At 34.6% G+C, this 144,179-nt stretch overlaps 6 protein-coding genes across 9 annotated transcripts; 2 read left to right on the forward strand and 4 right to left on the reverse strand.

The window, feature by feature from the left end:
• Positions 1–6,140: 6,140 nt before the first annotated feature.
• Positions 6,141–12,136, forward strand: LOC127101176 (uncharacterized). 3 transcript variants are annotated; one of them, XM_051038515.1, is made up of 14 exons: positions 6,141–6,818; positions 6,905–6,990; positions 7,965–8,181; positions 8,319–8,513; positions 8,913–8,967; positions 9,123–9,329; positions 9,427–9,563; positions 9,778–9,970; positions 10,097–10,156; positions 10,244–10,489; positions 10,579–10,837; positions 10,938–11,143; positions 11,227–11,277; positions 11,380–12,136. In XM_051038515.1, the coding sequence occupies exons 1-14, from the start codon at positions 6,640–6,642 to the stop codon at positions 11,665–11,667; spliced, it is 2,379 nt and encodes a 792-aa protein (XP_050894472.1). In that variant the 5' UTR covers positions 6,141–6,639; the 3' UTR covers positions 11,668–12,136. The 3 variants fall into 3 exon arrangements, with proteins under 3 accessions (XP_050894472.1, XP_050894474.1, XP_050894473.1); XM_051038517.1 differs by having other exon boundaries at positions 6,682–6,818; positions 7,996–8,181; XM_051038516.1 differs by lacking the exon at positions 6,141–6,818 and adding an exon at positions 7,816–7,876 and having other exon boundaries at positions 6,907–6,990.
• A 1,075-nt stretch (positions 12,137–13,211) lies between these two features.
• Positions 13,212–15,323, reverse strand: LOC127101512 (protein ROH1). Of its 2 annotated transcripts, none has more exons than XM_051038943.1 (2): positions 15,140–15,323; positions 13,212–14,729 (listed from the first exon to the last, which is right to left on the reverse strand). In XM_051038943.1, the coding sequence occupies exon 2, from the start codon at positions 14,591–14,593 to the stop codon at positions 13,412–13,414; it is 1,182 nt and encodes a 393-aa protein (XP_050894900.1). In that variant the 5' UTR covers positions 14,594–14,729; positions 15,140–15,323; the 3' UTR covers positions 13,212–13,411. The 2 variants fall into 2 exon arrangements, with proteins under 2 accessions (XP_050894900.1, XP_050894899.1); XM_051038942.1 differs by having other exon boundaries at positions 13,212–14,736; positions 15,140–15,322.
• Positions 15,324–30,887: 15,564 nt separating this feature from the next.
• Positions 30,888–32,532, forward strand: LOC127105849 (flavonoid 3',5'-methyltransferase). Its single transcript, XM_051043058.1, has 5 exons — positions 30,888–31,005; positions 31,307–31,392; positions 31,482–31,626; positions 31,710–31,838; positions 31,961–32,532. Exons 1-5 carry the CDS (start codon positions 30,967–30,969, stop codon positions 32,249–32,251), a joined length of 690 nt encoding a protein of 229 aa, XP_050899015.1. The 5' UTR covers positions 30,888–30,966; the 3' UTR covers positions 32,252–32,532.
• Positions 32,083–34,538, reverse strand: LOC127105848 (WAT1-related protein At1g68170). Its single transcript, XM_051043057.1, has 7 exons — positions 34,117–34,538; positions 33,967–34,029; positions 33,757–33,873; positions 33,248–33,494; positions 32,997–33,155; positions 32,714–32,865; positions 32,083–32,615 (listed from the first exon to the last, which is right to left on the reverse strand). The coding sequence occupies exons 1-7, from the start codon at positions 34,314–34,316 to the stop codon at positions 32,354–32,356; spliced, it is 1,200 nt and encodes a 399-aa protein (XP_050899014.1). The 5' UTR covers positions 34,317–34,538; the 3' UTR covers positions 32,083–32,353.
• Positions 34,539–45,300: 10,762 nt separating this feature from the next.
• Positions 45,301–65,187, reverse strand: LOC127103644 (WAT1-related protein At1g25270). Its single transcript, XM_051040890.1, has 6 exons — positions 64,855–65,187; positions 60,483–60,545; positions 60,098–60,214; positions 45,915–46,335; positions 45,602–45,753; positions 45,301–45,507 (listed from the first exon to the last, which is right to left on the reverse strand). Exons 1-6 carry the CDS (start codon positions 65,046–65,048, stop codon positions 45,387–45,389), a joined length of 1,068 nt encoding a protein of 355 aa, XP_050896847.1. The 5' UTR covers positions 65,049–65,187; the 3' UTR covers positions 45,301–45,386.
• Positions 65,188–132,571: 67,384 nt separating this feature from the next.
• Positions 132,572–143,273, reverse strand: LOC127106296 (WAT1-related protein At1g25270). Its single transcript, XM_051043600.1, has 7 exons — positions 143,074–143,273; positions 141,746–141,808; positions 141,482–141,598; positions 141,100–141,361; positions 140,821–140,979; positions 132,830–132,981; positions 132,572–132,722 (listed from the first exon to the last, which is right to left on the reverse strand). Exons 1-7 carry the CDS (start codon positions 143,271–143,273, stop codon positions 132,572–132,574), a joined length of 1,104 nt encoding a protein of 367 aa, XP_050899557.1.
• Positions 143,274–144,179: the final 906 nt, after the last annotated feature.

Raw genomic sequence — 144,179 nt, forward strand, 5'->3', positions numbered from 1 at the left:
GTCTGAAATGTGAGGCCATGACGGGCGTCACTCTGGTGACAGTCCGCCATCGGGACATTTGAGCTTACGCGTATTAGTTCCATGACTTGTTGGTCGTCGGTCTGGCCTTTGGGGTGGAATGATGACAGTCGTGACTGGGTTAAGCCCGTCATGACAACACAAGACTTGGGATTTTTCGCCGTTTTCTCTATTTTCATCATTTTTAGCGCATCAACCTATAATTGACAAGTACCTGAAACACACACATAAAACCACAAAAATGCATGAATTTACTCTAAAACAAGTGAAAATCAAGCTAATTAGATGATGCATTTTGCATGTTACAAATATACTTCAAGACTTGTCAATTGCTTTAATTCTTGTAGACACTAGCTTGAGTTTGAGATGAGGCGTTGCACTCCATTTGGTTGCCATCATCAGGAGAGTCAAGTCCATCAAACCCTAATAATCTGATTTGCATCTTTAACCGCTTTATCCACTTTATGCTTGACGTTAATTGTTGTCGTCATTAAACACTTAGTTGTAATTTATTAAATGCATGTTCATCTTTAATAGTTGTCGTCATCAAAAGCATGTTCTATGACCTGAAAAACAAGGTTTTACAATTTTTTCTACTGACATCAAGTAAACATACATATTTCCCTTCCAATAAGCATAATTTTTTCTTTTGAAAATTAGAGCTCTATTGTACGCTCCCTTCGGATCATCGTTACCCATATTCTCAATGGCTTGTTGGGAGAGAATATGAGAATTTAATTGTTTAGAAGGGGGGGGGGGGGGGGGGGGGGTAATTGAATAAACCTCCTTAAAAATTGACCGATTTAAAAAAAGAAATTTTATTTCAAAAATTAGAGATTGAAAAATTATTTTTGCTATGAAAAATTTAATACAAAAGTTAGTATACTTTTTGGATGTAATTGATCAAACACTTAATTAGATATAAAAAAATAGAATGTACATGAAAAGAATGCCTGAAAAAATCCATATGACAATTGAATTAAAATCGTGTTACACGGGCTCCGTAAAACGAATATTATTAATTCGAAAAGAAGTATAATATTACAATCTTGAGATATAATCAACAGTAAGAAATGATTAAGAAGTAAGAATCTAACAAAATCTAAAGCTTATCAACGAAATCGCTATCAATACGATAAACTCTAACAACACGTGATTCTAAGAAAACATTAAACCTAAACATGGAGAGAGAGAGAGAGAGAGAGAGAGAGAGAGAGAGAGAGAGAGAGAGAGAGAGAGAGAGAGAGAGAGAGAGAGAGAGAGAGAGAGAGAGAATTGTATGCTGAATGTATAGTGGTTTGATAATTCGTCATCGTTATGCTTATTCCACCCTCCAATGGTTACCCATTGAAATTTTGTTGTTCTTCCATTATGATTTTGACAAATTTACACAAATTTGTTTAGTACAATCACATTTCAAATAATGCTGAAAATAAAGATCTTCAATCTGAATCCTCTTTAAATATACACAATTTGTATAGCATAATCCTTGTGAAATTTTTACTCGATTTCGACTTAAATTTACACATATTTGTTTAGTACAATCACAATTTAAATAATGCTAAAAGTAAAGATCTTTAATATGAATCGTCTTTAAAATGTACACAACCTCTATAACTGAATATTTGTAATAATTTTACTCGACTTCAATTTAAATTACAAGCAATAAAACATAAATGAGTAAACCCGATGGGACAAAGGTAACTTCTCTAACTACTTCTCTAACTTCTTCTGGTGTGACAGTGGTTCATCACTTGCCAAGTTAAAATAATACATACTATTTTAACTTTTTATATTAAGACTTTGTTTCCAATATCTTTCAAGAGTTCATTTAATTTTTTTTGTTACGGTTAAAAGACTTTATTGATAAAAAATTAAATTAATTATTTATTTATTTATGTAATTTTTTATTTTATTTTTTCAAATGACTAATGATTAGGTTCAATTTTCTGCTCTATGTATAACTGAAGTATTTATGGGTAAGTTCTTTATAGAGGTGCAAAGTTGTCTCGCAATGCATGCTACAATATAGATATCATCCCACCGCTTGAAACCTTTGTCAGAGATTGAAAGTTGGGAAGGGACATGCGCAACTCTTATTCTCATCGTCCCCATTTCTTTGGTGTTGTCCTCTTGGTCATAATCATGCTTTGTTCGAATTAAGGCATTCCTTGAGGGATTCTCTATTGAACCACTGTTATTCCTTCTATTTTGCGAGTCCCTAATTGAGAAATCATCATAATTCTCCATCAAGGTGAGAGACAAAGTGGAAAACCAGAAGATCGATTTCCATATACAATACTAAAATGATATGGATAAGACCAATGAGGTTTATAAAGGAGGTGGTGAACCTGGATGTAATGAAAAAATATGGTAGTGATTTTGCGTCTTGGTGCTTCGGTCATGCGAGCTACTTGCAGACACTCTGATGCCTAAGTTAGCGATGACCAATAGTGAGAGGTATTTAGTGTTAAAATAGTGTGTACATAAATATGGTGTATTCGTTAGGCTTTATAATAGGGTTTATGCTTTGTGTCCCTAGAATCTTCTCTTGGTGACACATGTTTTAGAGGATATTACTCCAAGATGTTTTCTTGCCTTAGTACGAAGGTCCAATTGCTTCATGGAACATTTGAGACTTTATGGAAGTGAGCTTCAACCTATATCAAAATAATATGGAATAAAAACTACTTATTGTATGAGAGTTTCTCGAGTCGTGCAAAGGTCTCGTCATTGCAATGATCAACTAACTTTGAGTTAGAGCACCAACTCGATCCTGGTTCCCTTGGATCATGAAAATGATTAAGCTGTCTTCAAAATTTGTTCTTCTGATATCTTAATCTATGGTTTATTGAACCTTATTGTGAACCATAGATTTGACGATGTTAACTAGTTATTGCGAGACTTAATACATGATGTCATGCATCCCCTTATCCTTTGTTAACTAATGAAAGAATTAATCATAACTATTGCGATTTCACGTGGACCAATCATTATGTCTCTAAAAGCATTGGAAGAACTCAATACGTAGGTATTCCCAATGTTGATGCAAAATTGTTAGGTCTACAAAATCTATCCTTGCTCCACTAAGTATGTGGATAATGCATGATTTTTCCCTTTATTTGATGTATGGGGCACCCCACATCCGAATTAATCTTTCCTCTTTCACAACATCTGTTGTTTCTCTAATTCATGCACACGTTATTTCCTCGTGTTCAATGTTAATAGATATTTTGAATAGTAGTGCTAAAAATAGATAACACAATAAAATGTCAAATTGTTCAAATTGATTGAACTTTGACCGAATCTAAGAACTCTTTTAACATAATAAATTAAAAAAATGATTAACTATCATTTGATTTTTTTTTACATTCACTTAATTTTTTAAAAGAAAAATTCGACTAATCCTAACTTTAATTTTTGTTTATATTATCAAGCAAATCTTTTAATTTTAGATATAAATAATTTTTTAGTGGGTGTTTTTCCTTGATATACCGCTGCACCCTCTAATTATTATTATAAATAAATTTATTTTTTATTATATTTGATAATTGATAAATTTAATTCATATATAATTTAGATACATTAATTATCAAATATTTATAAAAAATATCAAATTTATTTATATTAATAGTTTTCGGATGGTGTATAAACTACTCCATTTCTCATAATTAAAATGCTTCCGAGGTCAATCTCTATCTATACAGGCTTTAAATTCGACTATAGCTTTATTGTTAGTGCTTAATACCAGCTCAACTACCTCTAGTCCAGTGGCACCCACTTGAGTGTCACATATCTTAATTACCATTACTCCACACCACACAGTATATTTCAGAACTATTTGCCTTTATCATCATTAACAATAGCAATAATGAATCTATTCCTTTGTGTCTCGCATTTTCCCAAAATCAACATCACAAAACTAATGCAAGAGGAATGTTAGGAAACCCACATTTTTGTGATTTTCTCTACATTTTTATTTTGTCAAATATATGTGTAAATTTTACTACTTTAAATATATCCTACATAAAATAATAGAGACCACATCTCTTCATATTTTTTTCTTCTAAAATTTATATATAATAAAATGAATTTTATTTATTCATTTTTTCATCCATATAGTACTCTCGTTGTTATTACTATAAATAAATAAATAAAATAATTTTATATTGATTTAAAAATAGTTAAATATTATTAATTTTCTAAAATTTTATATAAAATATAAGTTAAGTATATTTTAAAAAATGGTTTTTTTATTTAAATGCAGTGAATTAAAGTTTGAAATAGTTTATTACTAGTATATTCGTTTATAACTCAAAGTATTTTAAAATTTTAGCATACTTAATACTAAACGAATATAATTATATAATTGAATATAATTATATAATTTGAAATATCAAATAAAACCATATGAAGAAGAAAAATGATCGGTTGTTCTCTTAGCGCAGGAGTTGTATATTGATATTTGATCGAAAAAATAGAAGTTTGAATTCAAGATATTTTATTTATTTATTGTTAAAAAATAAATTTGACTAATAATTTATTAAATAAAAAGTAATAATATTCCTTTAGTTCTTATAGAAAAAAACATTCATTTTTTAAAACACTTATTTAGAAATTTTATTTAAATAATTTATTTTTTTAAATAAATATCTAAACTAATTTATTTTCTAAAATAATTCATTTTCAAATAAAAAAAATATTTTAACATAAAAGAATCATCAATCAAATTGACATTTATGTACTATAGATAAAAGAAAGCATCAATTTAATTGAGGATAATGTATAAACATATATGAGAGATAAAATATTGTCGTTTCTTTTTATGTGTTTGTATATTGGGGTTAATAAGATTCTCTTTCGTGTGTATTGTGGTAAATTGGATTGATGTTTCATCTTATGTGTTTTATATTTATGTGTTTTATATAGATCTCAATAGAATTGTTGTTTCTTTTTATGTGTTATACACAATTGATGTCTATTTTATATTAAAATATTTTTTTATTTAAAAGTGAGCTATTTTAAAAAATAAATAAAAAAGTAAATTATTTTTTATCTTCATCTAAAAAAAAAGTTATTTAATAAAAAATTCACTTATTTAATCTACTTAAACTATAAACACATTAGTTATTTATATTTAAAAAAGAATTTATTTTAAAATAAGAATATAAATAAATACTAATACTCCTCTGGTTGTATATTATAAATAAATTTTATCTTTTTAAATTTATGAAATAATTAATATATCTTATTTATATATAAGTTAGATATATTAATTATTTAATAAATAAAATTAAGTTATAAAGGGAGTACTAGTACTAGTTAAACAAATATTATAAATATAACATTTATTGTGTACGGTAAAGTCAAACCATCAGTGACTTATAATAATAAGCATTTATAAACAAAACAATTAGTATAAAAATTACATACCATAATATATTATAGCTATGTTTACTTTTCTATTTTTTTATTATATTTTGTTTTTAAAAAAAAATATTTTATGATACTAAAAAAATATTAATGTTATTTTTTAATATATCATCCATTACTTATTATTCTCATCTCTTTTAATTTTTTAAATCTAAAGTTTTCATTATTAATAAATAATAATATTTTTTTTTAAAATACTTAATATTTTTCTTGGCCTATCTCAATCTTGAGGTTAATTTTTCTCTTAATTCAAAAAAAAATTAATTAACTTTTTAACTCTTCAAAATGTTTTATTTAGTTATTTTCTATCATCGTTAAAAAAATTTAAAAATTAATTACTAAATTTATCATTAATTATAAAAAAAAGTTAAAATATTAATAGAAAGTTTTTTGAAGTTGAAAAACCAAAATAAATGTCGAAATACTGAAAAGATATTAAACGTTTTTAAAAATAATAACTACATGTAAAAAAAGAACGAGGTACTATACCTTAATAATTTGTCATTGTTACTTGGTGCCAAGAGATAAAATAAGAGATGTTATAATGTGGCAACGACACCGATCCCATTTTCAGGTCCCATAATTATCGTCCCTAATATTCACCGACACGACATCCCATGTTACCATTTTCAATTTCTTTTTCTTTTTTTATTATTAATCTTTTTATTTCACAATAAAAAAACAAAAATTGAAATATTAATTTTTAATTAACATCATCACAACCTGCAAAAAAGGGTTGACGAAAATGATGTTCTTTCAACCATCATGAATTTTTTTAATTCATCATAAACAAAGTCCCCTTTTTGTTTCTCTTGTTTCCTCGCTTTCGATTCCTTCTATGAAAAATTTCACCTTTTTCTTCATCTTGTTTATTTCCCACCTTTTTCATTCACTCTAATCAATCAATCGATCGCTTCAGCATGCATACATCCACATTTCACAGGGTTTAAAGTTTGTTTTTTTCATTGAAAAACTCTAATGGGTTTTGTTTTGTTTGCAATTTGGATTAATCAGAAGTTGAATCTCTGAGTGAGTCAAAGTTGGTTCCTTTTTTAGGTTTTAGGTGTTGGGTTTTGGTACCTACCCCACTTCCATTGAAAAAAGGGATAAGGGATGAATGATCATTGGATTTGGGGTATTTGGGGTATTGAATATTACTGTATCAGTTTCTTCTAGTATTTACTACATATGATTCGGAGACTGAGATGGTTTGCTGGTTTGAATCAAAAGAATTGGTCAAACAAAAGGTTGGTCAATGCTGATCTACCTGGCCTTGAAAGGCCAAATCACTTACCCATGCTTGATGCTGTTCATGAAGTTGCAATTTACATTCATAGGTTTCATAATCTTGATCTTTTTGAACAAGGGTAAGCTTCAATTTTGAACAAGGGTAAAAACAAACAAGTTTTTTAGTTTTACTTCTGGTTGTTTTATTCTTGTTGTTGATATGCAGATGGTACAAAATTAAGGTTTCCATGAGATTGGAGGTTGGTGAAGATTCTTATCCCGGGATTCCGGCGAGGGTTGCTCAGTATGAAGGTGACTTGTATTCCTAAGCTCTTAAAGTAGTAATTGTTTGTTATTCTCTTTAGTTTGTAGTAAGTTATGTACTGGTACTTTGTAATGCTAGATTAATTACTCTAATGATGACACTTAGTTCAGGTTCATTTGGATTTGTGACTGTCATGGTGGAAGTTGAATAAATTGTCATTTTCTGGCAATGTGCTATTTAGCGTAAAATGCTACTAAATAGCGGCTATAGTGGGACGCTATAGCCCATATCGAAATTTGAACAAACTGATATTTTCTGAGACTCGCAATTGACAACACTGGTCATCTACGGTTTTGTGTATGATGACTATGTTTTTGTTTTTCAACATCCAGAAATTTCAAATTGCCAGATATGTTTTTAGAGTCATCGCGGTTCTGTAAATGGTAGTTAAATAATCTTTTATTCTCTATTCTTGTTATATAGTATGAATAATTTGTCTTTATTTTGGGATATTGGTTTTATGAGTTTTTACGGAAAAAGGGTTGTGTAAGGTTTGTTCAATTACTGGCATCTACCTAATTATTTGCTGAATATTTTTAACCTTATGATTTTGAAGTTTAATTGATATCGAATGAACATCAGATTGTTGTATGTTGCATGCACTGTACTTATCACCAAGTTTTTCTTTGTTGTGTTTATATATTTATATATAACTTCGGCATTTTTGAACTATCCAACCAAATAGAGCTTGAACTTTATCCTAATTTATTTTAACCATCATCAGAAATACTCTACTGTTATTTTCCCTTTTTCTGGAATGTGTTTTCCATTGTTGTAATTCTGTCGTAAGCTCACTAAGCTTGCTATTTCAGATTGCTGTACTCTTTTCAATATACATGACACAGCTTGACACTTACAAGATTGATATGCTCAGTAATTACTTTGCTCTTTTTTTATTGATATAAACATGTATTTCAGCTAGAGTAAAATCTTAGAATCAATCTTTTTCTTTGAGCTGCAGCTCCTGAAGTAGGTTCTGACAATTTATGTAGAGTTTGGATGATTGATGATACGGACAACAGTTTTTCAACACCACCATTCCAGATTAGATACGCAAGACAGGACGTTTTTCTTTCTATCATGATCTCGTTCTACCTAGCTTTTGGTGAATATGACAGAGAATCCTCTGCTGTTATCTTGAAGTTTGAACTCATGCATGCTCCTATGACTGCAACTGGGTTAGTTCATGTTTCTCTTTCCCCCTTTCTTTGTGTGAATGTAACTATGTATTCAACAAATGAGAGTTAAAGACAAAGAAGTTGATTGAGTCGAGTAAAATGATTTTGAAATGGATTGCATCGTGTTCATTGTGCAGGTCTGATTTACAAAGTTCGCTGGATGGATGTTCTGCTTCAGTTCATGAATACAAAATCCCGCCTAAAGCTCTTCTAGGATTGCATTCCTACTGTCCTGTTTACTTTGATGCTTTCCATTCTGTCGTTGTCGATACAAGTGTTCACATCAGTCTACTAAAAGCTAGTTACCGCACAACTCGACAGAAGGTACCAAGGTTTGTCAGAGTTCCAGTTTTGAGTTTAAAATATATATGCCATGGATATCTTCATAAAATCTTTGAAGTGTTTGGTAAAATTAGCGTTTGAACTAACTGATAAATATAAAATGACATAAAAAGATATCTTTTATTAATTCTTTTTCCGATTATGATAATGAAGATGAAAATGAAAAACAAAATGATACGCTATAAGCTCAAATGCTACTTGAAGTAGCATCTGGGAAAATGCTAGAAGTTCCGAGAGAAGTACCGTTACCAGTTTAGTCTTTTTTTTTGTAACCAGACGAAGTGACAATAACCACATTAAACAGTCATAACTTAACTACGTTTGTTTTGTTTGTCTTCCTCACTGTATTGTTTTAACTTTGAATGATATGGTTTGTTGAATTGTACCAGGGATTGTAGAGATTCAGAAGGCACTTATGATGAAGATTATGTTGGGTCAAACAAGGTATGATATGATATGTTGATGTAATATTTGTGAAGGCGTTTTAAGTTAACATCACAATTTTGTGATATATATTAGGGGCTAAGATTAATTTTGTTGAGAAATATCTTTGCTTACTTTGTTACTTATTCTTCTACTGATGGTCAAACTCAAATCAGGTGATGCTCATCAAAGCATTGATGGCTGCACATGATATACTGCTTGAAGATCTAAGAAGATTAAGCACTGGCATTAACCAAGCGATTGATTTGACTGAAATTGTGTTTGAATCAGATGATACAAAATGGGTTGATTCGCCTCTGTCAGCACGTGTCGTCAAAAGTATTGATGGTGAACAATCACTTAAGCTGCTTGATGGAGAAGAAGTCAGTGTCAAAGTCCCTAATTTTGTCAACGTTTGTTGCTTCTCTGTGTTTTATACTACTATATGCCTATTGAATACTTGAATAATTTCCTAAACAGGATGGTTCTCATTATATCAATTATCGAGCCGGGAAATCAGTTCAACCTTTTTCTTGGGATGATCATCTGTTAAACTATTTCCAGACTCTAGCGAATCAGCTCTTACATCTCTGGAATATATTTCTGAAATTCCACAGGTTTGTTCAGACATGTCTAAATAATTATTTAAGTTCGGCATTTAAATCCTTATAGCACTTTTTTGATAAACCCATGTTTCTTCTACAGTTGATAGCATATTGAAAACTATATTTCTAAGTTTTTATTGGTTTTAGATTTATATTATGCATACTATAATTGCAAATGCATGTTTTCTATTGTAAAATCTCTTTTCAATCCTATTGCTTTACTCAGGGAAAACAAAACAAAAATACTAGAATTTCTCCGCAAATCATGGGCTATAGATCGGAGAACTGAATGGTCAATATGGATGGTGTACTCAAAGGTTGCAATGCCTCATCAATATTTGCACAACAGAGTTGAGGGGATATCGTTGCACCATGGCTTACATAGAAGTTCATTAAATATGAGGAGGCTGATGGATGATGTAATTATCTATTTTTTGCTGTACAAGATTCATAAAGTTTATTATTATCTGCTTCGCCGTGTTTGGAATTGATTATTACTGAATGATTTTCTTGAAATATGTTATATTTCTTGTTATTCTGTTCAGCCTATTCAAACTGCGATAATGCGTGCTGAACTTCATAGGCGAGGTATAGCGCAAATGAGGGTAAGCGAATGTGTTTGTCTTGAATGCTTTATGATCTTCCTGTTTCGGCTGAGTAGAGTTTATGACATGTCTATGATTTTGATGCAGATCAACAATCGGTCTCTTCAAGACATGTATTTATTTGGAGATCCTTTGCTTGTTCCTATTATTATTGTAGAACGCATGGCGAATGTGTACCGTTCTGCAAGTCTGGATTCAAGCTACATTTCTATGGAGAATGATGCAAGACATGTTCTTCTAGGAAATGGTTCCAGATCCGCAAAAAAGTGGTCTGGGAGTAGCCAGCAAAATGGCCATGTTTTGAGAGTCGTCGTTTTTGTTCACGGGTTTCAGGCATGTTTCACATTCTTGCAGTTGCTTTTATCTTACTGATCTGTCTTCGGTTTTTATACTAATTATACCCCTCATCACTCAATTAACAGGGAAATCATTTGGATTTACGGCTCGTTCGTAACCAATGGCTTTTAATAGACCCCGATACACAGTTTCTAATGTCAGAGGCAAATGAAGAAAAAACATCTGGGGACTTCAGAGAAATGGGTTTTCGGCTCGCTAAGGAAGTGATCTCTTTCCTAAAAAAGAAAATGGATAAAGCTTCAAGAAGAGGAAACTTGAAAGATATCAAGCTTAGCTTTGTTGGTCATTCTATTGGTAATCTCATTGTCAGAACGGCCTTAGCAGGTACTATTTACGCGCAAAGTTTTGAACGACACTACTATCCATAAAAAAAAATTTAGGTCTAGGAAACTTAATGTGCTTTTCTCTTTTTAAATAATTCCAGAGAGCATGATGGAGCCATATCTAAGATACTTATACACCTATGTGTCGATATCGGGTCCACACTTGGGTTATATGTACAGTTCGAACTCGCTATTCAATTCGGGGCTGTGGCTGTTGAAGAAGTTTAAGGGCACCCAATGCATCCATCAACTGACCTTTACAGATGATCCTGATCTTGAGAATACTTTCATCTACAATCTTTCCAAGGTATAATATCGTTATCATTGTCTTCTTGATCGATCATCGGGAATATGTGATTTTATTAGTCTCATTGTTATTAACATCTGCAGGAGAAGACACTGGAAAATTTTCGGAATGTGTTTCTTTTGTCCTCGCCTCAGGTAACTTGCTTGAGTTTTTAAAATATTCTGCATTCAAATACTGGATCGTTTCCTTGAGGCGATGATAAGTTATGTCATAATGCTTCGTTCATTACGTTTCAGGATGGTTATGTTCCGTACCATTCTGCTAGAATAGAACTGTGTCCTGCAGCTTCTTCGGATTTCTCTAAACGAGGGAAAATCTTCCTAGAGATGCTAAATAATTGCTTAGACCAAATCCGATCTTTCTCTGACCATCGCGTGATCATGCGCTGCGACGTCAACTTCAACGCATCTTCCTACGGAAGGAACCTAAACACACTTATCGGACGGGCAGCTCATATTGAATTCTTAGAGTCCGACATTTTTGCAAAGTTCATAATGTGGTCTTTCCCAGAGATGTTTAGATAACAAACAAGGGAACTTACATGGAATTCGGATAATATCACACTTGAACAGTTGAATCAAAAATATTCAGAGATGCCAAATTGAAGGGGGGTTAAACCTACATGAGTTGGTATTCTTCTTCAATTCTCTCTTTCATTTTGGCAGGGAGATTGGGGAATGTGAAGAGCAGAAGACAAATCATGGGACCTTGGAATTTGTAAATTACTGTTCAATAGTAGTTATGTTTTGTTCTTTCATAAAAAAAATCATCTTAGTTATGGATAGATAGGAGTATAGGCTTTTTTTGTGAGTAGTATATCTGGCACATGAATCTAGCATGTACAAAAGAACAGAAGCATGAGTGTGTACCATATCTGTTCCATGTTTATTCATAGAATAGAAGCTATTAGCTCTTTAGGCTTAGGAAGTTAGAGGTAATGGTGTTCAGTGACAGTTGATATATTCAAAGGATTCTCTAGAGTACTTCCATCTTTTTACCAATGTTTTTGTGTCGTTTTAGATCCATTCATCCATGTGTCAACTGGTTTGGTGCTAACTGCTTATTGTTTCTTCATGCGATTAAAGCAAAATACTTCCTCCATTCTGTTTTATAATCAAAGTTTGACTTCTTAAGTTCATATTGAAAATTTTCTTATAAGAATGGGACATTAATTTCAGACTATGGTGGCAAAATAGGTCCAGCACTACAAGATACAAGATTTCATACCCGCATCTTAAGTCCATTCTGTCCTGTCCCATTTTTTGGGACAAGATTTTATACCCTAAGTCCATTCTGTCCTGTCCCATTTTTTGGGACAAGATTTTATACCCGTATTCTTAAGTCCATTCATTCCTGTCCCATTTTTTTTGTCCATTCTCCATTCTGTTCTGTCCCATTTTTTAAGTCCATTCTGCCCTGTCCCATTTTTTTTTCGAGACGGACATTACCCGTTGCCACACCTATTGCAAACATTGACTATATATTTGTGAAAAATTACTTTACACTGACTATAGTATTTGTTAAAAATTACTTATAAAATTTATATCCTTTTCTTTTAAAATCATTCTGAGATGGCCACGATCTAAAGTATTTGACTTTTTTTCTAAAAAAATAAAATAATTATCGATTATGTAATTCGGGCAAAGAGTTAAATCTAACAAGCTAAACCAATTGAAAATGAGTCAAATTGAAGTAAAAAATGTTCTAATAAATTCGAATAGGCTTTTGAGCTGAGCCAAATCTTATTACTAAGAAACAGGTGATATTATCTTTATGCTTTTAAAAAATATTTTTGGAATTTTTTATTGCGTTTAGAAAATTTTTCAAGAAAATCAAATCAATGAATTCTATTAAATTTTTAAGAATACCGGATTTTTAAAAAAAAAAAAAATCTAAAATTTTGATTTTTTATTTATATTTTTAGTAAACTACAGCACTTTTTAAAATTTTCAATAAACTAAAGTACTTTTTGAAATTGCTAGTAACTACATTAAAATTTTGTATCAGAAATTTGGTCTGCAAATAAACAAACCATACAAGAGAAAGAAAACACTTGCTCTACATATAATTAAGCAAATAAACCATAAGATATTTCATAAGTAACCTCACCAATTTTTTCTACACAAAGTATTGAGACTAATACCAACCAAACATTACATGTGATGAGCTAAATGATTTATCTTTGAAGCTCCCCTATCATTCTTCCTTCTCTCAAAGAAGCTAGTGATAATATTTAAAATGTACATGTTCAGCAATAACCCACCATTTTCATTGCCCTGTATAGTTTGATGCACAAAGGGAATCAAGCCCTTCGGTTCGGCAAATCACTATCTTTTGGAACACCTCCCTCACAAGGCACTCCAACGGATCCAATCCATCTTTAAAAGCTTCCAAAACAAGCTTCAGCTCCTTCAAATCCTGTTCGACTTCCATTTTATGTTTCTCGGTCAACGGAAACTGAGCAGAATCTACCAGGTCTGTCAAGTGGCGGGTGGTTATCTCAATTTGATATATCTCCTTCAGCAAACCACTTGAGTTGCGGCGCTCTCGCTTCTTTGACTCCTCCATGATCCGCTCGTGAAGCAAAGTAACTGGAGTGCTCCAGGTAAATTGCCTCGGGACTGAAAAATGAAGGTTTAAGCCTCTATCCTGACAAGGAATAGCTGCAACAAGGATCCACAAAACAAACAAGAGAATACAGTTCATTGTGTAAACAGAAACCGAAAGCCTGCTGTTTGCAGCAATCTCGTTCGCGCGAGGTGGAACGAGGTTATTTGCAATGGATTGTAGTTGCTTGGCTGCAGACCAGGACCGAGAGACACTCCATGAATGTGATCTTGAATGCCCTGCCGAATGATGGTCCTTGCTCGAGTTATGCCGCCCAAAAGATCTATGACGTTGAGAAAAAACGGATCCTGATTCTTTCTCGTCAAGCATTGCCAATGCTAAATCCATCAGCGCCTTCCTAGCTCTCTTAAACTGCCCTTCTGCCAACGGTCGCTTATTTGAGCCCAAAGCACAGCTCGCAATTTCCAGATGCTTTTGCCACATCCGGATATTCTCAATCCCATCTCGACTCGCATTACAAATATCAAGAGCCTTAACCGACCTCTCAATGAACTCAGACGTCATCCGATCCAGAGGAGGTTTCGATACCTGCTCTTTATTATTCAACATAATCGCTCTGAATTCCTCATGGCAGCATATAAATGCATTGAGAAGCTTCTGCATCCAATCAATTGATAGCAATTCATCATCACTAACAACAGACAGGTCGTGAAAACGATCCGTAACACGCTTTTGAAACGATCCAAGCTCTAAATTACATGAATCCGACTCATGACTTGCCTCCACAGAATGAACCTGTTCCTGCCTGATACCAAATAACGATCTGCCAAAGGACGAAAATGACGAAGAAGCAGAAGAGCTCTGATTCTCCGTAGACGGCATTGTCACAGAGACTCACAGCCTTCAGCAAAAGCACCCTCAACACAGGATCCTCCTCACAACACTTGACCAAAAAACCACAAAAGATCACATGAAACCCATCAAAAACTGTTCTGCATTAATGTCCCCTCTTTCAGTTCTGTTTCCTACAAGTAACCGAATCCAATTAATTCATAACATTATCAACAGTACAACATAATCAAACATTCAATATTATCCTATATCAAATTCAAAACCTTATACAATTCTCAAAACATAGACTATAACGAACAGATCAAACAAATTTCAAACATTAAAATTAAAACCCAAACAAACAAAAAAAATCCTAAATTTCAATCATATAAGACTCCCATAGTAAAAAACCAAACTAAAAAAACAAAAGCTACCAAAACCCCTCAAAAAAATCAAACCTTTATCTCCAATTTTCCAACACCCAGATACCAATAGGTTCAGAAAATCATGAATAAGCAGTTAAGAAGCATGTTGAAGAAAAGATCAGCAAAAATAAAAATAAAAATAGTGAATTTAAGAAAGGTATAAAAAAAGTACCTTTGAAGTGGAAAGTGTAGGATGAAGAAAAGAAAGGAAGCGTAAAAGATGAAAATGGCGAATCCCCAAACCCTAGCGAAAGACCAAAGCAAAGGGCTTTGGTTTACGCTAGTTGAAGGGGAAGCGTAATCAGAATGTCACAACAGAGAATACTGACAAGACTGCATTTTTTTAAAACAATAATAAAATATTACAGAATAAAGAATATTTGCTTATATGTATTTTTTTGGGGAGTTAGAATTGTCTATTTGTTTGAAAGGTTTTATAAATAATTAATTAATACATGCATAAAATGGGGAAGATGAAACATTTTTCTACTTTAGATTTATTGATAGGAATGGAAATTCTTAAATAATAATTAAATATTTAAAGTTGTAATATTTTATTAGACATAATATAATATTTCAATTATAATTATTTATTAAAAGGATATAGAGCCTTTTTTCTCTCTCTTATTTTCTTTTTTTATTCTTTATAAGTCTCTTAATTTCATTTTCGTTTTTGATTATATAAATGCATGTGATTAAAGAAAAATAAAGAGAAAAAAGATGTAAAGAAAAATAAAGAGAAAAAAGATGTAAAGAAAAATAATTAAAATGATCAAAATCTTATTCAAAAGTAAAGGTTGAATGTATATATTTTATTAATCTATATTTGATAATATTAACTGAACAAAGTTTATATGAACAATAATTTTTAATAATTACTTATTATCTATATATAATTTAGTTACGTTATATTCTCTGTTTCATAATAAGTATTCTATTTAAAATATATATTAATTTTAATAATATAATATATATCATTATAAAATACTCTAATTATAGTAATTGAATAGTTAAATATAATGAAAGTTTAGAAATTAATTTTTGAATAACCATTCGTCAAAATTTTCAAAAATATACTCTCAATCAATAATATATTTTTGAAAGTTTGAAATTATGCTCTCATTAAATGAGTCAACTATTTTTCTTCTTCTTTGTATCATATCAATCAACTCTTTATTAATTGAACTTCTTTATTAATATGTTAATAACTTAAATTTAATACCCCTTAATATTTTTTTACACAAATAATTAATCTTAGTTTAAAAATCTATAGAGGTGAGTTTTAAATTTTATATATATATATATATATATATATATATATATATATATATATATATATATATATATATATATATATATATATATATATATATATATATATATATATATATATATATATATATATATATATATATATATATATATATATATATATATATATATATATATATATATATATATATATATATATTCCAAATAAATATTTTTAGAATAATTTTTAAATTTACTTTTATAAATTTTTAAACTAAAATTAATTATCATTAATTTTTTTAAGCAATAATTAATTTTAAAAAAAAAATAGATGATTGATACTCCTTTGATTTCATATATAAGAGAATTTATAACCTTTAAAAAAATCTGAGAATTTAATTCTTACATTCCTCTTAAATATAAAAATATATATATTTAAAATAGTGACATTGAAGATACATAATAAATATAGATAACTTTTATTTATTTTTAATATTATTAATTTTTTTCTTATATTTAAAGAAAAAAGTAGGATTATATTAATAAAATATAAGAAATACTAACAGATATTCTAAGACATTCTTTAAGATCTTAAAATAATATTTTTTTATTAAAAACATACCTATTTAATACTTTGAAAATTAAATAATTAATTATTTTTAAGTATTTTTTTTTTTAAATCTTCCTTGCAACACTCCTTAGCAATACCCATAGAATATTTGAAGTTAAAATTTTCTTTTTGGATCAAATTATTTGAATATAAGAATATTTTAGATTGGTGACATGAATGGATAAGGATTGATGGGAAGGTTAGAGGTGTTAACATGGACCGACAAAGTCATGAGAAACTTAATACAGTTGTTGATTTAAATTCAACTCTATTTTCGGTTGCCTCGTCATAACTTACAATATTTGGTCTCAACATCATTTCATTCAGTCATTGCTTCAAACAATTTTATATACTTTTGGACATTTAGATTAAAAAAATACATTTATGTTGTAGTTTTAATTATAAGTTTTTGATTTTACCAAAGGAATCAAAATCGAAGAGTTTTAAAATAAATATATCAATTTTGTGGAATTAGATCCTCTTCAATTTTCTCTCTCATACCTTATCTCATGTTCAATTCTAAACCATTTAATTAATTCAACGATTAAAATGAGAGAAAGAGAAAACAAATAGTCCTTTCGTTCCTTTATAAGTGTCACTTTCTTGAAAAAAAAATTGTTTCTTTTTAATTGTCACTTGCAAAGTTCAATGTAGTATTAATTGTATTTTTGTCAAAATTATCCCTAGATAATTATTACAAAGAGAAAAAGTAAAATAAATATAATAAATAATTAAGGGTATTATAGGTAAAAGAAGAATTATTGTTTAAAAAGATAAATTACAGAGAGAGAGAAAGAAATATTTAAAGAATATTTAAAAAGGTAGATAACAATAATGACTAGTTTTATTGATGCGTGTAAAAAGTCAAAAAATGACATTTAAAAAGGAACGGAGAGAGTATTATTTAAAGCAGAGAAAGAAATATATGAATTTTAATTTTAATTTTCTCATCTACTAAATAATTTAATTTAAGAGAATAAAAAATCCTTTAAAAAATCACATTGCTTAAAGCACGTTGTTCTTTTTACTTTAATATTTTTTATTAAATAAATATTTTATAGATACTAATTAAATTATTTAATATTTTATAGATACTTTAATATTTTTTATTTAATCTCATCTACTAAATATTTTATATATTTTTATTTGATGATAATTAAATGATTTAAACTACCTGTATCAAATAAATATTTATATTTATTTTATGATAATTAAATTATTTAAATATTTTTTACCAAATAAATATTTTATATATCTTTATTTGATAAATTATTTTTTAGAAATTGAATCTTTTGCAATTTTTTCTCTTATTTCATGTGCAATTATGAATTATTGGATTAATTCAGCCGTTGACAACAAAGAAAAAACATCATTTAAAGAAGAGATAGAAATATTTTTTTTTATTTTTTTTATTAATCTAATACTTATGAGAAAAAAATAACAAATAAGAATACTTCACATGTTGTTTATTATTTTCTGTAATTTTTGTGATACACATTGTTTGGATTATTACTAGATCATATATAATGATAAGCTAACTAAATAATTACGACATATGAGAAATAAAAAAAAGTTCAAAGTAAAATTTATATATTTCAACAATTTATATAATGACTCATTTTCAAATAAAACAGTTCTAAAAATTTAAAGTTTGAAAAATAATAGTTGATATATTATATATTTTATTTATTTTTATGTTGACAATATAAAAAATATACATTAATTTTATTCTTTAATCATAAATATGCATTTCAAATATGATTTTTATAATATATTAAAATAAAAAATAGTTAAAATTGACTAATTAAATTAATTACAGATAGTTTAAATAATTTAATTATTATCCAATAAAAATATATAAAATATTTATTTAGTAAAAAATATTAAAATAAAAAGAACAACTTGCTTTTTAGCAACAAATTATATAGGGGATATGGTACTTTTTTTAGTCTTTTGTTTTTTTAAGTTAAGTTATTTAGTAGATGGAAAAATAAAAAAAATAAAAAATTGATATATTTTTCTCTCTTCTTTAAATAATATTGTTTTCTCTTTTTTGTATTTTAACAGTTAGATTAATCAAATAGTTTAGAATTGTACATGAGAGAGGACATGAGAGAAAAAATTGGAGAGAATCCAATTCCCAATTTGGTGGACATTTTATGATCAAAACTGTAATTTAAAAAAAATATATGACTCATGTTAAAAAATGATTTAAAATTGGGTCTCACTAAATTCTTTTTTATTTGTTTCTTTCATAAATAAAATATACACTTCCCTTGAAGAAAACATAGAGAATTTTATCTCCAATATTAATGGAAAACAGTCAAATTAATTGTAACTAATAACTTGTTAGTCCATCTTAGCCATATTATTCATTAAACAAATTTGAGCACCATCGTTTTTCATGAGCTTGTAATTTACTTTTATTAATTTATAATATATTTTTTAATTTAATTCAAATAGTTTGTGCTTTTCATTTTATTTTCTTTTTAATTTTTATTATTTTAATTGAAACAATAAATATTAATGTGTTTGATTTGCTACAAAATGAGGGACTATACATGGCAATTTATTTATATTATACTTGATGCAGAAACTTATTATGGGACATGACAAAATATATAATAAGTAATATGACAAAAACATGAATCCTTATTTTTCATTAAATTATAAGATAATTTTTTATCCCAAACATAAATTATAAAAAAATATCAAAACACAATTTTTAATATCTCTTACTATTTAATATTTTGATTTATAAATATAATATTAATATTTTATTTATTAATAAAAAAATTATTAAAAAACTATGTTATTTTATCCGATACATAGAATATCAAATAAAGTAGAATAATTATCATTTGACGTATGTTGATTCATGAATATCCATGTTCTATATATCAATAAAAATATTATAATAAAAAATATATTGTTTAATGCATTGATATATCAAACAAAATATAGATAAAAATTGTTTCTTTTTAATTGTCACTTACAAAGTTCAAGATAGTATTAATTGCAATTTTGTCAAAATTACCCCTATATAATGATTGCAGAGAGAGAAAAAGTAAAGTGAATGTAATAAATAATTAAGGGTATTATATGTAAAAGAAGAATTATTGTTTGAAAAGTAACAATAATGATTAACTTCCTTTGTATGTGTAAAAAGTCAAAGAATGACACTTAAAAAGGAACGGAGGAAGTAATATTTTAGATATTATAAATTCAATCAACAAATTTATTCATTACTCAGTTATCAATTAACTTAAAGTCTATTTATTAAAAAGATTTAAATGCACTTTTGGTCCCTTAGTTTGAGCGTTTTAAAACATTGGTCCCCTATTATAAAACTTGCGATTTTGGTCCCTGAAATTTGATTGCGTTTGGATTTGCATGATCTCCATCCAATTTTGATTATGTGGCAATTCATTAATGACGTGACATATATTATTTGGATAAATGTTACTCCCTCCGTTCCTTTTTAAGTGTCACTTTTTGACTTTTTACACATACCAAGGAAGCTAATCATTAGTGTTACTTTTCAAACAATAATTCTTCTTTTACCTATAATACCCTTAATTATTTATTACATTCACTTTACTTTTTCTCTCTCTGCAATCATTATCTAGGGGTAATTTTGACAAAATTGTAATTAATACTACCTTAAACTTTGTAAGTGACAATTAAAAAGAAACAAATTTTTTTTAAAAAAGTGACACTTATAAAGGAACGGAGGGAGTAGCATTTTCAAATATTTTAATTTTCATCTGAATATTTTAATTTAGAAAATATTAAAAAACATTTTGAATATTGAAAAAACAAATTATAAAATAGTGAAATAGGAATCAAATTCATCTTTCATCATGCCCAGTTTTCTGCAACCTTTTCTTCGTCATTTTTCAACCTCAGATTTGAACCATCTCCTTCATCGTTTGCCTGCAAAAATGATTTCCTTCATCTCCTCAAGCGTTTCTGTTGATGATGTCGCAACATTCCGGTTTCAGCCATGGAAGTAGATCTTCAAGTCGTTCTAGGTATGTATGCAAGTGTGATTTGGATGCTTCATTGATGACAACATGGACAAATATTAACCCAGATCGTTGTTTCTATGGATGTGGGATGTATAAGGATCTCCATTGATGTTCACAGATTCAATGTCAATTGTCTGCTATGTTTATGTTTACAACTTCATCTCCAATGTTGCTTACAGGTTCAAGGTTTCAAGAAATGCAGACACTTTGTTTGGTTGGATAAGGAGATGAATCCTAGGGCAAAAGAGTTAATATCTGCTCTATTAAAGAACATAAATGAAGAGAAGGCGACGGTTAAATCTTACAAAGCAAAAGAGGAAGAATTGAAGATGAAAGTGAAGATGTTGAAGAAAAGGTTGAAGATTAATTGAATGTCATTGTTTGTTATTTTGTTTGCATTTGTTGGGACAACATTGATGAAATATGTTATAGGTTAATTAGGTTTTAGGTTATGCTCTTATGTTGTCTGATATAATATTTTAATAGAATTTGAATGAAAGTACTAATTAAGTTCTTATGTTGTTTGATACAATAGTTGTCTAATATAATATTGTTTGTTATGTTATAAAGTACTGATACTGTCAAAATGAACATTAATATAACCAATACTGTCAATACTGTCAAAATGAACATTAATATAACCAATACTGTCAAAATGAAAATGAACATTAATATAACCATAACTGGTATACTTAACATTGACCTTGTTTGAACATTAATATATGAACATCCAAAATAAAACCCAAGATAATACTTGAGTCAAAATGAAACTGTTTAAGTCATAAACTAGTTAAGTCTTAAACTAATTAAGTCATACAATACAACCAAAATAAGTCATAAACTACTTAAGCCTTAATGAAGGTATAAAAACCATTGTCATGAATCCTTTGTTTTAGCTTCAACTACAACATATGCAATTGGAAAATTTTGGTTATTGTCATCCATCCATAATGCTACCATTAATTGTCCACCATAATTTCCTTTCAAGAAACATGCGTCCAATCCAATAAGAGGCTTGCATGTCTTTGCAAACCCTACCTTACAAGCCTCTAAACTGACATAAATTCTTTCAAACACATGGTTGCCATTACTATCAGCACATTGTATTACAACAATACTAGTAGGATTTGATTTCAATAACTCTTGTCCATAACTTCTCAAATGAGTGAATTGCTCAATACCAACTCCTTGAACTAACTCCATTGGTTTCCTCTTTGCCATGTATGCCTGGTCATGTGATAGTTTCACTCCCCATCTCTCAACAGCTTTAGCTCTGAGGCCTGATGGTTTCATAGAAGGACTATATCTAAGTATGCCCGCAAACTTGTTTGCAAGCCAATTTGTCTCTGCACTACTGCTGTCAGCAGTCCTATGGCATGTATGGTCTTCAATTAAAGTCACAACTTGCCAAAACCGGTTTCCAATCCTCTTGCTAAATCTCATGTAGAACTTACAACCATTAGTGCATTTAACCACAATCCTTTTGGAATCATTCTTCTAATGAATACATTCTTCTAATTCTCCATGGCATAGTCCTTGACAGCATCCCTTATCATTTCTTTGTTAGTAAACACCATCCCTAGCTGAAACTTCATTCCCTGACCAATCTTGTAGGTAAGGTACTTCATGCCTTCATCCTCATCATCACTCCCTGGTGGTGTATATAAATGGTCTGAATCCTCACTGTCACCATGAACCATCTCAGCCTGGTCTTTCTTGTTTTGGCAACTAGAAGCCTCACCTAAAGTCTTTTGGGGATGTACTTTAGTCCAGTCCATCTCACTCTCCTCAGATTCTTCACTAAATTGATATTCATTATCCTCAAAACTACCCTCACTTGCAACATAATCCTCATCAATATCAGTGGTTCCTTCTTCAGCAACAACATTAGGATCAATAGTAACATCATCTTCAACAACACCATTAGGATCAGTAGTTCCTTCTTCATCAACACCATTAGGATCAATAATGATATCATCTTTAGCAACAACATTAAGATCAATATTTTCTTCTTCAGCAACACCACCATTAGGAACAATAGTGACACCATCTTCAGCAACACCATTAGGATCACTATTTCCTTCTTCAACAACACCATTATGATCAATATTGACTTTTTCAGCAATATTGACTTCCTCAGTAACATCTGCAGTTTTAAACCCATCGCATTGTACTTCATCTTCAACATCTAGTTCAGCAGCTAGTTCACTATCATCAATAATCTGTGGAATCCCCACACTATACTCAACATGCACATCTATTACATCATATCCTACAACATCTTTTGAAAATTGCAGTACATCCTGATCATTGTTCAAGGGTCTAAGACCACGAGAAAAGCTATATGCAGGGTGCCAATACCATAAGCACTTTATATTTACATAACCCTCACTCTTAATCATATCCTCTAAATCCATGTAAGACATATAATCAACATCCCAACTCCAGTTCATCTCAGTAACTTCCCCATTTACATACCACTTTATAGGTGTCTCAACTAATTTACCCCTATGATGTATTCTCAACCTAATCTTATTACTCATAGCAGGCCTAAAAAAATGACAAAAATTGAATCAAACAAACATAAACTAACACAAGGGACCACAAAGACCACAACAATACTAAACTAAGGGGACCACAAGGACAACAATACATACCTTACATAATATTTGACCCTCTCCTTTTGACTTCCAGACTTCTTCATCTTCGTAACAAATTGCACGAATGCTTCACGAATTACAATGTGTAATAAGATTAGGTTTCAATTTCTGAACAAATTGCACGAATACAAAACGAGATATTAGGGGTTGCCAAAAGGGGATTAGGGTTTCAATTTTTGAAGAACAAGTAAAGGCAATGAACGAGGATAAATTTAAAATATCCTATTTCACTAATTTATAATTTGTTTTTTCAGTATCCAAAATGTTTTTAAATATTTTCTAAATTAAAATATCCAGCTGAGAATTAAAATGTTTAAAAATGTTGACATGTATCCAAATATAAACCTGCCATATCATTAATTAATTGCCACATAATCAAAATTGGATAGGGATCATGCAAATCCAAATGCAATCAAATTTTAGGGACCAAAATCGCAGGTTTTGTAGAAAACTTTACCTCGTACCCCTACAATTGTACCCACACCCCTACAAATGATTTTTTATGGGACCAAAATACCCTCATATAAATAGGGTATATTTTTCAGAAATGGAAGTATTTTTCATTTGCGCTTGAAGACTTCCGGAACAGACATTTTTGGGATTTTTTGGCGTTGTAAACCGGAACACTAAGAGTAAGTCTTCCGGTTCACATATTGTATACCGGAATACTTATCCAAAGTCTTTCGGTTCGCTGCATTTTTTGGGCATTAAACCAGAAGTCTTTTAGAAAGTCTTCCGGTTTGGTTGGCTGTGTACCAGAACTCTTTCTTAAAGATTTCCGGTTTGGATGAACTAAACCGGAACTCTTTTAAGAAGTGTTCTGGTAGTCAACCTTGTTTTTCTCCACACTGGAATTTCTTCTTTGAAGTGTTCCGGTGCGTTTTTTATAATTTTTTTTTTTTTTAATTTTTAATTTTTTTAGTTTTTAATTTTTTTGTTATAATATTTTTTTGTAGTGGTTCGAAGATGAGGTGCAGATTGTAGGATTCTAGACCGCAGTTTAGGCCAGGGCACATCTTCATCTGCAGCAGAGCCGACTGGATATCCAGGAGAGCCGTACGATACATCTCTTTTGGTGAAGTACGAGCATCATGTTGCTCGCCATTTATGGTTTGGTGAGGTAAATAAACAGGATATATTTGAAAATGAATAATAGTTGAATATTTTATATTGTGTTTTCTAATATGTGTTTTAATTGTTTTTAGGAAAGAGGTCCAAAGAAAGAGTTAAAGGTTGCTGGACGTGGACTGAAGCTGACATCTAGGGTTCCACTGGCTCTTCCACAACAGGTGGAGAGTTGAGTATCTAGATCTGGTTTATCTTCACTTCAGAGAACTAGTTTGAACAAGATAGACACAAATCTTGTCTCTGCATTTATGGAAAGATGACATCTAGAGACATCTTCATTTCACATGCCGTTTGGTGAAATGAGCATTACTTTGGATGACGTCTCATGTCTGCTTCACTTGCCCATCAGGGGTGTCTTTTGGAGTCCTCAGAATGTCACGGAAGAGGTAGCTGTTGAACTTGCTGTTGACTACTTAGAAGTGTCATAGGGGTGAGACACAATCACATATTCGTAGCTGTAGGGACTCGTATTATAAGTTGGAGTGGTTATACGATTTATTCGTACAACATAGAGCTACTTCCAGCTGGGCATATGCGACCAGAGCATATCTGTTGATGTTGGTGGGTTCCACCATTTTTGCCGACAAGACCTTTACACTTGTCGAGGCACTATACCTCCCACTGTTTACGGACTTAGATAGATGTTCAGGATATAGTTGGGGAACAGCTGCACTAGTTACCCTATACAGATATCTTGGAGATGCGTCCATGTTCAGTTGCAAATAGCTCGGTGGATATCCTACTCTCCTACAGGTATATAATTTAATTTTGTTTATTAAGTGTTGGATTTATTTTATAAAGTATGTTAACTTAATTTTATTTATTTATTATGTTTTTATTTTGTAACAGTGCTGGATTCATGAGTACTTTCCAACTGTTGGAAAAAGAAGGGAGAATTGGAAACCAGCTGATAATTATGGTCTTCCTCGAGCGATGAGATGGTCCTATAGGCAAGGAGTCTTGAAAGTTGATGATTTACGACCTATTTTAGACGAGCTGACACCTGCCGACGTCATATGGCGTCCATTTGAGGATCATAGAGCATGGCGTCAAATTGATGAGTTATGTCTCTACATGGGGTGTTTGAAGTGGGGTGACACAGTTGTTCCATACTTGCCTGACAGATGTTTACGTCATTTCGGGTACAAGCAGTATGTTCTATCCCCATCTCTTGATTTTATGATGGCGACTGATATTGATGTTGATTGGATTGGTTACCATCAGAGCGTTATCGCTATGATCCGTCCAACTACCCTAGCCACCACTCCATCTGATATAGAAGATGGTTATCTGGAGTGGTATTATTGTGTTTCGCATCCACGGTTGGTCCCTCCCCATCGTGACGATCCAAGAGAGGTATCAGTTCCTGTTTATGACGCCGGACCATCTGATCTTGATTGGGCTCGTGTATCTACATTGATTCATCGTTATCTGAGACAGGTTAATGCCGAAGAGGAAGATCCACAGTTTGCTGATTTATTTGAAGCTTTGCATATTTCTCGTTCACATTGATTTATGTATTAAGCTTTAGAACTGAATATAATAGACATAATATAAAATTAATGTTTTGATTACATATTCATGTTTTGAGTACATATTCATGCTAATATAGGCGTAAGTAATTTCCAATGTTGTAGACGTCCTGCAAATCCTAACATCCAAGATGTTGCTATATGAGAACGAAACTTCTTCCAATCTAATGTGACCGGTGGCAATGGAAACCCCTCTTTCATGTTAACCTGATAAAGTGAAATAATTAAAATATTAAGTCATATAAAATATTAAGTGAAATAATTAAAATATTAAGTCATATAAAATAACTTGTCATACAAAATACGTACATGAACCCAATGATTTTGGTTAACAAAACCAATGCAATAAATAGAGACATTTGGTGAATGTGAACTTGTCATAGGAAAGAAAGTCATGCACGGATTGCCTAAACAGAAAAGTACAACATTATAGCGATTCGCTATTAAGTAACTCATATCTGGTAGAGTCAACCATTTTTCAGGTGGCTGTGAACCAAAGGATTCTATCATAAAAGATTTTCTCACTTCTGACAACCGATTAGAAAATAACTTGTCATACAAAGTTGACCTATCCTTGTCTATTATTTCCAACCCCAACTCCCTGCGAACCATTGACCAACCATCCTCACCATATCCATGCAATGATGCAATGACTCTAAATCCACAATTACCATCTGATTCAACATTAACTACATCTTCAATGTATGACCTAATATGATTAGGAAATTGAAGAGTGAATTATGGTTGCTTCTTTGATAATTTTAACTTCTTCGAAGTCTGTGATGGTTGAGATTACCTTTGTGAAGATTGAGATGCCTTATTAACATACTCATGATACGAAAGGTCCCTATAAACATCATATTCTGCTGGTTTTTTCCCTTTCTTCTTCACTCCTCCTTTGATTTTTAATTTCTCGGGTGGTGGATACAATGAAGTCATTGTTGGGTATGCTAGTTCACATACCCTACTCTTTAATTCCCTTTTCCCAATAACATCTAATGACCTAAATCGTTTCCATAATTCATCTATTGCACAAGTCATATTCACCTCTGATCCATCATCTGCAACTACCTCTAACTCAACTTCCATAGTTAGTTTCCTCAAATGAACATGAACAACATCTATGGGTATCGGTATACCACCTAGTGCGTATCTTCTTAACTCACAAGCACAAGGTAACCCATAAGATATTCTAAGAGTACAACCACATATTTGCCTGTTAGTTCCAACATAATCAACTCTCAATAACTCTTCAGCAATACGTCTCAAAGCAGCTCGAGATACAGAACCACACAAATAACCATAAAAGGGACTTATGTGCGCATGCTCAACTTCGTAAAAACTCTTTTGAAAATAAGCTCTAATGTTTCCCAGTTGTAACCTCAAGTTGTTATTCATAGCTTCCCAACATTTGACCATGTCACCTATACTGTTTCCTAACATCTGCTTTAACTTCCAATGAGCAGATTCAACCCTAAAGATATTGAAAATAACACATAAAAAATACATAGAAAATATATCACATATAAAAATAAAACATAAAAAATTATAACACGTACCGATTAGTCACTGTGTTACCCAAATGTAGCACTCGATTAATCCATGCTCCAACAAATCTATTTCTATGTGGAGTCAACCATGTGTCTTCACATAATTAATAAATCCACTATAATCAACACATGCTTGCTCAAGTTGATACAACCGTTGACCATACTCAACCTCATCACTAGCCCAAACAACTTCCATCCATAATGTGTCTATCGTCTTTTGCAGGTCATTCACCACATGTTGTTTGCATTTGGCACCAACGTTTTTATTAATGTGAAATCTACAAAGCAAATTAATCGACCTGGGAAACACAATTTCAATTGCTTTAATCAAAGCAAGATCTCTATCTGTCAAAATCACTTGTGGACACAAGTCTTTCTTCACAAACAACTCTTTTAGTTTCTCCAATATCCAGCAAAAATTCTCTGTCTGCTCAGACTCCATATACGCAAATGCAATAGCAAAAGTCAACTCGGTTGATGTCATGCCAACAATTTCAAACAAAGGTTGTCTATATTTGTTTGTCTTGTAGGTGTTATCTATAACTAACACAATCGGAAAAATATTCAACAACTTAACTGAATTAGGATGGGCCCAAAATATCTCTCTCACAACTTCTGAGTCATCCTTTTTTCTACTCCAATACACATAGCCTGCATCCTCAATAAGCTTAAACAAATGTTGTATCTCACTTCTAGGATCTCTTATCTCTTTTTGTATCACACTCTTATGCTTGTATACTTGCATAATCCGAGTGACATTCTCAGGATCTCGGTCTTGCAAGGAAAGCAATATGTGTCTAGGTTGTACATGTCTCTTTACCAAATCAGCGACATATTGCTTCTCATCTGTGGTCAACCTACCAATAAAGGAATGACCTTCTAATCTATCAGGTAAACCATGATTATGTAACCCAGATTTTACATCAATCTTCCAACCAGACCCATCTTTCGCCGGAGTCGACCTGATTTTAAATGGGCATCCATATTTCTTGGACGCACTTTGGGTTCCACTATCAGTACTCTTGTGTTTCCCACCTTTATCACAACCAAATATTAATTTGTTACTTCTCCCTCTCTTCCCTGTTTTAGTATCTGAACGACTGATAATAATAGTTACTATATTATCGATTCCAACCTCTTTAATCCATCTGATCACCTCTTCTCGTGTACCAAATCTTGCAGTCGTTATAAGCGCATCAGAAGTATCTACACATATTTGGGAAAGATTTTCCATTCTTGCACAATAATTTTTTTAAAAAAAAATTAAAAAAAAAATTAAAAAAAAAGCAAATCGGAAGTCTTCAAAAAAGAGTTCCGGAATACATAAAACACAAACCGGAAGACTTCTTCAAAGAGTTCCGGTATGTGTCACTTTGTTTACCGGAACTCTTTCAATAAGTGTTCTGGAACGTGTCTTTTTTATTAAAGAACCGGAACTCTTTCTTGAAGTCTTCCGGTTCACTACTTGATGTGTTCCGAATGTCTTTTGTGAAGTCTTCCAATTTGGAAAAAATACATACCGGAAGTTTTTTTTTCTAGGAGTTCCGATGCGAGGGTGGAATGTGTAATTTTTGGAAGTTTCAACTGATTGGTAAAAATGAAATGGTAAATTGGTTAAAACCAGTTAAGGGTAAAATTGATATTTTTAAAAAATTGTAGGGGTATGAGGCTAAACGTAGGGGTACAAAGTAAAATTTTCGGTTTTGTAATAGGGGGACCAATTGTTTAAAACGCCAAAACTAGGGGGACCAAAAGCGCATTTAAGCCTATTAGAATTAATCTATCAATTATTAGACATGGCAAAAAATTCGAACTCGATCGGATCCGCCAATTTAATTGGAGGCATGGCGAGTACAATAACCTTTAGATTACTTGCATGATCAAATTGAAGACACCTTATTGAAGGTTACTTGCAGGATCAACTAGAGAATCCTAGGAAATAGTGCTAAAATCTTTTGATTATAGTTTTGCGTAAAAATGTGAAAGATTTTGACTTAGTCGAAATAATTGATAAAAGTAGTGATTTTCGATAATGTAGAAAAAGTAAAAATTTGTAAAGAAAATGTAAAGTAACAATGCAGTTAAAATAGAAATGAAGGTGAATTGGCAAAGATCTTAAACTGAAATAAAATACTCTGCATTTGAATGAAAATGGTGTTTCAAGATTCATACATTTTTCAATAAACTCGTTTCTCTCTAACGCTGATACTTTGAGTATTTGTGAGATTCTGTAGTGAAATAAAATGAATACCCCAAATTCTAACACCAGAATCCTTATTTTGTAAAGTAGTTATTTCCTAACGTTCATTTCTCCAACCTTTCCCACGTAGATCCTTGCATGCGTCTTGCTTATGAATGTTCTCCACGTGTTCCTTAGGATTAGACCGAGAAGTAGTTATTTATTTTGAATAAAATGCTTCTTCACGCCCAAACCTCCATGTCGTCGAAATGTTTAGAGAAAATATTCTTTTTTCTTGAAAAATCCAAAGTCCTATTTACATCTCTCCTCCTAAAACTTCGACCTTTGCACCATAACAATTTGACAAACTTTTAGTCGAACTTAACTTGCTCCAAGTCTCTAACCATACTGAGATTTTTTGCCAATGTCAAAAATCTCAACTAACAAACCGTGACATGTATGATCAAGCGGGTCGTCGTCGTTAGTGTAAAAAATATTCTCGTTAATCCAATTTAAATTAAATTTTTTTAATTTTAATTTAATTGTTTTCATTAATTATTTTTATTAATAAATTAAAATAAAAAATTTTGCAACGCATACGAGTCGATTGAATTGACATTGTTCCTATGGATTGTACACTCTCGCCAATTCAATTGACTAGACATAGTCAAATCGTCAATTTAATTGACTACTGCTTTTACTTTTTTAATGTTGTCGTCAATTGACTTGACTATATAATTTTTTTTTTGAATATGAGTCTTTTAAAAATTAATTGGGAAAAATAATTATCTAAGATTTTTTATTGAAAGATATGGTTATTCTAAAAAAAAATATAGAATTTGAATGTAATTTTTGAAAAGATTGGTGAAAAAAAGAATTTCACTTTTGATGTACCTTCTGACATTGACAAGGCCTGTGGGCCAATTTCTCAAGCCCAAATTTGGACAAAAAAATACTTCTCCCCTCATTAATTTTATATAACAATTTAATCATCATAGATAAAGACACGAGTCTCAGTTTATCAACCGATCGATTGCAGCTTCCTCTGACCTTCAACCATGGCCAAGAACATCCTCAAAACTCCAGCACTTCTGCAGGTAATTTACTGATTCCGTCTCAAACTTTTAAGAGGCTCTGTGTCATAGGCCAAAGTTAACTTGAGTCGCAAGCTTTGTTTATGGGTCTATTCAACCGTAACCATAAAATATGTGTATGAAATTCCTCTTTATTATAGATTAATCATGAAAAAGTGAGGCCTGTCACCTCTGCGGTAGACCTTTTTGTACACCATCAAACACGGCCCTGACACCATTGGACCCAAATTAATTCATCTCTTCTTATAACTTTCAATTGGTATATTAATTCATTCATTTTTCTGCATCATGTTGTTTTAATCAGTACATCCTTGAAACAAGTTCATATCCAAAAGAGCACGAACAATTGAAGCAACTTAGAGAGACAACAATTATGAAATACGGCAAAATGTAAGTTACATATTCTACAATAATATCTACTGGTATTATATATTCAACCCTATTTATTTATTTTCTGCATTTTGTCAACACTGTCACAGGAGTGTGATGAATGTGCCTTTGGATGAAGCACAATTCATATCTATGCTTCTGAAAATCATGAATGCTAACAAAACATTGGAAATTGGAGTCTTCACTGGTTATTCTCTTCTTACTACAGCGCTTGCTCTTCCTCCTCACGGCAAGGTATCGTATTGTAAATCTTGTAAGATGAAGATGATATGAATAAATTTTAATGAAATTTAGCTTATAAGTTTTTCTACTTTCAGGTTATTGGAATTGATATGGATCGGGAATCGTATGAGACGGGATTGCCCTTCATTCAGAAGGCAGAAGTTGAGCACAAAATTGATTTTATCCAAAGTGATGCATTATCAGGCCTCAACGCCCTTATTGACGTAAGTTTATAGTTTATGGTTCAGGGTTTAAGATTTATGGTTTAGTCTTTTTTGCATGATTTTTTTGTGTGAGCATGGATCTGATGGAGAGAAAAATGAAAATCTGATTACTTGTATTGTAGGGCAAACACGAAGAGTCGTTTGATTATGCGTTTGTGGATGCCGACAAGGAAAACTTCACAAAGTATCATGAGGTGTTGTTGAAATTGGTGAGGAAGGGTGGAATAATTGCGTATGACAATACATTATGGTCCGGTTCCGTGGCGATGTCTGAGGATGATGAAATGGAAGATATCACAAAGCGAAAAAGAAAAATTGCAATTGAATTCAACAACTATATTGCAAATGATACTCGCGTTGAGTCAACGATTCTTTCTATCGGGGACGGTGTAACTCTCTGCCGAGTTCTGTAATATCCATCGAAGGAAGAAAGAAATAAAAGCAGCGATGTTGATGATTCGCGAAAGATGTATCTTATTAAAACTATGTGATCATGATCATATACATAGTTATTTTCAAATGTTCGATTTTTGGATTTCGCCTAAAGAATTGTTATTGACATTTGCTGATACATCAGGAGCAATATTTGCGATCTTCTTGTCATGCTCCTTCTGTATGCAAGATAAAGCCGAGTTGTTGACAATGTGAAATGAATCACATTTTACAGTGTCTATTGCAGAAGCTATTTCGTTCATATTATCCATTTTTCTTGCTTCTTTGCTTTTACCCCATAATAACATGTACAATCCGCAAACAATCAACGCGGCTCCTGTTAGACTGCACAGTATGATTTATAACAAACGGTCGAATCAGTAACCGACTGTCACATGTTTACTGCAATGAATATGTTTCTGAAACCCGATTGCTTAATTTACCTTCCGACCGTAATGTACTCGTTCAATACGAACGAAGAAATGAAGGCCACAAGAACAAGCATTAGAGGGTTAAAAGCAGACACATACAAGGGTCCTTTCATGCCCACACACCAAGCCAACAGAACAAAACACACTCCAGAGGCCAATATACCCTACAAAACAAAGACCAAAATCAATTAATATCACATAACTTTCACAGTGAATTTATCAAAACACTGATTCTGTTAAATCTACTGTCATACCAAACATGTACTAATGTATGATATGGTATGAATTTTCGTACCGCGGAAGCTGCTGTCAAAAGTCTCAAATTCCAATCCAGCTTCCACTGGCTCCAATCTCTCTCAGTACAAATAGCATATATAAAAGATTGAATTGCACCCATTATAGAGGTTAACGCCGCAATTGAATAATGCCACGGAAAATTCTGACTCATCTTCGACTGCGTTTATCCATATTCATGATGTTATAAACAAGAAAACAATCTTTTCAACATTTTTGTATAGTAAAATTTAAGTTAGAAATTGTAACTACCTGTGTTATAAACCATAATGAGAAACTGAGAGCAGTGCCTAAAGCTAGCATGAGTCCCCAAACATGAGAACCAGCAGGGGAATGATGTGTTGTTGATGTAACATTTTGCAGCAAGTCAATGTGCAATGATAAGTTAAATAATCTTTTGCCTTCATATAAAGTTAGGATCATTGCACCACCAATTCCACTTAATGTTCCCATCAACTTCGCTTTCCCAGCCGGTGTTCCAAGATTTGGCTTCTCCATTCTTCAAAAATCAATCAAAACACATTTTCACAGCTTAATCCAAAATCGCTTAAAAAAACATGAGAAATTCTCAGGACCGTCTTTAAGGGCGTGCAAGACAGACTTCCATATATAGCCCAAAATTTATCTCAGTTAAACTAACGTCAAGTAAGACCTCATAAAATATTTTGTTACAGGTTTTGCCATATTTAAACTGCGAATAACGTATGATATGGCCTCCAAAAATTTGAGACTAACGGCCAAAGATTAATAGTGTTACGTACCTTAGAGAAACAGCCAGGACATAGGTAATGGCAGGAATGAGGTTTAACATGGTTATGGTATATGTTGCAGAAACCAAAGCCAAAGATTTAATATACAAGTTTTGTTGTAATGATCCCCTGAAAATTTTCAAATTTTCATCACACTTAACCCTTGCTTAAATTACACTATTAAAAGCATAATGATATACTTAATCTAATAGAAAATTTTACCCAAATAATCCACAAAGAAAAGCTTGGAATAGCACCTTTCCAGTCAAATTTTGCACACTTTTCCTGAGAAAACATGCCAAAAATAATTAAACATTATTTTTTTTATAGAGACCAAAACATATTTTATTTATATAAGAGAAATATATATACCTTTCAAAGAAGAAAACAAATGGCACAGTGAAAGCAGTAGAAAATACAAATCTATAAACAATGAGAACACTTAAGCTTGATCCATCATTTGCTACCATTTTTAACATTATATTAACAACTGCATATATTGATTGAACCACTATCATCAACACAATAGGCTTTGCACTCTCTATGGCTTCAACATTGAACAAATTTACCATATTTCCCAATAAAAAAACTTAAATTAATTATAGTTTTCTCCAATGTTTTAACAGACTAAATAATTAATATAGAATCAACACTATAAAATGACCATGCTGTTTTGGTCATATTTATTTATTAGTACTATTATATAATTTGGTTTGTGTTATTGGAATCAAGTAAGATTCATCAACTTTTTGTGTATTTGGAATTAAGATTTTATTGAGGAAATTGATAGTTTTGGATTGGCCTTTTGTTATATCAATGAGACATGAAGTTTAACATTAACAAAGAGACAATTTTGTTTCAAGTTTATGCTAGAATTAAGGTTATTTAAAGTGTTATTTATTTTATTTTATTATATTTAGTTTTTAATAACTTGACCTCTAAGTAACAAGGTTGGCTGAGGGAAATTCTTGACTTTGCTGACATATCGATTCAAATTTCTCAATAATTTAATAAAAAAGTGATTTTGTTATTCAATAATCTTTTTCTTTTTAAAAAAAATAGTTATTTTATATTTGTTTATCATGATTGAAAATCTCAAAATTTTAATTAAAAAATATTTTTTTTGGAGCAGCTAATTAAAACAATTTGTCATTTTAAATAATTTTTTAGACGTTAAAGTTGTAATTGAATATGAAAAAAATATAAATAGAACTTTATGATAGAAATGAGAAAGTTAGACCATAGTATTCAACAAGACTCATTTAAACCTTAGATTAATAATGACATGCATGATTTTTAAACCTTACAAATCACGATTGTTACCTCTTGAAGTGACGTGGTGACAAATAATGATTATGTTTAAGATCCTTCATTTTGTGCGTATTTAACATGTTATTGTCACTAGTTATAATATGCATCTCAATGTTGCTAATGATTTAAAGGTATTATAAAATTTGAAGGTACATAATGCTAGAGAAACTAAAATATGATATATAGTGATGAGAAAGAGACATTGCAAGTGAAAAGCCTTTATATAAGTGATATCTAAGACAGGAAAAAAAAAGTCTAAGAGGATTTAAATTACATAATACCTGCTAAAATGTTAAAAATATACACGATTTGATAAACTCTTCATTTTAATTTGATTTTACTTAATTTTTTTTTCTAGATTAGGTTTATTTCCCTATTTTTCTGTTTTATCTATTGTGCCATAAGTTTTTAGCTTATAAACTATAATATATTAAAATTAAAATTACAAAATAAATTGATGTTAGAAATAATAAAAAAATATTAAATTAAAGTAATAACTGTTATTAAAAAATTAAAAAAAATGTTATTAATTTTTTTTTAAAAACAGACAAATAATAGACTAATGAATATAACATAGGAAAAAACAAATTAAAATTTATGTGCGGGGTTTGATCTGATTTGAAAAAGAAATCTAAAATTGACTCTGATTTAAATTATTTTCTCAACATAACATTCATATTAGGGTAAAATTGTTTTCTCAATATTGCTGGCAAGCGGTTAGAAAAACAAGCGAATACCAATAGTGTTTCACACACATGCCGTGTACTAAGAAACAAATAAAATCATAAAAATCTGGCCGGACGGACCGACCTGCTCTGATACAGCTATGTAACACCCTAATTCTCGTCTTAACATTTAATGAAATAGTTTTGAATAAAAATCAAATATTATAATCTCCCCAAACATAAAAACTCCAAATACCATATAGTCATATATGAAACTAATATAACTTAAATTGCATAATTTTATGAAACTAATATAACTTATATAAAAGGATTGCACTGCCTAAGTCCATAGAGACTAAATGAATTAAAGTCCAAGTACGATTCAAGTAAGTGGGAAGAGGAAACAGAAGAGGTTAGTGCATAAAGTTCTTTTGTCGGAGGTTCTCTAAGAATTCAAAGTGATAGAAAGACATGAAGAATGAGGAAAATAGGGAAAACATTATAGTCATTTTCAGAAAGCGAGGAAGTTAATCATAACATATAAATACGAAAGAAGTCATCTATCATGGGATAAAATCAATCAAAGGGAGACCAATGATAAGCAGCAACATAAAGGTACAAAGATCAAGAGATAATTGCAATAGAAAAAGGAACAAACGTTGGATCAAGATTGATGAAAAACTAACATGGTGTGTAGGGAAGAAAGAAAATGAACCTGAAGAAAATTTTATCCCATACCTCATCACTTATCTCTATACAGTTACATTTTAGGAAAAATGTCAACTTTCCCTTGGTATGTTTAACTAATTTATCATTTTATTATTCATTCTAGATTTTCAAAAATTACACCCCTACGTATGTGTACTAGATAACTTCTAGAATGACATTTGGTACGTATTTGTTGTATACCGAATAACTTGAAATAAGTTATCTAGTGTGTATTTTTTCTTTCATCTGGAGAGCATGGAAAATGTGTTGTGGTTTTCTTTTTAATTTTTAATGTACCAGAACACTTGACAAATGATTTCCAGTTTGAAGACATTGACGACGATAACTCTTTTTGTCAAGATATCCGATGTTCTATTTTTTTTGTACCAGAAGACTTAATGGAAAGTTATCTGGTAGTCAATTTTTAAATATTTTTTTAATTTTTTTTATGTTGCATGTATGGAAATTCCTCTATAAATATGCGATACAAACTAAATATGTGTAGATACCTCTGATGCATTCTCAACTACACAGATTCGATACACGAGATGAGATGATAATGCGGATTTAAGAGGTAGGAATTATAAATAAAATAACTGTTATCATCACTCATTCAGATACCAAACACAAGCAAGAGACGTAGAAGCAATAAAGTAATATTTAGTTGTGGTAGGGTGGGAAATAAAAGGATACAGATAATGGAGCACAAAGTGTGACTAAAAAATGTGGATGTCCATTCAAAATAAGGTCGACTCTAGAGAAAAATGGATATTGATGTAAAATATGGACTTCATAACCATGAGTTACCTAATAAATTAGAAGGTCATTCATTTGCTGGTAGGCTGAACACATATGAGAAGCAATATGTTGTTGATTTGACAAAGAGACATGTTCCATTTAAACACATATTGCTTTTCTTGTAAGAGCGAGACCTGGAGAATGTCAATCGAATCACGTAAATATATAGGCATACGAGTACGTTACAAAAAGATATAAGAGGTCCTAGAAGTGAGATATAACATTTATTTAAGCTTATATAGGACGAAAGCTATGTTTACTGGAGTAGAAAAAGAGACGACTCGGAAGTTGTAAGAGATATTTTTGGGCCCATCCATATTCAGTTAAGTTGTTGAATATTTTTCCTATTGTTTTAGTTATGGACAACACTTACAAGACAAACAAATATAGACAACATCTGTTTGAAATTATTGGCATGAAATCAATCGAGTTGACATTTGGTGTTACATTTGCTTATATGGAATATGAGCAATCTGAGAACTTTTGTTGGGTGTTGGATAAGCTGAAACAATTGTTTGTGAAGAAAGACTTATGTCCACAAGTGATTTTGACTGATAGAGATATTGCTTTGATGGAAACAATTGAAGTTGTATTTCCAAGGATGATTAATATGCTATGCTTATTTCACATCAACAAAAATATTGGTTCAAAATGCAAGCAATATGTGGTGAATGACATGCAAAAGGAGATCGACACATTATGGATGGAAGTTGTATGAGCTAGTGATGAAGTTGAGTATGACCAACAGTTGCAACAACTTGAGCAGGCATGTGTACATTATATTGAATTTATTAATTATGTGAAAGACACATGGTTGACTCCTCATAGACAAAGGTTTGTTGGAGCATGGATTAGTCGAGTTCTACATTTGGGTAATACCACTAATAATAGGTATGTTTATTAGTATATTTACTTTGTATTTTTTTATGTGTTAGTTTGATTTTTATTTTAGGGTTGAGTGTGCTCATTGGAAGTTAAAGCAGATGTTGAGAAACAATATAGGCGACATGGTCAAATTTTGGGAGCCTATGAATAACAACTTGAAGTTACTATTGGGAAACATTAAAGCTTATTTTCAAAAAAAAAATTATGAAATTGAGAACGCATCCAGAAGTCCATTTTATGGTAATATATGTGGATCGGTATCTCAAGCGGCTTTGAGACGTATTGGTGAAGAGTTATTAAGGGTTGATTATGTGGGAACCAACATGAAAATATGTTGTTGTACTCTTATGTGCTTGTGAGTTTGGAAGATACATACTTGGTGGTATATCGATACCAATAGACAATGTTCATGTTTAACTAAGCATGAAAGTTGAGTTGGATGTACATGTTGATGATGTATCAGAGGTGGATATGAGTAGTGAAATAAATGAATTATGGAAAAAATTTAGGTCACTAGATGTTGTTGGGAAAACAACATTAAAAAGTAGGGTTTGTGAACTTGCTTACGCCATAATGACTTAAATGTGTCCACTACCTGAGAAATTAAAAACCAAAGGAGGAGTGAAGAAGAAAGGAAAGAAATCAGTGATATATGATGTTTATAGGGACCCTTCATATCATGAGTATGTTGATCAAGCATATCAATATTCAAAGAGGCATTCTCAACCATCTTAGACTTCCAAGAAGCAGTCCCTATCAAAGAAGCAACCAACTTCAAAGAATCAGATGGTAATTATGGATTTAGAGTCATTGCATCATTGCATGGATATAGTGAAGATGGTGGGCAAATGGTTCATTGATACTTGGACAATGAAATAAGAAACAAATAAAGATCAAGTTTATATGATAAGTTATTTGGAAATCGTTTATCTGAAGTGAGAGAATCTTTGATGATAGAGTCCTTAGGTCCTCAGCCACCAGAGAAATGGTTGACTCTACCAGATATGGGTTATTTGATAGTGATCACTATGATATTTTTCTTGTCTATTTAGGCAATTCGTGCATGACTTTCTCCTATGACAAGTTCACATTTACCAAATGTCTCCTTTACTGCATTAGTTTTTTAAACCAACATCATTGGATTCAGGTACTTATTTCATTTTTTTTAAAATATATGACTTACTTTATTAATAATTATTAAATTTTGAATTATTTTTCTATGAGGTAAACATGAACGAAGGGTTTCCCTTGCCTCCAGTCACATTGAATTGGAAGAAGTATCGTTCCCCAACAACAACATCTTGGATCTTAGGTTTTGTAGGACGTCTACAACATTGGCAACTAACTACACTTATAGTACCATGTTTTGTTAGCTTAGGAAAAACCCCCTTCAACTGGAGTGGACGAGCAATAATCCCGATTCCTCTCTATAGGAAAAAGGGATGGTGAAGGCTCAGGAATAGAGAGGTCGGAAGCCACAATAGTCAGTTGTTCCCCCTTGGGAATTACACCCAAAATAGTAGTATCATCTATCAACGGGGAAAAATGATAGCCATTGTCTGAATCACTGGAGCAAGTGTAACGAAAGCAACATAAGTATCCACTACTTGACCAGAGGAGTCAGTGGTAAGACCCTAGTCCTTAGGAAACACGAGAAGCTTTTGCAATCAATCCATGTTATATTCAAAATACAAGTCACACTTGTTACAAAAAAAGGTATTGCCCTGGGTCCCTAACGTCACCAAAGAGTTTTTTCCTCTCGGCATGACTTGACACACTAAGGATCACTTACATTTGAATCCATTTCTTCTTTCGCTGAGAAGGAGGCACTTCTCCAGTACCAAATGCTTCTTCATAGAAGACACCTTGATACCAAGCACATAGAAGCTCTTTCATTTTTACCTCCTCGGAGGATAGAGGACTTAGCCAGGTGTAATAAGAACAAAGAGGCTGGTGGAAGTGAACTCTAGACCAGTCATTCAAAAAAATCGCTCATACAAGAGCGAGCATATCCAATCGGGGCCAAAGATGAACAAAACCATTCATTAGTAAAAGAGTCGAACCAAGGAACCTGAGAGCGAAATAAGATCAATTTCTGATCCCATGTGTTATCTCGAGAGGTGTGGGCAATGTAAAAGAGATCAAAAAATATTTATAGAGTAGGTTTCTACGATTTAAGCTCGGCATAGAGTTGGAACACCTTCATGTAAGCCCAAGCTCCAAGATGAAGTTGCAGGGGGAAACTCCCAGGTTTTCCATCACAGCCTCCTCAAAATCAGATAAGGGCAAACACCCCCCAACTAGGGAAGAGGAATTCATAAAGAGGAACTGAGAAGCCCTTAAAAGAAATACATATCCTCTCCACCATATCTATAGGAAGAATTAACCAGTCTGATGGACTGTCGACCATAATATCAACATTGACTATAGCCATATCAGTGTTCAAAGTGGAAGGATTCCCTAACACTTTGGCGTCACCCAATAGTATTTATTGGCGTTACTTGGCTCTACTAGCCGAAGCCCCTTTCGGGTCATTTCATCAGCTTTAAAATGATTACATGGTTTGACCCAAGACAAAACTTTGGATTTTCCCCGGTTTTCCAAATGATTCAAAATTTCAGCATTGCTAGGCTCGCGACCGATCATCTCATAATAGAGCCAGACAAAGTCATTAGAGCGTCCCCTCTTTTCCAGATAACTTCTATTTCTCCCTCGGTCAAGACATGGGAGGAATTAGTTTCTTGATAGGATCCTCACCCCCATCGGCTTTCCATAAAAGCGGAACCTCTAAAGAATAACTGAGAGAAGCTCTTTCAGAAAAGGAGTCCCTAGAAACTCCTCCTATTTTAGAGTCATCATTAAGAGATATGATCCCCAATTCAAAACCCCCATCAAAATAAGAAAGAAAGTGTAATTCATATTCCATTCCCTTTTTCAAAGAAGAAGAAATGACACCTTTCGAATCACTCTCTATGATAATGGGGTTATGCTCATTTTAACAAAGAGACAATACATGCTTGAAGAAAAAAAATGAGTTGGAATAAGGTACCTTGAAGTGTGAGGTCAAAATAGTGAAATGAAGGAGAAGGTTGAAGCTTTGAAGATGTGGTGATGTTTACTCCGAGAAAAACACTCTCAAAGAAGAGGAAAAAACTCAAAGGAAATAAGGGAAAGTCAATCTAAAAGGTTGCAAAATTTCCCCCAAATTTCCTCTACCCTTATGTAGGCAAAGGCAATTGAACATATTGGATTGAAAGTAAGAAGAAAGTATAAATCAATTCTCATATTCCACCTTGGAAACACAACCGATCTCAAGTACACTCAAGTGTATAGTAAGAAGCATCACACCACTCTCTACCTTTTCAAGTCACACGTCAAGAGAAAAACGGAGAAACGTTTCAATGATGGGACAATATTTAATGCTCATGTTCCCCACCACTCTTTGGCTATACCGAAGAAACTCATGTCAGCCGACGCATCGACAACCATTATTGAAGGCCAAACACGACTGCTTAATGACTCCCTCGAGGTTCCTAATGCCCTTCGTGGAGTTAGATCATCCATTTCTGGTTCCTTAATAGAACACCATCCAATCCAAATCAAATACAAGTATTATCTGCACTTTTACCATCAATATTAGACATGAATCTTTCATCTAGACACTAGGGCAACTGATCATGTATGTTTCTCCAGAATTTTTTTTTCTTGCCTAAAAAGAATTAAACCTATAATTGTAAAACTTCCAAATGGTTCATTGGTTACTACCAATTTTGCAAGGACCGTTTTGTTTGATACTAATTTCATTTTAACCAATGTTTAATATATGCCTAAGTTCTCTTTTAACCTTATATTTGTCCCTAAGTTGACTCAAAGCGTTATACACAAACTAATTTTTGATAATTCAAATTTCTTGATACATAATTCCTACTTCAATAAGATGATTGGTGCAACTGAATTGAGAGATAGATTGTACATTCTCACTCATCCTCTAGTTATATTCCTAAATACACCACCATCTTTCATTGATCCTTCCACAAAATCCTTCCCTTTAGGACCAAAAAATTGTATCAATTCTACGAATAAGCTTGATTCTATACATTAAAATGATCATAACATTTGGTATTTGAGACTTGTCATCCTTCATATGACAAATCGATTGAAATAGTTGCTTTTGTCAAGCTTATGCTTTCTGATATTCCTTGTGATGTTTCTTTTTATGCCAAAAAAAAGATATTACCTTTTCCTAATAACACTCATAAATATGATGACATGTTTTATTTAGTTCATATGGATATATGGGGTCTATTACCCATTCCTTCAATGAATGACCACAAATATTTTCTTACAGTAGTTGATGACAAAATTAAATTTACATGAATTTTCCTCATGAAATGTAAATTTGAAACATCAACTCTAATGAAAGCCTTTGTTTCCATAGTCCACACTCAATTTAAGACCAAATTCAAATGCATAAGATCAAATAATGGCAGTGAGTTTCTTCTTAGAGACTTCTTTAGTGAAACAGGCATATCCCATCAAACATCTTATGTTGGTACTCCTCAACAAAATGGTATAGTTGAAAGTAAGAACCAACACATACTTGGAATTATTAGATCCCTTATATTTCAAGCCCATTTACCAAAACATTTCTAGTTTTATGCAGTTAGCCATGCTATACACATCATCAATAGACTGTCAGACCCTTTCTTGCACAATAAGTCACCTTTTCAAGTTTTCACCAATCTTTACATGATGTTGATGTCCTTAAAGTTTTTGGATCTTTATGTTTTCTTTAACCTTACAAGAAAACTTAAAGAAAATGGTTTCTATATCAAAAAAATGTTTGTATCTAGGTTTTCAGGTTGGTGTCAAAGGACACTTATCTTTTGATTTAAATTCCAAAGATTTTTTTTGTCTAGAGATGTTATCTTTTTGGAATCAATGTTTCCTTACAAGTCATCCACTAATATATCATCCCTCAATAGATCTCAACCTTATAATCCATCTGTTCTAGATGAGCTGTTTGATTTTCATTACATACCTGACTCACATCATGATATTCCTAACACATCAAATATGGTTAGACACCATATGTTATTTTAGCTACACCCGATATAGCTATACCTGGTATTTATTCTTCTCAACATACTCATTCCACTTCCATTAAACAAAATAACCAGTCAAATCACTCACATTCTTCACTAATCACACAACTTACTTAATTTTGACCTTCAACTTAGGATATCTACTTGAGTTACTAAACCTCCATAATTCTTACAAGACTATCATTGTAACTTAATTGAAAGTACAATTCATCCTTCCAATTCAAATGACATTCAAGCATATTCTCAAAGTAAGTACCCTTTATCTTACTTTATGTACTCTATCTTTGAACCACACATTAAGACTCTTTTAAATGACAAATTTAGCATCAAAGATTTATGAGTTATCTAATATTTTATAGGGTTTGAAGTGGCTAAATCAAAAGAAGGTCTTGTCAAATAAAATACATACTAGATCTCTTACAAGATACATGTTTAATTGGAATAAGCCATGCACTACTCTTATGCAACCTCATTTACAATTACACAAGGGTTCTAATAAATTGATTTCTAATCCCACTGCATACAAATGATTAATTGGCAGATTCTTATATCTAACACATTCCATATTTGAGATTTCTTATGCTGTAAGCAAACTAAGTCAATTTCTAGATGCACCAACTGATGAACACATGAGATAAGACCTTCATATTTTGAAATATCTCAAAGGTAGCCATGGTAGCGATCTGTATTTTAGATCATCATTTGCACTGAACCTCAAAGGATTTTATGACTCTGATTGGGGAGCATGTCCAGACACTAGAAGAACCCCAACAGGTTTTTGTTTCTTTCTTGAAATATCATTGATAAGTTGGAAAAGTAAGAATCAAGAAGTCGTGTCTAAATCTTCATCTAAGGATGAATATAGGGCATTGACTCAAGTTACATTTGAAGGACAATGAATCCTTTACTTGCTGCAATATTTTCATATTGATCATCCCTCTTCAATTATCATTTACTATTTACTATGACAACAACTCAACACCTCACATAACAACCAATCCAATATTTAATGAGAGAACGAAGTATAGAAATTGATTGCATGTTCTTAGAGACAAAGTGCATGCAAGAATTCTACATTTGCTTCTAATTGTATCCAAGGATCAAGTGGCAGATATTCTGACCAAATCTTTGCAAGCAGGACCATTCAACAACCTACAAAATAAGCTAGGAATCATTCATCTCTATTGTTCTTCATTCTAGCTTGAGGGGATGCTAAGCATCAAAGTTAGAAGTTTGGGAAAGTTACTTGTATAGTAATTTAATTAATCATATTATAACTCTTAGTTAGTTAATCATAACTAACTTTCACAAGTTGGTAATAACTCATATATATATATATATATATATATATATATATATATATATATATATATATATATATATATATATATATATATATATGAGATTAAAGGTAGTGCACTGTCAGTGTAAACTTTCTTTACACTATCATCCAATAGAATTATAACGTTCTGCCATGTCATACCAGTATTTTAAAATTAAATGTGTGATTTGGCGGGATGCACGTCTCTGATTGGTTGACAGTGTAAAAATGTTTTACACTGTCAGTGCATAATCTCTCTCTCTCTCTCTCTCTCTCTCTCTCTCTCTCTCTCTCTCTCTCTCTCTCTCTCTCTCTCTCTCTCTCTCTCTCTCTCTCTCTCTCTCTCTCTCTCTCTCTCTCTCTCTCTCTCTCTCTCTCTCTCTCTCTCTCTCTCTCTCTCTCTCTCTCTCTCTCTCTCTCTCTCTCTCTCTCTCTCTCTCTCTCTCTATATATATATATATATATATATATATATATATATATATATATATATATATATATATATATATATATATATATATATATATATATATATATATATATATATATATATATATATATATATATATATATATATATATATATATATATATATATATATATATATATATATTATTGATAAGATAAAATGACAATATTTTGGACAATTTTTTTTAAAAATTTATTTTGGACAAAGGGAGTATTATTTTTTTTAAATAAAATAAACTACAGTAAAATTTGTTTTATTTTAATATATATAATCAATATATTTTAAATATTTTTTTTATCATAACGATGGTTTTAATTTATTTCTATAAAATCCAATTTTTGTTTCTTTTTTACATATAAGACCTAATCTTAATAATCACATTAGGCCTCAGAATGTTCTGGAGTAACCCTACTCATCAATTGAGCCTTTTCTTTCATTTCTTTGTTCTTACTCCAAAGCACCATATACAAACCGCACACGATCAACACTGCTCCAAGAATACTGCATAAAATTTATAACCAAACTACATCAAAATCAACTCATGCATCATGGATAAATATGAAAGATAAAAAAAAAGAAACCATAATCTTTATACCTTCCTAAATATAACTTCTCATCCAACAATAAATAAGCAGAGACAGCAACGATTATGAGTTGGAGAGGATAGAAAACCGACGCAAAAATAGGACCTCTCATCTTTATGCACCAAGCAACAACAGTAGTAGCTATTCCAGAGGTTACTATTCCCTACATACACACTCTTTTAGATTAAACAAACTTTCATTTGAAGTTGTATAGCATCAACCTTTAAAAAAAAATGTCTGTGTCAGTGTCTAATGTCTCTGTCGGTGTCTCGTTAGGTGTCACTGCTTCAAACTCGAAAAATTATATCTGATTTATCGTCATACCGAAGAAGTTGCGGTGAGAAGCCTGATATTGTAACCAAGCTTCCATTGGCTCCAATCCCTGTCAACACAAAGAGCGAAAATAGTGGCTTGTATTGCTCCCATTGTGGACATCAAAGCTGTGCTTGAATGATGACTTGGATATTCTTTATTCATTTTAGCCTGAATGATGAACCATAGAGAAAAAGAGCAGCTGCTTCCTATGGCACATAGAACACCTAATAGTTTGTTACTAAAGTCTGCATGTTGTGGTTTTGCGTCTCCATTTTGGTTGTGATGTGTATGCAAAAGGTTTATATTAGATGATCCAATGTTAATTTCTGCTCCTTTGTAAAATGTCAATAGCATTGCTCCAATGATTCCTATTAATGTTCCTATCACTTTAGCCTTTCCTTCTGCTGCACTCCAATATAGTTTTTCCAATCTGTGGAAGAAGAAAAAACATAATAGTAATAATAAAGCAACTAATTAGTGTAATACTTTTTTGATAAATCAAATTGGCTGGTGTTGCCTTTCAGTCAACCCAAATAGACCCAAGGAGTTGCACTTGATCCCTTCATTTACATCTTCCTCTTTTGCTTATATTTCTATTACCTAGCTATCTTCATTAATGGTCTTGTTGTTGCCAAGTATCATCAATTGCTCGAGGCACTAATGAAAGGATGATATTGTTCTCCATACCGAAAGCATAAACCATGTGTTTTTCATTCCATGAGTTATGAGTAAGATAAATGTGGTTTTAAATTGCGATTGCAGTTACGGATGTTGCAATTGCTGTCGATGTGCCGGTGCTGCAATGCGGATTACAGTCATTGAGGGGTGAGTTTTGATTGGAAGGTATGAATCGTATTGAGAAAAATTCAAATGCATTATTTGTTAGAGACCTTGTAAAAACTTCCAACACACAAGGATTTTGGGAAATATTGTTTTGACAGGCCCATTTTCTTGGACAAGTAATCATGGATGATTCTTTATGATTTTCTGCAGGAAGATTCATCGTTCTAAAAGAGATGTCTCATTTAGGAGCTAAGTTAGCATAAACAAAATATACTTGGTTTTCTGGTGCATTTATTCGGGTCCTGACAGGTTGCACAATTTTAATTCTCATTCATTGTTTGAAAAACCGAATTTGTGGAATTCCCTTTATGATGGTTTCCTATGGCGTCACCTTCAAATATTAAGGTTTTCGTTTGCCTTTCACCTTGTTGAAGCATCATCTATTGTCAAGTTTGATGTTGTCCCCTTCTATGATTTCCACTCCTTCTTGGAATTTTATTCTATCTTTCTAACATTTGTGTGCTCGCCTTAAAATAAGACCTCAAGATCGCGATAATTTTGCTATATTTCAACTCATCTAGGATGGTTTGGTTATTTTTACGTCATCTTTCCCTCCCTTCAAACCTTTGGAAATTCATGAGCTTGCCGTTGTCAAAATGGACTAGTTCATATGGGCCGACATGTCAGACTCAAACAATTATAAGATTTAGACTATATTTTTCAAGACTTTTTTAGGTTGATCCTAAAAACCCCGTTGTATTAGGGTTAGCCCGTATGGCCGTGGGTAGTCTGTTAGAACTGCAAAATAATAATATTTTTTTTAAAAATATATTAATACTTATATTGTCTTCCTCCAAAATAACACATTAATTTTTCTCACCTCACTAAATTTCATCTCTATTCTATTCGATCTTTCTCTTTTAAATTTTATACATTAATCTAATCAACACTCTTTCTCCATGTTCTATTAGTTTATCTTATGTTAAATATTCGAGTATTATTTTATACAATTTAGACATGTGTTGTATTTAAAAACACATTATAGTATTTGTAAAAGATAATATAGTACATAAAAATGTATTATGTTTAAAATAATATAATTTTTAATTTTATTTAAAATAAATATTATGGGGTTTTTTATTTTTATTTTTTATTTAAAAAAAAAGTCCATTTAGAGTCGAGTAGTCCGAAGCCTGTCTAGGGTTGGATTCGGGTAGTAATTTTGTAGTCCATATTACAACATTTTTTTTTGCCTAACCTTAAAAAGCCCGAGGTCCGCTAGAGTCGGCCTGTTTAGGGTCGGGTAGCTCATTTTTACAGCTCTACTTGCATTTATAGTCAATAAGTGATCCAAGATGTTACAATTCATGGATAGAAAAACTCAAGGAGCAAATGTTTAACTTTCATGATAACATGGTTTTAATGACGACAACACCTGAAGTAGTAACAACACTCGAAGTGGTGTTGATGATAACAACACATGAAGTCAAACAATTACTAAAACTAGCTCAAGCGATCAAACATGCACAAATTAGTTTATCAAGATCAAACTATCCTTCATAAACAAACTAAAGTTAGCGCAAATGAAGAATTAGGGTTTCTGATCATCGATGATTTATCTCTGATAATGGTGATTAACTTGTTAATATCTCAAGGCTCATCTAGTAGAAGATTCAAGGTTCCAAGTCAGTGCTTATATGATTGGTATATCCGACAAAGGAACTTGAAAACTTTAGAGTGTGAATAAGAGGAAGTGTGAAGGATCGCCTGATTGTGTCTGTCTGAGTGACTAGTGTATTATAAAGATACCATAGCGTTTCTAGAAGTATTATGGCTAAATCTCACACACACACACAAAAGTATTTTTGAAGCCTATCCTTTTTAATAAAATCATAATTTTTTTTAAGTCTAGTGAGTTGATTAGGAAATTGTATAATTAATTATAAGACTTTTTGCAACTATCTAATTGATTAGATACTTTCCCTAATCGATTAGATGATGCAAAATTGAGTCTATAATAGATTGTGACGATCTCTTAATGATTAGTAACAATACTCTATCTTCTAATTTGGGTATAAATAATCAATTATTTGTATTGCCTAATCGATTAGCTAATTGATTAGGTAATTTATATGTCCCATGGATTGTTTTCAAAATTACAATGTTTCTTGGCCTATAAGTAGAAAGCCTCTCTATCATTTTAAATCATCCAAAAAATGTGAAAAATCTCACTTTTCCTTTCTCCGATAATTCCTCTAAATCATTTCTACCTTTACACATATTTTAGCCATAATGCTTTAAAAGCGTTCTTGAGTTCAGTGGGAAATTCGTTATGGGTGAGGATTTTATTATGAAGTTACCAAAAGTAATATTTTCTCTTGAGTAAATCATTATTCCTTGGGAAGTGATTGTTTTAGTTGGGAGTTAAACCATTCTAAAATAAGTCTATGTTTGCTCCACGAGCTTGGCCATAGAAGAAAAGCTCTCTTTTGGATTCGTGAAGAATAACAAGTGAAAAATCTTCATAATTTTTCTTGTGCTCAAACAGGTAAAAATCTCTATTGGTTCGAAACCAACACGAAAAAAATCTGAGTACAGATTTTGAGTTCAACATGTGTAAAAACTCAATAGGTTCGAGATCACCCTAGTAAAACTCTTGGTTGATTCGTGGTCAGTCTGTGTAAAACCTCGTTTTTTGGTTTGGAGGATATCCAAATTAAAACTTCATCTTGGTTTTAGATCAACTTGCACAAAATCTTCGTTTGACTTAGAGACTAACTATGTGAAGCTCTATTCATTGTTCGGTTTGGAGACTAACCACTTTAAGCCTCAGTTTGTTGCTTGGGTGTAAGTTATACTGAAACTTCATTTCTTTGTATAAGGGGGTTCGTGGGCTTAGTCTTCTAAAAACTCTCAAGCAATAGTGGATACTCTCAAGATCAGTTCTTGAGGGGAGGAGTATCTCACTTCTTTAAGACCGAACCTCTATAAATTCATGGTGTTGTTTTATTTTCCCTTATCTCTTTTATTTTCCACTAAATTTATTTACTTTGAATTTTTGTTGCTTATTCAAACGTTTTTGATAAAATGTTTTCAAATTCTGATTTCAAAAAAGGTTTTGGTTTAAATGAGTGATTTTCAAACCTCCTTTATTCACCCCCCTCTTGTGTATGGAGTGACATGTTCAATAGGTTGCATAAGAGCCTAATGCATGTTTAAATACTAATAGTCTCTAGAGGAAGATAACTTCCAACAATGTTTTTAACAAGAGGACTTTCTTAAACACATATCCATCGTTTAATGGTGATAGTTTTGAATTATGGAAAGCTATATTTAAAATATGCATACTAACTTTTAAATTTGAATTGTGGAAAACTATAGTCAATATTCTATTTATCTCTACTTGCTACATAAATTATAAAGTAGTAGATAAATCAGATTTTCTTCAAATGATCTATGAAATTTTTGTAAGTATCGAACAAGAGAGAATGAACACACGAGACAAAGAAGATGAATATTTCTTCCAGAAACATTCTTTAACTTTTAGAACTTTTGGAAATAATGTTAGAGCCTTCGTCACTAATAAATATCTAAGAATTAAGAATTGAAATCAGAAACCTGATCCAATCCTTAAATTGAGAGACTAAAATGTTTACGATTTTAAAGAAAAGTCCAAAAAGAAAGAAATTATCGAGAAATTGAATGAGTTGATTCAATTGTTAAATGATGAAGTCATGAGCTCAAATCTAGAAGTGTATATAGCAGCTTTATCAACGAACTCAGGTGAAGACAAATAAACTATAGTAATCTCCTTCAAAAGATCATACTTGGAGTTGAACAATCCTCAGAGGAGTCAACATCAAATGGAGGAACTCCATCAAGAAGAGAGTATGAAGAATAAATATAATCTAGTGGAATATTCAAACGAAGAAAGGAGAAGAAAGTAAAATGAACAACATATTCAGAGACTCAACACCAAGGAGGAACCTCAAAGAATCAACCTCTAGTAGTACCTTCTAAGAATCTTATTCTAATGAAGAAGATGAGGTTTGCTTAAAAGCTTCTCGCGAAGAAGATGAATATGAGGTGACAAAGTTGTCATACAAGAAATTGCTTAAATTAAGCGTTAAACTAATAGAAGAAAATGATAAAATTAAAGAGCACAACCTAGATGTTAAATATTATATTGAGTCTTTTGATAAGAGTAATGAAGCATTAAAATATGAAAGGGACAACCTTATAAATCAATCTAATTTTTGTGAGACTTGTGTCTCGATGAAAAAGGAAGTGAAAGATTTGAATGAAACCCTAAGTAAATTTACTAAGAGGAAATAAAAACTTGACTTTATTCTATAAAGTCAAAGGAATTCCTTAAATAAAATTGGATTAGGGTTTAAATCCAGTAGAACACATAATAAAGGGTTTATAGAAAGAAAGTGAATCACGTTGTCTATAAATACTCTTACTGCAATACACTTGGCCACCTATACCCATTTTATTTGGATAAATTGATAAGTTCTAAAGGTAGTAACCCTAGACCTCTTAAAACTGCTATTGCACCAGGACCTAAGAAAATTTGGGTACCAAAGGTGAAAACCTAGTGCATTTTACAAGGATTCTTTGCAACTTTAATAAAGTTGCAATACATATTAAATGAAGCTGTTCAAATAAAAGTGTATACTTTAATTATACAATTATGTTTGATTGTATTGATTCTTGTGATCAAAGGATGTTCAGTGATGGTGTATATCAATGGCCGTGATCACAATAAATGTTCATTGAGGATGATTTCAACATTTATGATTTGTGATGATTAACTGACCTCTTAGTAGGCTAAGAAGATAAGTTTATAGAGGATCTATCTATCTCGTGTTTAACCAACGATTTGTAGAGAATGACTTATGACAATATATTATCGTACCCTCAAAAGAGGGATATTTTATGAAGATTACTTGATACTTAAGGTAGTACATGTTTTAGAGGTTGAATAATCATAAATCTCTAATTAACCCTATAAATAAGTGCTTTATTATTTAACCATCTTACTAAAATTATTATTACTAATAAAATAAATGAGCTTCTAGCTTTTGTGAAGAAAAGGGTGGAAACAGAATGAGTGAAGGTGCAAAAAACATTTTGCCAAAGTCAAAATTCAATCCAAAACCCAAAAGCACCAAGGAGAGTGAAAAACAAGGAACTAATCAATTAGATAACCTACGAGCTTCAAATTTTATACAAAATCAAATTTAATCTTCGTCTCAAAGTAAACCAAACCAGCGCATTGATGATAAACACACAAGATCTTCAAAATAACCATGATCTAATCGATTACGACACAAATCTAATTGATTAAATGGCATATTTTGGTAAGATTTGGTTCTCATATTTTTTAGGGCCAAATCTTCAATGACATTGTGAGGTTTTGCACGCTCAAACCATCAGAAGGAAAACTGTAAATAGGTAATTATATTCCCTTCTTCTACATCTCATACTTTTATCTCGTCATCTTGTTTCCTTGTGTAAGTTTCATTATATCAATTCCATAAGTATCATCACTCATGGCCCCCACTAAAAGCCTTTAATATAGATATTCTTCATCAAGAAGACTATTTTATAGAAGTTACAACATCAAAAAGTTAATAAAGTAGTGTGATGTCTAACCGAAAGGTAATATGACCCGATGTTATAAAGGAGGATTTCCTTAACAACTTTAATTCGTACATTCATATATGTCAACGATTACTAAGAGAATTCTTCACAAAGGTACCCGATAGAATGTTCCCTAATATCGTGAGTGAATTATACTCCACCTATCATTTGAAGAGTCATCCTTAAAATCAATCGTAAAAATAATAAAAATTGACATCCATAGAGCTCAAATTAGAAGAATGCTTGAGTTTCCATTATGTGGGGTATCCTATACCTACGAGAAACCAATAAAGTTTAAGAAGTTCAAACTCTCCACTGCCATCATCTTTTTTGTTATGAATCTAATGGATTATTGGAAACTTCTCATAAAAGCGAGGTATTTGAGGGCAAAGATTCGTGTCGCGCACTAGCTAACTAGAAGGATACTCCTTCCTAGGCAAGACAACCCTGATGTTGACATTAATGATGATGTAGTCCCTCTGTGTTTGCTCATTTAATAGTTTCAAACAAATTGGGTTGAAGGTATTCTTCTTCACATGATTCATTGTAAACAAACTCGAACAACAACACTTCTATATGGAGCTCTAATCACTAAAATTTTAGTTGTTTTTCGAATTGGCACTACAGTAGAAATAGTGGATTCGATTCACACGAAGATTGACCACTCCTCACTCAAAATAATGAGGGTCTGTATCTTTCATGGATAATTGAGGAATGAATCAATTGATGAAGATAAAGTCATAACTCAACTAGTTGCATAAAATACAACTGTCAATAATCTTCTGGAAATATGCCAACATAATGCTCTAGCCATGCAGAATTTGGAAAGGAATACCTTAAGAAATGACGATACTTATGGAAATGAGTAGGCTCACATACGTATTGTAGCTTTAGCCTTTGAGTATATTTAAATTTTCATCTTTCTCTTGTAAGACCCCAATTTTGACCCTAAGATCCCTCATGATATCTCATCATTTGCATTGACTTTGGGACCACACCTTGGCATCCTCCTTACCCCTCATTCATTGGGTTTGCATTGAGAGAGGTCACCAAGCACATTTGGTTATATCATACTTTATTTTATTTTGTTTACTAACCAAAATACCAAAAATATGTCTATATATGTCTTTGTTTCTTTTGTAGGTAATGTATACATCCATTTGTGCCATATCAAGCTCACAACCAGGGTTTGAGACCCTCAATACAAAGAGATCAATCCAAAAATGGTCTATAATGGTTCAAAACATCATATATGGATCCCCATGTTCTTAATTTTCCAATTTGATCAAGAATTCATCAAGAGTTTGAAGTTTGTTGGCCTTGGAAGCCCTAATTCATCTGGGTATCTTGTGTGACTTCCTCAACAAGTTTATTCAATAATTGGTCAAAGATATCAAGGGATACTACATTATAAATCATCTCAATCATATATGATCCTCCATGAGTCCCAAAGATCAAGAGAACTTCAAGTTTGCAAGTTGGTTCAGAGAAGTTGACCAGAGAAAGTCATCTGGTCAAAACTAGGGTTCCCTAGATCCTGTATCCTACAATTTTTGTCATATGAAAATGATTCCAAGATAAAAGTTACTCCTTATTACATTCCAAACAAATTTCGTGTTGGCATCAAGAGCTAAGTTTTATTGGAAAGTCATTTTTTATGGTGAAAGATTATATGTCATTTTGTCTGTGCCATAGCTAGGAGGTCAACTTCCAAGGACCATAACTTGCTCAATTTTTATGATATGAAGGCCATAAAAGTTTCATGATCAATTTAAAGATGTTTTATCCAACTTTTATTCTTTGATAACTGGTAAAATATACTTTCAAGGGCATGTCCCAAGAGGAAACATTATAGGTCATTTTGGGTCATTACCATTGAACAAGCAATTTTCCTCAACTTCTAAAATCCATAACTGACACTTGAAAAATCCAAGTGGTGTCAAATTTGTAACCAAATTTAATAGGAATGAAATATCTACAACTTTTGTGAAGAAACCATTTTCATTTGAAGCTTATAGAAAAAGTTATTCAAGGTGGAAGAAGTGGTCAGTTGACTTGGAACTTAGAAAATTTTCAATCATGTTTGATTTCTCAAACTTCCACCTAAAAATTCATCATGATCCAAGATCAAAATGGAAAAGTTTTCAACATCAAAGTTGTTACCCTTGATGTCACCTTTCCAGAGCATCCAAGATCACTTTATTTGGATAAAAATTGAGGGACTTGTGCATGGTTCCTTTGTTGAGTTTGTTTTGGTAAATTTTACACTCAAATGATTAATTCTTTTTGCATGCTTCTATGTGACGACTTCAGTACTAAATTTGCATGGATTGGAAGTGGATTTCATAATTGGTTGGGCCTAATTCAATGCCCATGCACCCATGAACAAATGTTGCTATTTTTGACAATTTTTGGAATGATGCAAAACTGAATTCCATAGCTTATAAATACAAGTGCATTGCTTCAAGAATAAGACCTTGCCCAAGCCTTGCCAAGCCATCTCAGAACCCTACTCCATAGAATTCCTTGAAGATTTCTTTGAAATCGAATTTGAATTTCTCCTTCTGCTTTTGGATTCCAACTCCAAGGGTTCAATGCCATTTTCATCTCAATTGATCACTGCAAGCATAAGGAGGAAGAACCAAGTTGATTCACATTGAGATCAAGCCAAATCACTGCTACCCGAAGGTGATTTTTCAAAACTTTAAGCCTTTGATTCTCACTCAATTCTCCTATATTCTCTTTGATTATTGGTTATTTGAAGTCCTACCAATGTAGGCAACAAGATTGAGCCGCTTTGAGGTCAAATCAAAGCAACTCAAATCAAAGCAACTCAGATCGTGTACCTCAAAATTCAATTCCTCATATCTCTCAATATATTTGGAATTGGACAAAACTGAGGCCAGATTCGAGCTCCTGAGCTTTTTCTCTTTAAAATAGTGTCCTTACTTTTCATTTTCTGAATGGTTGAGGGTGGACCAGTCCGATGAGGTCCACCGGAGAAGACAACCGGAGCTAGGGCTCTGGTGATGTGTTGACAAGGTTCCAACCATTTGATCTTGAGTCCACATTATAATTTGGTCCCTTGATTCTGATTGCCACTTGTACATGCGCGTTGATTGTGGACTATGGTGGATCATAGACACTTGGCCATCAGATCTGCCACCTCAATTAATGAAGGAGATCTGATGGCCCTCGTTTTTTCTATTTTCTATTTTAATTCTGATTTTTCATTTAATCCCTTTATTTTGTTTAATTCATATTAATTTCATTTTTAATCCAAAAAATATGAGACTTTCACAAAAAATCATTAAATATTTTCCTTTTCCATATTTTGAATTAAAATCATTTTTTGGGATTAATTTTAATATCTTTCATAAATTAAATGATTTTGACTTGTTTTAAATATTTTCTAAATACTTATGACTTTCTAAAAATTATGAAATATTTTGTCTAAGGTCCTTTGACCTTGTTTGACCTAGGATAAATCTCTTGGTCATTTATTTGGTTTTTTTGAAGGGATTTGAGGTTTTGTCCATTTTAAAATGCATTTTAATTCATTTTTAATTTGATTTTTAATTGAATAAATGCTTGAAAATTATGCTGAGCCATTTTTATGGTCTTGTGATGTTTGACTTTCTGTTTGGCCTTGATCATGGTTGATTTGACTTTTGTTTGTCCAATACTATTGGATTTAGGGGATTGACGAAATATACATTTCATCTCCCAAAATGAATGCATAGTATTGATCAGATGAAATTCCTCCTGTGATCAATTTGGGTTTCTATTTCCCTTTCCCTCTTCATCTTCATCCCTATTCTTCCTTAATCCATCATTGATCAATGAAATCACTTCATGTCTAAAGCTAGTTAATTCATCAATGACCTTGTGTCAGATGAATCAACATGAGCCGGACTGAGATAGGTCCCCCCCATTTCTTTTAGTGTGTGGTATGTTTTAGGAGTTTGGTTCTTGGTACTAAATCTCTAACATGTATTAACACCTATATTTTTATTGTCCGACCTCAGATAGTTGTGACTTCTACATAAGTCCAATTACGATTGCTTAACATAGAACTAAATTTGATCAAGAAGGAATATCATTCTAGTAAGTGAGATTGTAAGTCTCTCATTCTTCATGGCATTGTGTGAAGAATTGACCTTTTTTCCTTTCATGAGAGCTAGTGACATACTTGTTTAATTATCCAAGTTGGAGCCCTTATCATGGATGATGTCTTGGTTCAAGGATTCATACTTGTGAATGAATGGTTGAGTGTTATCCAAAGAATGACGTAATAATTAAAAATATTCACTAACATTTGACTAACACTTTACTAATTTTGCTTTTACTTTCAAATTATTTACTTAATGCAAATTTAAATTTCAGCATATTTATCATTCATCTGCCATTTACATTTCATGCAACTTGCTTATGTTTTAGTCCTTTTCACTTTGCTCACTTGAGCCATATCTTGTGATTGTATATATTGTTTGCTTGTTTTTGTTTATGGTCTTAGGACCTTAAAATACCTAATAACAACAAAAACCCTAAAAAACATCTTGGTGGACTCTTGGATTTGATATGAACTTTTGGACTTAGGATAGGCAACTTTCCTATGCTTTGATGACTTGGCCAATGCCACTATCTGAGACTCAGCTATCCTTGCATGTACCTTTCATCTGATGCAAGACTTTGAGTGACTTTGACTTTGTGCTTACTTGTTATACTGTTATTATTGTTGATGTTTGATGTTTGTTCTAAGTTGACCAAGGGATATTTTCATCTGATGCATTGGAAGAAATTGAAAACTGCTACCTATTGGATGGCTTGCTTGAATATTCTGGCTCTCTTTATTTGATGTCATCTCCTTCATATAATTGCTTGGATATTGCTTATGCTTGTTGCTTGCTAAAGTCCAAAGGAAAATGGGTTTCTATATGACATTCTTGTCTGTTGTATTGCATCTCATTGGTCAGATCTTTTCAACTTTTAACTTTTAATTTTTGTCTAGGATAGTCCCTTCATCTCCTCCCACTTCTTAAATTTCAAAATCTCTCCCCCTTTTCAAAAACTTTCTTTGTTTGTGTTTTCTAACTTAAGACATGTTTTAATGATTAGAAACTTTGGCCTTATGCCAATGAATTTTAAAATCTTTTTCTTAATCAAATTTGTAAATAAACTTAACCATATTGAAATTAATTTCAAAAGGACAAAAAGAACTAACAACCCCATTCAAAACTTTGGCCTTTTGTGCCTTCTTGTCAAAATTTTGTTAAAAGTAATTCACCAACTTACTTTGAAATTTTTACTACGAACTACGGGGTTTTGATCCCTCATTTTTATGTTGGTACGTAGGCATAAGACCGAAGGTCTTGTCAAACACAAAAATATAATTAATGAATTATTATCTCATCTCCTCATTCTCTTTTTATCAAACATCATTTAGACCAAATCACTTGCACATAAAAAAAGGGCTTCCTAGGAGTACCTAGGACACTTTGGGTGCTAAGACCTTCCCTCTGTGTAACCAACCACCTACCTGTAATCTCTGGCATTTTATTAGTTTTGATTTGAAAACTTCTTATCTTTGGGTTTTGTTCGTACTTTTGACCTTTTCCTTTGGAAAAAATAAAAGCGCGGTGGCGACTCTGGTTTTATTGACGTTAAGTTTATCCATAGCTTGATGGTCATGAATTTACCGCTACATCCCTCATTTTCCAATTTTTGAAATTTCCTACTTTCTGTAATTTGAATTCCATCTATTGAATTAATAATATAATGTTTTCTCTCTCTTAGTAGTATGTTAAATCTATTTAAAAAAAATGCTTACATATTTAAAATTATGACTAGTATATTTACCCATTTTTTTATTATGACAAATGGGGATAAGTATACTATCATGGAGAGTAGAGTATACTCTCTACTCACGTGAGAGGGAGTTTAACCACTCCAAAGTTTATCAACCTATTTTTTATTTTATCATCTCCATGAGAGAGGTGTTGTCATCATCAAAAAGGGGGAGAATATGGATCCATGTGCTTGCAGGTATATTCAAGAAGTAATCCAAGATGTTAAAGCTCATGGATATCAAGACTCAATAAGCAATTGCTTAGCTTTGATGATAACATAGTTTTTATGACGACAACACCTGAAGTAGTAACAACACTTTAAGTGGTTTTGATGATAATAAACGCATGAAGTCGAGAAATTACTAAAGCTTTCTCAAGTGGTCAAATATGCACAAGGTAGTTGATCAAGATCAAGTTATCCTTCATAATCAAACTAAATTTAGTTCAAATGAAGAATTAAGGTTTATTATAATCGGTAATATATTTACAACTCTCTGATGATGGTAATTAGCTTGAAGATATCTCAAGCCTCATTCAATAGAAGATTCAAGGTTCCAGTGAAATGCTTATATGATTGGTATATCCAACAAAGGAACTCAAAATTTTTAGAGTGTGAAAGAGTGGATTGTGAAGGCTCGCCTATTCATGCTCGTCTAAGTGATCAGTGTATTGTAAAAACACAAGGGAGTTTCTGGAAGTATTATGGCTAAATAACACACGCACACACTAAAAAGTATTTTTAAGCCCCTCCTTTTTAATTAAAATCACCATAAATGTTTTTGAAGCCTAGCCAGTTGATTAAGAAATTGCTCAATTGATTAGAAGACTTTTTGTAACCGTTTAATCGATTAGATACCTACAGTAATCGATTAGATCATGGAAATTTTAGTCTATAATCGATTGTGACAGTCTCTTAATTACCGGGAACATATCTTTATCAAAACCTTCTAATTTAGGCACAAATAATCGGTTATTTTCATTGCCTAATCGATTAGGTCATTAATTTTTCCAATGTATTATTTCCAAAATTACACAAGTTCTTGGCATATAAATATAGAGTATATCTATAATTTCAAAATGTTATAATGAAATAAATATCATGCTTGATATATTCAAAATGCTAATACTTGCAAATCTTGGATGGTCATCCTATATGGAAAAAACTACTTTATTCTAGTCATATATAAAGTAGAAAATAAACGATGTGGGCACTAATAACATAAATTTGGTGGTTCTGGACTATGTGGAATGACTATTTAAAATTAGGGAGGTGTTTTTTCCTTTCCTTGTTTTAGCTTTCAGATCTTCCATTATCGGTCATGACTATTTCCCATATGTCGTCTATCTTGACACTGCCTTGTAGGGGTTCCTTTTTCTTTGCTCTTTTCTTTTCTCTTTGACTCTTCAGGTCTCTTCCTTCATTTAATCAATAAAGGTTCCTTATTTTTATAGTCGGCCACTCCCTGGTAAAGTTTGAGGCACATTAATAAGTAGGACTGACAAGCCTCCAAGTATCCTTCAACGGTAGTCATACATCCTCGACAGGATACTGCTTTAACTTCAAGTGAACTGTCAAGGAGCCACTCCTAGGTTGGCTAGCATCGGACGTCCGATTATATAGTTGTACATAGATTTACAATAAACTACCCTGAATTGGGTCTTCATTGTTTTTTGGTTTCCTTTATCCTAAAAGGCATCATTAGCTCGATGTAGCTCAATGGTCTCATTGTGTACCCATATAATATTTGTAGGTTGTTTCCTTTGTAAGGGATGATACTCTCTCAAGTTAGGCGTAAGTTCTCCAAGAAATCACCGTACATGATATCGCACAAGCTTCTCTAGTGTAACAAAACTTTTTGTACGTTGATTCAAAAAGACTTAAAATATATCAAATGTAGAGTAAGTAAGTACCTGAAAAGTATTGACATGATGAAGGTAATTCCTGGAGTAAGGTTGAACATAGCGAGCATAAATGTTGTTGAGGTCAAAGTCATTCCTTCGACATAAAGATTATAAACTAAACTTCCCCTGAAATATTGTATGGCCATATTAGTATTAAACTTTTTAAATTGCTTTAAAATTAATCATTGAGTCCCAATACTAAATTCTAATTAAGATACTCAAAATCAAATTAGATTTTTTTATTTAGAATAGAATATGTTACCGATTCACATAATATATTGGTAAAATTGATCTTTACTCCTTTAATTCCATTTAATTACCTCATACCATTTTGTGATAATATGGGTCCTCAGATGTACAGATGCAGGAAAATCTAAACAACACAGTAACATACCCAAACAATCCACATATAAATGCCAAAAAAAGAACCTTCCAAGTAATCTTTTGTCTTTTCTTCCTGCATAACAAAAAAACGTAGAAGAAATTTAGCCAATCGTTAATTTGATGCACGAGTCTCGTGTGATTTTTGAAAAATAGCAAATGAATTTTAAAAGCGTAAGAAGATTACTTAACATAGTCCATCTATTAAATTATATTATTCAAAGTTATACCATGACACTTAATTAAACATGTCACATTTTACATTACTTCCGCATCATAAACCTCAACAAGTTAATTAATGTCCCAAGCCAGCCAAAAAACACAATCAGACAGGCCCAATATCTAAAGTAAACATGGCAATGGGGCGGGGCGAGTTTAAGCAGACCCATACCCGCCCCCGCCTCCCAGACCCAGACCTGCTCCCACCCTCAAACCTGATCGAGGCTAATAATTGGTCCCCCTCCCCCGCCCCTATCGAGGAACGGGTTTCCCAGCACCCGCCCCGCCCTCACCCGCATAAATTGTTTTTTTTTAATATATATATTTTCAATAAAGATCAATAATTTAACTAAATAATTGATTATTTTAAGAATAATCATAATGCTTGATAATTTTAATTTTTTAAAAATAAATAATAATTATAATAAATATGATTTTGTAATAAAAGTAAGTATAAATGAGTAATAAAATTAATAAAAATAAAGGAAATGAATTAAATTTAATAGGCAAGGGTGAGGCGGGTACTAGCACCCACCGCTCTCTCCCCCGCCCCGTAAATAAAAATTGGGTTTTCCCCGCCCCCGCCCCCTCCCCTAATTAAATATGGTTTTCCCCGTTAATATCGGGAAGGGTAGAAGTCGAACGAGGACAAATTTATTTTCCATGCCTAATCGAAAGGCAAAATCCAACACACTTTAGTATCAAATTGATAAACATGTGGACTCTCGCTTGCAGGGTGCACAACGAAATCAAATCATTTGCTCATCTTAAGTCATTGGATCCAATCCAACGACCTCCCATAATCCATCCTGCACTCACTGGGGATGGTTTTAATCATCAATTACATATAAGCCGAGTCCACGACATATCAGGTGAAATTTCATTCATTCTTGCAAACTTACACATCTTTGGCCTCATTGTCTTGGGTGTTGAAGTTCTAACCTTGCTGGCACCCCCCTTTTCACAGTACCAGAGACCTGTATTTCTGCATCAAAGAGCTTCACATTACATGTTATCAATCTTTTGTTTGACATTGCGCCGTATGTGGGAATGACTTCTTGATTCTCATAAAATTACACGTCGAATTCATCAATTTCTTTCCATTACGTCGTTGCAACCTCCATATCATTTGATTAGATCGCAAATAATTTCTTCAGCCAATAATGGTAACATTCAAATTGACTTGAATCACCTCTTGTCATAGCGTCAGTTCTATTATTGAAGTCATCGTGCCGATGTCATCCTTCATCATGTTGTAACTTCTTATCGTCTCCTCGATTAACGAAGGGTTATCATGCCTCAAGAAGTCGATCACGAGACCGACAAAGAGAAATTCTTTTGGATCAAAGACGGACGATGAAAATGAAGGATCAAAAGACTAAAGACCGATTATAGGGTTTTGAGATAAGGAAAAAGTGAACAGTGTCCCCAATGAAGTGTTTTCGTCAGTGATAACTACCAAGTTAGCAAACCGTAAAAAAATGAGAATTTGAGTTAATATGGGAAGTTCATGTGACATAATATACACTAAGCTCTTCGAGAAATTGAGAATAGATAAAGGAAGGCTATCACCTTACAAGGGCATATATGTGCAGGCGTTCAATGATTTCACAACTCATCTTTGAGGAAGTATAGAATTAATAGTCTCTTTGCGAGAAGAAAGAGACATGAAGGAAACAAACATGCAATTCTTAATGGTCCCTTGTAAAAGTGTCTACAACGGCATCATAGGGAGACCTTTCTTCACAACACTTGATATCACCACTTTGACCGTCCACCTAAATATAAAGAACCACAAAATCTATGACATATTGGTTATCATTCATGTTGACACATCTAAAGCTCACTCAATACATAAGACATTGTTGAAAGGTCCAACTGTGATTGCCTTCCACCGAGAAAGGGAGGTGAAAAGGGTCATTATTCATTACCATAACAACCAGACATCAACACCACATATTTTAAATTCCGGTTTGGATAAAACCACAATGGATAATGAGTGTGATCTTCCTGCCAAAACGAGAATGAAAATCCTAAGGCCAATTCTAGATGGAGAATTCATAGTCGTCCAATTTGACAAAAACCCAACTAGAATAGTGAAGATAGGAGTCGACGTCTCATCTTCGATAGAAAGAGACATCATAAAGTTCCTCAAACCCAATGTCAAACACTTCATGTTTTCCCCATATGAGATGTTAGGCATTGTCCCCAATGCGGCTTGTCATCAATTTAATATTAATCCCCTCGTCATATACGTGGCTTGAAGGAGTAGGATTCTATTTAATGGAAAGAGTTATTAAGGCCAATCCCGACAAGTGTGGCGTGGTCATTAAAAACGAGACTCCAACCATGAAGAAGAAGATAATGAAATCAAATGGGATTCTTACCACTCAGAATATTTATTTCGAGATCATCTTTATACGCACTACTTTTCTATATGATACTAAAGAATGAAGTCAAATTTGATTGAACCCCATAATGCGAGAGAACCTTCACATTGCTGAAAAGAGCCCTTCCCACCCCTCTGGTCATGTCTAGACCTCAATATGTCTACCAAAGTGGTGAGTGTCATCCTCATGATAAAAGTAGGTAGTATATATAGACTAGTTTATTTCATATCCAAAGCACTAAACGTCCTAGAAACATGTTACAAAAGATTGACAAAATAGTTTTGGCCTTAATCACATCTTCAAGAATGTTACAACGCTACTTTTTGGCGCATACCATCATTGAATGGACTGACCAATCTCTTAAGAAGGTCCTCCATAGGCCTAACATAGTTGGACGGATGACAAATGGTAAATCAAAGTATTCGACTTTGATATCTACTTCGAATAAAGGAAAGCCTTGAGGGACCAAGTATTTCCATATTTCATTGTGAAAATGAAGCCGACTATACTTGAGCCATGAACAAAGTGGACAGTACTCACAAATGGAACTTCGAATAGTAGAAGAAGCGGTGTGGGACTAACCCTAAAAAAGGATGCAGAGTTGGTAGTTGAAGTATATTTATGTTTTGAATTCCCCATTACCAACAATCAATCGGATTAGAGAGCCTTCATCACCATCCTCACCTTATGCTTTTAGATGGGAGAAAGAGAAATCAAATTGCAAATAGATTCACATCTGATCGTCTCTCATGTCAAGGGAGATGCGCAAACCAAATACCCTTTATTGTAGAAGTATGACACCATAATAAAATGCAAATTGGCCTCGTTTGGGTCATATAAGGTCGCCCACATACCACATTATATAGTTATTAAATCGATCGAAACTGGATGACTCGATCTTTAAAAAAAAGTCACGACACACAAAATTTCAATATTTCAAAATATCATAATTTTACAAATTAAATTTTTAAATTCAAATTCTAAACATAGTCATCGCACACAACAAAATACAAATTTAAAAAATAAAATAAAAAATATAATTGCAATATATACTGAATAACAAAGTAACTAGCGACATCTAAATAAATTTAATTTCAAGCATTGTTTCAAATAAGTTACGAACAAAGTCTACTTATATTTTAATTCTAATTTTTAATTTTTTTTATCAAAAACGACGTCATTTTACCTGAGGAAAAAAATAAGCATTTAACCACCTGTTTTTCAAAACCGCTGATTGCCAATTTTTATGGATTTTGAACAGTTCTCAATGATTCAATAGTTTATCTGATCCAACAATTATACTAGATCCGATTTTGAAACACAACTTAGATGAGATGACAAAGTCTATTTTAGCTTAACCAAATTCAAATTCGAACTTAATTCTTAACACATAACAATGTTAAATCTTTTGAAAAAGAATTTTATCGTATATTATAGTTTTACGCGGCTTTAGAGATTAATCTTTATAATTATATGTAAATGATATCCTGAAAATATCTGATTTATAAAAATAAAGGGATCGTCTGGATGTTGATTTATACTATTTTAATTCAAAAGCTATATTTTTTAAAATAACTAATAAAATAAAATCACTAAATTGAAATTATTTAAGAGCCATTCAATTTAATTTAGAGTTTAGTAAAGTAACTTAAATATTGTGAATTTTTTAGAAATAGTTGTCAATTAATTATTAATAATTAATTAAAAAATTATGAATTTTAAATATAAAAAAAAACTGAAGCCAACAAGAAGCAAAGCTGATGAAGTTGTGATTACCTGTCAAAAATAAGCGCAAGCGGGATAGTAACAGCCGACGCAAAAATGAAGCGATAAGCGGTGGCGACTCTCATGCTCATTCCATCATTTATGGCCAGCTTAGTTATGATATTCACAGTAGCTGATAAAATCTGCACAAACAACATTAGAATCACTGGTTTTAATCCTTCCAATGAATTATATATCGCCTTCATCTTCACTATATATGTGTTTGTGAAACTAAAAAAATAGAGAGAACAAGTTGGTGTTGGTGTAGAAAATGAAGCACAATATTCTGTTATTCATTGGGACTCTAATATATACTATATATTCTTTTCTTTCTTCAATAAACTTTATCTATGTAAAGTATTTCTAATTCGATACTGCCAAACAAAATGTGAATTTATATATATATATATATATATATATATATATATATATATATATATATATATATATATATATATATATATATATATATATATATAATATATATATATATATATATATATATATATATATATATATATATATATATATATATATATATATATATATATATATATATATAATATATATATATATATATATATAAAATAAATAATTTATTCTTATATATGTCCATCAACTAAAATAAAGTCATATAAATATTTTTATAAATAATTTTGAAATTAAAAATGGTGTTACGGTGTATTTTGATTGAAAACATATACATAATTAGTTAAAATATCAGTGTATAGCAATTAATATCATCATATATTTTTTTTTATTTTTTTAATTATTACTCAAATATCTTATTTTAGATATAATTTTTTTTACTAAAGAGTCTTATATTAAATTTTAATTATTAAAAGTGAATAAATCAAATGATCATATAAATAATTTATTGTTTAGAAAAATGAAATGACAATATTTTTTTATTTTAATTTAAAATGATCATTTGATTCAATACTATTAAGATTTGATATATTTATTTTTTATTTATACTCATCAACTAAAATAAAATGATAGCAATATTTTTATAAATAATTTAAAAATTAATATATGAAAATGGTGTTACAATATATTTTGATTGAAAACATATATATAAAAAATTAAAATGTCAATGTATAGGAATTAATATCATCTAATATATATTATTTTATTTTTTAATTATTACATTTCCATAATAATTTTCTTTCTATTAAACTATTGTTTTTAAAATTTAATATAGTATTAATTATTAATTATTAAATAGTACAATTGATTATTTATGTAGAGGTAAAAAACATAAAATGCTAATAACGAAAAGTATTATGAAATAAATAGCTAAAATATAAAAATAATAAAATTTATTAATTATCTTTATATATATAAAAATCCAAAAACAACAATTAAAATATACTCTTGATAATCTCAAATATAAGAAAGATTATATAAAAAAATAGAAGAAAAAAAAGATACCCATTTTCTAAATATACCTTTATCGAAATTTGTAAAATATTAATTACTTTCATTTACTACTCATTCACTGTATGACTACAATTCTTGTTTGATATGCTAGTACATTGCATGACTACACTACAATTTATTCATCTTACAAAATATTAATAACATGTTTCTACTCCCTATAAAGTACTAAATGTTACTAAATGCTTGGATTTTTTTTTTTTCAAAAAATATTACACCAAATTATCTTAAATATATTTTTCTCACAAATTATGTTTATATAATAGATATACTAAAGTAACTTTGGAGTAAAAAATTAATCTCTAATCTCCTAAATGTGCCGGGTAACTATTGAAAAAATATTGAAAATTATCTTAAATATTTGATAGGGTGGAAGAGTTAAGTGCCCTCTACGGTCGTTGTCTATAAAAAATGACTATTAATTAGACTTGATCTTCTGAGGCATTAGATAGTGTCAAGGAGTAGTGGGATAGAATGTGTTATATGGTGATGATGCCCACCTCTATGTATTTTATGAGTTTGTTTATGCTATTTGATATATGGTGTTTAGATGGTCAGGGAGGTTGGATCCTTTGTTGTAATCAATTTTAGGAGTCTTTGATTTGTCGTTGATTATTAGTCTGACATAAAAGTGTGTGCATGCTCATACTCTAGATTTTGACGTTTTCTTGTTAGACTGCACTACTGTAAAATAACCTCATTTTATTTCGGATGCGAATGAGATATAACCTCGGTTACACAGACAAGGTAATGAAGAGATACATAAAAATCTATTACTTTATTCATCGGTTTTTGAATAACATATGGGAAAAGTGACATTAGTCGTAAATTCGATCCCTAACAATTATATTTTTTAGATTTTCAAAACATAGTCACTTTTTACCTCGAGTTTTAACAATAACCGAGGAGGTAAAACCGTGTTTACAAAATTTTAGTTTTAATATGTTTTTTTTCTTTTCGTTTTAATCCGCAAAACATTAAATTTGTTGACAAATTATAAATCTTCCTCATCATCAACAACAACACCAATAACAACAACAAAAATAAAATCAATAAAATCCTTAAACATTAAATCTCAACAACAACAAATAAATAAAATGAATAGAATCGTTAAATACTAAATTTCAACAACAACAACAATGTTAAACATTTTACTTGATACAATTACAACTAAAATTAATAAGTTACTTTCATGTTTTCTTAACTAACATTAAACATTTTTAACAAGGAATTATTAGAGAAAATATTACATCAAGAAACCAACCTTGAAATATTTTCTTACTCTTTCTTTCATTTTCATTGTTTTCAATATGTTAAGTTCACTTTGCATCCAAGATAAATAGTTGTGACATTTACGTTTTAATTGGCTAGTGTGAGTTTCACTGTAGATCACTAATGTTTCGTGTTGATTAATGATTTGACAATGTCTTGACCATTGTTACTTTATAAATGGAAGACAAATATTCATTACTTGATTTTTTCATCAAATTCGTCCTAAATAAAAAAATAAATAAAAATAAAATACGCTTTTTTATCCCTAAGTTTTCAGCAAACTGAGTTGATAAGTCATAATTTTTTTTTAAAAATATAAAAGATGATAAAATATAGATGTTGGGATTCGAAGACGTGTCATCTAAATACTTTAGCCTTCAGTTTTTAGCAAAACCGAGGTAATATGCCAAAAATATAAAAAAATAATAAAAGGTGTTAAAGTGTAGTTACTAGAATTTGAAGGCGTGTCATTTAAATACTTTACCCATCAATTTATATATCAACCGAGTGAATATATGGTATTTTAAAATAAAAAATTAAAATGTAATGCGTCTATGGTTTACACCTCAATTTTTTGTTGGGTAAGGTGCAAGTTTCATCATAAAATGTATTAATTATAGTAGTGTTAGGAGCTAGACCCACTCATTTGACTTCGTATCTAGGAGTGTGTTGGTGTTCAACTGCCATCTTTTGTTTCGGCAAGTGCTTGGGGTCTCTTTCCTCCAATTGGTTCTCTTCAAAGGTTGTTGTGCAATTTTTTGAATCTAGATCAGGATAAGAGCAAGTTGGCTTGATTCTTTTGGTTTTGGTTGTGTGTTGGCGTTTGGATCACTAACTTCAGTTGGTTATAGCCTGGGTTGTCTCTTTCATTGGTTTTGTTGTGTTTTTTTTCTCTTTTTTTTTTTAACTTGTTAATGTATCTTTTTGTTTGTTTCTCTCACTTTAGAGGAATGCTAGTATATATATTTTTTAATTTAATTATATATATATATATATATATATATATATATATATATATATATATATATATAAAATAGTATATTCTTCATGTAATTAAGTTTGACTCTCTGTAATTATATTTGTAATTATTTATGATTATTCTCCTATTTTTGAATTTACTTGTTATATATATATATATATATATATATATATATATATATATATATATATATATATATATATATATATATATATATATATATATATATATATATATATATATATATATATACTCACACTGTTGATCATTATTAATAAAATTTATGGATTGATTTTCTTCATGGTATAAGTAATATTTCAATTAAAAAAACCTTAAAAATTCAATAACCCTGGTGTTGACCAACCACTTCCCTCTCCTCCCTATCTTCATCGTGTAGTTGTCCCTTCAACAGAAGGCCTCATTCGTGCCATTATTAGCCGTGATACCCACTACCGCATTCAACAACTGTCAAGCCTCTCTCTCATTGTGCCACCTCTCTCTCTCTCTCTCTCTCTATATATATATATATATATATATATATATATATATATCACCATGTCTTCTTCTTCTAGTGATAAGTCTGGGCATGCTTTTGCCAAGGTCGACAACCCCACCAATTCTCCATTCTCTTCCAATAGACAAGAGTTTCACTCAACCCTTGTTGTCACTAATATAAAAAAAACATTCCATTTGTTTTAGACACGGAGAAAGATCACTACACTATGTGGACTGAGCTATTTGAAGTTCACACTCGTGGTCATAAAGTGGTCATTCACATCATTCTGCAAACACGAAAAGAAAAAGATGCCTCCATTGTTGTTGATTTTGAAACGTGGACATCCCTTGATTCCAGGGTGCTATAATGAATTTATTCCACCATCTCTCTTGATATCATTACCAATATTTTGGAAAAGGGATCCATCGCCATGGCTGCCTAGCAACGTTTAGCTGATATTTTTTAGGGCAACCAAAACTCACTTGTCGTTTTGCTTGAGCAGGACTTCTCATACACCTGCATGGAGGATTTTCCTAATGTCTTTTCTTATTTCCAATGTCTCAAACATATTTCTAATTAGTTAACAAATGTTGGATCACCTATTAGCGATCATCGTTTAGTCCTTCAACTGGTGTTTGGTCTTTCTGAGCCGTACCATGGTATTTCGACCATAATCCGTCAAAGCAATCCACTGTCATCATTCTTTCATGCTCTCTCCATACTCACCTTGGAGGAATTCGGTCTGGAAAAAATGCACAACACTAGTTTACACACTTCCTTGCAAACTGCTTTTTAACGCAACTCTGATGACTCCTCTCAATAGAACTCAAATCATCGTTAGAACAACCACTATGGATCCGGCCGTAACCGCAACAATCAGAACCACAAGGAAGGGCATGGATAACATGGTGGTTCACTCTCTGATGGTCCCCCGACAACAACTCCCTCTTAGCCTCTCACCCATGGCAACAATATCCACCGTAGTCTCCTTGGGGATGAAGCCCACCTTATTGGGGTGTACCTCATTACCCTTACCCTACATATCAGTAGACTCTCCCCACCGAACCTTCGAAGAAACCAAGCATCCTAGGTCAGTGCTCTTAGGCTCACACTTCCACAACTTTCCCGGATCCCACTGATATTGTCGCTATTATGCACACCATGCCCATTAATCCTCCAAATAGCATGTGGTACATGAACACCATAGCTTCGTCTCATTCAACAACATCACAAGGTAATCTCTCATCTTGTTCTAATTTTAGTAATTTAAATCATAAACTGATGTTGGAAGTGGACAATGTATTCCAATTCAAGGGCCTGGTCACACAAATTTACCTACATCTCACAAACACAAACCCTTAAACCTTAACCATGTTTTACACACACCACAAACTATTAAAAATTTGATTTCTGTGTGACAACTCGCTATCGTATTAATGTTTATGTTTCCTTTGATCCATTTGACTTCTCAATATTTGACTTTTAGACGGGGATTTCTCTCATGAGATGTAATAGCCTTGGAAATCTCTATACGGTTACCTGTCCGTCTCACTTTGCTGGTCTTGCTTCCAGTCTCTGGCACAGTCGCCTCGGTCATCCTAGTACTTATATTTTACAGTCTCTTTATCAAAGTCAGTTCAACAATAGTGAACATTTGAATACTAAGACAATTTGTAACTCTTGTATGTTTCATAAACATGTTAAGTTTCCTTTTAATTCATCAAAAAATCCTACTTTAATTCCATTTGATATTTTACACGGTGATTTATGGACATCACTGATTTTAAGCTCATTTGGTCATCGGTTTTATGTCTTATTCTTGGATGATTATTATGATTTTTTATGGACATTTCCTCTAAGAAAAAAGTCTCAAGTTTTTGAAAAGTTCACCTCATTTTCTAGTCAAATTCGTACATAATTTTTTCAAACTGTTAAATGTTTTCAATGTGTTATTGGACATGAATATAATAATTAACATTTTCATAAATATTGTGTTGATAATGGTATTATTTTTAGTTTCTCTCGCACTCACACTTCATCACAAAATGGCAGGGCAGAACATAAAATACACAATATTAACAACAAGATTCACACCATTCTCGCCCATACATCCATCCCTTCCTCTTTTTGGCATCACACACTTTAAATGGACACATATATCCTTAATATCCTTCCCCAAAATAATATGTCCAATTACTCTCTTGCCCAACTTTTGTAATATTCTGATCCCTCCTACACACACTTTCATGTCTTTGGTTGTCTTTGGTATCCAAAAATGTCAAACTAGCCCTATCTGACCCAAATTAGAAATCTGCATTGCAGTTTGAATTTAATTCTCTTATTAGAAATAATACATGGGATTTGGTTCCACGACCTTATGTTGTTAACAATATTCTCTATATGTAGATTTTCCACCATAAAAATAAATCTAATGGTTGTTTTGAGCGTTACAAATATCATATTGTAGGTGATGATAGGCCACAAATTTCATGTATATATTGTGATGAAACATTCAGTCATGTGGTCAAACTGGAAACTATTCGCATCGTTCTTGCCATTGCTTTTTCCAAATCATGTACAATTCATCATCTAGATGTCCAGACTGCATTTCTCATGGTGATCTTCATGAGACAGTCTACATGCATCAAACATTGGGTTTTCATGATCCTCATCACCCAAATACGTGTACCTCTTGCAAAAATAACTCTATGGTTTTAAGCAAGCTCCTCGTGCCTAATACCCGTGTTTTGCTGACTTTGTCCCCACCATTGGATTTTAGCATAACACTTCAGATCACTCACTTTTCATCTACTGTTGTGGCTCTATAATAGTTTACATCTTAATTTTTGTTGATGGCATCATTCTCATCACCTCATCCATGATCTTATGACATCCATTATGTCACTCCGTGCTTTTGAGTTTACTATGAAGGATTTTGGTCCACTAAGTTACTTCCTGGGCATTCCTGTCACCATACATATAAGTGGCTTTTTCCTTAGTCAGAGTACTTCTGCTAGTGATATTATTTCTCAAGCAAGCATGACCTCGTGAAAACTATCTTCCACTATACTTGACACTAAGCAAAATCTCAGTACCTCCATCGATACTCTATATGATGACCCCACCTTATATCAGAGTCTTGCAAAAGCCTTGCAATATCTTAATTTCACCTGCCCTGACTTCTCTTATGCTATTTAGCATGTGTGTCTTTACATGCACTCCCATTGTACCAACCACATGCTTTCCCTCAATCGCATCCTGCGTTATGTTCAAGGAGCCCTAAACTGAGGCTTGCATCTATATTCTTTCCTAATTGAGAAACTTATTTCTTATATTGATGTTGATTAGGGTGGATGTCTGATGTGTATAATCAAAAGTAAGTATTATTGTCATCATATCCACAGAGACTAGTGCGATGTCACTGTCGCTCAATAGTTAATATGGTTTTAAGTGAAGGGTTTACAAGATATTTGATTGCGAAAATTAACGGAATATAGAACAATAAATGTGTAAGAAAATGAACAGTTAGATAAAATTTACAGGATTAGATTTCATTAACCTATGTCACATGTATTCTACTGGTCGGTTATATGAATCCAAGTTATAAATCGCTAGTATCATGTATCCCTCATCGACATCGTTTATGTCTAAACAATGGTGTGGGTTCTACCGTATTGTTTAATCGATGATATCTCAGCCTATTAATCAATACGGTAGCATTATAAATTTATACAATAAATGGATATTAAATCCAAATCTATTTCTATAATTTAGCTTTTAATAGATGATTATCTTAAGCCGAAATTCGAAAAGTATTTCTCAATAACGATTCAAATCCATAAAAGTAACATTTAAGTAAAGATAACATCAATATTGATTCATTACTAGTTCATAAAACAATGATCATAAAATATACATATGATTACGGTTAACTACGTCTAATCCAAACAAGAGAGAAGTTAATTACTCATGGTAGCTTGGTATAAGTGAGAAGAATGGAGATGAATGAGCATCAATCTTGATTTCTCGATGATTGTTGCGTCTCCGCCTTCAATTCCTCAAGATTTGGTATTCTATCTTCCAAAAAGTGTTTCTATCTTTGAAAAAATGGTAAACATTTTTTTTCATGTTCTAAATGGTATATATACTAGTCCTGAAATCACACTCTCGCTAAGTCCAGCCCATCCGTGCTAAGTGCAACAACCTTTCTTCACCATGAAGAAATTCGACACACCTGCAACCTAAACCTCCTTACCTCGCTTAGCCCCAGAAAGTCAGACTAAGTGATTTCTCGTTACAACCATGCTAAGCACGCTATGCTTTTGGAAACTTAGAAAATTTTCCTTCTTTGTTCTCGCTTCAAGCATGCTTGAAGCGCAACTCTATAGAATTTGCATCTTCTCTCGCTTCAAGCGTGCTAGAAGCGAAACCCTCTGGATTTTCCTTCTTTGCTCGCTTCAAGCATGCTATAAGCGCCACTTTCTAATTTTATTCTTGCATTGCTCGCTTGGAGCTTGCTCAACGCGCTTGTTGAAGCATTTCTTCTTTGCTTTGCCTACCATAATCTTGCCTTGATCAAATACCTGCAAGAGGAATTCGACTTTGGTGAAAAATGAATTAATCAACTATTATTATAACATATCCTATATTTACATCAAAGATGGAGTTTTTACGCTCTTAACTTGTGTAACTAGTTAATAAGTTTAATGATGTACATGTATATATGTACCATAATTTTCCACCTATCGTTGTCCTAACACCTGTCATTCTGCCTATGACTATTGTGTGTTTCTTGGTAACAACCCCATTTCCTGGTCTTCCAAACGATAACCCATGCTTTCTCGCTCCAGTGCAGAAGCTGAGTACAGGATTGTTGCTAGTGTGGATTCTTAATCTTATTGGGTTCGCAACCTTCTCTTGGAACTTCACTATTCACTTTCTTAGGCTACTTTGGTATATTGTGATAACATCACTGCCATCTACCTTTCCACAAATCCCGTGCAATATCATTGTATAAAACATATTGAGATGGACATTCACTTTGTTCAAGAAAAGGTTGCGTAAGTCCAAACACGTGTCGTTTATTTTCCTTCTCGTTATCATATTGCTGACATTTTCAGTAAAGGTCTATCTCGAGTCCTTTTTGATGAGTTTTGAACCAGTCTAACTGTTCGTGAACCTCTCTCTTCGATTATGGGGTGTGATAGAATAAAATATTCTCTTCGTAATTAAGTCAGATTCTTTGTAATTATATTTGTAATTATTTGCAATTACTCTCATATGTTTGACTTCACCTATTATAACTATATATATAGTCTTGATCATTATCAATAAAACTCACTGATTGATTTCTTATATATATATATATATATATATATATATATATATATATATATATATATATATATATATATATATATATATATATGATCGAGATTAAATAACACCAAGATGTCAAACTTAGTAACATGACACCTCCGATAACTATTTGTGGCATATTCGTATAACAAAATCCACCGTTGGATTTTTGCCTCACACTTAAAATTTTCGGCATCACAAGGAAACGACTTGAGGTTCATCATTACCTATCGTACTCCACAAATAGAGAACTAATATTCATTGAATATCTTATTTCAATTTTGTTAAGTTAGTTAGAGTAGGTTAGAGTTTACTCTCATATATTACTCATGTAACTAATTTCACAAGAATCATTTTTCTTCACAATTTGATTTTTATCTTTCTATCTATTTTCAAGCTTTTTCTTATTTCCACCATGATTATATATATATATATATATATATATATATATATATATATATATATATATATATATATATATATATATATATATATATATATATATATATATATATATATATATAATATATATATATATATATATATATATATATATATATTATATTATATATATATATATATATATTATATATATATATATATATATATATATATATATATATATATATATATATATATATATATGAGTGAGGATCAACTTACTCCAAGAGTCAATTTTTTTAATTTACTCCAAATCATAGCCTTTAAATTAGATTTAATCGAATGACTAATTAAGTAAAATGCTAATTTAACCCTTAGATTAGATTCACTTTAAAGGCTATGATTTAGAGTAAGTTAACAAATCTTATTCTTGAAGTAAGTTGATCCTCTCTCTCTCTCTCTCTCTCTCTCTCTCTCTCTCTACATATATATATATATATATATATATATATATATATATATATATATATATATATATATATATATATATATATATATATATATATATATATATATATATATATATATATATATATATATATATATATATATATATATATATATATATATATATATATATATATATATATATATATATATGTATATATATGTGTGTGTGTGTGTGTGTGTGTAAGAGAGAGAGAGAGAGAGAGAGAGAGAGAATTGGGATCAAACTCTAGTCTCAACAAGAGTGGCTTCTTGGTTCAACATAGGTTTAGCATATTGTCGAAGTCTGTTAACATGTTGATCCTATATGTTATAGTCGAAGTATGCTCAAGCATGTAGTACTCGAAAGGATAGAATTGTTAGCATGTCGAATCGGGCCTTTTGTTTAGCCGAATTGATTAAGTTAGCTCAGTAGTCTTTAACTAGAGTAGTTCTCTTAGGTTGTTGAGAGGAGTTTTGGTTGTTGTTATTCCTTTGTAATCTTTAAACCATAATAGAGAAGGTGAACAGTAAAATAGTTATAATCAATCCTGATTCTTCTTTTTCCTTCTTCTCTCTCTTTCGTAAAACCTAAATAGGGTTTCTTGTATTTGTTCAAGAAACTCAATCTTTCGCATATTTTGATCTGCTCTTGACGATATCAATTCATAACAAACTGGTGCAGTGAACGTGGATGAGAAGATATCGTCAACAAAGTATGAGATTAAGAAATTCATTTGTGTCAATGATTTTGGCTTGTGGCGCTTGAAGATGAAAGCCTTACTCGTTCATAAGAGTTTGTTAGAAATGTCAAAAGGATTGGAGAAGATGGATGTTGGCCTAACGGAGAAGGAGAATACGATGATGATCGAGAAAGCCCATATCATCATTGTATTGAGCCTTAGTGATAAGGATCTCTGATGTGTAGATGAAACTCAAAGGTCTGCACATGACAAAATCTTTCACAAATTATCTATACCTGAAGCAAACTTTATAATCATTCAAGATGAGTGAAGATAAAGTATTGGCTGAGCAGCTGGATACGTTCAACAAGTTTATTCTTGATCTTGAGAATATTGAGGATAAGAATGATGATAAAGATCAAGTGTTACTGTTGTTGTGTGTTTTACCTAAGTCTCGTGCTCATTTCAAAGAAACTCTCTTGTGTGGAAGATATTTGTTGAACTTTGAAGATGTTCAATCAAACTTGTACTCTAAGGATTCGAATAAACCAAAGGAGCACAAGCCATCAATAATTTGTGAAAGCTTGTCCGTTAAAGGGAAATTCTTGAAGAAAGATGGTAAGTTTGAGAAGAAGAATGGTAAATTTATATAGAATTCTTATGGTGGTAATGCTCCTGCTATTAAGTGTTATCATTGTAAGAAGAAGGGTCATACAAGAAATATGTGCCATGATTGACTGTATAATCATGGTGGAAAGGATAATGGTAATCCAACTATTATGAAAGATGGTTATGAATCATCTGATGTCCTGGTAGTTTCAAACAACGAATCTAGCAAGGAGTGGATTATGGATTCAGGTTGCACTTGAAACATGAATCCAAACAAAGACGTATTTGAGGAATTCTTTGATCAAGATGGTGGACTAGTACTGTTGGGAAACAACAAAGCTTGCAAAATTACAGGTATTAGATATGTAAGATTCAAGCTCCATGACGAGTCAATAAGACTATGGACTGATGTCAGGTATGTACTTGATCTTAAGATGAATTTAATTTCTCTTGGTGGATTCGACGAGAAAGGATATGTTCTCGAAGGAGAGAAAAGTATCCTAAGGGTAATGAAGGGGTCAAAGCAAGTATTGGGATGCGTGAAGAAACAAGTCTTGTATACCCTTGAGGCTGAGGTTATAAGTGATTCAGCAAATGTGGCATCTGCAAAGCCTGTGTCAAAAACTAAGCTATGGCAAAAAATACTTAGCCATGTTGAAGCTACGCAAAATATACATCGAACACATCGCACACTCGAAGATACAACAGAGTCGCCACTGAACTTTATTTATCCCAAAAGAGGAAAGGGAAAATATCGATAAAACCCAAGGGGAAACAGAGAAATGAGTAAGGAAGTCAATTATGCAAGCGGAAGGTATTAACACCCCTCACATCCATGGTAATCCATGAGAACAGTTTTGAATGCTCTTGCTTGGATGGGTGTTGCTATCTTCATGTACCTGCAAAACATAAAATGGGTTAGAAAGAGAGTGCTCAAGGAGGATTTTGGCCCTCATGCCTATGTATTCTCACTATGGAATGAGAAAGTGAGAGCCTCGTAGTTCGTGGAACCAGGGAGAGAAAAAAAAGGGAAAGAAAAAAAGTGAGAGCCTCACCAAGGATTCACATCCTTGTGCCTACCTATCCTTATAGTGCAATAAGGAAGGCAGAGCTCTGTAATTCGGAGGTCAAAGACTAAGAAAAATATAAAATTGGGGGTGGTGTTTAAACCGGAAAGAAAAGGCTTACCAAAGCATGGGGACTACCATGGTAAGGGAATGATGTTTAAACCAAAAGAGAGAACCAAGGTGGTGTTTAAACCAAAAGAGAAAAAAAAGTGGTGTTTAAACCAAAGATAAACAAAAGGTGGTACTTAAACCAAAGGTCGGTGTTTGAACCGGGAAAGAACAAAAGGTGGTGTTTAAACCATAGAGAGAGGTGTATAACTGTGACAGTGTCAACCCAAATTGTGGTGTTTAAACCAAAGAGAAACAAGGATGGTGTTTAAACCAAAGGTCAAAAGATAAATCTTGCTGTCATACGGTGAACTGACTTTTTGTGTTTTGCTTTGGAAAGCAAATGTCGCGGTTAGCAAGAGTCGCCACCGACTTTTCTTTTATACAATAAGGAAAGGTGGAAAAGAACAGGAAAGACCTTAGTTGGATTTTGGGTTCGGGAGGTACATTATACAAAGGGAAGGTGTTAGCACCCTTTGTATCCATGGTTATCCATGGGCTCTTAATTGCTTGATCACTTATGTTTGTTTGAAAAGAGTGTTTGTGAATTGCTTAAAAAATGTTTTGAAAGGAGAGTTTAACTTTGTAATGATTCTTGTACGAATGTATACAAAGTATTTATCTCGTTTAATTTTGAAAGCGGTTTAGAAAATATAACTTGGCAATGATTCTAGTACGAATGTATACCAAGTGGTGATTTTCTAGTAATTGCAAAGTGTGTAGTATGAAAAATGTTTTAGGTTGTGAGCCAGCAATTAAGAGTTATACCTACCCAAGGTCTTTATGGGCATTTCCTATCCTTATGAGGGTAAAACTGTCCTTACTATTGAGAAGTAAGTAGTCTTGTCCTTTTGGATTTAAGGGTCATCGTAGGGTCATCGATTGGTCATTGAAGGCAACAGTTGTAAGGATACCTTAGCATTCGAAGGGACACTCATCATTTAACCGTAGGCTACACCGAAGGGTCATCGAGGGACAAAATCATATATTCGAAGGCAACATCCGAGGGACTATGATTTATTTTATGATGATTTAATCGAAGGGTCTTGGCTAAGGGTATCCCCACATTCGCGGGACATGACCATAATACCGTAATATCGTAGGGTAATAAAGAGAGGTCCAAGATCGCATATTTAAAGGCAAAGTTTTACAATTAATTAGATAGCCGTAATCGATTAAGTAATTAGGTCCACATTAAAATCGATGAAATCAATACATTAAAATCAGCTAGATAATTTAGGATGTATCTCCACATTAAAATTAAGTAATTCAGAATCCCTCTCCATAAGGGTATCCCACAAATAAAGTGGAATACTTAGCCGGCCGTTTCTTCGGGAATGTGTAAGCCTTTACACAATTCAGCACACGGGTTAGAACATCGAGGTAAAGTACAATTGAAAATTGCACCACAAAAATAAACACAACAGTCATAAAGTCAGGCCAAATAATGCAGAATTATAATAAATCTTGATTAGATAAACATAAGGCAGAATAGAAAAGAAACAAAACAGCCACTGTCCCGTTCGCTCCTGCTTCGCCTAGCGAAGGCTTAGCGAGTGCTCGCTACAGGATCGCTTAGCGATGTGCTAGCGAGCTGCTACGGGTTTTGAGTTTGATAGCAGCATGATCTCCGGCACCCTGAACTTTATGGCATTTAATTACAGGAATAACATGGACAAACATTCAGGATATTCAGGCATACTTAAATTCACATGTGAAATCAAATTACATATCCGAAAATTTAATCATGATGCCTTATGTATGTAGCGATTACCGATTAAAAGCATAAAACAGTAGTGATGCGCAAACCTGTTTGCAATGGAATTGCAGCTTTGGATTGGCAAATCGGGTCGAATTGGGCGGAGGCAACCTTGGTGCGGATGAGCGGCCTTCAGGGTTTCTTTACTCGGAATTCTCTGAGTTGATCTCCAGGGTTTCTATGCCAGGGTTTCTGTGCCAGGGTTTCTGTCCGTCTTCGTCTGTCCATTTTCGTGACTGAAGTGTCGGTATTTATAGTGATTGTGGTGACCTAATGGGCTCAGAATGAAGCCCGAAAATTCTGATATATCGCAAGCTTCGCTAGGCGAGCGTTGTAGCGAAGGGTTCGCTAGGCGAAGGATTTGCTCGCCTAGCGAGCATGCCAGTTTGGGCCTTTCTCTGGATTGGGTCTGTTGTGAGTTGGGCTTTCGTTCCTTTAAGGTCAGTGCCTTGTGTAGCACCTCGAATTTGCACCTATCATTGTACATACATACTCATATTAGGTCATAACATAACATGGTCCACTGCATAGCATTGCATTGTCCCTTTTGCCCAAGTGCAAGATCATCAGAGGAATTAGGTCAAACTGGTCAGGAGATCAGTCAATCAAGCAAGCCAGTGCATTTTCCTTTGAGACAAGGCCCTAGGGTTGGTTCAACATATTCACATGACTTGGGGATCCATTTGAAGTGTTTTGGTCAAGGATTGGATGTTCAGAAGTCATCAGTCAATGCACAGTTTACCAGAAACCCTAAAAAGTCAACCTTGGTCAACTGGGCTTGATTTTATGGTTTTGATGGCGGGAATTGGTTTGAGAGGGCTCATTCATGTTCAAATAGGCCTTATATATCATGTCAAACATCATCATAGAAGAATTTGAAGCCAGACAAGAAATTTCCAAAAATAGAAACTTGACCTGTAATTGAAACTTGCCAAAAATGGAAACTTCTTGATCCCAAACTTACATCATGATACAAGCTTCAAATGAATTTTTGCCCAACATGAAAGTTGAATATCTTGTTCTCCCATTTCCAAAAAGTCCAAGAACTCTCAATTCCCATGTATGGTTGGCAAGATATGATCAAATCATTTTCAAAAATTCTTGAACTTCAAAAGGCCATATCTCTCAAACCATTTGGCCAAATTTGGTGGGGTTTTTTCCAACAAGCCACATTTGACCTCCTCTTTCCAAAAATGTAACCCTCATGCACCAAAACCTCATGGATCAAAATGGCATTTTTTCACTTACATGAATTATTTTTAAGTGAAGTGAAATTGTGAACTTTTGATTTAAACATTTTTAATCATTCTGGCCAATTGGGAATGTTCTGAAATGTCATTTGAAACATGTTGGAAGGCCCATTTTCGTGCTCTTGTCATTACACCTCACCATGTGAACCAAAATGGCCATTTAGCAAAATGCTTCATTAAGCTAAATTGGGATTAGCATACATTAAGTGAACCTTAAACAGAGGATATAAAGATCATTTTCTGCCAGAAGAGAACCCTAGCAGCCTCTGAATTAGACAGAACTCTCTCACTCTCTCAATTTTGACATTTTGCATTTTGAACTTTTCTGTGGAAAATTGCAAAACCCTCGAGCCTGGCCTTGCTTGCTTCATCATTTCTCTCCATCTTGAGCCCATTTCAACCATCATATACCAACTGGAAGGCCATTTGCTCGACTGTTTTCTTCAAGCACCATCAATGGCAGTTTGAGATTGGTGTCATTCCAAGCTATCTCGAGCCAAACCCTCTTCATCATTCAACTTTGGGGAGCTGGAGGAGCATCTATTTCACCTCAACTTGGCCAAACAACAACTGTATTACAACTGCCTTTCCAAATTGGTAAAATTTCGACCTCCTTGTTTTATCAAACTATTACATGCCTTAGAGAGGCCTTTGCATGCTGAGTTCCATGATAGTCTTAGTTTTGAAAATGATTGGATGATGTTCGAGTTATGCTGTTTTAAAGTTTTGATGTTGAAATAAGTTTTTGCTCGATTCATGTTGATTAGCTCGATTCCATGGAAATTATTGTTGGATTTGTGTTAGTTATGCTTGGCTGAGTTGAATGGTATGATTAATTGCAATTTCTGGAAAAATTTCGTGTGAATCGAATTGGGGAAGATGAATGTTGTTTACTGTACATGGAACCCTAGGTTGTTCATACCATTTCCCAGAATTTTGAAGATTCACGTTGCATGGCCCTGTAGCATCATACTGACCAATGAAATTATTTCCTGCCTTGGCCCAAAACGCGGCGTTTAGTTAAGTGATCCTGGAAATTACAAGTTTGCCATCCAGCGTGCCCCCTTGTCCCATTAAAACATGTTATGTCATTTAATTATTTCATTTTTGATCATCATCTTACAAAATTCATAACTCATCCATTTTAAATCCAAATCTCATGGGAATTTTTGCATTGTCTTCATCATGATCTCTATTATTTTGTCATATTTTTTCCAGAATTTTTGGATGGTTGGTTTTTAATTGGCATTAGGGATTGTGACATGTATCCATTTTTTGCACATTTTACCAAATCCTTTGTGAAATAACCATGCTTTATCCTTTGACCTTGAAAATTTTTGTGCATAAACTAGACACATCCATGGTGATTTTGGTATAGAGTTCATGAATTTATCTTCTCTGGTCATTGAGTTTTGATTTTTTGAAGTAGGGTGTGACAATTTGTGTCACACCATTGATGTGCAACTTGATGATTTTCATAGCCATGCCTATTGACCTCAAAATGGATTGACTTTTTGCATGATTGAGCTTGTGTATGTCTAGTTTACATGTGATTTTTTGTGGATTTGTTTATGGCATTTTCCAAGTGATTGAGATTTTTCTCCCCTGTTTGGTCTTATGTTGACTTTTTGTGACACTTGTTCCCATTTGTTTTGTGAAATGCTCATACTTTATTAGATGGACATGAAATTTGATATGTGATTACTAGACACCTTAAGCTTTGCCATGGTTTTAGTCCCATTCATTTCTCATATGCCATCCCTGATTTATGATTTTTTCAAATTGATGCATGTTTGGTTGACTTCTTTGAGCATGTTTGGAGTTGCCTTGCCTTTCTGATTTTCATTGACCACCTTCTACTTGTCAAAATGAGTTGAAATTTGACATGCTTACCATGCTGTGGGTTGTGATTGATCATGATTTATTTGATGATTTTTGGAAATGTTTGAGATTGCTTTTGATTCAAGTCTTGCTGTTGACTTCTATGAGCTTCTAAATGCCATGCTTTGACTTCTTTTGTTCATGAAATGATGATAATGATTGATATGAATGTGAAACCAATTGGGTTTGTTTCTTGATTGTTTAAACATGATTTTGGATACTTTCCACTTGCTGTTTTGACTTTTTCATTCTCTTTTGACCCTAGGCTTGTCCTAGTGGTCCTGTTACTCACATTTGAGCTCATTTTTTCAGGTTGACCAACAATTATCCAATGAGACCAATACAAATTGGTTGTGTTAGGTTGTTTATCATGACTAACCCATTTGTTTTGTAGGTTGCTTGGCTCACATGCCTTGAGCCTTGTGCATTGCACACTTAGCTTGTTTGTGTTGACTGGTTGACATCTGTGTCCTTTTGCCTTAATTTTGAAGTTGTATACTAATGTCTGTTTGACTATTTCAGGTACTTTTAGTTGCCCAGTTCCTTGTGAACTTTTGCTTTGCTTTGCTTGAATAAGCAATTTGCATTGAGGTATACTTCTAATCTTCATGTAGTCTGGAAGACCTGGCCTGTTACTTGGCCAGGCACCTGTCTGAAGTCCTCCTTAAGAGGCAATGTTTGTGACTGTTTACATTTGTCCTTGTATAGAGTCAAAGACCTCCTAAGTGAAGAGGCAATTGGCAGAACCCAAGGGATATGCAATCTATCCCCTGCTATTCTGTGTGTCATCTGCTTTGCTCGCACCACTGTGTTGATGCATTGCAGATACAAACCCAAGATCTTGTACAATTGTACAGTTGAGTCAGTTTTAAATGTGTAGAAGGGTTCCCACTTTCTGAACCCACACATTCTTGTCTTAAGCTCTCCCAGGCCAGGGATAAGAGCTGTGAAGTCCTATCTTCACTCACCTTTCATCTGCTTCACCTTAGCCCCTCAATGGCAAGGTTAAGAGCTAACACTACCCAGTTCCAGAGGTTTGTTTGTTGAGGTTGATATGACCCCTCGACTAAAACCTAGCCTTGATGTTTGAGCCCCTTGTTGGTGTGTTTATTTCATGCTGTATGTGCTTGTGTGGTGTGATTGTATCCCCTAGGTTTTCTAGACTCCGCGTAGTCTCGTTTGCATGTCAATTAAGGTAGCACGGTTCCTTCGTATAGGACTTCCTTTCTTGCTTGAGCTTTCCTAAAACACAAACAAACATTATCCCCTCTTAAGGATACGTTAACTCCTTCTACTACAGGTGAGTAAGTCTCCAAAGGTCGAGCATCAGGTAGATTGCGCAGTGACGTTGTCCACTTAAAAAACACAAACCAACGGGAATAGTTTAGCCGAACTACGGCAACTCTGATTCTCATGTCCAGATGAGATACATAGGCACGAGATGCGATGTCTTGTCGAGTTTGACTAACAACTAACACTAATTCTTTTCTCTCGCCCTCGTTGCGATTGAGACCTCCTCTTTCTCTTGCCCTAGTTGCAATCGAGACCCTTGCTTCCTGTGCAAGTCATGTTTAGGATAGGCTTGCTTCCTGTGCAAGTTAGCTAGAAACCTTAACTTAGGGACGACTTTGCATGACAACTTCTAGGATCGAGTCGTAGTCTCCCTAGTGTTGTGTCCCCCTCTGTTATCTGGTTAGGCTAGTCCTTTTTCCCTGCGTAGGGGAACTACGTCGCCCTGATCCTCATACCAGATGAGGTACGTAGGCAGGAGATGAGCTGATCTCTCCGGGCGCCCTTTTTTCTTTTTCAACCCTTTTGTCTTCAACCCCTCTGTGTGTGTTGTTGTGTGCTTGGAAGCTGATGTAAGTCCATCGAGTGGCATTCGGGTTCCAGTGTGTGTGTGTTTTGGTTCGGATGCTGATGTAAGTCCAGTGATTGGCATTCAGGCTCCACGTTTGCCTTTGCCTGTGTTTGTTTGTGTGCGTGTCAGCCGAGCTACGAATGCTCTGATTCTCCTTCGTCCAAGGAGATACGTATGCATAGGATGCGACATCCTAGCGAGCATGTGTCGTTTCCCCAGTCCGAACTACTTTGACTCTGATGTCTATGCTTGATAGACTAAGTAGGCCCAGGATACGATATCCTGCCGAGTCAGTTTTGTCTGTTTTCTTGTGTCTCTTTCAGCCAGTGTGTGTGTGTTTGAGCAGCGTGTTTTAGCAACCATTTTCCTTCCTATTGTGCGTGGATCCCGTCGAGTACGACGGATGCGTAGGGGTGCTAATACCTTCCCTTCGCATAACCGACTCCCGAACCCATTCTCTTTGGTCGCGAGACCATGTCTTTTCCAGGTTTACTCTGAGCGTTTCCTTTCCCTCTTTTGGGATAAATAACGCACGGTGGCGGCTCTGTTGTTCTTGTTTTCCCGCCGGTATTTCGCGTAATGCGACAGCTGGCGACTCTGCTGGGGAGTAGAGAGAAGTTGACCTGTGCTGGTCCATCTTCCCTAAGCGAGTCTCTCCTAGCGCTCTCTAGGTTAGGGCTTTGGTTGCTTTGTGCTGCTTTATTTATTGCATTCATTTGTATATATTTGCATTTACCGTTTGCATTTATTGTTTGCATTAATGTTTGCATTCATTCATATTCATTTGCTGGCTGTGCTGTGTTTCTCTGTTTGGGGTGGGAGTTACTCGAGGTAAAAGGCCCAATACCCAGGCTATGAGTGAAATCTAGGAAACCTAGGAATAGAGTGATTCATGGGAAGCGGGTGGTGTACGCCACTTAGCGGAACATTGATATCACGAGCAGTTCAGACCCTGGTGGGATATTATCGGTGCATACATCGGGTGTGCACAGGATGATATTCTGCGAAAGGTTATTTATGCTGCGTTTCTCTCGACCTTACCCTGGCCTAGATGACACCCGTGAGTGGGGGGGGGGATTGATCATTTTTACAGGTACAGTTGGTGACTCCTGGTACTGATAGTGACTACGAGTTATATTTCTGGACGCCGGAGGTTTGACCCTGGTATTTATCAGAGGGTTCCGTTTATTTCGGATCCCTGGGCTGAATTTGAGGGTACTCGCTCAGATGGTGACTCAGTTCTCCAGACTTGGGTTCAAATGCCAGCTCCTCAGATGACTTTGGGGTTTCAGATGGTTCCTCAAATGCCAGTTCCTGCCAGTTTTGGCTCCACCATTTGCATCATAGCATGTTTATTTTCCAAAAAATAATAATGCATAAAAAAAAAAGAAAAAAGTTAACTCGCATACGCATATCCTTTATCAGGATCATTCATGATAAAATAGCATCCGCATCCGCATCATGCATATCATGCACATATCATTCTTGCATTACAGACGTGTTTGGAGGGACTTCTCACTCTGGTTCCTGACTGAGACAGGATTGCTGATTGTCGTCCGCACCGCTACTCAACCAGACTCAATCATCAGAGGATTATGGACCAGGTTCAGACAGAGTTGGCTGAGATGAGGGCAAACATGGCCCAGTTCATGAACATGATGCAAGGGGTTGCTCAAGGTCAGGAAGAGCTTAGGGCCCTGGTTCAGAGACAAGAGACCGTGCTTCAGACATCCAACCGTGCTTCGCCTGTTGTTGCACCTGCCCAGGCCCATGAGACTATCCGTGTTGCTACTCCCACTAACGACTATGCCGTCGGGGATGAACTCAGGGGTATTAGAATCAATGGTCAGCCTCTTGCTGCAGAAGTCAATGTCAGAGCTACCCGGGCTCCAGTTCGTCATCCTGCTTCACTTATTGACAGACAGGAGGACATGTTTACTCTCCTCAGTGAAGACGATGACGTTGTAAGAACCGAAGAAAGGGACAGAAAGGTGGATGCTCTTGCTGAGAAGATCCGAGCCATGGAATGTCAGAACTCCCTTGGGTTTGATGTGACCGATATGGGTCTGGTGGAAGGGTTGAAGATCCCCTACAAATTCAAAGCACCCTCTTTCGACAAGTACAATGGCACTTCTTGTCCTCGCACCCACGTGCAGGCGTACTTCAGGAAGATCTCTGCCTACACTGATGATGAAAAGATGTGGATGTACTTTTTCCAAGACAGTTTATCTGGAGCGTCTTTGGATTGGTACATGGATCTGAAGCGAGAATCAGTTAGAAGTTGGAAGGATTTGGGTGAGGCCTTCCTAAGGCAATACAAGCACAACATGGACATGGCGCCGAGCCGAACTCAGTTACAGAGCTTGTATCAGAAAGATAAGGAGAGCTTCAAAGAGTATGCCCAGAGGTGGCGTGAACTAGCCGCAAGAGTGCAACCTCCGATGTTGGAGAGAGAGCTGACTGACATGTTCATTGGAACCTTGCAAGGTGTGTTCATGGATCGTTTGGGAAGTTGCCCATTCAGTAGTTTTTCAGATGTTGTTGTCTGTGGGGAGAGAACTGAAAGCCTTATCAAAGCAGGAAAGATTCAAGATCCTAGCTCTTCAAACTCTTCAAATTCTAAGAAGCTATACTCTGGGGCATCCAAAAGGGGAGAGGGTGAAACAAATGCTGTGCACCGTCGAAGGAGTGCGAACAGAGGATCATATCATCAGGTCGCTGCTGTGACTATTCCAGCAACTCGACAACAACAGAGAAGACCAGCTCAGCAACATCAGCGTCAACAACATCGTCCTCAGCAGCAGGCTTACCAGCTTCCCATTGATAATCAAGCTGGTACAAGTAATGAGAGGAAGAAGATCATTTTTGATCCAATCCCCATGTCCTACGCCGAACTGTACCCCTCTCTGATAGAGCGGAACTTGATTACTCCCAGAGACCCGCCGCCCATACCCGTCAACCCTCGGTGGTGGTATAGGCCTGAACAACATTGTGTGTATCATTCGGGTGCTCCTGGTCATGACGTGGATAGTTGTTTCCAGCTGAAGATGAAGGTTCAAGACCTTGTGAGGTCAGGTATTCTGATCTTGGAGGACTTAGGTCCCAATGCTAATCAAGTTTGAAGACAGCAAGTCCCGGGCCGGCATTGACTTTTCTTCTGAGGTCTTCAATAAAGAGGGTTGTTCAAAAGCAGAAGCTGCTGATGCAAGAGATATTGACAGTTGTCGTTCCTGGGGGGATCTATCACAATTGGGTCACTGTGGGCGTTCCTACAGTTGTTTATAAGTCAGAGTATTAATCACTTTGTTTAAAAACCCTTCTCCCATGCCAAAAGGAGAAGTGATGACAGTGTTGGCAACATTTTGTGCAATGATATTTTCATTCAAATAAATGCATGTTAAACATTTGTTTTTCCAATTATTTTTCCTTTTCGCTTTTTACATGAAATTGGTGATCACAAAAAACCCTAAAAACAAGAATAAAAGCAATCTTCTCATCTGCATAATGATTGTCTTGTTTGTTTTTCAAAAAGCTTTTCATATCAAATCATTATGCAGGTTGTTTCTTAAACCCATTGAACATAATGGTCCAACGCCATCTCCCAATTCTGAATTCCCTGTATTTGAAGCGGAAGAAGATGATGTTGAAGGGATTCCTGACAAGATTTCCCGACTTCTTGAGCAAGAAAAGAAGATCACTCAGCTGTATCTCGAGAATCAGCAGAACAGCCAACTGGGGCATTAATAAAAAATCAATCAAAAAAAAAAAAAAAAAAAAAAAAAAAAAGAAAAAAGAAGGGTGCAAAATCAAAAGAAATAAAAAAAAACGAAAGAAAAAATAGCACCCTCAAAGTCCCAAGTTGACTGATGCTGAATTCGATCACTGCCATGTGTCATGGTCAGTTATATCAGCAGAGAGTGAAAAGAGCACGCGATAAGAAGGTCAAGCCTCGTGTGTTCCGAGAAGGTGACCTCGTGCTCAAAAAAGTCTTGTCTTTCGTGCCCGATTCTAGGGGCAAGTGAATCCCAAGCTATGAAAGTCCATGTGTTGTCAAGGGAGCCTCTTCAGGCAATGTTTTGACACTTACAACAATGGATGGAAGTTCACTCGTCCTGTGAATCCCGATGCAGTCAAGAAATACTTCGCCTAAAAAAAAAAGCAAAACAGCTCGCTAAGTCGAACACCCCAAAGGGCGACTTAGGCAAAAAAGGAGCGTCTCGGTGGATTGAAAACCCGAAAGGGCGATCCAGGCAAAAGTTAGAGACATTGAAAAAAGAATTCGCATCCCGCTAGATTGAACACCTCACACTGGGGAAATCTAGGCAAAAATTAGGGATTTGGCAAGTAACTGCATCTTGACAAGACTGTGCTCTATATCTGTCATCCGTCAGGAATTCTCGATTCGTCGTCGACCGAAGCTCCGAATACATCGAAAATTCGGAATGGTAGAGGAAAGGTCATTATGTTCAATGTAGCCCTCTCCAATATATATCACCGATTTCAAACTTGTACAGATCTATGGAGTCTCTCCCTTTGCAGACTACCATTCCATCACATCAATTTGAGCTTTTATCCAATTATTTGCACTCTTATTTGTTTCAACTCAACAAACGTTTTGCATGTTTTAATTGATAAAGTATCATTGTTTTCAAAATAAACAAATTTTTCAAAATTGTTCTTAAACAAAGCGAACGTTCACAATGATGGAAGGATACTTAGGAGATCCGCAGTGCTCTCCCGAGGGTGGTATGATTACCAACAGGTAAGACATTTGTTCGTATCTCGAGCATAACTGTATCTTTTTCCTGTCGAACCTCTTTTGGTTTCTCCTCAGCAAGGTTGCTCAGTGCAGTGTTGGTTGAAGTTGTTTATCTTCACGTTCCCGGCAGTACAACATTCTTCCTCCAAGTCCCTGTTAGCCCTATTGTGGGGCATCTCCAGTATAGGTTTGTTTGAGCCCTACCGTGGGGCATTCCCAGCAAGGTTGCTGTTGAATTACTTTTGTGGGGCAGTTCCCCAAGCAGAGTATTTACTGAAGACGTTAGCGTTCGTATCTCCAGCAGAGCAGTCCTCTCCTCTCCCCGCAGAATGGTGTTGTTCCCTGATATCCCGGTTTCCAGCAGATAGCGTTGCTCTCTGGTGTTTTTGGCCTTCCCTATGGAAGAAGAGTAGTACCGGGTGGTTGCTCCCTGGACCTGTGTTTACATGTCTGTTTGTCAGCATTCATCATACATTCATCATGCATAATGCATACATGCATAATCACAGCATTCAGATACTCATGATGCAGCTGCTGCCGTGTATCTGTTGATGGTTGTCTCCTGTTATTTGTTGATACAGGTCTCTCCAGTAGATCCTCCCTAGCAGATATGGGTGTGTCTGATCTCTCCACGTAGAGCCAACCCCTTAAGCAGAAAATGCCTATCCTTTCCTGCCATTTCCCCACTGAGATACATCCTCGTGGATGACGGTTGTTTCCGTTCCCTCCCTACACGGGATGGGTTTTCCCTATTGAGTTCTTTCCTCATTAGGATGAGTCCTGTTTCAGTCTGCCTTTTTGGATCGATCCTAAATTGGCTTCCCGTTGACTGTTTCTTGTGCTTCCCTGGGGCATAAATGAATAGTTGCTCACTAACCGGCACTCATTCATCTTATCCTCAGCGGAATTTGTGGGCCTCTACCTACAAACCGGTAGTTGTAAGTCCTATCGTCGTGGTTTTCTACCTACAAGCTGGTAGTTGTAAAATCCCACTTTCACCCCCTAGCAGAGGTAACCTTTGTGGTTCATTCTGTTTGTTGGCCTCTACCTACAAGCCGGTAGCTGTAAGTCCTATCTTTGTGGTTTTCTACCTACTATCTGGTAGTTGTAAAATCCCACTTTCATCCCCTTGGTGGAGTTAACCCTGTGTGCTCATCCTATCGATGACTGGTTACTTTTCCGTGGTTTTCTACCTACAAACCGGTAGATGTAATCCCCTCCTTGCAGTTATCAGTATCCGGTTTGCGGTGTTGATATTCTTTTCCCCTCTGGATACTTGCCTTGATCAAGCAGTATTGTCCCCTTTGGGTCTTCCCCTTCTTTTTGGATATTTGCTCCGAGTTAGCAACTTTATCCTCTTTTGATTGGTCATCTTTGCATACCTAGTCCTGGTACCCTGATGCCTTTCTTTTCGGTCGATTATTCATTTAACAACCTACAACCCGGTTATGGATAATCTTCCATGCGAGGTTATTATCTACGTTTTGACGGCTATAGATAATATATCTCATGCACTCTTTGGTCAATCTTTCGATTGTTATCTCCAGCAGAGTAAGATTCGTATTCCTTGTGGAATCGAATGTTCATCCTTTAACAAGTTTGCTTTCGCTCTCTTCAGGATGATGTCGGTCGATTATTCATTTAACAACCTACAACCCGGTTATGGATAATCTTCCATGCGAGTGTATTATCTATGTTCCGACGGCTATAGATAATATGTCTCATGCACTCTTTGGTCAATCTTTCGATTGTTATCTCCAGCAGAGTAAGATTCGTATTCCTTGTGGAATCGAATGTTCATCCTTTAACAAGTTTGCTTTCGCTCTCTTCAGGATGATGTCGGTCGATTATTCATTTAACAACCTACAACCCGATTATGGATAATCTTCCATGCGAGTGTATTATCTACGTTCCGACGGCTATAGATAATATGTCTCATGCACTCTTTGGTCAATCTTTCGATTGTTATCTCCAGCAGAGTAAGATTCGTATTCCTTGTGGAATCGAATGTTCATCCTTTAACAAGTTTGCTTTCGCTCTCTTCAGGATGATGTCGGTCGATTATTCATTTAACAACCTACAACCCGGTTATGGATAATCTTCCATGCGAGTGTATTATCTACGTTCCGACGGCTATAGATAATATGTCTCATGCACTCTTTGGTCAATCTTTCGATTGTTATCTCCAGCAGAGTAAGATTCGTATTCCTTGTGGAATCGAATGTCCATCCTTTAACAAGTTTGCTTTCGCTCTCTTCAGGATGATGTCGGTCGATTATTCATTTAATAACCTACAACCCGGTTATGGATAATCTTCCATGCGAGGTTATTATCTACGTTCCGACGGCTATAGATAATATGTCTCATGCACTCTTTGGTCAATCTTTCGATTGTTATCTCCAGCAGAGTAAGATTCGTATTCCTTGTGGAATCGAATGTTCATCCTTTAACAAGTTTGCTTTCGCTCTCTTCAGGATGATGTCGGTCGATTATTCATTTAACAACCTACAACCCGGTTATGGATAATCTTCCATGCGAGTGTATTATCTACGTTTTGACGGCTATAGATAATATATCTCATGCACTCTTTGGTCAATCTTTCGATTGTTATCTCCAGCAGAGTAAGATTCGTATTCCTTGTGGAATCGAATGTCCATCCTTTAACAAGTTTGCTTTCGCTCTCTTCAGGATGATGTCGGTCGATTATTCATTTAACAACCTACAACCCGGTTATGGATAATCTTCCATGCGAGGTTATTATCTACGTTCCGACGGCTATAGATAATATATCTCATGCACTCTTTGGTCAATCTTTCGATTGTTATCTCCAGCAGAGTAAGATTCGTATTCCTTGTGGAATCGAATGTCCATCCTTTAACAAGTTTGCTTTCGCTCTCTTCAGGATGTTTTCGGTCGTTTATCCATTTAACAACCTACAACCCGGTTATGGATAATCTTCCATGCGAGGTTATTATCTACGTTCCGACGGCTATAGATAATATGTCTCATGCGCTCTTGGGTCGAAGTCGTCCTCCCCATTCGGTTAAGATTCGTATTTCTTGTGGAATCGAATGTCCATCCTTTAACAAGACTGCTTTTCTAGCCCTCTTCAGGATGTTGAGTGTTTTGGAACACAAACCAATTCACGCTTTGGCACTCAGGCCAATTTTCCGGTATTCAGACCGAAGTGGCGTCCAGGCCAATTTTCCGATGTTTCAGATCGACATCAAATCTCTCATATTCCGATGCTCAGTATTCAGACTGACGAGCGACGCTCAGGCCATGGTTATCCCTGTGTTACCATTTATTTTGGTATCCAGGTCGACGTTTCTGTTTCGGTATTCAGGCCGATTTCTTTTTTCCGTTCCAGACGGATTTTTCTTTCAAGACTGTTTCTTTGCCGATCCTGACAGGCATTCTTGTATTATATCCAGTTTGTGCAAATTCTATGGTTCTTTGGTATTCAATCCCTGTTTACCCTGAAAGTCTGACAGCCATTGCTATCATCCGTTCGGGTTCCCAGCTGATTGAATAGGGGCAGCTGTAGCACCTCGAATTTGCACCTATCATTGTACATACATACTCATATTAGGTCATAACATAACATGGTCCACTGCATAGCATTGCATTGTCCCTTTTGCCCAAGTGCAAGATCATCAGAGGAATTAGGTCAAACTGGTCAGGAGATCAGTCAATCAAGCAAGCCAGTGCATTTTCCTTTGAGACAAGGCCCTAGGGTTGGTCCAACATATTCACATGACTTGGGGATCCATTTGAAGTGTTTTGGTCAAGGATTGGATGTTCAGAAGTCATCAGTCAATGCACAGTTTACCAGAAACCCTAAAAAGTCAACCTTGGTCAACTGGGCTTGATTTTATGGTTTTGATGGCGGGAATTGGTTTGAGAGGGCTCATTCATGTTCAAATAGGCCTTATGTATCATGTCAAACATCATCATAGAAGAATTTGAAGCCAGACAAGAAATTTCCAAAAATAGAAACTTGACCTGTAATTGAAACTTGCCAAAAATGGAAACTTCTTGATCCCAAACTTACATCATGATACAAGCTTCAAATGAATTTTTGCCCAACATGAAAGTTGAATATCTTGTTCTCCCATTTCCAAAAAGTCCAAGAACTCTCAATTCCCATGTATGGTTGGCAAGATATGATCAAATCATTTTCAAAAATTCTTGAACTTCAAAAGGCCATATCTCTCAAACCATTTGGCCAAATTTGGTGGGGTTTTTTCCAACAAGCCACATTTGACCTCCTCTTTCCAAAAATGTAACCCTCATGCACCAAAACCTCATGGATCAAAATGGCATTTTTTCACTTACATGAATTATTTTTAAGTGAAGTGAAATTGTGAACTTTTGATTTAAACATTTTTAATCATTCTGGCCAATTGGGAATGTTCTGAAATGTCATTTGAAACATGTTGGAAGGCCCATTTTCGTGCTCTTGTCATTACACCTCACCATGTGAACCAAAATGGCCATTTAGCAAAATGCTTCATTAAGCTAAATTGGGATTAGCATACATTAAGTGAACCTTAAACAGAGGATATAAAGATCATTTTCTGCCAGAAGAGAACCCTAGCAGCCTCTGAATTAGACAGAACTCTCTCACTCTCTCAATTTTGACATTTTGCATTTTGAACTTTTCTGTGGAAAATTGCAAAACCCTCGAGCCTGGCCTTGCTTGCTTCATCATTTCTCTCCATCTTGAGCCCATTTCAACCATCATATACCAACTGGAAGGCCATTTGCTCGACTGTTTTCTTCAAGCACCATCAATGGCAGTTTGAGATTGGTGTCATTCCAAGCTATCTCGAGCCAAACCCTCTTCATCATTCAACTTTGGGGAGCTGGAGGAGCATCTATTTCACCTCAACTTGGCCAAACAACAACTGTATTACAACTGCCTTTCCAAATTGGTAAAATTTCGACCTCCTTGTTTTATCAAACTATTACATGCCTTAGAGAGGCCTTTGCATGCTGAGTTCCATGATAGTCTTAGTTTTGAAAATGATTGGATGATGTTCGAGTTATGCTGTTTTAAAGTTTTGATGTTGAAATAAGTTTTTGCTCGATTCATGTTGATTAGCTCGATTCCATGGAAATTATTGTTGGATTTGTGTTAGTTATGCTTGGCTGAGTTGAATGGTATGATTAATTGCAATTTCTGGAAAAATTTCGTGTGAATCGAATTGGGGAAGATGAATGTTGTTTACTGTACATGGAACCCTAGGTTGTTCATACCATTTCCCAGAATTTTGAAGATTCACGTTGCATGGCCCTGTAGCATCATACTGACCAATGAAATTATTTCCTGCCTTGGCCCAAAACGCGGCGTTTAGTTAAGTGATCCTGGAAATTACAAGTTTGCCATCCAGCGTGCCCCCTTGTCCCATTAAAACATGTTATGTCATTTAATTATTTCATTTTTGATCATCATCTTACAAAATTCATAACTCATCCATTTTAAATCCAAATCTCATGGGAATTTTTGCATTGTCTTCATCATGATCTCTATTATTTTGTCATATTTTTTCCAGAATTTTTGGATGGTTGGTTTTTAATTGGCATTAGGGATTGTGACATGTATCCATTTTTTGCACATTTTACCAAATCCTTTGTGAAATAACCATGCTTTATCCTTTGACCTTGAAAATTTTTGTGCATAAACTAGACACATCCATGGTGATTTTGGTATAGAGTTCATGAATTTATCTTCTCTGGTCATTGAGTTTTGATTTTTTGAAGTAGGGTGTGACAATTTGTGTCACACCATTGATGTGCAACTTGATGATTTTCATAGCCATGCCTATTGACCTCAAAATGGATTGATTTTTTGCATGATTGAGCTTGTGTATGTCTAGTTTACATGTGATTTTTTGTGGATTTGTTTATGGCAGTTTCCAAGTGATTGAGATTTTTCTCCCCTGTTTGGTCTTATGTTGACTTTTTGTGACACTTGTTCCCATTTGTTTTGTGAAATGCTCATACTTTATTAGATGGACATGAAATTTGATATGTGATTACTAGACACCTTAAGTTTTGCCATGGTTTTAGTCCCATTCATTTCTCATATGCCATCCCTGATTTATGATTTTTTCAATTTGATGCATGTTTGGTTGACTTCTTTGAGCATGTTTGGAGTTGCCTTGCCTTTCTGATTTTCATTGACCACCTTCTACTTGTCCAAATGAGTTGAAATTTGACATGCTTACCATGCTGTGGGTTGTGATTGATCATGATTTATTTGATGATTTTTGGAAATGTTTGAGATTGCTTTTGATTCAAGTCTTGCTGTTGACTTCTATGAGCTTCTAAATGCCATGCTTTGACTTCTTTTGTTCATGAAATGATGATAATGATTGATATGAATGTGAAACCAATTGGGTTTGTTTCTTGATTGTTTAAACATGATTTTGGATACTTGCTACTTGCTGTTTTGACTTTTTCATTCTCTTTTGACCCTAGGCTTGTCCTAGTGGTCCTGTTACTCACATTTGAGCTCATTTTTTCAGGTTGACCAACAATTATCCAATGAGACCAATACAAATTGGTTGTGTTAGGTTGTTTATCATGACTAACCCATTTGTTTTGTAGGTTGCTTGGCTCACATGCCTTGAGCCTTGTGCATTGCACACTTAGCTTGTTTGTGTTGACTGGTTGACATGTGTGTCCTTTTGCCTTAATTTTGAAGTTGTATACTAATGTCTGTTTGACTATTTCAGGTACTTTTAGTTGCCCAGTTCCTTGTGAACTTTTGCTTTGCTTTGCTTGAATAAGCAATTTGCATTGAGGTATACTTCTAATCTTCATGTAGTCTGGAAGACCTGGCCTGTTACTTGGCCAGGCACCTGTCTGAAGTCCTCCTTAAGAGGCAATGTTTGTGACTGTTTACATTTGTCCTTGTATAGAGTCAAAGACCTCCTAAGTGAAGAGGCAATTGGCAGAACCCAAGGGATATGCAATCTATCCCCTGCTATTCTGTGTGTCATCTACTTTGCTCGCACCACTGTGTTGATGCATTGCAGATACAAACCCAAGATCTTGTACAATTGTACAGTTGAGTCAGTTTTAAATGTGTAGAAGGGTTCCCACTTTCTGAACCCACACATTCTTGTCTTAAGCTCTCCCAGGCCAGGGATAAGAGCTGTGAAGTCCTATCTTCACTCACCTTTCATCTGCTTCACCTTAGCCCCTCAATGGCAAGGTTAAGAGCTAACACTACCCAGTTCCAGAGGTTTGTTTGTTGAGGTTGATATGACCCCTCGACTAAAACCTAGCCTTAATGTTTGAGCCCCTTGTTGGTGTGTTTATTTCATGCTGTATGTGCTTGTGTGGTGTGATTGTATCCCCTAGGTTTGCTAGACTCCGCGTAGTCTCGTTTGCATGTCAATTAAGGTAGCACGGTTCCTTCGTATAGGACTTCCTTTCTTGCTTGAGCTTTCCTAAAACACAAACAAACATTATCCCCTCTTAAGGATACGTTAACTCCTTCTACTACAGGTGAGTAAGTCTCCAAAGGTCGAGCATCAGGTAGATTGCGCAGTGACGTTGTTCACTTAAAAAACACAAACCAACGGGAATAGTTTAGCCGAACTACGGCAACTCTGATTCTCATGTCCAGATGAGATACGTAGGCACGAGATGCGATGTCTTGTCGAGTTTGACTAACAACTAACACTAATTCTTTTCTCTCGCCCTCGTTGCGATTGAGACCTCCTCTTTCTCTTGCCCTAGTTGCAATCGAGACCCTTGCTTCCTGTGCAAGTTAGGTTAGGTGTGGCTTGCTTCCTGTGCAAGTCATGTTTAGGATAGGCTTGCTTCCTGTGCAAGTTAGCTAGAAACCTTAACTTAGGGACGACTTTGCATGACAACTTCTAGGATCGAGTCGTAGTCTCCCTAGTGTTGTGTCTCCCTCTGTTATCTGGTTAGGCTAGTCCTTTTTCCCTGCGTAGGGGAACTACGTCGCCCTGATCCTCATACCAGATGAGGTACGTAGGCAGGAGATGAGTTGATCTCTCCGGGCGCCCTTTTTTCTTTTTCAACCCTTTTGTCTTCAACCCCTCTGTGTATGTTGTTGTGTGCTTGGAAGCTGATGTAAGTCCATCGAGTGGCATTCGGGTTCCAGTGTGTGTGTGTTTTGGTTCGGATGCTGATGTAAGTCCAGTGATTGGCATTCAGGCTCCACGTTTGCCTTTGCCTGTGTTTGTTTGTGTGCGTGTCAGCCGAGCTACGAATGCTCTGATTCTCCTTCGTCCAAGGAGATACGTATGCATAGGATGCGACATCCTAGCGAGCATGTGTCGTTTCCCCAGTCCGAACTACTTTGACTCTGATGTCTATGCTTGATAGACTAAGTAGGCCCAGGATACGATATCCTGCCGAGTCAGTTTTGTCTGTTTTCTTGTGTCTCTTTCAGCCAGTGTGTGTGTGTTTGAGCAGCGTGTTTTAGCAACCATTTTCCTTCCTATTGTGCGCGGATCCCGTCGAGTACGACGGATGCGTAGGGGTGCTAATACCTTCCCTTCGCATAACCGACTCCCGAACCCATTCTCTTTGGTCGCGAGACCATGTCTTTTCCAGGTTTACTCTGAGCGTTTCCTTTCCCTCTTTTGGGATAAATAACGCACGGTGGCGGCTCTGTTGTTCTTGTTTTCCCGCCGGTTTTTCACGTAATGCGACAGCTTGCAGAATAAGTTGGAGTGCTTCGAGAAATGTTTTGCGCGATTAATGGGCAAATTTTGGGGTATGACAGCTGCCCCTGTTCAATATTCTTGAACCGAGAGAGTTAGGATGGCAGGTATGCCATTCGTGGTCTAGAGGTGGAAGATTATTGAATACTAGAATGCCCCAAAAATTTGCACTTGTCAATTAGTCTTGATGGAGATGGGCTTAAAGATGCCATCCAGGAAGTTTGATGATGAGAGCTTCAGATTGTGTCGTACGTTAGACGATATCTGAAGACATGGATGTCATACCGGGTCATACGCCATACCGTATAGTGAGTCATCCATTAGGCTGTCGACTTCGCTGGGGAGTCGGAGTGTGTTATACGTTGCTGGGGATAAGGGATCAGAATGGATCATACGCTAGACCGTATCTGAATAGCAGAGTGAGTCGTTCATTAGGCGGATGACTTTGCTGGGGACGAAAGATCAGAATGGATCGTACGCTAGATCGTATCTGAGTTGCAGAATGAGCCGTACGTTAGGCCGTATCTGACGAAGGTAGAATCAGACTGGACCGTACGCTAGATTGTATCTGAGTAGCAGAATGAGCCGTACGTTGGGCTGTATCTGACGAAGGTAGAATCAGAATGGGTCGTACGCTAGATCGTATCTGAGTAGCAGAATGAGCCGTACGTTAGGCTGTATCTGAAGAAGAAAGTAGTCGTACGCTAGACTACACCCCGGAATGTACCGTACGTTAGGCAGTATCTGAGGATTTGAAGGTCCAAATGGGTCGTACGTTAGACCGTATTGGAGTTGCAGAATGAGCCGTACGTTAGGCTGTATCTGAAGAAGAAAGTAGTCGTACGCTAGACTACACCCCGGAATGTACTGTACGCTAGGCAGTATCTGAGGAATGAAGATCAGAATGGATCATACGTTAGACCGTATCTGAGTTGCAGAACGAGCTGTACGTTAGGCTGTATCTGACAAAAAGTAGTCGTACGTTAGACTACACCTCGGAATGTACCGTACACTAGGTAGTATCTGAGGAATGAAGATCCAAATGGGTCGTACGTTAGACCGTATTGGAGTTGCAGAATGAGCCGTACGTTAGGCTGTATCTGAAGAAGAAAGTAGTCGTACGCTAGACTACACCCCGGAATGTACCGTACGCTAGGCAGTATCTGAGGAATGAAGATCAGAATGGATCATACGTTAGACCATATCTGAGTTGCAGAACGAGCCGTACGTTAGGCTGTATCTGACAAAAAGTAGTCGTACGTTAGACTACACGTCGGAATGTACCGTACACTAGGTAGTATCTGAGGAATGAAGATCCAAATGGGTCGTACGCTAGACCGTATTGGAGTTGTTGAAGGTCAGAATGGATCGTACGTTAGATCGTATCTGAGTTGAAGGAATCATATGTTGGGCTGAATCAGAATGAACTGTACGTTAGGCTATATCTGATAATATTTGTTGTTGTATTTGCAATGAATATCTGAGGTGGGCTTATAGATGCCATCGTTAGGAGGATGTCAGAATGAATGTTGACATGGAGTATATCTGAAAGATGTAGTTAAATCTTGAATGTAATTGATAAAGACGTCCGTCTGAATGGACCTTTGTTTTGACTGTATTAGGAGGATAATTAACCTGAAAAACAAAGTTAGTCTCATGCCATGTCATGATGCATGAGATATTTTATGTTTATGAAAATAAATGCGAACAATGTATGCATGCGGATGCTGTGAAATGATGTAATGAATGAATTATGCGTCTGAAAAGTTTTTTTCTGGCGACCCCCTGGGGAAAATAAATCCCCATCTTCTGGTTGGAGATACTTGTATTGATGACCCCTTCTCATCTAGGGATACTTGATTTCTGTCTGATGGTAGAAATATTTAACAGAAGCCTGGCTAGGGGTGGAAGAGATGACCAATTTGTCTAGTAATGCCAATTGCTTTTGGGGAATAACTGGCTTTGCTGGGGAATAGAATTAGCAACGGATTCATTGGAAAGCATGGTTAGACCTTCTCCTCGATCCTGAAGTCTCGTAGTGATTGCTATTTCTATTTTATGCATGCATTTTTGGTACACATCGATCATATTCAAATGCACATATCAATTCAAATTAAATCAATGGACGTTTATGCAAACAAAACAGAAAAAGTAAAAACAAAAGCATCTTTTTGGAAATAAAATTATATTGATTTGAAAGAGGGCCTATAAACAGGCAATTTGTGTACAAAGAGACAGAAATCCTAGTAAGAGGAAATTGTCGAGAACATAAAGAAAAAGCTATGAAGGAAAAGTCCTATCGATTCTAATTCTGCTACTGTCATTATGTCTTCAAGCATCTCATCTCATGCTGTCGGATAGAAGTGATTGGCTTGTTCAGTCCCTTTGACTTGGGTGAAGCTGACTGAGAACGGGACATAGTCATACGCTTTAATCCCTAATTTTTGCCTGGACCGCCTTTTCAGGTTTTCAGTCCACCAGGATACCCTTTTTTGCCCAAGCCGCCTTTTCAGGTTTTCGACTTGCCTGGTGTACATTTTTATATGTTTATCCCTAATTTTTGCCCGAACCTTTTTGGTTCGCCGGGATGCCCTTACTTTTGCCTGGGTACGTCGAACTAGCGGGTCTCTTTTATGCGTAGTATTTTTTGACTATGTCTGCGTTCACGGGATGTGGGAAGTCTTCGCCATCCATCGTAGCAAGTATCATGGCTCCACCAGAGAATACCTTCTTAACTACAAATGGCCCTTCGTATGTGGGAGTCCATTTGCCCCTGGGATCACTTTGTGGTAGAATGATACGCTTGATCACCAAGTCGCCAATTTGATACACCCGTCTCTTGACCTTTTTGTTGAATGCCTGGGTCATGCGCTTCTGATATATCTGCCCATGACAAACAGCCGCAAGTCTCTTTTCATCAATCAAATTTATCTGATCGAGTCGAGTTTGGATCCATTCATCCTCGTCTAAACCTGTCTCTTTCATGATTCTTAGAGAGGGAATCTGAACTTCCACCGGTAAGACGGCTTCCATTCCGTAGACTAAAGAGAAGGGAGTTGCCCCCGTCGAAGTGCGTACTGAAGTGCGATAACCGTGAAGAGCAAACGGTAACATCTCATGCCAGTCTTTGTATGTTACTGTCACCTTTTGTATAATCTTCTTAATATTCTTGTTAGCAGCTTCCACGGCGCCATTCATCTTTGGCCGGTACGGAGAAGAGTTATGGTGTTTTATCTTGAACTGCGTGCAGAGTTCAGTAATCATCTTGTTGTTCAAATTAGTGCCATTGTCAGTGATAACTCTTTCAGGAATGCCGTATCGACAAATGAGATTATTCTTGATGAATCGTGCCACCACATTCTTGGTGACAGAAGCAAATGAGGCGGCTTCTACCCACTTTGTAAAGTAATCAATAGCGACAAGGATGAAACGATGTCCATTAGAAGTAGTAGGTTTAATTTCTCCGATCATATCAATGCCCCACATTGCAAAGGGCCACGGGGCTGTCAACACGTTCAATGGAGCAGGAGGCACATGTACTTTATCCGCATAGATCTGGCACTTGTGACAAGTTTTGGAGTGATGGTGGCAATCAGCTTCCATGGTAGACCAATAATACCCTGATCTCAGAATCTTCTTGGCCATTGTATGTCCACTAGAGTGAGTCCCAAAAATACCGTCATGCATGTCTTCCATAATCTTTTCTGCTTCCTTTTTATCCACACAACGAAGCAAAGTCGAATCATGATTACGTTTGTATAATATTCCATTACTCAAAAAGAATTTAGCGGAGAACTTCCTCAGGAATTTTCTGTCATTGATGGACGCCCCTTCAGGGTATTCCCGAGCTTCTAAATATCTTTTTACTTCGTGGAACCAAGGTTTCTCTTCTACTTCATCAGCGTTAAGTTCATAACAATATGCTGGTTCATCTAGTCGTTCAATGGTGATCCTGGGAGCTTCATTGTCCCATCTGACTCTGAACATAGATGACATGGTGGCCAAGGCGTCTGCCAACTGATTCTCTTCTCGTGGAATATGTTCGAATGTAATCTTTTCAAAGTATGGGATTAATGTCAACACCCGCTCTCGATAAGGGATGAGATTCGGATGTTTAGTATCCCATTCTCCTTTGATCTGACTGATTACTAATGCTGAGTCTCCGTACACACTCAAAAGCTTGATTCTCGGGTCTATAGCAGCTCTGAGTCCCAAAATACATGCTTCATACTCGGCCATATTGTTGGTACAATCGAAACATAGTCTAGCAGTGAAAGGCATATGGCAACCCTTGGGAGAAATAATTACAACACCAACACCATTACCCAACGCATTAGAAGATCCATCAAAAACCATAGTCCATCGGGATCCTAGTTCGGGTCCTTCATCTGGTCCAGGTTCTTCGTAATTAGTAACAAGCATGACATCCTCATCTGGGAACTCAAAATTCATAGATTGGTAATCATCCACTGCTTGATGAGCCAAATGATCAGCTAACATGCTTCCTTTGATTGCTTTCTGGGTAGTATACTGGATATCATACTCTGTTAAAATCATCTGCCATCTTGCTATTCTTCCGGAGAGGGCAGGTTTCTCAAATATGTATTTATAGGATCCATCTTAGAAATCAACAAAGTGGTATGATTCAACATATACTGTCTTAGTCGGCGAGCAGCCCAGGCCAGAGCACAGCAAGTTCTCTCGAGCAGTGAGTATCTTGTTTCACAGTCGGTAAACTTTTTGCTAAGGTAGTATATGGCATGCTCTTTTCGACCAGACTCGTCATGTTGCCCCAACACACACCCCATTGAATTTTCTAACACGGTCAAATACATGATTAGAGGTCTTCCTTCAACTGGTGGCATCAGGATCAGAGGTTCCTGGAGATATTTCTTGATTTTGTCAAAAGCTTCTTGACATTCGTCATTCCATATCATCTCTTGATTCTTCCTCAGTAGTTTGAAGATGGGTTTGCAGGTAGCAGTTAAATGGGAGATAAACCGGGCGATGTAATTCAAACGTCCCAAGAAACCTCTGACTTCCTTATCTGTACGGGGCACTGGCATTTCTTGAATAGCTCTCACTTTAGCCGGGTCAACCTCAATTCCTTTACCGCTGACAATAAATCCCAAGAGTTTACCGGATCTTACTCCAAAGGTGCATTTGTTCGGGTTCAATCTCAGCTTGTATTTCTTCAACCTCTCAAACAATTTGTACAAATGATCGAGATGTTCTTCTTCAGTATGAGATCTGGCTATCATGTCATCCACATATACTTCTATTTCATGATGAATCATATCATGGAACAAAACCACCATAGCACGCTGGTATGTTGCCCCGGCGTTCTTTAAACCGAATGGCATTACTTTGTAACAGAAAGTGCCCCATTGCGTCACAAACGTAGTTTTCTCCATGTCTTCAGGTGCCATCTTAATCTGGTTATAACCCGAGAATCCATCCATGAAGGAGAATACTTTGTGTTGAGCGGTATTGTCTACCAGAACATCAATGTGCGGGAGTGGAAAGTCATCTTTGGGACTCGCTTTATTCAAATCTCTGTAATCGACGCACATTCGCACCTTACCATCCTTCTTCGGTACCGGTACCACATTAGCAACCCATTGAGGATAAGAAGTAACAGCCAGAAAACCTGCATCAAATTGTTTCATAACCTCGGCTTTGATTTTCTCAGACATTTCAGGACGCATGCAGCGAACCTTTTGCTTAACAGGACGACAATCTTCCTTCGTTGGCAAACGATGCACTACTATGTCAGTATCCAATCCTGGCATGTCTTCATAAGACCAAGCAAAAATCTCTACATAGTCATGTAACATCTGAATCAATCTTTCCTTGACACTGTCTCCCAAGCCTGCGCCTATTTTGACTTCTTTCTTGTCCACTTCAGTACCCAGGTTTACAATTTCGATTGACTCTTCATGCGGCTGTATAGTCCTTTCTTCTTGCAGTAACAGTCTGGCAAGTTCTCCAGGTACTTCACAATCTTCCTCACTTCCATCCTCGGCTTGGTAGATCGGATTTTCAAAGTCATAACGAACAGTAGTAGAACGATTATCAACAGGATCCAGAGTGGGTATGGATCTGCAATTCGTTACGTGAGTGTGTGTAAGAAAACATAGTTTTTTTGGAAGATGACAGGAAAGATAAAGAGCGCAATATTTGAATGCAAAAAGTCCATTGATTTATTGAATGTGAATATGCTGATGAAAATGACAAAACCCTTAACAAATTAGCTATTGTGCCTCGGGCATAGACACAATGCTTTAAGAAGTTCAATTGTAAAAATTAAAAAAAATTGCAACACTAAAATAGACAATAACAATTACTCCTGACTAAAGGAAATCGGGATAGTGTCTTCAGCCTTCCAATTATTGAGTCCGTCACCAATTGTTGGAAAAATCCAGCTATCCAGGTCGCAATCGCTATCAGCATCTTCTACAGCATTAACCTGATCTTTGACCATCCTTTCAGAGTTAAATCCCAGACCAGACTTGTCAGACTTGTATGGTACGTTGATCAGTTGACCCCAACCAGTACGACCACCGTTTTCAACCACGGCTTGAGCATCTTTCAGAGAAATCATGGCAGGAGGAGCACGAATAACCTCGGGCACCAGGGGAGTTGGCTTAAGGACAGGGCTGGTCGGAGGAACTACTTCAAATGCCTGAGAGGGAGTCTCAAAGAATTCACCATCCATCTCGACGTATCTGAAGGCCTGCACACTACTGACAAGATATTCTTCTTCTCCACACACAGTGACAATCTTGCCCTCTATTGGATACCTCAGCTTTTGATGGAGAGACGAGGCTACAACACTTGCCCCATGAATCCAAGGGCGTCCCAGCAAGCAAGAATAGGCAGGACGAACGTTCATTACGTGAAAGATAGTGTTGAAGACTTGAGGTCCTATCTTGATAGGGATAACCACTTCACCCTGGACAACACTCTTTGCACCATCGTACGCACGCACCACAATGTCACTAGGCTTCAGTTCAATGCTTTTACAGTCAAGTTTATCGAGCACGGCTTTCGGTAGTACATTCAAAGAAGAGCCATTATCGATCAACACACGAGACAAGGTGATCCCTTTACACTCAATGGAGATATGCAGAGCTTTATTGTGATTCTTTCCTGCTGGTGTCAGATCAGCATCGGAAAAGCCTAAGCCATTGTCAACAGTCAGGTTAGCAACATAGTTTTCGAACTGATCGACGGAGGTCTCCTGAGGTACATGAGCAGTCTTCAAGAATTTTATCAACGCTTTGGCATGAGATTCAGAAGATAATAACAAGGATAACATCGAGATCTTAGACGGAGTATGCCCCAGCTGTTCTACCACATCAAAATCACTCTTGCGGATGATTTTCAGCATTTCTTCCATTTCTTGTTTGGCAACATCTTCAGTAGTAACTTCGACAGGTGTCCCTGACTGAGAGGGGTTAACTGGTTCCTTTCCTCGGGTTTCAGGGGCGGGAGGTGAGATTTCTGGAGAGAAGATCCTTCCACTTCGAGTAACTTTACTAGTCCCAACAATGTCATTAGGATTAGCAGAATTACCAACTTGCTTCACGCCATGGATGTAAATATCACCTCCATAATTCCACGGAATGGATTTGCTTGAGGAATACGGTACTGGGCCAGGTGCAGAAATGATTAGGGGAGCTACCTTGGGCTCAGCAGTAATCTTCACAGGTGCTCTGGTAGCGGTAATCTTCACTGGGACTTTGGACCTAGCAATCACAGATATTTCTTCAGTAGGGTTTTCCACTTTAGGAACCTTTTCGAAGAGAATTGCGCGATCATCCATCAGCCGTTGAAGACCATCCCTCAACTTCAAGCACTCGTTGGGTCGGAGTATACAACGATCGCAATTTTTAGCACAACCTGGAAATAAACCAGCTTGCAATAAATTCTTCTTGATGATCGGGAGAGGAGATGTTAAGTCCGCCACATTAGCAATGTGAGAATTGTCATCCACAACATTAACCGTCTTGTCATGGTTAGGCATAGGTGCCGTGATGACATTAGGAGTCTCCGGAGGATCAAATTCAATTTCTCCCGCGTCGATCATATCCTGAATTTTATTCTTCAACAACCAACAATCGTTTGTATCATGCCCGGGGCTATCGGAGTGATATGCACACCTGGCATTGGGATTATAACGAGGAGAAGTAGTGTTGACATTCGCAGGAGGGCCTCTGAGGGTAATTAAATTCGCCTTCAGCATATCCTGCAGTGCTTGTGCTAAAGTCATATTGATCTTGGTAAACTGCCTTCTTGGCCTGTCTTGTCTGTGCTGGAAGTTTTGAGCTGGCGGGGCTGTAATTGTAACTGCTCCGATGGTATGGTCACGGCTTTTCTTGTTATGACCCCTTTCACCATACACAGCATTTGACTCATTCTTTCCCTGATGGGTCTTTCTGGTGCTTGCGGAGGTAGCTGCCTGTATCTTTCCACTTCGAATACCACTTTCAACACGTTCACCCGTCAATATAAGGTCAGTGAAACCTGATGAAGAACTTCCCAGTAGATGGCTGTAGAATGGACCAGTCAGTGTACCCATGAACATGTCCACCAATTCTCGATCAGTCATAGGGGGTTTGACTCTGCCAGCCAAATCTCTCCATTTTTGAGCATATTCTTTGAAGCTTTCTTTAGAGCCCATAGTCATATTCTGCAATTGTAGCCGAGTAGGCGCCAATTCAAAATTGTATTGGTAGTGCTTGTAGAAAGCTGTCGCTAAATCAGTCCAGGTGCGGATGTTAGAGCTCTCGAGCTGATAATACCACTCCAACTGTGTGCCAGACAGGCTCTCCTGGAAGAAATGGATCCATAGTTTCCTATCAGTGGTATACGGCTGAATCTTTCTCACATAAGCTCTCAAATGCATCTGAGGATAAGACGCACCATCATACTTAGTGAAAGTGGGGATCTTGAATTTGCGAGGAATGACCACATCAGAGACCAGTCCCAAGCTTTCGAAGTCCAGACCGGGCGCCTTTTGACCCTCCATAGCTAGCATACATTCTTCCAGCAACTTATACTTATCCTCTTTTGGAGAGTATTGTTCATCTTCATAATCTTCATCGTCGTCTTCCTGGTTGAGGGGATCAGCATTCTCATCTTCCGAATCATTTTCCGTCTCCTCTTCTTGATCTTTTGGAAGTCTAATCTTGATTCCCGCAGCCTGTCCTTTACGCCTTCTTCCCGGGTTAATGTAACTCACAGGTTTCTGGTCTTTCTTCTTCTCGAGCAAGAGAGCCTTCAGTTCCTCCTGCCCCTTGGATAAGCTCAGCATCATCTCCTGGAATTGAGCATTCTGAGCCTGGAGATCTTTGACAGTTTGTTCGAGAGCCATTTTTCTGTTTGCAATAGGAAGACCGTGAGAACCTAGATCCTTTAGAATACCTGTTATGCAATGTTATGTCATGCTATGCAATGTATGAAATGTTTTCAAGGACTTTTGGAATTTAACTTTGCGTAAACCACCAAAAAGAGGGAAACTTTTATTAATAAATTTTTTTAATCAATGTTCATTACAAAATAAAATAATAAAGATACAATGAAAGCTCAAATCTCCCAGGGACGGCTTCTTTTCGGACGAAGATATGTATTGAGTCTTCGTTCCTCATTAAGCTGGCTGGTGAGTTCTAACACTTTCTTCCTTTCAGCACAGAACTGAGCTTCAAAAGTATCCCTTTCCTCCCTCAACTGGATCCAGGATCTCTTCAACTCTTCAACATCGGTAGGCATATCTGGATAAGGAATGATCTGAGGAGTACCTCCTTCAGCTTCTGGTTCAACAATCAGCGGTCCGACTGCAAGGTATGGCATGACAAGTTCACGGGCTCTGGCGCGTACCCATCTGAGATAAGGTTCCATAGGAATAGAGTTTTTTTGTCCTAAAGTACTTCTTTTTACCATACCCCAAGCTCGTACAAACCCTTGACGGATACTTTGAGAATCGTTGTCATAGTCGAACACCGTGCCTTGGATAATCATTTCATGTGGACCATCTCTTCGAGCACAACCAAACTGACGTAGGGCTAAAGCAGGATTATAAGTAATACCTCCTCTTATCCCCATGAGTGGTACATTAGAGAACTCTCCACAACGGTCGATGAGGATAACATTTTCTCTAAGATTGGGACACCAACGGATGTCTGAATGGGAGAACGACATTATCCTTTGCGACCATTTCAAATTCTGCTCATTCTTCAAGACTGATTGAGGAAGGTGCAAAATAAACCACCTAGATAATAAAGGTATGCAGCACATGAGAGTCCCTTGTCTCTTCATAGTATGGGTGTGAAGGGAATGCAAAATGTCTCCCAGCAAGGTAGGCACAGGGTTATGAGTGAGGAATATCTTAATAGCATTCATATCTACGAATTGGTCTGGATTAGGAAATAATACCAAACCATAGATCAGTAATGCTAGAACGTCTTCGAAAGCATGGACATTCATAACCTTTAAGAACTCTCGGGCCTTATTTATCAGAAACTTGGCAAGTAAACCCTTAGCTCCACTTCTCGTTACCCAATTGGTTTCGATGTCTGACTTTGTCATGTGCAAAGCTGCGACAACTTCTTCAGACTTCGGAGTCTTTTCTAAACCACTGAAAGGTGTTTGATCAAGAATAGGTATCCCAAGCATCCTGGAGAATTCTTCTAATGTGGGTACCAACTGATAATCTGGGAAGGTGAAGCAATGATGTTTAGGATCGAAGAACTGGAATAGAACCCTCATCATATCCTCTTTGAAACCAGTGGTAACCAAATTGAGGAGAGAACCATGTTTCTCGACGAACTGAGCCTGATCGGGAAGTTCTGACACTAAATCTTTGAGTTGAGGAGAGATGGCTACAAAATTGATCCGGATGGTCTTCCTGGAAGCCATAACCTGTTTAACAGAGCAAAGTTAAATCCCTAAGTCCTTGAAATGGTTAGTACAATGTTATGATGCTATGATGTCATGATGTTAAGTAAACAACAAGCACAAACAAGTCACACAACAATCATTCCTAGGTTTTAAGGCCTGCATGAGTTCCATAGGTAAATACCCTCCCCACTGAAGTTTGGTTGGTTCAACCTGTCCTAGAATAGTAACCGGGTTCTAGAAGGATCTCAAATCATTGACCTTCCTTTAAGTCCACCTCAGTGCAACACCAAGTGGTTGACCGAAGCTTCCCTAAAGTCCAATCTCAAAGAGTGTAGTATCGAGTCTCAACCAACCCCAGCCGGAACCGAAGTCAGTTATCTCACTACTTTCTAATGGCTAGGATGAGTCAATTAGGGTTCTAAAGGTCTGGTTAATGCTTTGATGACACCACACGGAAGCCAAATTTTTCCTCAAATAAACATGAGGAACATCAGGACATCCAAAGTGCCACATTAACCGTAGCCATCATTTTGACCATTCCAGTATACGCCGGATAGTCGCGATGATCTTTTGCTACTTACCTAAGGTACACTAGATCCGGGTGTAGGATCTTTCACTCAAGCGTAAAATACCCAAGCAATCCCTTAAAAGTAAATCAGACAATTTGAATAAGTGATCTTGTTTTTAAGGTAACCTCTCTTTTTAAGGATCCCCAGCAGAGTCGCCAGTTCTGTCATACGGTGAACTGACTTTTTGTGTTTTGCTTTGGAAAGCAAATGTCGCGGTTAGCAAGAGTCGCCACCGACTTTTCTTTTATCCAATAAGGAAAGGTGGAAAAGAACAGGAAAGACCTTAGTTGGATTTTGGGTTTGGGAGGTACATTATACAAAGGGAAGGTGTTAGCACCCTTTGTATCCATGGTTATCCATGGGCTCTTAATTGCTTGATCACTTATGTTTGTTTGAAAAGAGTGTTTGTGAATTGCTTAAAAAATGTTTTGAAAGGAGAGTTTAACTTTGTAATGATTCTTGTACGAATGTATACAAAGTATTTATCTCGTTTAACTTTGAAAGCGGTTTAGAAAATATAACTTGGCAATGATTCTAGTACGAATGTATACCAAGTGGTGATTTTCTAGTAATTGCAAAGTGTGTAGTATGAAAAATGTTTTAGGTTGTGAGCCAGCAATTAAGAGTTATACCTACCCAAGGTCTTTATGGGCATTTCCTATCCTTATGAGGGTAAAACTGTCCTTACTATTGAGAAGTAAGTAGTCTTGTCCTTTTGGATTTAAGGGTCATCGTAGGGTCATCGATTGGTCATTGAAGGCAACAGTTGTAAGGATACCTTAGCATTCGAAGGGACACTCATCATTTAACCATAGGCTATACCGAAGGGTCATCGAGGGACAAAATCATATATTCGAAGGCAACATCCGAGGGACTATGATTTATTTTATGATGATTTAATCGAAGGGTCTTGGCTAAGGGTATCCCCACATTCGCGGGACATGACCATAATACCGTAATATCGTAGGGTAATAAAGAGAGGTCCAAGATCGCATATTTAAAGGCAAAGTTTTATAATTAATTAGATAGCCGTAATCGATTAAGTAATTAGGTCCACATTAAAATCGATGAAATCAATACATTAAAATCAGCTAGATAATTTAGGATGTATCTCCACATTAAAATTAAGTAATTCAGAATCCCTCTCCATAAGGGTATCCCACAAATAAAGTGGAATACTTAGCCGGCCGTTTCTTCGGGAATGTGTAAGCCTTTACACAATTCAGCACACGGGTTAGAACATCGAGGTAAAGTACAATTGAAAATCGCACCACAAAAATAAACACAACAGTCATAAAGTCAGGCCAAATAATGCAGAATTATAATAAATCTTGATTAGATAAACATAAGGCAGAACAGAAAAGAAACAAAACAGCCACTGACCCGTTCGCTCCTGCTTCGCCTAGCGAAGGCTTAGCGAGTGCTCGCTACAGGCTCGCTTAGCGATGTGCTAGCGAGCTGCTACGGGTTTTGAGTTTGATAGCAGCATGATCTCCGGCACCCTGAACTTTATGGCATTTAATTACAGGAATAGCATGGACAAACATTCAGGATATTCAGGCATACTTAAATTCACATGTGAAATCAAATTACATATCCGAAAATTTAATCATGATGCCTTATGTATGTAGCGATTACCGATTAAAAGCATAAAACAGTAGTGATGCGCAAACCTGTTTGCAATGGAATTGCAGCTTTGGATTGGCAAATCGGGTCGAATTGGGCGGAGGCAACCTTGATGCGGATGAGCGGCCTTCAGGGTTTCTTTACTCGGAATTCTCTGAGTTGATCTCCAGGGTTTCTATGCCAGGGTTTCTGTGCCAGGGTTTCTGTCCGTCTTCGTCTGTCCATTTTCGTGACTGAAGTGTCGGTATTTATAGTGATTGTGGTGACCTAATAGGCTCAGAATGAAGCCCGAAAATTCTGATATATCGCAAGCTTCGCTAGGCGAGCGTTGTAGCGAAGGGTTTGCTAGGCGAAGGATTTGCTCGCCTAGCGAGCATGCCAGTTTGGGCCTTTTTCTGGATTGGGTCTGTGTGAGCTGGGCTTTCGTTCCTTTAAGGTCAGTGCCTTGCAGAATAAGTTGGAGTGCTTCGAGAAATGTTTTGCGCAATTAATGGGCAAATTTTGGGGTATGACACTTGCCTAAACAACTAGGAATAACAAGGCAATGGAAAGAAGATAGAAACTTATCAAAGCATGGGGGATCATATGACAAGGGTCTTTACAAAGCATAAGGGCTAACATGGTAAGATAGGAAAACAGGAAAAACTTGTCAAAGCACATGGACTCATATGACAAGGATCTTACCAAAGCACAAAGACTAATATGGTAAGAGAGGAAAGCTGGGAAAACTTGTCAAAGCACGGGGACACACATGATAAGGGGCCTTACCAAAGAACAAAGACTAACATGGTAAGGGAATGGTGTTTAAACTAGGAAGGGGTTAACCATAGAGGTGTGTCCCTAAATTATGGTGTCAAAACCAAGGAATAAGGGTTAACCATGAAGGTGTATCCCAAAGAAAAGGATAAGGGGTTAACCATAGAGGTGTGTCCCTAAATAGGTGATTGCAATAATGTTTAAACCAAAAGGAGAGATAAATGAAGCCACATGGCCAATTACAGACTTATTAGTGAATTAACTGGAATTGCACTAAAGTTTATGAATATAAACAAATACTTGGAGAAACTAGAGTCTACACCCCATGCACAGAGATACTCTATACATGGGTAGCAAAGATTCCCTCTTATCATTTTCTATTGCTTAAGACTCATAGAATGCAAGCCTAGTAAATGGCTGACAAGTTGTTGAAGCAGGTTCCTAAAGATGCTTGTAGAGATGAGTCAGATGACTGAGATATTTCAAGGAAAGAAACTATGATCCACTTGAAGTATTGTACTTGCTGAGAGGTTGAAGCTCTAAAGTAATAGAGACAAGTACCCTCAAGTGACCAAGGGACTTATGGTCACTTGACAAAGACTAAAAGAGTGTCCATAAAGTTGTAGGATCTAGTTGATAAAACATAACTTGATCAAGCTAAATCAAAGAGAATATGATTGATGAACAAACTTGATGCATGATCATATAAAGACTAGCCTAAGGTCTCATTGTTAGGTAGCCCAAGAGAAAGTCATGTGGGTGAAAAGTGTATTGTCCCATGTCTCATTGTTAGGTAGCCCAAGAGAAAGCCATGTGTGTGAAAATGTGTGCTAAGTCTAAGAATATGAATTCAGTAAGCAAGAGGCATAAAGAAGATGAACAAAATCACAAGCTCAAAAGTTCAACAGGAGCAGAGGCAAGTCAAAATGTCCACAAGGTCTAATGGTCCAAGGTCACTCCAAGTCAAGCAAAGGGTCTAAGTCCTAAGTCCAATGTCTAAAGTCCAAAGATTTAATCATCACTCCAAATCAAGCATAGGTTTAAGATCAAGTCAAGTCACTTTATCATGTTTTGATTCATAAAGATTAACAAACAACTCTGTAGATGTTTTTGATTGGCTGTATTTTATGTTAAAACACTAACTGTACTCTGATGTCTTAACTGATGTCATGACATGCTTGAGTAGTATGCTGCAGGATTGGCTAATACAGAATTTACTAAATGTCAAACTGAATGTTATGACATTCATCCCTAACAGCAGGCACTGAATTATAGGCCAGTTAGTTTTTCTGGTATAGTTCAGTATTTATTTCAGGCTGCTGTTTCAGGAAACCAACAACTGAGCTAGAATTAAGAGACCTAGCATATGGCCTATGTTCTGAATGTCAAACTGAATGTTATGACATTCACTCCTGACAACATATGTTAAAGTAAAGGCCAGTTAGTTTTTCTGTTATTTATCTCAGGCTGATTTTCAGGAAACTAACAGCAGGCTGATTTTCTGTTCTGTTATGACATTCGTTCATGACAACATTCTCTAAATGTCAAACTGAATGTTATGACATTCATTCCTGACAGCAGATGCTGAAGTATAGGCTAATTAGTTTTTCTGTTATGCTTCAGTATTTATCTCAGGCTATTTTTCAGGAATCTAACAGCTGAGCTAAAATACAGGAAACTAACAACTAAGCTACAATTAAGAGGCCTAGCATATAGCTTATTTGTTAGCACCCTAATATGTGGAAATTAGGTTAACTTGCTTAACCTTAATTTTAGGAAATTCAAGTACAAGGCCCAAGTGCTGCATTATAAAAGGATGGCAATCCTACTTTCAGCAACTCAGTGGTTTTGGAGTGTGAAGAATTAAATACATCACTGTATTTTCTTGCTGTACGTTTATTGTGTCTTGAATTAGTTTTACTTGTGAGCCAAGCAATTATCACCTAGATGATTGCATTGGACTAGGGTGTTTGTTGAGTTATAATTGTTGTGTCACTCTAAGCTTTTAAATGTGAGTGTTGTGTTTCTTGATTAAAGCTTTTAAGCACAATCAAGCGTTGTTTGAAGTATAACTTCACCACTGACTGTAAACTTATTAAAGGTTGTAATCACTGCTGTGATTGAGGGGGAGTGAGTAGGAACTCTGGTCTTAGTTTAGATTGAAATTGCATTGGGTAGGTCTTAAGTGATAGGATTAAACAGTTGATTTAAGTCCTGAATTAATACCTCTTATAGTGGATTTCCTCCCTGTCTTGGTAGCCCCCAGACGTAGGTGTGTTTGTCACCGAACTGGGTAAACAATTCTCTGTGTTATTTACCGTCTTTTATATTTACCTTCTGCATACATTATCTGTCTGCGCAGAATTGGATGTCATAACATCTAGTGTGACATCGATAGTCTGCTACTAGAATTTCAATTGGCATCAGAGCAGGCACCCTGCCTGTTAATTTCTGGGTGAGATCTAGGGACGTTACTTTCTAGTACCATGGACAAGGATGTAAGATTCTCAAATAGACCACCCATGCTGGATGGTTCTAACTATGATGACTGGAAACCTCGTATGATAGCCTTCTTGAGATCTCTGGATAGCAAGGTCTGGAGAGCTGTCAACAAAGGATGGGAACATCCAAGGAAGACAGGTAAAGATGGAATCATTATGCAAATTCCTGAAGAAGAGTGGGACAAAGAGCAAGAGGCATTAGCCCTTGGAAACTCTAAGGCCTTGAATGCACTGTTCAATGGGATAAATAAGAACATCTTCAGACTGGTGCATCACTATGAGCTGGCTAAAGAAGTTTGGGATACTCTCAAAACAACTCATGAAGGTACCTCCAAGGTAAGGAGGTCTAAACTCCATATGCTGACTACTAAGTTTGAAAATCTGAGGATGAGACTATTCATGACTTCCACATGAATGTTATTGAAATTGCCAACACTTCTGGAGGCTTAGAAGAGAAAATGTCTGAAGAAAAACTTGTAAGAAAGATTCTTAGATCATTGCCCAAGAGATTTGCCATGAAGGTTACTGCTATAGAAGAGGCTCAAGATATCTGCAATATGAAGGTTGATGAGCTTATTGGTTCCCTCCAAACTTTTGAAATGGGCTTATGTGAGAATGTTGAAAAGAAAAACAAAAGCATTGCTTTTGTATCAAATACCGAAGAGGATTCAGACGAAGGAAATATTGGAGGTGATGAGAGCATATCAGAAGCTATAGCCATGCTTGGAAGACAGTTCAACAAGTTCATAAAGAAGGTTGATCAAAAAGGTAGACCAAATGTCAAGAACTCATCATCTGACATCACTAGAAGATCAAAATCTGAAGAAAAGTTCAACCAAGGCAAGGGAATCCAGTGTCATAGATGTGAAGGATTTGGACACATTAGAACTGAATGTCCTACCTTCCGCAAGATGCAAAAGAAGGGACTATCTGTCACCTGGTCTGATAGAGACTCTGAGAGTGAATTAGAAGGAGAATCTGCAAAACATGTCATTGCACTAACTAGTGTCTGTGCATCTGATGATGACTCAAGTGGAGATGAACTTACATTTGATGAACTTGTTGCTTCATATAAAGAGCTATGTGTCAAAAGTGCAGAAGTGTGTATACAAGGAGAAAAGTAGAAGAAACTCATCAGGGAGCTGGAAGCTGAGAAGCAGAAGCATCTGAAAGTCATAGATGGTCTAAATGGTGAGATAACCTTGCTGACCTCTAAGCTAGATCAAATGACAAAATCCATCTGAATGCTGAATAAAGGAGTTGACTTTTTGGAAGAGATTCTAAAGGTGGGACAAAAATCAGGAACCGTGTCTGGTTTAGGCTTTGTTAAGGAATCCTCAACTGAACTCAAAGGCTCAAAGGCTGAAGTTCAGAAAATCAAGCAGAAGTCACAACCAATGTCACAACATCAGGGAAACAGGAGGATTAACCATCAAAAGAAGAAATTTCAAAGATGGAGATTCCACTATTGTGGTAGATTTGGTCACATAAAACCATTTTGTTACATGTTGCATGGTTATCCCAACCAGACCCTTCAAGTCAGACCTAAGTAAAAGGCATCTAAGCATAATGCCCCCATCAAGAAACAACAATGGGTTGCTAGATTAGCTCACACATCTCTAGGGGCATCTACCAGAGAAGAATGGTATTTTGATAGTGGTTGCTCAAGACATATGACTGGGATGGAGAATTTATTGGTAGATAGACAACCTCATACTACCAGTTATGTGACCTTTGGTGATGGAGCTAAAGGAAAAATCAAAGGTGTTGGTAAGCTGGACAGTCCTGGAGTTCCAGAACTGAATGATGTGCTGTTAGTACAAGGACTAACTGCTAATCTCATCAGCATAAGCCAGTTATGTGATCAAGGCTTCAATGTACAGTTCACTAAGGAAGAATGTGTTGTGAAGGATGGAGAAAATAAGGAAGTTATGAGAGGATCCAAATCCAAAGATAACTGCTATCTATGGGAACCTGAAGTCTCAAACTACTCCTCAATGTGCTCCTTAGCCAAGGAAGAACAGGAAGTGAAGCTGTGGCATAGAAGACTTGGACCTCTTCATGTAAGAGGAATGAAGAAGATCATATCCAAGAAAGCAGTTAGAGGAATCCCAAAGTTGCTTACTGATGGAAGAAAAGTCTGTGGAGAATGTCATGTTGGCAAGCAAACCAAGATGTCACATCCTACGCTTGGACATCCTACAACATCCAAGACTCTGGAACTTTTGCACATGGACTTAATGGGACCTATGCCGATTGAAAGTCATGAGTTGTCCTCACCTATTATTCCTCAACAAAATGGTGTAGTTGAAAGGAAGAAACAGAACTGTGTATCATTACCCACTGCAGAAGCTGAGTACATAGCATCTGGTAGCAGTTGTTCCCAACTGGTATGGATGAAACAGATGTTGACTGAGTACAATGTCACTCAAAATGTCATGACATTGGATGCTACTCAGTTTGAAAATTTAAGGGGCAAAGTGGGAATATGTCTTTCTGAGGAATTATAGCAACTAATGATGATAGGAATTTACTGTTTAATATTTCAAATTATTAAACAATTGAGAGTGTGCTCTGATTGGTAAACAGATAATAGTTATTTCACTTGCAACAAGTGTTATGAGATGTTGGTAAAGGAATTTATTGTTAATTTGTATGAAGAATGTGTTATGGCAAAAGATGTGGTGCTAATGGTTGGATGCTGGCAGTCCTCATTGATGCCTGGTTGTAATTTTTTTGGGCTCTTAATGAGTTCCTTGGATTTGTTCATTATCTCAGCTATCACAGCTGTGTATGATGATGGGGGAGAAGTGTTGATAAGTGTTGACGTGGAATATGAAGCAGGTGTGTATGTAGCTGAACTGAAGAACATCTATTATTGAAGGAAGGGCACAGGTGTTAAAACAAGAATGTTGGTCTGCTTACAGATGTCAAAGAGGATGTCTGATATGGTGCACAGGTGTTGATGTTGAAGCAGATGTCAGAATGACATTCTGTCGGTTATTTGATGTATGCACAGATTTAGGGGGAGAAGGAGTACCCTTGTGCATTTGTGTGTCTTACTAGTTGCATCCATAACTAGTAATTCTGTTTTTGTTGCACAGATTTAGGGGGAGGAGAAATACCCTTGTGCATGTGTGTATTACTAGTAACTATAGAGCTAGTAATTGTGTTGCTTCTACTGCTGTTTAAACTACTGTTATGTTGTGTAACCGCTGATAGTTTACCTTGTGAACAAAAAGGACAGATATATGTTTTAGCCAAAATTTGCCAAAGGGGGAGTTTGTTGATTCTTAGTGTTGGCAGCAATTTTGGTAAAACAAAGAGTGTTCACAAGATGCTATGTGTGATGTCTTAACATAAGATATCCTATGTACCTGCTAGAGTTCAAGAACATGTTCATGCAGGATTGTATCTGCTAGAAGTTATAAAAGGAATTATTGAATTATGCAGGATTTTCCTAGGATGTCAGACCCAATGTCATGACATCCTGTACACAGAATACTCAGTATGAATGTCTGGTGTTTTGTGATTGCACACTTAATGGCAATCTATGTATGATTGAAGATCTGATTCATGGTTGTACCTGCTGTGAAACAAGAGTGTGTGTCTACTTGATCAAAGCTGTGAAGCAAGATTAAGTGGGTGTTGTCTTGATCAAAGTTGTAAAGCAAGATCAAGAGTGTGTATTCTTGATTGAAACTGTGAAGTAAAATCAAGATTGTGTTTATGAAATTTGCTTGTAATTTTATTTTTGTTGGTCTGTAATATTAAGTGTTGCTTTGGAAACATTTTTGACAAAAAGGGGGAGTAACACATGTACCCTAGGACAACATAATTCATTGAATTCATTGAAGATGAAGGTCCTCTAAACAAGAGGTTGTGTTGTTGTTAGTTGTCTACTTGTGCTGCTGTTGTGTGAAGTTTAACTTCTACGTGTGCTGAGTGTATTAGCTAATTTAATTCTCTACTTGGATGTGTGCTTTCTGTTGCTGTGAACTCTATTGTGATGCCACGTTGTTTTAGCCAAAAATTTGCCAAAGGGGGAGTTTGTAGATGTTTTTGATTGGCTGCATTTTGTGTTAAAACACTAACTGTACTCTGATGTCTTGACTGATGTCATGACATGCTTGAGTAGTATGCTGCAGGATTGGCTAATACAGAATTTACTAAATGTCAAACTGAATGTTATGACATCCATCCCTAACAGCAGACACTGAATTATAGGCCAGTTAGTTTTTCTGGTATAGTTCAGTATTTATTTCAGGTTGCTGTTTCAGGAAACCAACAACTGAGCTAGAATTAAGAGACCTAGCATATGGCCTATGTTCTGAATGTCAAACTGAATGTTATGACATTCACTCCTGACAGCATATGCTAAAGTAAAGGCCAGTTAGTTTTTCTATTATTTATCTCAGGCTGATTTTCAGGAAACTAACAGCAGGCTGATTTTCTGTCCTGTTATGACATTCGTTCATGACAGCATTCTCTGAATGTCAAACTGAATGTTATGACATTCATTCCTGACAGCAGATACTAAAGTATAGGCTAATTAGTTTTTCTGTTATGCTTCAGTATTTATCTCAGGCTATTTTTCAGGAATCTAACAGCTGAGCTAAAATCCAGGAAACTAACAACTTAGCAACAATTAAGAGGCCTAACATATAGCCTATTTGTTAGCACCCTAATATGTGGAAATTAGGTTAACTTGCTTAACCTTAATTTTAGGAAATTCAAGTACAAGGCCCAAGTGCTGCATTATAAAAGGATGGCAATCCTACTTTCAGCAACTCAGTGGTTTTGGAGTGTGAAGAATTAAATACATCACTGTATTTTCTTGCTGTACGTTTAGTGTGTCTTGAATTAGTTTTACTTGTGAGCCAAGCAATTATCACCTAGATGATTGCATTGGACTAGGGTGTTTGTTGAGTTGTAATTGTTGTGTCACTCTAAGCTTTTAAGCGTGAGTGCTGTGTTTCTTGATTAAAGCTTTTAAGCACAATCAAAAGTTGTTTGAAGTATAACTTCACCACTGACTGTAAACTTATTAAAGGTTGTAATCTCTGCTGTGATTGAGGGGGAGTGAGTAGGAACTCTGGTCTTAGTTTAGATTGAAATTGCATTGGGTAGGTCTTAAGTGATAGGATTAAACAGTTGGTTTAAGTCCTGAATTAATACCTCTTATAGTGGATTTCCTCCCTGGCTTGGTAGCCCCCAGACGTAGGTGTGTTTGTCACCGAACTGGGTAAACAATTCTCTGTGTTATTTACTGTCTTTTATATTTACCTTCTGCATACATTTGCTGTCTGCGCAGAATTGGATGTCATAACATCCAGTGTGACATCGATAGTCTGCTACTAGAATTTCAAAATCAATCAAACAAGATAAGAAGCAACAAATAAATAAGACAAGATGAATAAAGTATAGAGTGAGATGATTAATAATGAGACATAAAAGTAAAGATAATTGAGTAAATGGCATAAAGGTAAATGAGATAAACTAAATGACTTGAATTAAAGGGCAAGAATTAAACGGTAATAAAATAAAGTGCAAAAGGTAATGTTAGGAGTTAGTGGTTAATTAATTGTGTCGGGAAAATTTAGCGCTATGTTAAGAAATCTTAAGTAGGCTTATGTAGAAGTCATACCTATTTGAGGCTGGTCAATACAATCTATATGTTAGACATGTTAGAGAGTTAACGCAAAGTTAATGTCCTACGACATGTAACATAATGAGCAAAGAAAAAGAAGATAAGAGATGAAGATAGAAAAAGTGAAGAGGAGAGTTAAGGAAATCACACAGGGATCAATCTAGCCACCAATCAAAGGACTCAAAATATGGTGCACCAAGGGATAACCTATCCTTGATATAAAATGTTGAAGATGATTCATGATCAGCTATCAACATGTTTGAATCAAATAAGATTGAATCAACCTTAAGTCCATCTATCAATAATTTGAAGTGTGGAATACCTCATCAACCATGCAATCAAATTAAGTCCAAACATCACGTGAATAATAAAAATGATTAAAAGTGATTTATAAATGATTAAAAAGGAAAAATAAAAGGGAACATTCCAAAGTGTTATCAAAACATTAAACAAATGTCCCAATTTTTTTGACAAAGTCACAAATACTATGAGTATTGAGATCTCAAAAGTTGGGGTGAAAAATGTTTCAAAATGATTAAAAATAAAATGTTAAATGAAAATTAAATGGAAAATAAAAGAAAATATGAATTAAATGCAAAATGACTTTTAAAAAATATGAAAATATTATACGTGATAGAGAATAATTTTATGAGATTATGAAGAAAAAAATTTGGAATAAAAAATAATAAAAGAGCTATTTAAAATGAATTTTGAAATAAAAATAAAATAAATGGAAATAGAAAAAAGAAATTTAAAATATAACGGTTAGGAGAGGTGGAGGGTTCTAATTGGATGGAAAGTTTAAATTCCCTTTGAAGTGCACGAAGAGCTTCGTCTTCAACCTATGAATTTGATTTTTGCAAGTTCATGAAGTTGAAGTTTTAAGCTCAAACACCAAACGTGCAAGCTTCCCCTTCATTCATCGTTCATGCCTCTCTGAATCAGAGCAATTGATTTGCTATGAGCAGAGAGAATATTCTCAAACATGTGAAGAACCCTAGTTCTTCAAAGTTAAATTAAATGACCAAATCAAAAGATAAATCCAAGGTGGATGAGAGATTTTGATAAGTGGAACAACACAAAGAGAATGATAACTTGTTTGAAGTGTAATTTTACTCGTAACTACTTTGTCCAAATCGAGGTCGAAGGTTGAAGATGGTGAAAACGGTCAGAGAAAATCAGAAATTCTCGCAGTTTGGTTCCTGTTGGAGAAGGTTCAAACGACGCCGGTGAAGCTTTCTGTGCAAAGAAACTCGAAGTTAAAGGCTTGAATCAATGGAACAATTTGCTGGTTTTTTGGTGCTTTCGAGTTTCAGTGAGACAATGATTTCTTGGCTATTGAAGCTTGAAAATGAAGTCAAATCACTCCCCTATTAATAGGAAATGAAATGGGAAGCTCACATTTGTGGTTTGGATATGAAATTGTGTGAGTTAGGGTTAAACTTTTTCAATTTTGAAACCGTGTGAAAACTCATGAGGAATGTGCGATATGTTGATGAAATAAGGTCGTTTCTAGCTTGTTTTCATGTGTTTTGACATCATGAAATGTTTTCAAATGTGCAAGTGGTCCCGAAATAGGGAATGACCTATAATTGCAAATTTCGGGTTCGTGCCAAAATAAAGTTCATGTCATCATGTTCATACTTAAGCCAATTCCAATCCACTTGTGTGTTTTGCAATTTTCCTTGAGCCAAATGATACTTTCATGGACTAGAACACAATGCAAAAATAATCAACTTGAAATGAGTTTTGAGGAGAAAGTTATAAAGATGGGAAGTTGGGGTCGTGACCCGAAGTTTAGGTCGGGCATTTGGTCGAGCAGCATGAGGCATGTTTAGTCATTTTGAGATCCCAAGTTGATGACACCATAACTTTTGATTCCCTCGTGCATTTTGAGCCAAACTTGGGCCAAATGATATTTAACATAAGCTTAACAAGATGCAAAAGGAATGGGATCAAATGATACTTGAGCTGAAAATGGCAAGGGTGGAAAGTGGTGGTCATGACAAGGTTTTGGCCCATTTTGGCAACTTGGTCCTTTGCACAAATGTGGTCCTTAATGATTGAATTGGTGTTTTACCTTTGAAACAAAGTTGTAGGTGGTCTCAAAAGTCACATTTGGATCGAAGAAGCTTGGAAATTGGAGAAATATTAAAGAAGTTATAGAGTTTGGACCAAAGGCATGACATACTTGCAAATTATGTTAACCACACTTGTGCCCTTTGTGCCAATTTGATGTTTTCTTAAATTTAATGCCATAATGATGATAGAATAAACATGATTTGATGAGAACTTGATTAGGGCTTGAGTAATCTTAATGAATTCTTGAAGATTGAGTGATGTGGCATGGAAATAAACACATGAACCACTTTTGAATCACAATGAAGCAAACTTGCACTTCCTTTGACCAAAAGACCTTTGTCTTGCCTTGATTTGGAGCAAGATCACCTATATGCAAAACAAGAACAAACAAGTACCATCTCTTATTTAAGTTAGGTTTATTTGATAATCAAAATCAAGATGAAACCTGAATGTTAAGATACAAACCAAAATATGGCCATGCTTGTGATCCAATGACCAAATGCAATGGTCATGCATGATACGATTTGATGTATGGTAATGAAATATGCAAAAGGAAAAAAGGGAGGGTAGATTTTGGGGTATGACACATGTCAGTGAAAAGGGCCTGATCAAATTTCCGGAACAAAATCTGTTGTGTGGTGACAAGGTCGGAAAACATGAGTTTTGCGAACCTTGTGTATTTGGTAAATCCTTGTAGCGGTAAATTCATGACCATCAAGCTATAGATAAGCTAGACGTCAATAAAACCAGAGTCGCCACCGCACTTTTATTGTTTCCAAGGGAAAAGGGAAAAGCACGAATAAAACCCAAAGATAAGAAGTTTTCAAATCAAAACTAATAAAACGCCAGAGATTACAGGTAAGGGGGTTGGTTACACGGAGGGAAGGTGTTAGCACCCAAAGTGTCCTAGGTACTCCTAGGGAGCCCTTTCTTGTGTGCATAAGTGTTCTTGTACAAATGATGTTTGTAAATAAAAATAGTGTGAGGATGAGAAAAGAATTCATTAGTTATATTTTTGTGTTTGACAAGACCTTCGGATTTGTTCCTACGTACCAACATAGAAATGAGGGATCAAAACCTTGTAGTTCGTGGTATCAATTTCAAAGTGAGTGTATTGCTTTTAACAAAATTTTAAGTTTAACAAAGGCACAAAAGACCTAAAGTGATTTGAATGGGTGTTATTTCTTTTTGGCTTTTGAAGTTTTAAGTCAAGTATAGTTAAGTTTATTTACAGGTTTGATTTAAGAAAAAGTTTGAAAATGCAATGGCATAAGGCCAAAGTTTCTAATTTGCAATATGGTCAAAGTTTAGAAAACAGATACAATCAAAGAAGATTTTAAAAAGGGGGGAGAGATTTGAAATTAAAGAAGTGGGGAAGAGATGAAGAGACAAATCCTAAGCATAAATTTAAAAGTTGAGAGTTGAAAAGATCTAACCAATGGGCTACAATCCAATAGACAAGAATGTCATATAGAAACCCAAATTTCCCTTGGACTTTTGAATCAAGCAACAAACAATACACCAATAGCAAGTTGAAGAGCAAGGCATCAAATAAAGATAGCCACATCCAAGTTTAGAAACTCCATGATCTTCTTCATAATTTCCCATGTGTCAGATGACTTCAAAGATGGCATAAGTCATAGGTTCAAAATAACAGCTTCACAATGATCATGTTGCAGATGAACTTAAATGATCTTCCATATTGTATCAGATGAAAGTTCACTTCACAAGTACTTGGTTTCATGAAAGTTGGCATTGGCCAAGTCCTTTGCATAGGGAGTGTTGCCTAGATTCTAAGTCCAATAGTCTCAGATCAAACCAACAGTCCACACAAGATGTTTTTTTAGGGTTTTTATTCTTATTATGTACATTAAGGTCAAAAGACCATACAATCAAACAAGTATATACAAACACAATATATCACAACATATGGTCCAAGTGGACAAAGTGAAAATGACATAAAAGTAAACAACTTGAATAGTATGAAAAATGGCAAATGAATAAGGCTTAAAAATTAAAGTGCATTAAAAATAAATGACTTGAAATTAAATGTTAGTTATTAGTGAATTAGAGATTAGTATTGCTTTTGCTTTGCTTTTGTTTAAGTCATTCTTTGGAGAACACTTAACCCACTTATCACAAGCATGGATCTTTGAACCAAGACATCTTCCAAAGGAAGGAAAAAAGGCCAAGTTTTCCATACAATACCATGAAAGAGGGGAGACTTATAATCTCACTAACTAGAATGTTATGCCTTTTGTGTCAAAATTTAGCATTATGTTAAGCAATCGTAATTGGACTTATGTAGAAGTCACAACTATTTGAGGTCGGACAATAGAATTTTGGTATTAATGCATGTTAGAGACATAGTATAATGGACTACGCTCATGAAACATACCACACACAAAAAGGATATGCAAAATGGGGGACCTAATCTCATCCATACTTATGTTGATTTTGCAATCAACTAGCCTTAGGATATAGAGATATCATAGGTCCATGACATGAATGGATAAAGAAGGAGAATGAGATGAAGAGGGAGGGGGAAAGGATCAAACACAAATTGGTCAAAGGAGGACTTTTACCAAATTAAGATCATTTATTCATTTTGGGAGATGGAATGTACATTACATCAATCCCCTAAATCCAATGATCTTAACCTATCAAAGTCAAATCAACCTTGACCAAGGCCCAACAACACAAGTCAAACTCACAAAGTCAATTAAAATGGCTCTACACAATTAATTTGGCATTTAAACAATTAAGAATAATAAAAATATTCATTAAATTAAATTATGGTTGTTCAATTTCCTAAAACCTCATCAAAAAACCAAATAAATGGCCATGAGATTTATCATAGGTCAAACAAAGTCAAAGGACCTTGGAGAAAAAATTTCAGAATTTTTGGAAACTCAAAAGTATTTTTAAACAATTAAAAATATTTAGAAAATCAATTAAATCATGAAAAATATTAATAATGGTCCAAAAAATAATTTTAATTCAGAAAATGAAAGAGGATTTTATTTAATTTTTTTGGGTCAAACTCTCATATTTTTTGGATCAATATTAAATTTAATATGAATTAATGAAAATAAGATAAATAAAATGAAAATTCAATTAATCAGAAAAACGTGGACCACTTGATCTCCCTCATTAATTGAGGTGACATATCAAGTGGTCTGAAACGCGTGTTCCACCAAACACGCGAGTCGGCGCGCTACATCAAAGGTATTCAAAAGCAACGTTCAAGATTAAAATGCCAAGGCTTGATCATGTGGCTCATAACACGTCCAACACATCGTCGGAGGAAACCACCGGTCATCTTCTCTGATGACCCTGGCCGAACTGGTTCTTTTATTACCATCACAAAAATGAAAAACAAGGACATGGTCTTAAAGAGAAAATGACACTGGTCACGAATCTGACCTCAATTCAAACTAACCCCAAGTATATTGAGAGATACATGGAGTTGAATTTTGAGGTGTATGAACTGAGTTGCTTCGATTTGACCTCAAAGCAACTCAATCTTCTTGCCTACATTGGTAGGACTTCAGACAACCAAGGATCCAAGAGAATTGATGGGAATTGAGAGAGAATCGAAGAGAAGAAAAATCTGGAAAAATACCTTCAATGTTGTATAGAACTTGATCTCTCTTGCTTCAATTCATGTTTGATCTTGCTCAAGAAGCTTGCAGAAGTAGCTTAGGATTGGTACAAGGCTTTGGATCCTGGAGTTTTTGAATCTCCAAACAGTGAGATTCAAACTCAAATTTCAAATGAAATTTTTTTCCTTTCAAATGTGAGGGTTTCAAGTGTGGGAGGCAAAGCTAGTGCGCTAGGGTTCAACTTCTGATGCCAAGGGCCTCTTATTTATAGCTCAAGCAAGTGTTATTTGCACCTTTCAAAATATTTCCAAATTTGGCAAAGTGAAGTGCATGCTTGCATGGGCATGTACAAGCCCATGAAGCTACTCAATTCAGTCCATATGCAAGTTAATTGAGTCTGAATATGGAATGTGATTCAAGGAAAAAGTGTATTGATGTTTGAAGATTGATCCTTGCCAATTGATGCAACCATGTTCAGACCATGCGCAGACCCCCTAAACCTTGTCCAAAATGAATAAATTTGGACTCTTTGGAAAGGTTAGATCAAGAGGAATAACTCTTATGTTTAACACTTTTCCATTTGGAGCTTGTATCATGATTAATTTTGAGGTGGAAGTTTGGAAATTTCAACATGTCGAAATTTTTTCTAAGTGTTAAACCATATGTTCAATTATTCCACCTTGGCTAACTTTCTATGTGAGCTCCAAATGAGAAAAGTGTATTCATAAAAGTTGTATATCTTTAAAAAAAATCAAAATGGTCACAAATTTGACCTCATTTGGATTTGGGATGAATGAGTTATGAATTTTTGATGTTGAGGAAAATCACTTGTTCAATGGTATTGGTCCAAAAGGACCTATAATGTATCCCCATATCACATGCTCATAAACGTTGATTTAGCTCTCCCTCCAAACATAAAATTTGAATTAGACACATTGAATTTGATTGTGCAACTTTGAAATCTTTCATCTCATAAAAATTGAGCAAGTTATGGCCTTGGGAAGTTGACTTTCAAAATAGGGTTTAGACAAAATGACCTATAACCTTTCAACATAAAAAATGACTTTCAAAGCAAAACTAGCTCTATAACTCAACATAAAAGTTGTTTGGAGTGTCATTTAGAGTAACGTTTCTCTTGGAATTATTTTCATATGATGAAAATTGTAGGAGATAGGGTCTAGGGGAACCCAGTTTTGACCAGTTGACTTTCTCTGGTCAATTACTATAAACCACCTTGATAACTTGCATTTCTATTGACTTTTTGGATTCTTGGGAGATCATATATTCATATGATGATGAAATTTGAGACGCCCCTTAAAATATTTGATCAATTGGTGAAGAAGTTTGGTGAAGAAGTTACACAAGATACCCAGATGAACTAGGGTTTCCAAGGCAAGCCAATTCCAAACTCTTGATGCTTTCTTGACCAAAATAACATGTAAAGATAATAGGGACTCATATATGATGCCTAGAGCCATTGCGGAGCATTCCTTGGTTGAGCTCTTAGCAATGAGGGTCTTAAACCCTAAATGTGAACTTGATGGATCAAAGGTGATCATGTGCCTTACCTACAAAATAAGTAGACAAATGCAAAGACATATTTTTGGTATTTTGGTTAGTAAATGATAAAATAACAATTATGATACAATCACATGGTACTTGGTGATCTCTCCCAAAGCAAACCCAATGAGTAAGGGGTAAGGAGGGTGCCCAGGTATGATCCCAATGCCAATGCATATGATGGGATAGTATGAGGGATCTTAGGGTCAAAATTAGGGTCTTACAATCCTATAGAATGAAGTTTAACAAAGTTAAAAAAAGAATAAATAGATCCACTAATTACATTCATGTTGATCTTTTGGGACTTGTAAGGAATCCTTCACACTCAGGTGCAAAGTATTTCCTATAAATGGTTGATAATTATTCCAGAATGTTATGGGTATTCATTTAGAAAGCTAAAGATGAAACTTTTGAAAATTTTTAAAGTTGGAAGACCTTGGTCGAAAACCAAAATGGAAGGAAGGTCAAGAGGTTGAGAACCGACAATGGTCTTGAATTTGCAATGAGGCTTTCAACAGCTATTGTGTTGCGTCTAGTATTACAAGACACAAAACTACGGAAGGAACTCCCCAACAAAATGGTTTGGCTAAAAGATTTAATCGAACCATTCTAGAAAGAGTGAGGTGCATGTTGGTTAATGCAGGATTAAATAAGGTGATTTGGGCAGAAACTGTTGTGACTGCATCATACTTGATAAATAGGTGCCCCTCGATTGTCTTGCGGATGAAAACACTTGAAAAAGTCTGGTCGAAACATCACCTAATCTCGACAGACTTATAGTATTTGGTTGTTTAGCCTATACTCACATTAGGAAAGAAAATGTCAAATCTAGAGCTCTAAGATGTATGTTTCTTGGATACCCTAAAAAATTCAAAGTTTACAGGTTGTGGTGCCTAGAGCCATGTCATAAGAGGTGTATCATAAGTAGAGATATAGTTTTTAATGAAACATAAGTGGCACTCAAGAAAACTGATAATGTTATTCAAAATGTAGAGATCTTTAAAGAAGAGCTTAAATGGGGAGAGATTCTTGTTAATGCTGAATTACATAACCCATATGAAATCGAAGAAGAAGAAGAAGTTGCTGACGAAGTTGAGGAGACTGATAATGGCTACCTGTTGGCAAAAGATAGGTCAAGAAGAGTCATCAAGCCACCTCAAATATATGGTTATGCAGATCTTATAACATTTTCCTTAATCTGTGCAAGTGAGGTCCTTGATAAGAACCTAGAGATTACAAGGAAGTTGTGAGGAGTTAAAATAAGACTGAATGGATGAAAGCCATGGATGATGATATGAAATATCTTCATTATAATAAAACTTGGGAAATAATCGAGAAATATGCAAGGGCCATGATAGTCAGTTGTAAGTGGATTTTCAAGGTTAAGGAAGGAATCAGAGGAGTGATGTCAAAGCAATTCAAGGCAAGGTTGGTTGCTAGGGGTTCACTTAGAAAGAAGGTGTCGACTTCAATGATGTGTTCTCACCTGTTGTAAAGGATAGATCCATTCAAATGTTGCTTTCTATGATGTCGAAGTTAGACCTAGAACTTGAACAAATGGGTGTGAAGACTACTTTTATGTATGGTGATCTAGATGAAACAATCCTGATGAAACAATCAGAATGATATGGAGAAAAAGGAAAGGAATATTATGTGTGCAAGTTGAATATGTCGTTATATGGCCTAAAACAATCTCATCGATAATGAAATATGAGATTCGATAAGTTCATGTCACACATAGGTTTCATTAGGAGTTAGTTATACAACTGTGTCCACTTCAGATTTCGACGAGGAAATTCACTTTTTAGCTTGTTGCTATATGTGGATGACATTATCATAGCAAGAAACAGTGTCGAAGATGTTAGAAAGGTAAGGATGAACTCGATAAGGAGTTCGATATGAAGGATCTGGGAGCTACCTCTAGGATTCTTGGGATTGGCATTTGGAGAGATAGAAGGAAATCGATATTATGCTTATCTAAAGAGACACGCAAGAAGAAGATTCTCGACAAGTTTGGTATGTCCAATTCAAAGCCTACTGTAACACCGACTAATCCTCAATTCAAGCTGAGTTTGACTCAAAGTCCTAGTACTGAAGTCGAAAGAGCCTATATGAATAACATTCCATATGCTAATATAGTAGGTTCTTTGATGCATGTTATGGTCTGTACGAGGCCATGCATAACGTATGGAGTGAGCCTTGTAAGCAGGTATATGACCAATCCCAGGAAGGCGCACTGGCAAGCATTAAACTAGATTCTAAGGTACATAAACGGGTCTCTGAATAGAGTATGTATTTATGGTGGAGCTTGTGGTGACGATATCAAATTCAAATTCAAAGGATTTGTCGACTTTGATTATACAGGATGTATGGAATCCAAAATATCTATTTCTGGTCATGTGTTCATTATGTTTGGCACATCAATTAGTTGGAAAAAACACTTCAGAAGGTTGTTTGCTTATCAACCAGTGAAGAGGAATATATTAACCTCATTGAAGTTGTGAAAGAAACATTGTGACTTGAAGGTTTTGCTAAGGAGATAAAACTTCAAGGTTAAGTTATCACTGTCAAATGTGATAGTCAAAGTGCAATACACATATCGAAGAATTCACCTATCATGATCGAACCAAGCACATCGATGTGAGGTTGCATTTCTTCATAAAGATGATTGAGTGTGGAGAAGTTCAAGAGTTGAAGGTTTCGACTGATGACAATGTTGTTGATATGATAACCAAGACATTGTCAAGATGCAAGTTTTTCATTGTATGCGGTTGATAAAGCTGCATGAAGAAAACTAGTTTGTTCCCTTTATATTGTAGAGTTTGTTCCAAGATGGAGATTTGGGAGAATTTGGACCAAAGTCTAGTCTCGACAAGGGTAGCTTCTTGGTTTGACATGAGTTTAACATGTTGTCGAAGTATGCTCACATGTTGATCCTGCATGTTATAGTCGGAGTATGCTCAAGAATGCAGTAGTCAAAAAGCTAGAATTGTTAGCATGTCGAATTGATCCTTTTGTTTAGCCCGGTTGTTTAAATTAGCTTAGTAGTCTATAAATAGACTAGTTCTCTCAGGTTGTCGAGAGGAGTTTTGGTTGTTGTTATTCATTTGCAATGTTTAAACCCTAATAGAGAAAGTAAATAGTAAAATAGTTATAACCAATCGTGATTCTTCTTGTTTCTTCTTCTCTATTAAGATTTTTTGTGTTTGTTCAAAAAAATTAATTTTTCTCATATTTTAATTTGTTCTTGACGGTATCAATTCACAAATATATATATATATATATATATATATATATATATATATATATATATATATATATATATATATATATATATATATATATATATATATATATAAAGGAAGGTTAAAGGAAGAAAAACTAAATAAATAAAAACAAAAATATAAGGAGGTGGCACAAAGAATACTAAAAAAACACAAAATTAAAAATACAAAATCTAGAAGCTAAAAACCTAAGAAGAAAAAAGAAACCAGTAAGAAGCTAAAAAATATCCATAATAAGAAGCACTAAAACAACAAGGCTTGCATGCATCGAAGAAACACCCAATAGAAAAAGGATTAGAGCTCTGAACACCAGGCCCAGATCAACATATTATAAGAACTATTAGAAATACCTAAACCATTAGTATTAAAGGAGAAGGTCAGACCACTCGAACATCTATTGGGTAAGGCATAAGATAAGATTCCGAAGTTAGTCAGCGAATAAGGGATAATTTGGTGTTAACCTATTGAAAAACCAAGTCCAAATTAAATAAATGCTCTTATCCTCCACCTTTTTCACATTTTTTGACCTATCAATAAACATAATATCATTCCGTCTTAACTAGATAAACCACACCATTTCATTCCAAATCTTGGCAAAACCTCCCATAGACATAGACCTCCCACCTAAAGAGAAGAAAACTCCAAAAGACTCTCCAACTCCTTAGGAATAGCCAGCTAAACCCCTAATTATCTAAACACCTCATATCAAACACTAGAAGTTAGTCTAAAAGTAATAAATATTTTAGAAGTAGACTCAAGTCATTGCCTACAAAATATATTAGGAATGACATTCCATTTAAATAATTTTTTGACATAAATCTATTCTATAAGAGTTTTTATGAAAATACCACAATCTTAGAGGTGTTGGTGCACAAGGTTGAAAATGAAGGTGATGAAGATGGAGAGAGAAGAGAGAGAGAGAAAATAGATCTAACTAACTTTTAGAGAGAAACTTTGTTAATTGCATTCACTTTGAAATTATGTTACACGCTTGGTTTATATACGCAAACAATAATGTCACGTGGGCTAAAATGCTAACCTATATTAACTAGGTTAGCTTAATAAAACTAATACTACAACGTAGAAGCTAAACACCACTTCTGGTATAGCAACCTCAGAAACTTCATCTTTTCAACCAGAACATTACTTCTGAATATGAATTACTTCTAATAAGAGGGAGCTCAACTATCTAGGATAAAACAAGAAATAAGTTATGTCTAGATAAATGGACTTCCAGAGAAGGACGAAGACCCACTTGAAATCACTAACTTCACTGTTTTTTAATCGCATAAAACTCCATTCCATAAGTCTATAGTTTACTATTTTTAAATGCACAAGTTACTTATACAAATTTCATCGGCACAAAATTTACGATTTATTAAATTATAAGACACAGATCTATCAATAACATAAAGAAATAAAATGATTAGTGTAATATTCTTGAACAAGATAAAAAAAAATAAGTTTCAATGTATTTGATGTAGATGGAGATTGATTGGAATATGGATTTGATGTAAATTAACTACGACACTAATTTAGGTTTGTGACGTAATTTTCCCATTTGTGGCGTGAAAATCACATCGCAAATAACTGTTTTCTTTTGTAGCGTGTTCAATTTTCTTTTGATTCTTAAAGTTTCAATGCACTTAGTTATTTCAAACAATGAATAATAAATGGTATTAATGAAAATAAGTAAATAATTAGAATGTAAAAGTTTCTGAATATAAATAACATAAGGTATAAGAAAAGAAAAACTTGATTGAAATATGTAAAGCACTCAAAATAAAATACATGAATGTTAAAATAAAATTAAAATAACAAAAATGAAAAAGATATGTAAGTTTCTTTTGAAAATAAATATTGTAACAAAATTTAAATGCAAAAATGTAAAGTACATATAAATCACATAAAAGTTAAAAATGTCATTTGTTTGTAGTGTCAAGTGACACTTGCTATTTTTGCATTTATATTTATAAAAGTACAAGTTAAGTTCGTCCCTTAACAATATGTACAAATGAATGCATTCTAATTTATTAGAGTGTAAAATGATTACGATGTAAGATAATTTCTCTTTAGTATAATATAATCTTTCTTTCACTTGTATGAATTGGGCATAACAAACTCTACTTCTTCAGAATTAATATTGGTTTCTAATGGTAATAACTTTTTCTTATTTTCCATTTCTCTACTCTTACTCCAAAGCACTGCATATATGCCGCATACGATCAACACTGCTCCAAAGACACTGTATACAAAAAACTATATAAAATCAAACGACACATCATGCAATTGAAATGTTAAAAATGATATGATAATAATATATATTTGAAGCAAGTAAGATTTATGCTATACCTTCCTAAATATAATTTCTCATCCAACAACAAATAGGCAGAGATAGCCACAAGTAAAAGCTGAAGAGGATTGAAAATCGATGCAAATAAAGGACCTTTTATCTTTATGCACCAAGCAATAACAACAATGAGTAATCCAGAAGCTATAACCCCCTGCATTAGTATTCACATGTTTATAATACTACATTTGATCAGTAAATAACATGCATATTAAGTAAATAACAATGTATTTTAAGGTTGTACAACCTAACTAGCTAGTTGTGTCTGTGGTTATTAGTTTGCTAAGTTAGATGTTTAGGTGGATGAAAGTTCATTAAGATTAAGTAGGCTTATTGGTTTACTTAATCACCAAGAAAACCAATTAGGAAGTGTCAATGGATCTATAAAACCATGTATCCTATTATATTTGAAGACACCAATCATAATACAATCATTATACATTTCCTCACTCTTTCAAGTTTGCCCCCTTTCATTAGTTTCTTGAGTTGCAAAGCAACTAACAAAACTTTATTTTAATGCTTCTGCAAATATTCTTTGAATGTTACTCGTAGAATATTGTGAGTCTATATTTTACACATTTTTCATATGCTTTTTCATGTTGTTCTGCTACCATTATCTTCTTTTATACTATGTAACCTTGGATTATTCATATGAATCTTCAAAGCTCCTATGAATATCTTATCCTATTTTATAGATAATACTCTCATGTCTTTAACATTCTTAAATCTTTCAAATCAAAATTTTATCAACTTTTTTTTCCTTTCAAAATCAACACTATTAAATAATATGTAATGAGTTTATTTATTTATTTTTATAATTGAACTAAAAATAATTTATTCTATTTATGTATTATTATATATTATCTTTGTAACACTTATTTTTATAAATTATTTTATTCACATTATTAAAATTCTAACCCCGACTCACTTCTTTAATTTGTTATCTCTATTGTTAACAACCACCTTCCTTATAACAATGTATTTTTTTTATCGCATTATACATTTTCTTTATATCAAAATTGTGAGTTATCTTGATGAATAATTAAGACACTATACCCCTTGTTGGGACTCAATTACAACAAGTGTTTGATAAAATGCAAATGAAAAAGAAAAGTTGAAGAACTGATAGGAGGATATTCAAAAGTTAGACTAAGAATACTTTATTGCATTCTTGTGGTTCATTCAATTACACAAATGAGAATTATTTACAATTGAATACTGACTTCCTTACTCTACAAGAGTGACAATATATATATATATATATATATATATATATATATATATATATATATATATATATTGAAAACTAACTAACTAACAAAACCAATTAGGGGGTAGACCATATACTCGGGTGGGTATATCAGTTTTAGTTAGATAGTTGAAATTTGGTCCAACCATAAGCTACAAAACTCCACCTTAAAACAAAATCCAACAAGTATACATATTAACAATCATCTTGTTGATTTATTAACTATAGGCATTGGAAACACTTGCAGCTTGGCAAGAATTTTGCGATCATATCATCAACATTATGATCAATTGACATCTTTATCACTTTTACTTCTTCTCTTTCAATTATTTCTCTAACAAAATGCAGGTTAACATCAATGTGCTTGGTCCTTTCATGATAAGTTGAATTCTTAGACAAATGTATGGCACTTTGGCTGTCACAATGGACAATTATTACTTTCTCTTGAAGCTTCAGTTCTTTAGAAAAACCTTCCACCCACAATGCTTCTTTGACATCTTTAGTGAGGGAAATGTATTCTGTGTCAGTGGTTGATAGGGCTACAACCTTCTCAAGTGTTGCTTTCCATCTGATTGTTGTGCCAAACATAGTGAAAATATATCCAAAAAGAGATTTTTTGGTGTTCATAGATCTTGCATAATCAGAGTCTACAAATCCTTCGATTTCCCCTTGGTCATCATGATCCTAGGCTCCACCATAAATCAGGACCCTGCCTAGGGGTCTTTTTATGTATATTAGGATCCATTTCAAAGCTTTCTAGTGAGCTTTACTAGGATTAGCCATATACCTTCTTATAAGACTTACAACACATGCTATGTATGGCCTGGTACAGACCATAACATACATCAAAGAATCTACTACGCTAGCATATAGAATACTATCCATAAAGGTTATTTCAACTTTCAATTATATGATATTGATTTAAACTCAACTTGAATTGTTGAGTTGTTGGTGTTGTGACAGGTTTAGAGTTTGGCATTCCAAATTGGTCAAGGATCTTCCTTAAATATATCTCTTTAGATAAGCATAATCTAAACTTCTTTCTATCTCTCTTGATGTCAATGCCTAAGATCCTGGTTATAGCTCCAATATCCTTCATTTCAAAGTCCTGGTTAAGTAAGCCTTCACCTTCATCAATTCTCCAATAAGGTTTCTTTCTATGAGGATATCATACACATAGAGCAATAGAATGACAAATGAATTTTTAGGCAGGAACCTTAAATAGACACAATGATCAAATTGGCTCCTTGGGAAACCTATGTGTGCCATAAGTTTATCAAACCTCTTGTTCCATTTCCTATGATATTATTTTAGGCCATATAGTGACCTGTTCAGCTTACAAACATAATCCCCCTTTCCTTGTTCTTGATACCCTTCAGGTTACTTCATCAAAATGGTTTCATCTAGGTCACCATATACAAAAATAGACTTTACATCCATCTACTTCGGTTCTAGATCAAACCTAGCAACCATGACCAGAAGTATTCTAATGGATCAATGCTTCACAACAAGAGAGAATACATGATTGAAGTCCACTCATTCCTTTTGAGTAAAACCTCTTATAACCATTCTTTCCTGAATCTCATTGACATGAACCCTTTGATTCCTTGTTTTACCTTGAAGATCTATTTTCAACTGACTAGTCTAGCCCATGCATATCTCTTAATCAGGTTCTAAGTGTTGTTTTCATGATGAGATTTTACCTCAACATCCATCGATTTCAACCATTCCTTCTTGTCTTTACTCCTTACAACATATTTATAGTCACTAGGTTCTTCATCAAGAACTTCACCTGCATAGATTAGGGCAAGATCTATGAGAGCTGCATAACTAAGTCTCTGAGGTGGCTTGATGACTCTCCTTGTCCTCTCTCTAGCTAGTAGGTAGTCATTATCAGTTTCCTCATTGGCTTCAACATCTAATGCTTCTTCTGCAGTTTCATCTTGGTTTTTACCATGATTTTGCACTCCATTTCCAATGTGCTCCACCTTAATAGGAACTTCTTCATGATTTTGTTCATCTTTATAGATCTTTGGTTTTGTGCAACTATCATCCATTTTCTTTAAAGCCATCTCAGCTTCATTGAAAACTACATCACGACTTATGATGCACTTCTTGTAACCTGGTTTCAAGTGCCAAACCTTAAAAGCCTTGACTCCTTTAGGATATCCAAGAAACATGCATCTCAGAACCATTGGTTCCACTCTGTCTTGTCTGATGTGAGCATAGGTTACACGATCAAATACTCTAAGTCTGTCCAGGTTTGGTGGATGACCTGACTAGATTTCTTCAGGTGTCTTCATCCTCAAGGAAGTTGAGGACACCTATTTATCAAGTAAGCAACAATCATTATAGCGACAACCCAAACAATCTTTTTCAATCCAGCATTGACCAACATGTATCTCACCCTTTCCAAGATTGTTCAACTAAACCTTTCAGAAAAGCCATTTTGCTGAGGAGTACATGTTGTTCTCTTATGCCTTGCAATGCCAGGCATGGAGCAATAACTGTTGAATGCTTCATAGAAAACTCAATGCCATTATATGTCCTTAACCTATTGACCTTCCTTCTATTTTTATTCCCACCTAGAGTTTTCTAAAATTTTAAATTTTCAATAAGTTTCATCCTTAGTTTTTTTAATGAGTGTCCATGTTTTTCTAGAATAATCATAAACTATGGATAGAAAGAACCTTGCACCTGAATGTGAAAGACTTCTTAAAGGCCCCCGAAGATTAGCATGAATGTAATTAAGGGATCCATTTTTTCTTTGTTATCCTTTGTTGAGCTTTTCTCTACAGGCTTTGCCAAAAACACAAGGTTCACAAAACTTCAACTTTTTAACCTTGTCTCCACATAATGGGTTTTGCTTCTCCAATTCAATCAGGCCCTTTTCATTGACATTGCCAAGTCTCATGTAACATAGACCAGTCTTTGTAAAGGGATTTAGGGATGCAATATCATTTGAACTAGTTAAAACCTCATCTTCAAAGGAATACAAGCCTTGCGTCTTGGTGCCTCTTAAGACATCCCTTCAACCCTTCATGATTATCAAGATACCTTGCTCTCCTTTTGAAGAAATGTCCTTTTTTATCAAATTAGTCAAGTGAAATTAAACTTATCTTAAGGTCAGGTACATGCTTGCCACCAGTTAACATTTTTATGGATTCATCATGGAGTTTGAACCTCATAGATCCAATTCTTGCAATCTTGCATGATTTGTTGTTTTCCAATATCACTGATCCTCTATAAGGACCACACAAGTCCTCAAAAAATTATTTGTTTGGAGTCATATGCCAAGTGAACCCTAAATCCATAATACACTCCTTGTTTGGATTTCTGCTAGACACTACCAGGACATCAAAAGATTCATAACCATCTAGAATAATGGTTGCATTTCCATTATCATTCCTTTCAGCATAGTTCTTCAGCCTATCATGACACACCTTTCTTGTATGACCTTCCTTTTAATAGTGGAAACACATAATAGCAGAAGCATCACCACCACAAGATTCTTGTTTAACTTTAACCCCTTCTTCTCAAACTTTCCATCTTTCTTCGAGAATTTTCCTTTTCTAGAAAAACCCTCACCAATTGATGATTACTTATTCTCCCCCTTTTCATTCAAATCCTTAGAATGAAAAGCTAATGGAACTTCTTCAAAGATCAGAGACTCTCTTCCATACAACAATGTTTCTTTAAAATGAGCTTGAATCTTGGTAAAGCACAAAATAACAACAATGCATGATCTTCATCATATAAATTAACATTGATGTTATCCAAATCAAGAACCAACTTATTGAACATATTTAGCTGCCCAGTCAAGACTTTTTCTTCACTCATCTTGAATGAATACAAAGACTTGGTCATGTACAAATCTTCAAGTTTTATCCATATTGTTGTGTAGTTTTCTCCTTTGAGACCTTCCTGGGACCCTTATCACCAAGGCTCAAGATGATAGCATTGTGAGCTTTCTTTATCAAAGTCATCTTCTCCTTCTCTGTCAAGGCAACATCCATGTGTCCATATCCTTTCAACGTTTCTAGTAGATTGTGTTGAAAAAGAAGGGCTTGTATGTTCAAGCGCCTTAATCCAAAATCATTTACGCTTGTGAATTTCTCAATCTCATACTTTGTTGACAATATTTTCCTTCCATGCTCACCACACCAGTTTGTTCATATTCAACACCACCAAGTGTTTGATAAAATTATGATGAATAAGAAAGTTGAAGAAGAAAGAGGATGAGAATTTAGAATTTAGATCAAGAATACTCTATTGCATTAGTGTGGTTCATTCAATTACACAAATGAGCATTGTGTACAATTGAATAATAACTCTCTTACTCTACAAGAAAGAGAATGAATGTATATATACACATCTAGTCGAAACTAACTAACAAAAAAAAGTGAATACTCAGGGATATATCATATATCTGGGCGGATATATCAGTTTTAGTTAGATGACTAGAGTTTGGTCCAACCATGAGCTACATCCCTTTATATTTCATGCTCTAAATAACTACAATAGGAACGAGTGTCTCTCCTTATGGATCTCACTTTTATCCATTCGCCTTCCATTGGTTCGCTCATTAGTTTTTTAAAGTTATATTATTTAGTAGTGAAATAGGATTTGACGCAGAGCTACGACTTAGCATACATCAGGTCTAGAATAAATTAATTAGAATTTTTTTATATGAACAAATATCATACTTTTTTATAAGCCAATTTAGTTAAGACCATGTCATGGGCTATAAAAAACCTTTTAAGTCTATTAAACCAGCCTAGTAAAGTAAATATCCACACTTTTCACTCTTTTTTCTACTATATTATATTTTCTACTTTAAATTAAATTATATATTTACTAACCTCATTAATTTTTTGGGCATTTCATAACGGTCATAAGTACCAACCGTGGTGAAAAGTGGCGCTTGGTCATGCGTCCAAATCCTAGCACCTATAGTTTTGTTTTTTATTTATTTTTAAGCCACTTTTCACCAATGTTGAAACTTTCAACCGTGGTGAAAAGTGGCGTCTATTCATGAGTTCGAATCCTAGAACCTAAATTTTTGTTTTTATTTATTTATTAAAAGACATACAACAACGGTTGTTTAAAGTAGCTATTGTAATAGGTTGAGACGTACAACAACAATTGTTTAAAGTACCTGTTGTGATAGGTTGAAACCTACAATTTTGTTTTTATTTATTTTTAAATCACTTTTCACCACGGCTGAAATTTTAACCGTGGTGAAAAGTTACTCAGGGTCATTGGGAAATATTAGCGTGTTTATTGAGTTTCTTCACTGTTCTTAAACAATTTTTTTTCCGTCCATTTAGTGAGTATCAATGCTCAAGACACTACCATTAGTGATCCGCGTGAAACCTAAAACTTAGATGAACGTCCAACTTAGACGAACTTCATCTTCTACCGCCAAACATCTTCTTCCATTTATGACACTCTATTTCTCCACTAAATCAAGCTCGAAAAAATCATTTCTTCCATAAACAAAACTCGAAAACATCATTTCTTTCATTAACAAATTTAAGAACTCCATCACCTCTTCTCCAACTTGAATGAGACTAGGAAAACATGGATTCAAGTTGGCAATGTTAGTTATTCTTGTTCTTGTTGTTCTTTTTGTTGTTGTTATTTTTGTTGTTGTTGTTGTTGTTGTTGTTGTTCTTATTGTTGTTCTTATTATTGTTCTTGTTGTTGTTCTTGTTGTTATTTTGTTCTTGTTCTTGTTCTTGTTGTTGTTATTTTTGTTGCTTTTTGTTGTTGTTGTTGTTCTTGTAGTAGTTCTTATTGTTCTTGTTTTTGTTCTTATTGTTCTTATTGTTCTTGTTGTTACTGTTGTTGTTCTACTGTTGCATTTTTATTTTATTTTATTAAAAGACATACAACAACGATTGTTTAAAGTAACCGTTGTGATAGGTTGAGACATACAACAATGGTTGTTTAAAGTAACCATTGTGGTAGGTAGCGCGTTATTTGACTTATAATCTCAGTCGCACGACTGCGGTGGAAAGCATCATACATACAATCACACCTTATCTCACAGCGGTTGGTCCAACATGATGGTATCCTTTTTCTAGCCGTTGTGGTAAATGTTTTTCGTAATAGTCTCACAAAAAATTAGTTAGTATTTTCTATGATAATCAAAGCGCAATCTACTATGTCATTAACTCAGTCTTTCACGAGTGCACAAACACACAAAGATGAATTGTCATATTGTTCATTACAAAGTACAAGATGATATCATTCACCTCATACAAATTGACTACCCCAACCAAGTTGCTGGCATCTTCCCAAAGTTCTTATATTTGACACCTTTGAACAATCTTGTTACCAAACTTATATTGATTAACATTTATTCTAGTTTGAGGGAGAATATCAAACTATAAGTATTTGGTATTTATTTGTCCTCTTATTTTATGTTATCTCATTAAAAAATGGAATTAGTTATAAGTTAATTAGAATTTAATAGAGTTTGTTAGACCATTATCCTCATCTAACTGTTTTACTTAGAGAGCTATTTAAAGGCATAGCCACCACTTGTATTGATTAAGTATTTTAAGAATATTTTTAAATGTTTCATTCTTTATCTTTATTTTCCCACGCTTTTCTCATGTCAAATGTTTCCAGGACATTTAACTACTTTAGTATATATTATATTCTTATTTGCTATTAAAAATATAAAGTACATATTAAAAACTTTAATTGTTTGTTTTCAAATTTGTAGAAACATACCGAATAAACAATAGTGAGAAGTCTGATATTGTAATCAAGCTTCCATTGGCTCCATTCTCTATCAAAACAAAGAGCAAGAACAGTGGCTTGTATTGCTCCCATTGTGGACATCAAAGCTGTGCTTGAATGATGGCTTGGATATTCTTCATTCAACCTAGTCTGTGTGAATGGACCCATAACAGCAAAAACAACTCAAAACATCACATTCATATAAAAACAATTATATATAAAAAATCATTTAACTTGATTTAAAGGTTCAATAAAACTAATTACGCTAACCTGGATAATTAACCACAAAGAAAAAGAGCAACAACTTCCTATGCCACATGGAACACCCAATAGTTTACTACTAAAGTTGACAGGTATTGGTTCCATAATCCCATTTTTGTCATAAAGTGGATGCATCAGGTTTATATTGGAATTCCAAATATTAATTTCTACTCCTTTGTAAAATATCATTAGCATTGCCCCGCCAATGCTAATTATTGTTCCTATTACTTTGGCCTTTCCCTCTGCTAATCTCCAATTTAGCTTTTCTAATCTATGAAAAATTAAAATATATAATATAACCAAACAGAAAAGAATCAGTTTAGTTTTATATTAGATTATAATAAATTGAGATTATGTAGTTTTCAAATTATTATAAAGTGTGAGTGATTACCCAAAGGATATGGCCATGATGAAGGTAACTCCTGGAACAAGGTTGAGCATAGATAACATAAACGTTGCTGAAGTTAAAGTCAGTCCCAAGCCATAAAGGTTTAGAAGTAAACTTCCACTACAACATTTCGTGAATATATTAGTATCTAAAATTTATATATATATATATATATATATATATATATATATATATATATATATATATATATATATATATATATATATATATATATGGAGAAAAACGTGAACAGTTCAGGTAGCATACCCAAACAATCCACAAAGAAATGCCATGTAAAGAACCTTCCAAGTAATCTTTGGTCTCTCCTTCCTTTACAAAAGTAAAAAAAATAGAACCATTTTAGTCTAGTTAATTAATAATAAATAATAAAAATAATAATAAACAATAAACAATAATAATAATAATAATAATAATAATAATAATAATAAATAATAATAATAATAATAATATAAGTTATTGATATTTATAAATCATCCATTTAAAAAATATAAGATAAAAAATCATAAAAATTTAGGAGCAAATAATTAATAATATTATTATATAGCCGATCTTTATTTTTTAGACAGCTGGATAGTTTCAAGAAAGTGATGAAGAAATATTATTAGAAAAAACCATACGAACTAACGAGGAAGTAACTTTTTGAATGGCTAATAAGGAAATAATTAATAATGTTATTATGTTTCAGCCAATGCGTATAGCCTGTTTATATATATATATATATATATATATATATATATATATATATATATATATATATATATATATATATATATATATATATATATATATATATATATATATATATATATATATATATATATATATATATATATATATATATATATATATATATATATATATATATATATATATATATATATATATATATATATATATATATATATATATATATATATATGGATAATTTTATTCTAAATATAAATTATTAAAACTTATTCACATTAATTTATGACTAAAAACATAATTGATAATTAAATATGAAGAGAAGTATCAATTATTTTTAATCATTGATTGAAAATGAATTAATGGTTAAGATGTAAAATAATTTTAATAATTTTTTATAATTTTTTATATGTTTTGAAAATACTATAGATGATTTTAATTTAAAATTTTTTTTAACAACGACAATTTTTTATTAGAAAACTAAATTATAAAATAAAAAAGATATGATTATTTAAAATGATCACTTTTGAGATTTCTGACTCTAATTTTGTTTTTTTATGTTTCGATTACCCAGTTTTGGCACACCGTGTTTGGTTTTATATGAAAAGAGAAGAAAAATAATAGAAGAAAAATAAAATAAAAGGAGAGAGTAAAAGTAAAAGCTATTTTTTACTTGTTTTATTGATGTTTAAAAAGTTGGAAGGAGAGAATAAAAATAAAAATAAAAATAACTTATTTAATAAAATTGTTAATTTATAAATATTAATAATTTTTATATAAATATTATAAAATAATTTATAATATTTTTGAAAGTGTTTTATAATTTAAACATGAGAAAGCATTTAAAGAATCACGAATACTAGCAATAAGAAGTAAAAAAGGGAAAAGACCTATCAAAGATAATAGCAAGCGGAATAGTGAAAGCCGCCGCAAAACATAGGCGGTAGGCGGCGGCTACCCTCATGCTCATCCCATCATTTATGGCCAGCTTGTACATTATATTCACAGCAGCATATCCAATCTGACAAAACACCATTAGAACCACTGGTATTAGTGCTTTCAATGAATTTTTACAAATTATCCACTTCATCTTTTTGATACTTTTTGATGCTGTTATTGGGTTTTGATACTCAAGAAATAAAGAGGAGAAATAAATGACAAAATTGTTTATGTGTATTATTTTAATGGAAAAATATATTTGAAGAGTTAAGGGGTAATGCAATGTGATATTAAAGTAGTTAAATAAAAGCTAGTTTTAGTTTGTTATTACTAGTTAGTTTCTTGATCGGTAGTTAATTAACTTTTTTATACTAATTTTATATCTTATAAATTTACCTACATCTAGTACAAACTCACACACAATGTAATATCAATTTTTGTCAATTGATATGATTTGCATAACAAGCTACTATGACTCACTTTTAAATTTATTTTTAATATAAGATAAACTTCTTATATACTTTTGTCTCTTTGATCAAATCATTTTGTAATACTTAATATTTTCTAAAATGGGATCAAGAACACGTTGTCTCTTTAATTGAATTTTTTTACGAAAATAACTTAGTTTTTAAAAAAAAATCCTAAATAACTCTGTTTTAAAAAAAATCTTAAAGTAACTCACTTTTAGGAGGAGACGCCAATCCAATTGGCGACTCCTCTTAAAAATAGAGTGCAGGCGCCAATTGGATTGGCTAGGGCATATGGTGCAGTCAATTTAATTGGCGCCATGTGTATTTTTCCAAAAGAGACGCCAATTGGATTGACACCTCAGTGTGAAATGCAATTTTTTTTGTTAAACAGTCTACGTGTTACATAATTCCGAAATAAGACCAATTGATATTAATATAAATTCCCATTTACACAAAAAAGTCTAATGTTGATGATCGGGATCACCTAACCGACCTCTAGTCCCACATCCCCTAGCTACCCGAACCCTTGGCCTTATCCCATGTTGATGATTCATCACTAGTGTTTGAGCATCTGAGGGGCCAAAACC

Source organism: Lathyrus oleraceus, chromosome 7, assembly GCF_024323335.1.
Source record: "Lathyrus oleraceus cultivar Zhongwan6 chromosome 7, CAAS_Psat_ZW6_1.0, whole genome shotgun sequence".
Classification (NCBI taxonomy): Eukaryota; Viridiplantae; Streptophyta; class Magnoliopsida; order Fabales; family Fabaceae; genus Lathyrus; species Lathyrus oleraceus.

What these genes read in the sequence shown, in the direction of transcription:
- LOC127101176 (XM_051038515.1), top strand. Translation starts at nt 6,640, where the DNA reads ATGATTCGGAGACTGAGATGGTTTGCTGGTTTGAATCAAAAGAATTGG. An exon ending in CTTGATCTTTTTGAACAAGG is followed by an intron (nt 6,819 to 6,904) that starts GTAAGCTTCAAT and finishes GTTGATATGCAG; the next exon opens with ATGGTACAAAATTAAGGTTT. An exon ending in TCATCTACAATCTTTCCAAG is followed by an intron (nt 11,144 to 11,226) that starts GTATAATATCGT and finishes TAACATCTGCAG; the next exon opens with GAGAAGACACTGGAAAATTT.
- LOC127101512 (XM_051038943.1), bottom strand. Translation starts at nt 14,593, where the DNA reads ATGCCGTCTACGGAGAATCAGAGCTCTTCTGCTTCTTCGTCATTTTCG.
- LOC127105849 (XM_051043058.1), top strand. Translation starts at nt 30,967, where the DNA reads ATGGCCAAGAACATCCTCAAAACTCCAGCACTTCTGCAG. An exon ending in AAACTCCAGCACTTCTGCAG is followed by an intron (nt 31,006 to 31,306) that starts GTAATTTACTGA and finishes TGTTTTAATCAG; the next exon opens with TACATCCTTGAAACAAGTTC. An exon ending in ATTATGAAATACGGCAAAAT is followed by an intron (nt 31,393 to 31,481) that starts GTAAGTTACATA and finishes ACACTGTCACAG; the next exon opens with GAGTGTGATGAATGTGCCTT.
- LOC127105848 (XM_051043057.1), bottom strand. Translation starts at nt 34,316, where the DNA reads ATGGTAAATTTGTTCAATGTTGAAGCCATAGAGAGTGCAAAGCCTATT. An exon ending in TTTGTTTTCTTCTTTGAAAG is followed by an intron (nt 34,030 to 34,116) that starts GTATATATATTT and finishes ATGTTTTCTCAG; the next exon opens with GAAAAGTGTGCAAAATTTGA. An exon ending in GAGTACATTACGGTCGGAAG is followed by an intron (nt 32,616 to 32,713) that starts GTAAATTAAGCA and finishes CATACTGTGCAG; the next exon opens with TCTAACAGGAGCCGCGTTGA.
- LOC127103644 (XM_051040890.1), bottom strand. Translation starts at nt 65,048, where the DNA reads ATGAAGGCGATATATAATTCATTGGAAGGATTAAAACCAGTGATTCTA. An exon ending in CTTGCGCTTATTTTTGACAG is followed by an intron (nt 60,546 to 64,854) that starts GTAATCACAACT and finishes TTTGTTATGCAG; the next exon opens with GAAGAAAAGACAAAAGATTA. An exon ending in TTTATATGTGGATTGTTTGG is followed by an intron (nt 60,215 to 60,482) that starts GTATGTTACTGT and finishes ACAATATTTCAG; the next exon opens with GGGAAGTTTAGTTTATAATC.
- LOC127106296 (XM_051043600.1), bottom strand. Translation starts at nt 143,273, where the DNA reads ATGAAGTGGATAATTTGTAAAAATTCATTGAAAGCACTAATACCAGTG. An exon ending in CTTTGTGGTTAATTATCCAG is followed by an intron (nt 140,980 to 141,099) that starts GTTAGCGTAATT and finishes CCATTCACACAG; the next exon opens with ACTAGGTTGAATGAAGAATA. An exon ending in TTCTCACTATTGTTTATTCG is followed by an intron (nt 132,982 to 140,820) that starts GTATGTTTCTAC and finishes ATACTAATGCAG; the next exon opens with GGGGTTATAGCTTCTGGATT.